General features: G+C 38.7%; 8 protein-coding genes and 1 long non-coding RNA gene across 9 annotated transcripts; 4 read left to right on the top strand and 5 right to left on the bottom strand.

Moving 5' to 3' along the window:
* Positions 1 to 47,499: 47,499 nt before the first annotated feature.
* Positions 47,500 to 51,983, bottom strand: LOC147499542 (peroxiredoxin-2F, mitochondrial-like). Its single transcript, XM_086561294.1, is given in 6 exon segments — positions 47,500 to 47,773; positions 49,536 to 49,630; positions 50,999 to 51,108; positions 51,111 to 51,156; positions 51,571 to 51,600; positions 51,705 to 51,983. Coding segments are annotated over 6 exon segments (600 nt in total). The 5' UTR covers positions 51,918 to 51,983; the 3' UTR covers positions 47,500 to 47,667.
* Positions 51,984 to 56,526: 4,543 nt separating this feature from the next.
* Positions 56,527 to 58,109, top strand: LOC147499541 (norbelladine synthase-like). The gene is made up of 2 exons (XM_086559136.1): positions 56,527 to 56,829; positions 57,684 to 58,109. The coding sequence occupies exons 1-2, from the start codon at positions 56,646 to 56,648 to the stop codon at positions 57,962 to 57,964; spliced, it is 465 nt and encodes a 154-aa protein (XP_086415262.1). The 5' UTR covers positions 56,527 to 56,645; the 3' UTR covers positions 57,965 to 58,109.
* A 13,864-nt stretch (positions 58,110 to 71,973) lies between these two features.
* On the bottom strand, positions 71,974 to 73,816 carry LOC147499540 (lysine--tRNA ligase-like). The gene is made up of 4 exons (XM_086563497.1): positions 73,673 to 73,816; positions 72,950 to 73,162; positions 72,757 to 72,811; positions 71,974 to 72,056 (listed from the first exon to the last, which is right to left on the bottom strand). The coding sequence occupies exons 1-4, from the start codon at positions 73,814 to 73,816 to the stop codon at positions 71,974 to 71,976; spliced, it is 495 nt and encodes a 164-aa protein (XP_086419623.1).
* A 2,168-nt stretch (positions 73,817 to 75,984) lies between these two features.
* Positions 75,985 to 77,070, top strand: LOC147499539 (norbelladine synthase-like). The gene is made up of 2 exons (XM_086561293.1): positions 75,985 to 76,252; positions 76,705 to 77,070. Exons 1-2 carry the CDS (start codon positions 76,069 to 76,071, stop codon positions 76,983 to 76,985), a joined length of 465 nt encoding a protein of 154 aa, XP_086417419.1. The 5' UTR covers positions 75,985 to 76,068; the 3' UTR covers positions 76,986 to 77,070.
* Positions 77,071 to 86,778: 9,708 nt separating this feature from the next.
* On the bottom strand, positions 86,779 to 87,645 carry LOC147499538 (uncharacterized). Its single transcript, XM_086563496.1, has one exon. The coding sequence runs from the start codon at positions 87,643 to 87,645 to the stop codon at positions 86,779 to 86,781; it is 867 nt and encodes a 288-aa protein (XP_086419622.1).
* Positions 87,646 to 100,314: 12,669 nt separating this feature from the next.
* Positions 100,315 to 101,042, bottom strand: LOC147499537 (uncharacterized). Its single transcript, XR_015194486.1, has 2 exons — positions 100,819 to 101,042; positions 100,315 to 100,538 (listed from the first exon to the last, which is right to left on the bottom strand). It is a non-coding gene; the product is annotated as an uncharacterized LOC147499537 (long non-coding RNA).
* Positions 101,043 to 121,964: 20,922 nt separating this feature from the next.
* On the top strand, positions 121,965 to 124,615 carry LOC147499536 (uncharacterized). The gene is made up of 2 exons (XM_086563495.1): positions 121,965 to 123,375; positions 124,329 to 124,615. The coding sequence occupies exons 1-2, from the start codon at positions 121,965 to 121,967 to the stop codon at positions 124,613 to 124,615; spliced, it is 1,698 nt and encodes a 565-aa protein (XP_086419621.1).
* Positions 124,237 to 127,238, top strand: LOC147499535 (uncharacterized). Its single transcript, XM_086561289.1, has one exon. It carries the CDS (start codon positions 124,981 to 124,983, stop codon positions 127,168 to 127,170), a length of 2,190 nt encoding a protein of 729 aa, XP_086417415.1. The 5' UTR covers positions 124,237 to 124,980; the 3' UTR covers positions 127,171 to 127,238.
* A 2,430-nt stretch (positions 127,239 to 129,668) lies between these two features.
* Positions 129,669 to 135,236, bottom strand: LOC147499534 (3-dehydrosphinganine reductase TSC10A-like). Its single transcript, XM_086561291.1, has 4 exons — positions 132,245 to 135,236; positions 131,463 to 131,610; positions 130,857 to 131,147; positions 129,669 to 130,090 (listed from the first exon to the last, which is right to left on the bottom strand). The coding sequence occupies exons 1-4, from the start codon at positions 132,770 to 132,772 to the stop codon at positions 130,083 to 130,085; spliced, it is 975 nt and encodes a 324-aa protein (XP_086417417.1). The 5' UTR covers positions 132,773 to 135,236; the 3' UTR covers positions 129,669 to 130,082.
* Positions 135,237 to 144,179: the final 8,943 nt, after the last annotated feature.

Here is a 144,179-nt window from a genome sequence, read left to right as displayed (position 1 = left end):
GACAGTTAATAAGAGCATTAGCAGTGGCGAGGAACGGACGTCCTAAGATGATCGGAATGGAATCACATGCAACTTCTGTATCCAAAATAACAAAGTCTACAGGATAGAAGAAATCTTGGACTTTTACAAGGACATTTTCCACAATTCCTTTTGGATACTTTATGGAACGATCGGCTAACTGTAGAGTCATGGTGGTAGGTTTAAGCTCATGAAGACCTAGTTGTTTAAATAAATAATATGGGAGTAAGTTCACACTAGCTCCTAGGTCTAGTAGTGCGATGGCAGTGTATTTGTCACCTAAGGTGCATGGAACCGTTGGTCTACCGGGGTCCTTGTATTTTACTATACCATTGTTGTTGATGATGGAAACCGTTGATGAGGAACGCTTGTTGAGGAACATTAGTTCTCCTTTTTTGTGGTGCACATATCTTTTGAAATTTTGCATGTTTTGGTAATAATTTTAAGGCATCGAGAAAAGGTAAGTTGATTGTTAAATTTTGAAAAGTCTCTCGAATTTCACAAAATTCTCATCAGGTTTATTCTTTTGCGCGTCAGGAAATGGTGCCTTAGGGTGAATTTGGCAAAAAGGGTCTACTTGCTTGTTTCCTACATTCGGAGGTGTTGACTATGTTGAATCTGGGGAATCTTTCGTAGGTTCATTATTAGAAATAGATTCCTTGGAACCCTCTTTTTCTTTTGGTTGATCATCTAGCATACGTATCTTATTGTCTACAGTTTTTCCGGATCGTAGAGTAGTGATTGAATGTACCTCACCTTGGTTGGGGGTGCTTGTACCGGGGGCATTGGTCGGGAGTTCAAAGGTCGTGGTTCTTTGGTTTAGGGTTTGAACCGCTTGGCAGGAAACACGCCTTCGACTCTTTTCTTGCGCCAATTCTTTGAAGTGATTGTTGGATAGGCGTTAAAATTTGAGACTGTTGGTTCATGTAAGCCAAGAAAGTCTCATTTGTCCTATCCGTAATGGTTTGGCGCAGTTGTGCAACGGTAGTAGTTCTCGATTATTGCTTAGAAGTTGTTGATTATAGTTGGGATCTGGATTAAATTTGGAACAAGGCTGCGGTTGGTTTGATAATTAGCATTGGAATTATTTGGAAATTGACCTTGTTGGTATTGTTGATTATTTCCTTGGCGGTATGGAAAAAATTGTTGGTAACAGTGACGGTGGATTAAAAACTGGAGGAGCCCCCATTTGTTAGTTATTTTGGAAGCCAAGCGAAATTCGGATGTTGTCTCCACGGTGCATTGGGAATGTTGAATGCACATGCCTCCTCCGATTGTTGAGTAGGGGAAGCATATAACAAAGGGACAATATGCATCGGGATGGTCGGGACTAAGACAAAGGACACAAGAGGCGATTGTCAGCGTTCATGACCGGTTTTGGTAGTTGATCGTTTACTTGAACCGCAAGGGCATCTACTTTTTAGTTAGGGATTCTATCAAATTTTTATTTGGGATCGGGTTTTACCTCAAAAATAGATGTGGCCTTTGTAACATTGTCCTTTGATAACCTAGGCGACTTCGGTGTTACCCGGTGTGTACCCTTTTTCGCTTGTTTTTCAAGAAAAGTATAAGCTTCAGTAGCTCCTTTGTCCATGAAGCAACCGCCGTTCATTATATCAAGAGTTTCTTTTTGATGATCAGAAAGACCATTAAAGAATGAACGAACAAGGACAGCTTTTTCCAGTTGGTGATGAGGACATTCGACGTGAAGATCAGTAAAACGACTCCATGCTTCTGTAAAGGATTCATGAGGATTTTGACGAAAGAATTGAATTTTCTGAAGCATTTCAGTTGTTTTTTTCTGAGTGTAAAACTGAAGCATGAAAGCCTGAACTAGTTTATTCCATGTGTCTATGGATTGTGATTGTTGTCTGCTAGCAGATTGACGCTTTTTCCGCGTAAAGTGAATGGAAACAGTCGAAGCAAGAGTTGTTCCTTAGAGGCTTGCTGGATGATGAAATGTTGTTGCCACTTGTTGAAGCCTACGAAGATGATTGTACGGTTTTTCGTGCTCCAAACCATGATATATTGGTAACAAACTGAAAACGTTTGGTGGGATCTGAAAATCACCGACAATGTCCTCAAGTTTGATGCGGGAAGAAGGTCCTTCCCGTAATGTCAAGATATAGAAGTCGAGAAGAAGGGCTTCTCTACGCTATGGAGGATCGCCGCCATAATGACGAAGTTGATGGCGGCGAAGGATTGTGATGAAGGTAATTAGCAGAAGAAGAACAATTTTTAGGTGAGAACTTACGCAATTGCTTATCGTATTTTTTTCGACGATAGGTATGTTCAATTTCTTTAGTGGAACTAGACCTTAATCTCATGCAAGCAGAAGGAATTTAGTAGGACTCGAATTTTATTATTATCTTAAGCATTATATTTTAACAACATATGCCTAAGCTGCTGCTAACGTAACAGTGAAGCTAGGAATACGTATGCATAAACCAACAGCCAGGTCACAAGAGAGATATGAGGGAGGCTTTCCGTGCAAGCACGGTTCTAATTAAGTAACCTCAATCTTTCAAGTTTCCTAGACACCATTGGAATATGATTTAAGATTTATGGAATTAAAATTTATGCAAAGGTGGTATTAATTTTAATTTAATTTTATTTTTTTTTTTTTTTTTTTTTTAAGATTTATGCAAGGGTTAAAATACAAACATGCAAATACGATCTACTCATATAATACTAAGTGCAGTAGCATGTGAAGATACTCTACTCATAACATTATAGCTATCTGAATAGGCAAGCTTGTGTCATCGATAAATATTTCCATACATACAAAAATATACATCGAATAATCATATATATATGCGCTAATTTGTAAATCGATATTACGTAAGCGATATCATCAAAAAGAATGTTTAATTTGAATCACTCATGCATTATCTAAATACATTATCATACGAATACAGTATACATACGCAGAATAGACGACAAAACTAAACATGCAAAGTATTATACCTAAACTAAAATACGACTCTTGTATTGCATAATAAATTGATTTCGACAATACTCATTGAGATTGCGAATGTCCTATAGAGAGCAGCTTTACCCCGGCCCGTAGGGTTTAGAAACAACTTACCCAACTCAGATTTTAACCCTCATTGGAATGTTCTCCTCTTTCTTGACAACATCGACTTATTAGACAATACCGTGTACGTATACGTAGAGAAATATCAAACATGTAACAAGAAACATTTATATGTAGAAAGACATATACCCATGCAAAACAGTACCATTAATATGTAAATATACATTAATATGCAGATCATGTCCAAGTAATTGTATATAAATATTTACCGGTATGCGAACTTGATTCATACATAATTCAAGGCTAAAACTTAAATAATAATCCATAAATATTTCCTAATACTATATACATGGCATACATGCAGAAAAACATAATAAAAAAAAATTACAATAATACTGAAAATTGGAACCTGTAGCTTCCCGCGTTTTCACCCTTGAACTGAAACAAACGTTTCAATTCGTCGACGCGATTAATCCCAAAGGATTATCGAATTTTTCAGGTACAGGGCCAGATATTTAGGCCTGGAAATGGATCAAGGTAGATCAGGAGATGCTGGTGGTTGAACAGGAGCAACAACTGAAGAAATTCACCCGCAGACGCGGGTCCCACTCGCTCACGCGACTCCACAACCGCGCACGCGTGTCCAGTAATTCAGAATACTTTCAAATTTTCTCAGAAGTCTTATAATCGCCTGTATTTATCTTTCCCAGTCCTAACTTTTGGTACCTGAAAGTGGAACGAATTTTTTTTTAGATTACAGGTCTATCGCGAGGCAAAAATATGAAAAAACAACAAAAAAACGTAAACGAACGAAAAGGAAATGAAGGAAGAGAATGGGGGTTCCCCCTTGATGCAACTTCCGATCTTTAGCACAAGTTCTATGGCTTTAGAACAGCAGCGGTGCCATTTGATATATGCTTGTTACTACTACTTACAGTTTTGAACTCTCTAAATTTATGCAAAAGCACTCAAGGTTCCTTACTCACGATCTTCGTTTCATAGAGTTTGAATAAGGATTCGAACTAACCTAAAGTTTAGAACAACTACAAATTAGATGTTACAATTAAGGGAACTAAGGAGTAAGGTTATAATATTTAAGCTAGGATTTCCTTCCTACACAAACATTAAGAAAGACATTAAAGTTGAAAACACGCACTTAATACCAAAATAGAGATTTGAAAGAAAAGGTGGAGAGTTAATCCTCCTCATGTGAACTATCATTAGTTGTTGATTTGAAAAAGGTTATTTGATCCTTCCTAGACTCATAGACAAGCCCCTAATGGAAGAAAAGATTTGATCCCTAGCATGTATGGCTTACTTAAGAGCTCACACATGCTAGCAAGTGGAACTAAACAATGACTTATCTCTAAGCTCATTGTTTTGATTCCTAACTAGACACTACACCAACTATCATTTTGGGATAGGGTGTAGAGCTAGTTGTTCTTCCTAACAACCTATCAAACTAACAAAAATCGATTTACCCTCACATGAGTTGGATTAACTCCCCAAAGGGGAAGTTAGCTCATGATCCTTGGGACAAGGATTTATAAACTAAAAAAAAAAAAAAAACAAAAAGAAAAAAGAAAAAAAGAGAGAGAGAGAAGAGAGAAGAAAGCTAAACAATCAAACTCACTTCTATTTAATTTTCTAGAAGAAACAAGTGTTCCTCCATTAAAACTATTACAAGCTTTCTAATAAAAACTAAAAACTAACTTATCATTTCTTTTCACTAAGGAACTAAAATAATGCCATGTGAGGAAAATAAGTCAAGGGAGTAAATGGAGTGTCCCCCACCCTTGTCTAATTTCTTCTCCATTTGAGAGAAATCTCATTTCCTCCCGTGAATTATCAAACCACATTAATGAATTTTTATCCACCACATTAAAACAAAGTGACACCTTGCCTTTTTTTCACTATTAACACCTAATCTAATTTATTACATGCAAGGTGTCAACTTTGCACCAATAATTTGTTATCTTTGTCTTGACATGCTCCATGATTGATGACTCATCCAATCTTGTGGCCCCATGATAGTGGGTCCATGTGCGATCCGATGGTGATCCGTATTTTGGGCAGTGTTACAATTTCCCGCCTATGCGTAGAGTTCATTGCCCTGATTGTCTGAGCATCTCTCGTGTCGCATTCGGAGTCCTGGTTCGAGAGGTAGGAGCTTTGGAAGTTTGATGCTTCTGTGTGGATTTGGGAGAATTAGGTATATCGCCGTTCCTCGTGTGCTTTATTTGAGGTTTAACCAATATTTCCATGTTTACTGCAAATACCTGCAAAAGTATGAAAACATATTTATTTCATGATTATTAAACACATAATTAACCAAATTTATATGTCTCAATGGGGTTTCATAATATACTTTTGAGTGCTTATCAATATGCAACACTCTTAAATTCCGTCTATTCAAGTATCATCCACATTTGAGTTACTCAAAATACCTTTTGCACATATTACATTACAAAATGCAAACTTCTAGCAGAGACAATCTGCTTAACAAAATGCAAACTGAGACAATGCGCTGACCGATTACAACATCATGACACATAGTTCTCAATCACCAGTGTTCCATCGCCAAGATTATAACTAATGAATTGTGCTTTCGGTGCTCCTGCCTTCATTACACGTGGTCTTTTCGTTAGCAATAATGCCTCATACTCCATATCTTCTTCAACCGTCATGGAGCAATCCAACTGCTCTGCTTTCCTTTTCTTCGACTGCACCAATACTCAAACAATTAAGGGAACAATTAATAAATACAATAAGAATGTCCACATACCAATAAGGGTAACTAATGGTTCATGTTGTAATGTAATGACCACAACCGACAATGAAAATAACTAATGTACAACTGTCGATGATGCAATATACGCTAGCAAAAACACAATGCAAAAACCTTCTCCACCTACCAATAACTACACCAAGACATCTCATGATACAATGTCATGGCCAAACTCTACAATGAAAATATGAAAATAAATAAAGAAGCACTATCGACACAATATAATGAAAATGACCTTCTTAAGCGCTCCTTGCGGAGGGAGGAATTCTTGTGGGGGTTATTCATCATGGAAAATAGGGCTCTCATAATATCCGGGAATGTCAAACTTAGAAAGCAACTCATAGGAAGACACGAAATAATCTAACTGCAGAAACTGCATCTCAAATGCCCATTGCGCATGCAATTGAGCTGAAAGTAAACCTCTCATAACAACCTTCCTTTTGGCATCACCATGATCAAACCTCACATAAAGGGCCTTGCAGAGCATTTGTATGTGTCTCAGACTTTCTTTACTGTCAGGTGTTTCGACCAAATATGATCAAAACACCAAGTGTTGATGAAAAAGACGAAGAACGTAGAAAAGTAATTAGAAAAATAGTGGTGATCGGGGGAATGATGAGACTGTACCTTGCGGTTGCCTACGTACCCAAATTATCAGTGGGATCAAGTCTCAAGAACGTAGTTCTGAATGAAAAATAGTTTGATATTTATATAGGTAGAGTAGAGAGTCCTTGTAGCTCAAGTAATCTTGTAGCTTGAGTAATTGTGATAGACTATAACTTTCAACTGATAATTATCTCTTTGATAAGAAATGAATCTGGACATAAATCAATGTACATTAGTGGCAAGCCATGTGGCTAAGGTTCAGCCTTAGACACATGAGTTAATGGGCCTGTACATTGATCCATGGTATTGCAAATTGGGCTTTAGCCCTGTCGATTAAATGAATAAAATAGAGATCCCTACTAATGAACGTTTGCCACGTAAGTGGGGGTCGAAACACCGCCCCCTCTTTGGCATGCGAACAAAGTTCATATGGCAAAGAAGAGAAGAAAAATCGAGGAAAAAATAGAATAAGAAAAGAGTGAGCGGAATGTATAACAAAGTGTCGTGTGAATGCAAACGATATGAAAATGAAATGTCGAGAAAAATGCCTGAAATATTGTGTGTTAAATAATTTTAAACTAATTTATATGAGGCTGCAATGTAATTAATTGATAGAGGGTGAAGTGAGAATGAAAATAGATGACACAAAAAATCGATAAAGAAAACTAATTTTTAACTAAGATTTGCCGACCTTAGCATTAATAGAAATATGTAAAAAATAAAAAATAAATTTATTCAAGAAAGGAGTTGGGCTGTAGTGGCAGACCCACTGATGAGCTTAGTGAACAAGGTTCGAGTCTCCAGATTGTCAAATTAACTTTTGAATTTCAAAGAGTTGAAACTGTGTCCGTTTTGAGGCAAGGAGATAAAAGACAAAAGACAAAAATTGAAGGAGATAAAGAGATAAGACAAAAACTGATAAGCTGAAGGAGAGAAAGAGATAAAGACAAAAATTGATAAGCACAAGCTCAATCACTTCCTTAAAGATAAGTTAGGTATGTCGAAGTCCTCTAATCCCCGCCGCTTCTGAATAGTCGGGGTGAACCTTATCTACCTTATTCCGCCTTTTCCGAGCCAGCCATCTCGCCTCGACAAAGCCGGGGATAAAACCCAATCAAAATATATGCTAAGGCCATTCATCTTAAGGACGAGACAGCTATTCCTCATGTCTAGTCCCTATCCCTATTAGTCTGTCTTCTAGTTCTATTCCTAGAGAAAGAGAAGGGAGATCCGGCTCTAGATCTACTTTCTTCCCTTGATTTAGTTTAGGAGACAAGAGCTTCTAGTTTGATGTTCAAGAAAGCCTTTCTCGAGAGTCGGCTGTAGTGACATCAGATTCTTTCGAAAGCTTGGCACTAGGATCTTCATCTTAGCTGGTAGGTGACCTGGCTCAATCTTATTAGATGTTCTTGCCCGCATGCAACAAATTTAAATCCGGAGTACGAATTTAAATCCGGAGGAAGTGATAAGCGTCGTAACTTAGAACAGTGAAGCAATAGATTCAGGACCCTTTATCCCGTGGTTTAACCATCCCTTCCTTCAATAGCCGAAGAATAGGAAGATTGCTTTGATGATCGAAGTAAATTTTCATTAGAATTCAATGATGCATGACAATGAACTGTCATCAGCATGATTCTTGTGGAGAAACCAACCGAGGTTGGAAGTAATGAAAAAGATTGAGTGCGAGAATGAGAAATTCGTTGAAGAGATGATGGTGGAGACGAGATGGAACTACTTGTCGTTCTTCTTTGCTTTTTTTTTTGTCTTCATGTGGCGTTGAATTGTTTGGATTTTCTTGCGTTTAGTTAATATGATTTGACTTGTTGACTTTGGTAGGAAGAACTGATCTCACGATTTTTTTTTATTTTTTTATTTTTTTGGTGCATTGTGCCGCAAGTAGAAACGATTGTATTATACGGGCGAAAGATAATCGAGAAGAAAAAGATGCAATGACGATCGTAGACTTAGTGAGGTGAAAAAAAGGAGACAGATATAGCGAATACACGAGGCTGCGTCATAATCTAGCTCAGGATCGAGCAGCGTCAAATTGGATCAGCTAGGATATTAAGCTTAAATTATTGAGTTTCGATAAAAATTAAATTTGGCCTGTCGAAGAAAACGGAAAAAAGTGCTGAGAATATGACAAAGCGGTGTCGGAAACAGATATGTTAGTATTTTTTTTTTATCAGTTATCGTAAAATTTTGGTTAAGTCTGAAAGACTGACGAAAAGTTTATTATTGTTGTCGTCGCAGAGGTAGAAACGGTGATGCGACGGAGAAAAAATTCACGAAAAGACCCTTGAATAAAAGTTTCGGCTCCGCATGATCGCAATGCCTTGGAAAAAATAAATAAGGTGAAGATAATTTTCAATAAAAATAAAAAGTTAACGTAATGAGAATTTTTTGCCGCACGGAGAAACGGCGGTAGTACGAGCAAAATATATTCACAAAGAGTCGACGGAGAAAAGTTTTGCATAACAAGGTGTCAATTAATGTCGTAGAAGAATGAAAGAAGCTGAAAGAAGTTTCATTGAGAAAGATCAGCTCAATGTCTTATAGCGCTGTCGGAAAGTTTAACTCGGAAAGATTCGCCCGAAAAAATCGGCTCAATGCCTTAGAAAAAATAATGAAACTGTTGAAAATGTTCAATTCGCTCGGAAAGATTCACTCAGAAAAATCGACATGAAGCTGTTGAAATTGTTTACTCGAAAAATTTCTCGTAGAAAGATCGGAACAATGCCTTAGAAAAAAAAAAAAAAAATTAAGCTGGCATATAGTTTCGCTTGAAACGGAAAGAGTTGTACGAGTTGTATAAGCAAAAAACTGATAAGGAACCATTGGCTTTTCCCAAACCAATGATTATGTGATTGTGTGAATGTAATATCATAGAACTAAAAATTCTTGTGATGAAAATAAAAATAAAGTATGTGTTGGCAATTAAATATCGTTGTGATGTCAAATAACATACCTGTGGAAAACTGACAATGTTGTTGCGTTATGTAGATGAAACGAAATAGAATGAAACGCCCCCAATACTAACTTTAAGCTTGCAAAATTAGATTGAGCGAAAAAATGCTCCGACGCAGAACTGACGAAACGAAACGGGGTAACTTCATTAGATGTTGACATAGCGCGAGTAACCGACTAAGCGAGCGTAACATCATTCAATTTAGACTGACGAAATTAAATGTGGTAAGTTCGTCAGATTTTGTCGTAGCAATAATACGACTAAGCGAGCATAACAACATTCAACTGAGACTGCCGAAATTAAACGTGGTAATTTCGTCAGATTTTGTCGGGCGATAGTAAACGACTAAAAGCGGCGTAAAAGCGTTCAACTTAGACCCATTTAAATTAGTCGCGTGGTAATTTCGCCGGAGTTTGTTGTAGTGATAGTAACGACTAAGCGAAGCGTAAAAGCGTTCAACTTAGGACCGACGAAATTAAGCGTGGTAATTTCGCGGATTTTTGTTATAGCGATAGTAGTAACGACTAAGTGAGCGTAAGCGTTTCAACTTAGGGATCCAGCGAATTCGCGTGGTAATTTCGCCGATTCTGTTATAGCGATAGTAACGACTAAGCGGCGTAAAAGCGTTCAACTTAGATCGACGAAATTAAACATGGTAATTTCGCCCGGATTTTGTTATAGCGATAGTAACGACTAAGCGGCGTAAAAGCGTTCAACTTAGACTGACGAAATTAAACGTGGTAATTTTGCCAGATTTTGTTGTAGCGATAGTAACGACTAAGCGAGCGTAAAAGCGTTCAACTTAGACTGACGAAATTAAACGTGGTAATTTTGCTAGATTTTGTTGTAGCGATAGTAACGACTAAGTGAGCGTAACAGCGTTCAACTTAGACTGACGAAATTAAATGTGGTAATTTCGCCAGATTTTGTTGTAGCGATTATAAGGTTCGCTAAAACCAAAATCATACCATTGGAACTGAAGTGAAAAAACTGCTTCTTTATTGATTACCGAGTCTTAAAGAATGCAAAGATAACAACGGAAAATACATGCCTGAACTGGAAACAAACTAAATATTGTATTATTTTATTTCTTCAGGACAACGGAAAAACACAACTAAAATCTACTTATAGAACTTGCGCAGATGAAACGCATTCCACGGCTTATCGAGAACATTCCCATCTAAATCTCAAAGAAAATAAGATCCTTTGGTGGCAGGGCGATCTATGATGTATGGACCTGTCCAGTTTTCTCAAATTTACGGAATCTATCAACCTCGTCTTTTCGAGAAGAGTACCCGATCATCTTTCTCAAACACTTTAAGTCGAACTTTCTTATCATATTTTCGTTTCATATCAACTTGATAACGAATTAACTGTTGAAGACCAACATCTCTTGTCTCATCTATCAAGGTTTTTGAGGCTTGAGCAAGTGCTTGATCATTCAACTCCAATTCCACGTTAGAAGTTCGTGTGGTTGGTGTCATCAACTCTGTAGGCAAGACCGCCTTCGTCATCGTAAGCAAGATTAAACGGAGAAAATCCAGTTGAATGTTTAGGTGTGGTTCGATAAGCCCACATAACCTCAGGAAGTTCCTTAACCCAATTTCCCTTGGCCTGTTGAAGTCGTCGCTTGAGCATTGCAAGAATGGATTTGTTAGTAGCTTCAGCTTGTCCATTAGCTTGAGGATGGTATGGGTAGAAATTGTGATTAATCTTCAAGTCGAGAACAAAATTGTCGAATTTCTTCAGCATCAAATTGTTTGCCATTGTCAGAAGTCAATGATGTTGGAATACCGAAACGACAAATAATGTCTCGCCATAAGAATTTTTTAACATCTGAAGCATGGATCTGGGCTAAGGGCATAGCTTTAGCCCACTTGGTAAAATAATCAGTTGCGACGAGTCAGAAACGAACACTGCCAAGAGCTTTCGGAAGAGGACCGACGATGTCAAGACCCCACTTTGCAAATGGCCAAGGGCTCAAGATTAGATGAAGTTCCGTTGCTGGAAGATTTCCCATATTAGCATATTTCTGACAAGGAACACACTTCTCAGACAAACGCTTAACATCTTTTTGCATGTACGGTCACCAGTATCCTTGTGTCATTGCTCTATGAGCGAGACTTCGCCCCCGGGAGTGGTTCCCACATAGGCCTGAATGAATTTCCGCCAGGATGAGCAAACCTTCAGCTCTGCTGAGACAACGAAGCATAGGGTTAAGACTTGTGCCTTTGTGATAAAGTTGCAACAGACCGTTCGAAGTCGATATGAGACAATATTTCCAAGCATCGCGTTTGATACGATCACCCATTTTATGATCGGGAGGCAAGATGTGATCATGTAAATATGTGATATAAGGAAGACGCCAATCATCTTCGTCACAAGGTGTAAGCATAAAACTTAGCTCTATATCAGGAACCTCTGGAGCATTGTCAGCTTCATGATCGTCGTCGGTATGGACCGAGACAATATCATTGACAGGATCATTGTGGTTATCTGATAGCATAAGTTGCGGATCAAGCGTTTTCTCTACAATGATAGCTTGATTATCAAGATCACGCTTGCGCTTCCGAGTCAGCACAGGAGATATCAAATTGGCATGACGTGATTCCTCAGAAAATGTCTTGATGAAAAAACAACTCTGAGTGATGTACATATCGCGCACATCCTCGATGGACAGATCGATGCTCGGTTCCTTTTGAAATTCAACGGTAATCTGGCGAGGCTTATCGACTTAAGCGCGGTGATAAATATGCAAGAGAATCCGCGATGTCGCCGACGTCATGACGCTGGACGGTACCGCAATCTTGATAAAATCAAAATTTCGAGCAATCCGATGAATTAAGTCTACATAAGCCGCCATTCTATCGTCCACGAGTTGCATCACGATCCACCAAATTGGCTAGCGACTAACTTAGAATCTGTGAATAATTGTAGCTTAGTAAGCCCCAAAGAAGAAGAAGCGATCGCATAAAACCGCAAATGATGACTTTGTACTTTCGGCCTCATTATTTGAAGCGTCAAAACCCAAACGCACTGACTTCTCAATTTTTTCTCCATTCGATTGCAAAATTACACACCCAATACCGGAGCCATACTTATTATGCGAACCATCATTGTAAACAATCCAACAATCAGCAGATACATCTGATAAGTTTGGCAAATCATCATCCCTGAGAGGTAATGGCGTGTTGTCGACGACATTTTCTTCGTCTAGTAATGCGTCAGACATAAGAATATCCTCAATTGGAAAATCAGCCATTAGCGAAGCCAAAGTTTGTCCTTTCTCAGCTGTGCGAGTTTCAAACACAATACTATAAGCGCTAAGGTAACTTTCCCATTCGGAAGGCTTACTTGATTCCTGAGCATTGCGAAAAAGCTTTCGCAGTGGATATTCCGTATAAACTTTGACGACTTGTCCCTGGAAATAAGGTTTAAGACGTCGAGCAGCATGAACCAAAGCCAATGCAATTTTCTCCACTCGAGAATACTTGTTCCAGCAATTGTAAAAGTCTTGCTAACAAAGAATATAGGACGACCATCACCACCGTTGACAAATAAGATGGCACTTACGGCATGATCAGTGGCGGCTAAATCTGAACCTATATAGGCTGCCCGTTCTTTGGGTCGGGTAAGAACTGGAGGTTGGACTAAGTATGCTTTCAAATGACGAAATGCAAGTTCACAGTCCTCCGTCCAAATTGCTGCGTCTTTCAATTTTTGGAAAAAAGGACGGCATCGATTAGAATACCGAGAGATAAAGTGATTTAGGGCAGCCAAGCGTCCTGTAAGTCGTTGAATTTCTTTCTTTGACGTCGGAGAAGGCATTTCAAGGACATTTCGAATCGATCCGATTTGCTTCAATTCAGCGTCTAGTCATCATGTATCCTAAGAATTTACCGGATGATAAACCGAAAGAACACTTAGCCGATTCAAAGCGATGTTGACATTGGAGAGTCCGGCCGAAAAACAGCTTGCAAATCGAGTAAGATGATCAGGTGTTTCTGTAGATTTGACAACCATGTCGTCGATGTATGCTTCGACTGTCTTTCCAAGTAAGTCAGAAAAAATAGTGTTGACTAGCTTTTGATATGTGGCTCCAGCGTTTTTCAGACCGAAAGGCATTACCTAGTAACAGTAAATGCCTTGGTCTATAATGAATGCAGTGAACTCTTGGTCCTTAATGAATAACAGAATCTGATGATAACCAGAATAAGCATCCAAAAAAGACAAACGCTGAAACCCAGATGTTGCATCGACCATTTCAAATATACGAGGCAATGGATACGGATGAACCGGACAAGCCTTATTGAGATTTGTGAAATCGATACAAACACGTAATTTGCCGTTTCTTTTTAGGCAACTGCGACAACATTTGACATCCATGTTGGATAAGTCACGGGCCTTATAAAGTTAACGGACAAGAGGCGGTCGATTTCGTCTTTCACTTTCATCTTTCTATCGGGGGCCATCCGCCGGGGCTTTTGTCGAACCTGGTTTTGCATTAGGATCAATGTCGAGTTTATGACAAAGCTACCGGAAGGATCTATACCAGGCATTTGCTCTATTCGCCAAGCAAATACATGATTATTCTTCCGCAATAACAAAATAAGCTCGTCTCTCCTCTTCTGGAAGTTCGGCTGAAATAAAAGTAGTCTCTTCAGAGAGTTAGCCAATTTGAACTTCTAAAAGTGGATCGACTGTTGGGGGTCCTTCAACATTTCTATTGGCAGAGTAAACTGAAGGTCCCGGATGCTGTAATTGCTATTTGACGGCGTTGGAACTCAGAATAGTTCGTCCAATAACTTCAGACTTCTTATAATCATCGAGAACATTGTCGTGGCAAATTAGAGATGCCAGTTGATCGCTACGCACCTTACAGACTTTTTTATTGAATGGGAACTTGATAGCTTGATGATATGTTGAGACGACAGCTTCCATATAATGAATCCAATCTCGACCAAGGATGACATTGTAAGGAGATTTACAATCCATCAATAAGAAATCAATATTGACTTCCTTCTACATAAGAGTGACCAGGAGAGACACCTTTCCAACGCAATGAGTAGCGGTACCATCAAAACCAACGATAGGTGCATTTTCAGGGGTGACCAAGTTATCAATAAAAGGAATCTTTGCGATAACACCGAGAAAACATGACGCTTAGCTGAACTACGGTGTCGATCATTATCGTTGTACACGATACGGTGATATAACGCAGATTATCACGACAAACATCATAATGAGGAACATGCACGCCCATTAGATCTTGGTCAGTAAAACATAATGGTTCATCTTCAATAGTCTCCGTGCGAAAACCTTCCACAAAATTGATCCTGTTAACTTCGTACAAATTAGACAGATATTTGACTTTAGAACGATGAGCAGTTTTTCGTTGAGTATTGGACAATGAATCAATGATGGCATGTCCAACCTTAATGACATTGTGATCAGTGATAGTTAAAGCTTGAGTTGTTACTTTCTTCTGCACATATTGATCAAGTTTCCCATTCTGCACAAGCTTTTCAATTCTTCCCCACAAAGACCGATAATTCTCCGTCTCATGACCATAATCATTATGAAATTTGCACCATAACGATTTATCACGAGTTGTTTTAGTGTCGTCGCGCAAGGGAAACGGCAGAGTGAGCAGACTCTTATCCTTGATTTTGTCGTAAACTACCGCATATTTGGTATTAAGCGGAGTTAATTCAAAATCAGTAAAAGACTTTCCGATCCTGCTCGTGGAGTCTTCTTTCTTATACGGAGGCTTCTGACTGGGTTGCTGTTGATCAAAAGTCGGATTCTTCTGTTTATTTCGCTGATCATTGAAATCCTTTCCTTTATTATCTTTGTCATGAGAAGTTCGAGCAGCCGTGTCGTCTTCAACATTGATAAATTGTTGACCTCGCTGGTATAACGCACGTCGGAAAGATGGAATATCCCGAACAAGAGAGTTATATAGCCCATCTTTATCAAACAAGATAGCTTCTTTAAAAGCGTAAACCACCATTAGATCGGATTGCTCAGAAATCTCAGCTGCAGTTTGGCGGAAACGCACGATAAAACTACGGAGAGTTTCCTCACGTTGTTGCTTGATGTTGAAAAGAACTCGGACTCCATTTGGACGTTTGAGATTATGATGAAAACGTCTTGAAAACTTTTCGGTTAAGTCCTTGAATCGACGAATAGAGCGCGGAGGTAATTCGCTAAACCATACCAACGCTTCCCCTTTTAATGTAGAAGGGAAAAGTTTGCATTTTAAAGCATCATCACCTCCCGATAAAACCAGTTTGTTTGTGAAATTAATCACATGAAGCATAGGGCAACCCTCGACATCATCATATTGATCAAACTACGGTTGTTTGAAGTCTTTGTTATGAGTAGCCCTTTGGACGGCGAGAGAAAATTTGTCCAAAATACCATCTTCTTTGCCAGATTTTCTAGTGTCGATTCAAAAGGATCATTTGTCCCGAAAGAGCTTTTTAATCATTTCTCTGACACGTTGAGGAGTCATCAGATCTGTATCTGTTGGATCGTGATCATAATCACGATGACGTCTATGGGAGCGAACAGAACGAGAAGAAAACAACGAAGATTCATCGTTTCCGTGTTGAGATGATTGTGGATGGTACGTTGGGCTTTCAGTACGATAATGTTCGGAATGATAAGAACAGCGTTCTTTGAAGTGTTTCACCATACCGATGGTTCCGATCATGAGTCGCGATCATTATTCTGTTCGCCACTTGAATTCCTCGGGACTTGCCGATAATTTGTAGGATTGTGGGGTGCATTCGGACGATTATTAGCAGTACCTTGCCTACCAAGAACGTGACCAAGTGGGTGGAGATTTCTCGGCGGAGGTCGGGGAATTCGTCGCCCATTACTCTTAACTCGTTGATGGCTGTTGCGAATATCGCGAATCTCATCCTCACCACTTAAACGATCCCACACACTATTATGTCGTTGGCGTGTGTGACATTGTGGTGTGACAGATACAACGTCATCTGCGAGTGGAGCGCGTCGTTTAAGATGACGCCTGTAGTAATTATTCTGTTTGCGGACAGTCTTTAACTTTTGAAGAAGTGCTTCTCGAGACATATGACTTACATTATCCACATCAGATACTAGAGAATCGTCAGAGGCAATAACCTCACGCTGAATAATTTGGCGCGTTGGTGGAACGACAGTATTATAAGGTATTATACTGTCAACGCCAAGTTGTCCTTGACCATCATGTTCGTGATGATCGTCAGTAATCACATCGGGACCTTGAGCTATTCGAGTATGCGTCATAACTTTCGCAGAACGTGATCGAGGGTGTAGTATAAGAACCGCAGACGGCGCCAATTATGTTTCGACCAAATATGATCAAAACACCAAGTGTTGAAAAAAAAGCTAAGAACGTAGAAAAGTAATTAGAAAAAATAGTGGTGATCGGGGAATGATGAGATACCTTGCGGTTGCCTCATTACCCAAATTATCGGTGGGATCAAGTCTCAAGAGCGTAGTTCGAATGAAAAATAGTTTGATATTTATATAGGTAGAGTAGAGAGTCCTTGTAGCTCAAGTAATCTTGTAGCTTGAGTAATTGTGATAGACTATAACTTTCAACTGATAATTATCTCTTTGATAAGAAATGAATCTGGACATAAATCAATGTACATTAGTGGCAAGCCATGTGGCTAAGGTTCAGCCTTAGACACATGAGTTAATGGGCCTGTACATTGATCCATGGTATTGCAAATTGGGCTTTAGCCCTGTCGATTAAATGAATAAAATAGAGATCCCTACTAATGAACGTTTGCCACGTAGGTGGGGGTCGAAACATCAGGCTTACATTCTTTACTTATCAATGACATTCCCCATGCATACTCATGACAGGTTGCACACAATTTGAAGTTGTCCATTTTCAATCTCACCAAATCCAACTCCAAACTCTCCAAATAGTCACGTTTCATTTATAAAACATACTTCAACAAGAATTTAATATCAAATCCCCAATACGTAAGCAAATCTAAGTCACTCACAATATTGCCAAACTTTCCACTCTCAACAGTCATCATGTCCAAAGTCAGTTTATACAAGCGGTTCACTGTGACTATGAATATTTCCCACATGTGGGCTTGGGTGTCTAAATCCACACAGTGAGGTGACACTATAAGAACAACTTGAAACCATTACTGTTCACCATACCAACAATCTCTTCAGAACTCTTACCCACTAGCCAGTACTCATCAAATGTCCCTATCTCAGCATGCCATCTCCACATTATGTTTGCCCTAAATCTACCCTCCTTCCTCCTATAAGATTCAAGGTCATTTTCATATTCGAAATCCACCACCGCCATTACAATATGACTGCCACAAAATAAGCTAAAAGATAGACGACAATGAACTGAATTAGGACGACAAGTACAAAAGTTCAAAAGGTATGAACTGAAGATAGATCCCCCCAAACTGAAGAAAAATAAATAAGCTAAAAGAAACAGAAAAGGGTACAAAAAATGATGAGCTTTTAACTAAACTAAAGACCAACTTCTCTGACAAAATAGCAAAGTCTGTGGGTCTTGTTGCAGTGGAAATTGGGAGGGAAAAAAGGGAGGGATAAATGAGAGGGAAATTTCAGTGGGAATGTGTTGGCCTTGATTTAACATGATCAAGAATTGAAATTCTGCTATAGTCCTTCCAAAACAAAGAGAAGTGGAGGAGAGAGAGAGATCTTTTGTGCATTCAGTAGATACAAACTGAGAGAAAGGGCAATTTAGTATTTGCACTGGAATAGTAAAAGTCAGCGAAAACCACTTTGACACTGTGCACGTCCTAAAAGTGATTAAAATCTTCTGACCCTGGTCAACTAGTGGTTTTGACAATAATAAATAGTTAACGTCCAATTATTTAATTTTCCGTTTAAAAAATTGGTTGTCCAAAAATAGTATACACTACACACACCACCTAGCCTAGCCTTGCCAAGCCAGACGGTCAGACGGCGGCAGTGGCGTTTTCTTGTTAAGTTTGATTGCGTTCCGTCTCCACTGGTACCCCCTAGGGCCAACACATAAAGCTAACATAAAGCCTTATGAACTCAACAACTCTTTAATGTTCTTTCCATGTGGGACTAAGTGTTTTACACTTCATTTCTCAAACAAAACTCATTACAAGTGGGTAAGTTGGGAGACAAATATATATCTCATTCATTTCTCAATGGATTTGAACAATTCCAAGTTTCTAGTGTTACACACACTAAGAACTTTGGAATCAATCCAATTTTCCAAAAAGAACTCGATTTTCTAGCTTGTAAAGGAAAATAGGAAATGCAAAATTAAATAGCGAATGAAATGGCCCTAAGCGCTCTAAGGGCCAGAAAATTTTGTATGTTTCTCAAATAATATGTGGGCATGTGGGTCTAATACTACGACAACACATGTCCTTTAATACTAACTATGGTTAAGTTTGTTAAACATGTCTTAATAGGAAATTATCATTTTTTTTCCAAATTTCATTCCAAATTTTTTTGCAACATATCAAATAATATCAATCAATCCAAGATACATCTATGACCAATCTCTATATTTAATTTCTTCATCCAAGTTTATTTAATTTTTCTGAAGTACTTTGAAGTCTTCATGTAAAAAAGTAAAATCCATGGAAAAAAAATAATCTAGAAACTTCAACTATTTAACCTTTTTGTATGCGATATCATAAACGAAGACTTAGCTAATAAATTTTTATTTTCAATTACAAGAAATAAAATTAGATTGGATTGGTCTAACTTTTACTTATTTAAAATGAAGTGGAGTGAATTTGAAAATTCGTAAATATTTTTGTGATATGTGATGTTAGCACTTTTGCGGGGTAAAGATTTGAAGTTTTTTTATCCGTTTTCGTACCAACACTCAAGTTCCTTACTCACGTTCTTCGTGTGTATTGTTCGAGTAAGGGTTCGTTCCAACTTAAGACAAGGATAACATTACAACTAGAATTGTTCAAGAAAAACTAGTGAGAAGGATTTTTTTATGATTGAGTTATACTAAAACTACTTAGCTTACTTTTAGATTCTTAAATTAAGGTTACGTAAACATGCACCACTAAAAAAAGAGAAATGGATAGATAGAAAGGGGTGGAGAGTTAAATCTACTTATGTGAAGACAAACTTCTATTGATTGAATCTAGTTTATTGCATTTTTAATCTTTCTTAGAATTCATAGACAAATCTTAATAAAGACTAGAGTTTTGATCCCAAACAATATAACTCATCTCTAAGATCATATTGCTAGTATGAGAAACAAAAGTAATGACTTATCTCTAAGAAATCACCTCAATTCCCAACTAGACTCTACACCAACTACCATTTTGGGATAAGATATAAAGTCTAGTTTATTTGTCCTAAACAAATAACTAGAATTCAATAACAAAAGTTATTCCTCACATGAGCTTTATTAACCTTCCATAAAAGAAGGTTTTAGCTCATGATCATGGGATTACCATGCTCATGTGTTATGTTATTATGAAAGAGCAAGAAGAATAATAAGAGAAGAAACTAACTTTGCCTTAAGGAAATGTAAATTTTATTTAGAAGAACATAAGTACGTGTTCCACCATTAAAACTATTACAAAAAACTTAACATAAAACAAGCAAAAGAAAAAATACAAGACAAGGAATGAATGCTCTCATTTTCCAATTTACTACATATGAGAGCATTCTCTCTTCCATCCCGCATGAAGCCACCTCCCACATTAAATTCCATCCTATCTAAAACTAAATCAAGACAAAATAATCAATATTACAATAATCTAAAGTTAAGTCTTGCTAATTAATGAGATGCAAGGTGTTATGTGGTGCCATTTAATGAGATGCAAGGTGTCATGTGGTGGCAATTATTTGTTTGACTTGTGAGCTTGACTTGGGACTTGATGACTCATCCAATCTTGTGGGCCCACGTGTTGGATTCAGTGGCAAGCCGGTCTTTTGGCATTTTTACAATTTCCTGCCTTTGTGTAGTGTTCGTCACATTGATCGTCTGAGCAGCTCTCTTGCCGAATTCGGAATCCTGGTTTAAAATATATGAGCTTCAGAAGCTTGATGCTTCTGTGCACGTAATCTCGTTTCTGACTTGATTCTATCTATTCCGTGCTTAAATACTTGCTTTATCATTATTTTTACGTTGGTTGCACAAACCTGTAAAAGCACAAAAATACGATTATTTCATAATTATTAAGTACATAATTAACTGAAATGTTATGTCTCTACGGGGTTTTATAATAGAATTTTGGGTGCTTATCACACCACCCCCAAACAGCACTTTGTTTGTCCTCAAGCAAAGAAGAGACATATATACAGATAAGTGGCAAAAAATGTGCAGTCCTAAGCTAATTCTCATTTCGCAGAGTGCGGTTGCATTGACCGTATGTAACAAGGCCTTAAACCACTATGAATTCCCTAGTGGACGAGTTATAGCCTCATGAGAGTTTTTCAGAGAAGATAGTCACAAACTTCATCTATACTACAATGACTCAGTAACAAAAGCTTGTTTCCTAAATTAATCTCAGATATCTATACATCTCCTTAGCGGGGAATGAGGATTAAATCCTTTGAAACTCAAGTTAATATGTATACAATAATTAAAACATTTACATATGAACATGCATAAAGTGAACTTTTCATTGAAATGTACAAGCAGGGCCGTTTCTGGATCCTTTGGAGAGTGTCCCTAAATGGGCTCTCACAAGTATGTGTCGAAACACAAATTCGCTCATAATTTTTCCACTCAGGGTTTGCTAACTCCAGTGTGCAGTGGCACACGTCTTCTCATATCTCAATGACAATATAATAGAGGAGCCGAGGTCGATCGATCACATCTACTACTTAATATCACACCATCCTACTCCTAATTGTGTTAGAGGTCTTTATTAGGTATTATGGCGCTTAGGTGGTAGTGTAGAAGAAAATGGGAATGGAAAATCAAAAATGACAAGTATGAGAAAATAAGGTCTTCATGATATTTACACTAGAGAAATCCTTGTTTTCTTTTCCTGCTTCTACTTGAGTTTTCCTACTTTGCTCTTAATCCTTTGGACTCCTTTTTATCTGATTTTTTTCTTCAAAAGCTTAAGAAACATAATTCTACTGAAGCAAGTAACTGACTTTTATTTGGGACAAGTCTTTCTCTTTATTTTTCTACATTTCATCATATTTCTCATACTCATCACTTAGGTAGGTTATTTTATTTAGGGTTAATAGATGGGTAAGGAATTTTTGGTGAAAGTGAAAGGTTTGATGAAAGGTTCAATGGAGTGACTAGCGGTAAAATTTGTAACTGGTATGAATTTTTGGCTATGTCGATCCAAAGACGGCCTAAATTCTCGCATATGGTTCGGATGGTGATCAAGTAAGTAGATCGTGATTTTCTCTATTCGGATAAACTACTCCTCTGTGTCATTACTCACATAGCACACATATCGAGGCTTTTCACAGGATTGATAGTTTAAGTAGACTATCACTGGGTTCCAGAAACTTACTGCTATGTATAATTGATGATACTCAGTGCATGAATACTCATGAAAAGATGTAAAAACTATTGTGTACGTATTATCTTAAGTTTCTTAAAAAGAACTTCTAATTCGAATACTAATATGAGATTTCTAGACAATTTTCATCATTGAAAAGGAAACAAGACTTTGTTACTATGTACATTCACTAACAAGAAAATAAAAACTATATACAGCCTACAAGTTGCCTAATTTTTGCTACAGGTTTAAACTACCCCCAAATAGAATGATGCTTAGTCCTCGAAGTATCAATAGATAAAGAAAAAAATTACCTGAGAACCGTGAGCAAAATTAAGGTTGGATTGCTGGAACAGAAAGTGATTATAACATAATATATTATATAGAGATAATCAAAGAAAAAAAAGAGCACACTAAATACAACTATATACAGTTAGATATATGTACACAAAGTCCTTCTCAAATTTACCATCCAGTAGATCCTGATGTTCTGGCATCTTCATGAGTGAAGTGCATTTTCTTAGCATCGTGCCAAAAGATAATGGTTTGCCAAATGGTGCTCCATTTTTGTTCTCCGGATTCGTTCAAATGTGCCAACATTTTCTCATCGTCGGGTAACGGGTAACAACATACATGCCTCAGGTATCGCGAAGGACGTCGCCATTGCCTAAACCTCAATGAACGAATTATTTTGTTCGCCGGGCACATAGAATCTACTTTGACCCAGTCATGAAAAGTAGCTGAAAACTGTGGGAAATGTGTCCTCATAATTCGGCAAGCGGTTATAGGTAAAAGTATATACTGATCCCGAACAATGCGAGCTCGTTTCAGATTGGAGATAACACAATTTAAGATATCAAACTATGTATGACCTTGAGCAAGCGCATTGAATACTACACAGGCAGCATCATTGGCAGTAAAAAAATATCAATCTCCCATAATGTTCAAAAAGATAAACAACATCGCATTCCCCACGTTCATGGTCATTCTTGCTAAAGGAATAATGATGTCTGGCCATCTGCCAGGTACAACTCCTTCTTCTTTAATTTCAAGACCATCACCATATGTTGCGCGAAAAGCAGGCCATGAAAAGGAACGGGTAGAGTTCTGGATGATGTATGGCCATATTGTTGCTGACTTGTGATATGGAATATCCAAAGTTAGGGCAAGCGTTGGCTCAGAAAAGATATGGTATGTCCCACCAACTTGGATTGTGAACCCGTCTAAAAAGAAGTCGTGAGCATGGTTGAATGTTAGTGTGTCCCCTATATTGGCATAAAAGTATTCAGCCAAACTTGGAGAATAAGTTTGGTCAGGTCGAAGAACAAGGGAAGACCACCCGATGTTAATGATGTAGTCACGGAAGTAAAGGCCATAAGCATTGGAGTACAGCATAGCCTGAAAGGATTGCTCATGAATGATTTTCGGAGTGTCCATGCTTGATGAAGATGATCTTTGATAGACTAGAGAGAGGGGTAAGGCAAAGATTCCTGGCAGACTATCAATCAGTGTGAGGAAACGTCCAAAATGAAGTAGCCACGTTGCGTAAAGCAACGTGAGGGTCCTATCAGAAGGAAATCAAGTATGTCTCCCACACTTGATGGATAAGGATAAATATGAAAAAAAGTGTCCAATAAAGTCTGACTGGATGGATGAAAGAGTATAGAAGAAGATAGACCCCACCTGTAATCAAATTTAAAATAACAGGTTAACATTTGATTGTTGGCTATTAATAACAACTTGAATTATGACAATCCTAGTAGGCATACTCATTAAACATTGCTGACAGAAGAAGACACAAAGATAACAGCAAATTATTGATTATTTGAGCACACGACGAAAAACTTAAGTATTAATTAATTTATTTATTTATTTATTATTATTATTATTATTTTATTTACCTTTTTTTTAAGGAAATGTCATGGACCATGATGACGATGATGATGGTTATGGGGACGCAAAGCATGCACAAGACTATTTAGTTCATCAATTTGTTAGCCGAGCTAAAGTTGAATAGCCCCCTAGTTGGCAGAGAACATAGTTTAATTCTCCATTAGGGGAGCGTGATTTTTCAAGGACTGAGAGTGATTTTCCAAGATTGCCTCCTGTTCAATATCATGCATTGCTTGATGTTCTTGAAATTCCAGAAGACTTTTGATGATGATTTCTTGGCATGCATGTAGTTTTCGCATGCCTTGGTGAAGAAAATGAATGCCTTCCATAGGATTAAAAATATTCTGCATGGCATTTTCATCAAAGAAATGTTCAGAGTACTATGGCCTTCTTGTTCATCTATCAGAGTATCTGAAGAATAAAAATCAGCGGTGCAATCTGTGTGAATTACGATAAGGCCCGCTTTTTGAAAAGGTATTTCTGGATAAATAGATGGATAACCCCAACACAACATAATTTTTGTGACTAGAGTTGGCAAAGGTGCTAACCATTTTTTATGCTTGGTGATCGAGTTCCAGAGATATTGGATTATGCAAAAGTCATCCCTATGATTCTGCATAATCCAAAGTAGGTGGAGTTGAGGTTTTGTCACTTCAGATGATGATGATGTACCTGCCACATTGTGTCCTAACCAGTGGAGCACAGCTCGTTGATTCTGTTTTAAGGAGCATTGAAGAACAACGTGATGTCTGTTTCCGATTTCGCCACGAGATACAGTGGCATGTAGTATTTGTTTGACGGTATCAAATGGTGACTCTTGAATATGGAACTCCGGGTTATTCATTGGAATTTGAAGTATGTCGGAGATAATTTCCCTAGTCAATTCAAATTGTTGTCCATGGGCATGGAAATAGAATTTACCATGTTCATGTCTACTAAATTGGTAGAACATCAAAACCAATTCTCAAGAATAAGCAGCTTCCGAATGATATAGAAAGGCATCCATCCTCGACGTACAATTTCTGTGTCAAAATATGGAGAAAACAGGCCTTCATCAAAAAAAATCTAATAATTTTTCTCGGGCACTATCTTTCTTGGTTGATCCATTCGAAATTATGAGTGAGGGAAGGATAGTGAAGAATGCGTGAAATGAAGATGGTGGAAAAGAAAAAGATTTATAGCCAATATATGAGCCTTTACGAATCAGGATGGCAAGTGTAGTTAAATCCAGAATTAATATATGGAAAACACAAGTGAAACATGTGTTGTTATTACACATAATTATGTAACAGCGACTGTGGGTATCCATAGTAGGTCTTTTCATGTCAGATTCCCAAGACAATTAATGAGGAATTCACAATGTTAGAAAATACGGAGGAAAGTTTCACATGGCAGTTAGACCAGCACATATTTTCTATCTTAAGTTGTCAAATAGGGTATTGAAAATAACATCCTTAAGATTGTTACTGAGGTATACAAAGAGATAGAACGTACGGAGGTGAAGTAGCCACAGTATAGTTAGACCTACAGGTAAATTTTGAATTGATGTAGCAAACCTCAATAATGGAAGATGGATAGAATGATAGAGTTGCATGCGCGACATGTGTTATGCCTACCATGTAGCTTGCACGACCTTCAATGAACATAATGAGTCGAGATTGATTTATTTTTGTGAGTTCTTGACTTTTTTTATTTGTTATGTTTTTTTATGATTTTTTTATGTTTATGATAAGGTAAAAATACAACTAATACATACAAATATTAAATAGGGAACTTCTCTATTTAATACGTAAACCGTACAAATATTTGAGAATTATTTAACACACCACACTAATATACAAATACATTAAAGAAAAGGAAAGATGGACGTTACATAGATCTACACATGTTAAAGGATGTTATGCATAACTAACAATATGATAATGATAAACAACCGTTATCAGGAAGACCATGGATGCAACATCACGTTGCTCCTTTTCGAATTTCTCAATCGGATCCATTATGTTGAGAACGAAGAGGGGTGGTGAAGATTAATTTGTAGAAAGTGATAGAATGGGATGAGTGAAGTATGTGGAGGAGGGTCGAGTTTTATAGCAAAAAATCTGACCGTTTGGGGGGAAGCGTGCGAAATAAAGTTGTTGGACCTAGTGGAGAATCTATCTATTGGGTGTATTATTTATGGATCAGTCCGTTGGACATAGTGATGGATCAGTCGGTTGGACTCGATTATTAGGCCCAACTTGTAATGCTTGACATGTTCGGGATTTCTTGAAAAACTTAAAACGCAGAATCCCGATTCATTTCAACTCCAAATTTGACAAATGAGCTACCAAAATTATCAGCATGAAAAATGTCATTTAATGGGATATGGCAAGTGCACATTCAAACCTCCTCTTCTTTTTTTTATGTACAAATGTACAAGGGAAGATGAACGTGTTAACAACACCAGACCGGACAACTAGAAGACTCACCACATACAATAATCAGGCAACTGTCATGTCGGCTTTGGAGCAAACCCAATTCAGCCAGACTGTGGCTTAACCTTTATGTGTTGGGGGCCTAAGGTGCAGGACGGTACCATCCCTGACCGTTGTGCAATGGTCTAATAATAATATTACCCTTAGTACATATGGTATAGCCTCAAACTGCCCCAAAATGAAATCAAATAGCAAATAGCTAGGGGTGGCCTGGTGAAATCCATTGCTCGTCCGAATTAGAGAACATCCGATGGTGCACATCACGAATCTCTTTGTGCACAATGCTTAGTGCAAAGGGAAAAATAAAAGACACGAGTATATACATGTTGAGTCTTTTAATGTCAGATCCTCAAGATGAATGTGAGTCTTTTAATGTCAGATTCTCAAGACGAAAGTGAGTCTTTTAACGTCAGATCCTCAAGACGAATCCCAACCTGAGGGAGCAACGGGGTGACAAAGTTTATCCTGCTAAGCTAGTGTCAGGCAAAAATATACTTTATACCGGCAAGTATCAGATAGTGATTGAAAACCTAGACAGAGTGGTCTTTGATAATGCATGCACCACCCCATCCGTCGTGTACGTCGTTTACGAGCAAAAATACTACGACCATTACCTAGTCGGGATGAGTGAGATTTACACCAAATGATTAACTGAAGTTCACGAGGAAGAGAGTAGAAAAGGGAATAAAAGGACAGAGGGGAAATTTTTGGAACCCATTGTTTACCAAAAGGCACATTTGCTCGATTATTAGAAGACATTTATACTCAATTCTGAAATAGAGTTGTTGTGGACTACAGTTCTGGTGCTTGCAACCACTCACTCCAAGATAATAATGAGGGAAGAAAAGAAAAAAAAGGCCTGGGTACCAAAATGGAACACTCCCTTTATATAATAATGGAATGGAGTACACCGGAGGAAAAAAAAATAAGTCGTTTAAAATCAGAAGCTTGAGACATTAATCAAACCGTGTGGGGTCCTCAATTATTAATAAACAATTTATCATAAATCAACAACCAAAAAAGTTGTGGGTCTATCCAACTAACACGTTTTTCACCCCCAAACAAATTCAGACACCAAGATTCGTTACCCCGAGGTTTAGTAGACCGAGAACCTAAACAAGAGTTCACTTTGGTTTTTCTCAAATGGAATGGTATTCGAGTAGATGATGATGAGAAAAACGATGCTTGTAAAGCACACTTGGGATATAAATGTTTTAGAAGGAATGAGTAATTGGGTTTAGCACTAAACTCATTAAATGAGTGGGGCTCTACTGTATTGTATTTGAAAAAGAAACGTTCATGTGGTTCATTCATGGGTATGATGTTCGTGCCAGAAGGATTGAAAAACTCGTGAAGAATGGGAGAGGCGAGAAAGTCGAGTGCAAACTCAAGGTTATGTTGAAAGGGTGGAGAATGGGAAATCGTGGTGATAGAATGTAGGTGGGTTTCTATAGGTGGTAACTCATTAGAGGCTCTCAAGAATTCGAAGTATTCGTCATCCAACTTGTCTGGATTGACATGATAATCCTCATCTACAAAAGTATGTGCATCATTAAGGTATTCGTCAATATCCTTAGTAATGAAGTTGGCAAAGAAACTATGATCTTTGTCATCCTCCGTAAGAAGAATGGGTACCAACGTTGGAGTTATGACATCAACCGAACTAAAGATCATGTTGATCACACCATCCATAGTTTGTGGCATCAGTTTGAAAACATTTATTTCCACAGTGAGATTTCCAAAGGACATGGTCATGGAACCATCACGACAATTGATAAGGGCGTTTGCAGTTGCAAGAAATGGACGCCCTAGAATGATAGGAATAGAATCATAGGCAACTTCTGTATCCAAAATGACAAAATCAACGGGATAGTAAAAGTCTTGGACCTGTACCAGGACGTTTTCCATAATGCCTTCGGGATACTTAATGGAATGATCGGCTAACAACAGAGTCATGTTGGTAGGTTTAAGCTCATGAAGACCTAGTTGTTTAAACAGGTAATATGGAAGTAAGTTCACACTAGCTCCTAGGTCTAGTAGTACAGTAGTAGTATATTCGTCACCCAAAGTGCATGGAATGGTTGGTCTACCAGGGTCCTTATATTTGACAACATGATTGGATTCCATGATGGTAAGGAACTATTCGGTGAGGAACGCTTGTTGGGGAACATTGGTTCTCCTTTTTGTTGTGCACATATCTTTCAAAAACTTTGCATGTTTTGGCAATTGTTTAAGTGCATCGAGAAAAGGTAAGTTGATGGTCAAATTCTTAAAAGTTTCTCTAATCGCATTAAAATTTTCATCAGGTTTGTTCTTTGCCAAACGGGCAGGAAACGGTGCCTTGGGTATGAATTTGGCATATGGATCGGCCTGCTCCTTTCTCAAGTTATTAGTTGATAACGTATTTGGAATTGGTGTTTCTAGTGTAGGTTCATTATCAGAAACAGGTACGTACATTGGAAGTGTCAGCTACCTTTGATTGATCATCTGGCATACGTATCTGATTGTCTACGATGTTGCCAGATCTAAGAGTTATGATTGCATTCACCTCACCTTGGTTTGGATTACTTGTACCAGGTGTATTATTGAGTTCAAAGGCAGTGTTTGCTGGCTTAAGGTTTGGAACAACTTGTCCAGGAAACACGCCTTTCTGACTCTTATCCTGAGCTAAGAGTTGAAGCAATTGTTGGATAGACGTCAGTATTTGAGATTGTTGGTTCATGTAAGCCAAGAAAGTCTCATTCGTCTTATTAGTAGCGAGTTGCACAGGTGGTGCAACAGGGACTAATTCACGGTTATTACTAAGAGGTTGAGGATGATAGCCATAACCTGGATTGGCTGGAACAAGGTTGTGGTTAAGATTGGAATTACTTGGAAACTGATTTTGACTTTGTTGGTACTGCTGATTATTTCCTTGAAGGTATGGAATATAGTTGGTAAATGATCTAACATGTGGATTGGCAAAACCTGGAGGAGCCATCTATTGGGTATTTGAGCGCCAAGCGAAATTTGGATTTTGTCTCCAAAGTGCATTAGGGATGTTGAATGCACAAGCCTCTTTTGATGGTTGTGAAAATGAAGCATATAACAAGGGACAATACGCATCAGGATGGCAGTACTTAGACAAAGAACACATGGGGAGGTGTTAACGTTCATGACCTGTTTTGGTTTTTGATCGTTTACCTGAACTGCTAGGGCATCTACTTTTTTAGTCATGGATTCTATCAGATTTTTTAATTTGGGGTCGGGTTTTACCTCAAAAATAGATGTAGCTTTTGTAAAAGTGTCCTTAGATGACCTGGAGGAATCAATGTTACCCCAATGTGTACCTCTTGTTGCTTGTTTTTCAAGAAAATTATATGTTTCAGTAGCTCCTTTGTCCATGAAGCAACCGTCGTTCATTATATCAAGTGTTTCTTTTTGATGATCGGAAAGTCTATTAAATAATGAACGAACAAGGACAGCGGTGTCGAGCTGATGATGAGGACATTCTTAAAGAAGATTAGTAAATCGACTCCATGCCTCCGTAAAGGATTTATGAGGATTTTGATGAAAGAATTGGATTTTCTGAAGCATTTCAGTAGTTTTCTTCTGAATATAAAATTGTAGCATGAAATCTTGCACAAGTTTATTCCATGTTTGTATGGATTGTGGTTGTTGTCCTGCTAGCCAAACTAACGCTTTATCAGCTAAAGTGAAAGGAAACAACCTAAGCAAGACTTGTTCGGTAGAGGCGATGGATGGTGAAATGTGGTGGCTACTTCTTTGAATCCTACAGAGGTGATTGTACGGTTTCTCATGATCTAGACCATGATAAACAGGTAATTAACAATCCAAAAATGTTAGGCGGGATTCAAAAATCGCCAGCAATATCTTCGAGTTTGATGCAGGAAGAAGGTCGTTCCTGTAAGGCAGCTAGTATAGAAGTTCGAAAGGGGCTTCTCAGCTGGTGGAGTTTCGTCAGCCATAATGAATGAAGTTAATGGCGACAAGGGTTCATGATGATTTTTATTAATAGATGAAGAACTATGTTGAGATGAGAACTTACGCAATTTCCTATCGTATTTTCTCTTACGATAAGTATGTTCAAATTCTTTATTATTACCAGATCTTAATCTCATGCAAGTATAAAATTAGATCTGATGCACAAAAGGAACTTATTAGTACTTGAATTTTATTATTGTCTGAAACATTAGAAGTGAACAACGTAGGCCTAAGCTGCTGCTAACGTAGCAGTGAAGCTAGGAATACGTGTGCATAAACCAACAGCCAGGTCACAAAAATGATATGAAGGAGATTTTTCGTGCAAACATGGTTCTAATTAAGTAACCTCAATCTTTTAAGTTTCCTAGACACCGTTGGAATATGTTTAAGATTTATAGGATTTTTTTTTTTTTTTTTTTTAGTTAATTAAAATTTATGCAAGGGATAAAGGCACAACATTTTTTATTTATTTATTATTATTATTATTATTTTAATTAAAATTTGTGCAAGGGATAAAGGCACAACATTTTTTTTATTTTTTTTTAAAAGTTATGCATATAAAGTACAATCATGCAATTATGCAAATACAACTCATGCGTATAGAATTGAAGTACAATCATGCAAATACAACCTACTTATACATGACTAGATACAGTAGCATGTAAAGATACTCTACTCATACGTATAGAAATACTAATAGGCAAAGTTGTATCATTAATAAATACTTCGATACTCACAGGCAAATACACATCAGTAATACGTATATGTAGGCTAAGAGGCAAATATATATTACGTATACGTATATCTACGCTAACAGACGAATTTATACTACACGTGTTCTGCATAATAGTTTGATTCCGTCAATACTCATTGAGATTTCAAATGTCATTTAGAGAGCAGCTTCACCCCGAAGGGCTTAGAAACAACTTACCCAACTCAGATTTTAACCCTCGTTGGAATGTTCTCCTCTTTCTTAACAAAATCAAATTATTAAACAAAACATGGTCCTCATACGTAGATAAATACTAAACATGTATCAATGTTTAATTATATGTAGAAATAAATATAACCATGCAAAATAGAATCAATGGCATGGATATAAATATTAAGATGCAATACGAATTCACTTATGCGTATATATTCGTTAACAGGCATACGCACATGATTCATATATATTTCTAACCTAATATGCAAAGAATAATCTATTAACTACGACATATTAGATAACACATGTGAATCATACAATAGTATATTAATATTAGAACCTGGTAGCGTCCCAAGAAATCCAAAGAAATGAAATGGTCGTTACAACCCGTGGGCGTCCCTTACTCCGGGAGATATTTGAAGTAACTTTTACAGGTCGAGAGAACTAGGCCTAATCTTTGGAGCGAGGTAGAACGGGGAGGTGCTTGCATTGAAAAATGATAAAAAAAAACATAGACAAATCACCAGCGCACGCAAGGTAGCACTAGCACATGCAATCCTCAACCCGCGCATGCGATACAAAACGTGTATAGTCAGCTCAAATTTTTACAGGCGTCTTAGATTATGTTGCAGACTAGTTTCCAGGTCCTAGTATTTGGAACCTGTAAGTGCAACCAAAAAACAAGAGACGGATCAGTAGCGAAACGCAGGAAAAAAAAATGAAATAATGGATTGGGGTTCCCCTTGGAGCAATTCTAGCTTGTAATCAATGGTCCTTTGGTCTTTAGAATGGCAGCGGCGCCATTTGATATTAGCACTTTTGCGGGGTAAAGATTTGAAGTTTTTTATCCGTTTTCGTACCAACACTCAAGTTCCTTACTCACGTTCTTCGTGTGTATTGTTAGAGTAAGGGTTCGTTCCAACTTAAGACAAGGATGACATTGCAACTAGAATTGTTCAAGGAAAACTAGTGAGAAGGATTTTTTTATGATTGAGTTATACTAAAACTACTTAGCTTACTTTTAGATTCTTAAATTAAGGTTACGTAAACATGCACCACTAAAAAAAGAGAAATGGATAGATAAAAAGGGGTGGAGAGTTAAATCTAGTCATGTGAAGACAAATCTCTATTGATTAAATCTAGTTTATTGCATCTTTAATCTTTCTTAGAATTTATAGACAAATCTTAATAAAGATTAGAGTTTTGATCCCTAATAATATAACTCATCTCTAAAATCATATTGTTAACATGGGAAACAAAAGCAATGACCTATCTCTAAGAAATCACCTAAATTCCTAACTATACTCTACACCAACTACCATTTTGGGGTAGGATATAAAGTCTAGTTTATTTGTCCTAAACAAATAACTAGAATTCAATAACAAAAGTTATTCCTCACATGAGCTTCATTAACCTTTCACAAAGGAAGGTTTTAGCTCATGATCATGGGATTACCATGCTTATGTGTTATGTTATTATGAAAGAGTAAGAAGAAGAATAAGAGAAGAAACTAACTTTGCCTTAAGGAAATGTAAATTTTATTTAGAAGAACATAAGTGTTCCACCATTAAAACTATTACAAAAAACTTAACATAAAACAAGCAAAAGAAAAAAATACAAGACAAAGAATGAATGCTCTCATTTTCCAACTTACTACATATGAGAGCATTCTCTCTTCCATCCCACGTGAAGCCACCTCCCACATTAAATTACATCCTATCTAAAACTAAATCAAAACAAAATAATCACTATTACAATAATCTAAAGTCAAGTCTTGCTAATTAATGAGATGCAAGGTGTCATGTGGTGCCAATTATTTGTTTGACTAGTGAGGTTGACTTGGGACATGATGACTCATCCAATATTGTGGGCTCGCAAAGTGGGTCCACGTGCTGTGTCCAGTGGCGGGCCGGTATTTTGACATTTTTATAACTTCTCGCCTTTGCATAGAGTCCATCACACTGATCGTTTGAGCGGCTCACTTGCCGAATTCAGAGTCCTAGTTTAAAAGATATAAGCTTCAGAAGCTTGATGCTTTCTGACTTAATTTTGTCTATTTCGTGCTTAAATACTGGCTTTATTATTATTTTTACGTTGGTTGTGCAAACCTGCAAAAGCACGAAATTACAATTATTTCATGATTATTAAGCACATAATTAACCAAAATGTTACGTCTCTACGGGATTTTATAATACAGTTTTGGGTGCTTATCAATATGCATAAAAGAAGAGCAACAAGAATTATCATAAAGTGGTGAATAAATGAAAGAGCAGATATAGATAATATCATGATGGCCGGATTATGAATCAGTATTGATAACTGTAAAATGTATAGTCTACCTACGAAATGAACGATAAATTCATAACGTAAGTAAACTAAACTATCTTTTGTGTCTATTATCAAAGCTTCTACTCTCGATGCGAATTGCACTAAGTGGAGTAGGTAGTTCGTTCCACTCCTAGTTCCCTAGCATGGATTGTTTTCTAAGTCTAAGAAATCTCTCTTAAGTCAATGAGAGCTTTACGAAATGTTATGCTAACAAGACGCGTTATTTTAAATAACTAGATATAATAAATAACAAGATAAAATATAACTAAAGATAATCTACGAAGCTACGGAAATACGATTGTTTGACTCTAGATAAAGAAATAGAGGGGAATTAAATCCACCTCGACTCCAACTTAATAACCTAGTATAGATTGTCATATCTCGATTCTTACGTTTTAACGGCAATAATTTCGAGTCTAATCCCTAGTGTTCATGGCATTCCTACCGGATACTAACTAGCATGTGAGGTCGTCCACCCATTCTCATGGCGAAACACGACCTTCTAGAGTGGAATAGATTCTACTACCAAATTCTATACTAACCACTAAGTTTTCATCAAGGCTTCATCAACCCCTCTAATGGAGGTTTAGCCTTGAGTCATCAAACCAACATTTCCCATTGAATCTAAACTAAACATAATGTAAGAAATTGAGATTTACTTAGTTAACAATAATGAATCTAATTTAATGGCTAGAATGGAATAATAACAAGAATTTAATTTAGATCTAGAATGGAAATGACAAAATTCGAAATTGACAACTAACTATTTTATTAATCTAATCAATCAAGAACAATCATTCAAAGATTTAATCTAAAACAGGAATTGAAATGGAACTAAAACTTAATCTATTAATAAAACTAGATCTAGAATTCTATATATTAATTTAGGTCTAACTAGCTACCATTAACAAAGAATGAAGCTTTTGTTTTTATACATCCAGATCCAAAAATCGTGCATGGGCTTGGAGCCATGTTTTGGGCGAAGAATCGGGCCCAAAACCAATTCTTCGGTCCAAAAAAGGCCTCTTCAGCTGCAGTTCGCTTCAACAGACTTTTCGTCCACTTCTGCTCCTCTGATTGGGACAAGGCTTGGACCATTGGAAAGCTCTTTCCGAGCCGGTCGTTTTGACATAAGGTAGGCCCAATTCCGAGGTCTGAGTCCAAAGATATGGCATTAGGAGTTTCTGACATTTGCTCCTTTATCTCGCTAAAAAGTGCGCAGTTCGCACATAATAGACTTTGAAGCCTAAAATGCATAAAAACACGTAATCAGTATAAACTCTTACTTATTATTCACATAATTGGTCTAACAGTATGATTATTAAGGGGTTAAAACTACAGTTTTGGGCTCTTATCAAGTATAATATTTATATTTGTTGTTAAAGTATAGGAAGAAAATCTGGAAAAAAAATGATAAAAACAATAGATTTCTATTAGGACATATTAACAAGTTTATTACTATGGTTAATAATATTGAGTGACATGTGGTGATGTGGTATTAGACCCACACGCCCACATACTAAATTTTTGAGCAACATACTAAATTTTTGAGTTCTAAGGGCGATTGAGAGAGTGTTGAGGACTATTTGGTCTTTTACTCCTTTTAACTAATTTTAGTTCGATACCCTCCCATGGAGGGAGATTGCCATTATGGGAAACTTTGACCAGCACCCTACATGGGCTTTTGTCGTTGACTCTCTAACAGGCTAACAACAACAGCGTCATCTGGAAGTTGATGAGAACTAGGGGTGGGAATTTGGCCCTAACGACCCTAACTCGGCCCTGACCGACCCGACCCTAAGCCCTATAAAGCCCTCACAACTAAAGCCCTCACAGAGTTTAGGGCCGGGCCCGCCCGGCCCTAATGCCTTCTAGGGCAGGGCTAGGGCTAAGATTCTAAAACATAGGCCCGACCCTAACCAAGCCCTAACCGGCCCTGTTTCATACTTTCACTATAAATACGTACACATACCATAATTGTCCAACTCTTTGTTAAATATTTTCAATTAAAATAACATTGTCCTTTGTAATCTATCACTTACACCCAAGGGTACTTCCAATAACTTGTTTTATATAACAAAAACTTGTCAAACTTAGCGACCATGAAGAACAATGAGCACTAGCCTAATAAAAAATAAGACTTTATTCCTTTGATCATCAAGTCAAAGTCCATAACTTATTATTCTCAATTTCTTTTCTCACTTATTTCTTATAAATTATATTTTTATTCACATCCAAGCCAAGTCTAAAACTAAAGGTTTCCTTCCACACCATTAAAGCAAAATCTGAGAGCGGACATTTGCAACATAGAAACCAAAAATAACCTTTGTCAGAAAAATGACATTTGTAATCTCAAACCTTTCTCCATCACTTGTTCAAAAGCCAATATTTTCATTTCCATATACAAAGCTTGAATCACTTTTAAATTAGAAGAAAGGTAATATTATATTTGTTTGAATCTATTATAGAAATAATTTATGATATTACAAATAGTTTAACAACTTCCATGACCCTTAACCAAAACTATTATGTTTCTTCTTTATATCTATTACTTCTTCCTTTAAAATGATAATATAATTATTTGTCTATGTATTTCAATGTTAAATGTAATTTTAGTGAGGTTTGAGTACAAGGAAGAACAAATTCCAAACTCTCGATGTACTTCAGTTCATTAGATTGTGGATGTGCATTTTAAATTTTTGGACTTATACAGGATTATTACTAGATTGGTTGGACTTTGAGTTTGTAGATTATTGTACATTTTTGTAATATAAATGAGTTTTAAAACTGATGTAGTAAAAAAAAAAGAAAATATATAGGCCCGACCCTAAAGCCCGACCCTAAAGCCTTTAAAGAGGGCTAGGGTCAGGGTCAGGGCTTGAGGTTTAGACTTGTGACCCGGCCCAACCCGGCCCTATGCTGACTTTAGGGCCAGGCCGACCCGGCCCTAATATCTGAAGGGCTTTAAATGTTTAGGGCCGGGCTAGCCCGACCCGGCCCATTGCCCACCCCTAATGAGAACACATCGCATGGTATCCCATTTCAAAAGGAGGTGATTATAAGATCCACATGTCAAATCTGACCGCAGCCAAGTCTAAAGCCCATACTGTAATGACCCGCCCCATCCTACCACGTCAATATTGTCACTGCGGACCACCAACAATGTGTGGTTTCTGGACTCCGGGCAGCAGTTTCCCAAGAGGTCACATATTCTTGGACTACTCCTGCCTAAGCACGCTTAACTGTGGAGTTCCCACGGAATCCACAACCAAACGATTCGGAAAATACATCAACGTTAGGATTTGGAGAATCAATTACTCATAGCCAAGATATTTGGATAGCCGCCTAAGCAAAGTGGGATCACACCATGGCACAACTATCACTCATACCCGAGCAAGGCGCCTTTACATCATACCCCTCCTTGGGCCACTCGTAGGAGATATCACACACACATGGTGCCCTCGCAGATCTCCCACCCAAACTTGATATTGTCCCCAACATTAGCCACCACACTGAGCCTAATCCATAGTTGGGGTTCATATACGGTGTAGGGTTTTCACTCAAAAGGCATCAATGCTATTAGGGGTGAAAGCCCACTCGATGTCAAGAATTTAGAGATGATCATGAACACATAATCTTATAGTAAATGGTGAAAATAAGGTGCAACTAACACATTCTGAACAAGGCCTCAGCCATGCAATGCTTATACAGGTTTGGCTTCTTAAAACTGACCAAAATAAATTTCATGCAGATAAAATTGATGTTTTGTACTATGAGCTTTCACAATTTTATCACTATATACCATGAACTTTTTTTAAAAAATGATTTAGGCTGCAAACTTTATTGAAAGCTTTACTTTTGGCCACCGTTACTATTATATTACAAAATGTGCTTACGTGGCTAATCGGATAGGTACCACGTCAGCTTCTGTTAGTACATATAGGCACCCCTTCATACACATAGGCATAAATAGTAACGGTGTCCCAAAGTGAAATTTTCAATAAAATTCGTGACCTAAATCATTCGAAGAAAAAGTTTATGGTCTAAAGTGATAAAAACATGAAAGTTCATGATACGCAACGGCAATTTTATCTTTCATACACGTACTACAACAATATATACTCAGGGGCAGAGCCAAAGGTGTGCAAGGGTGGGCAGCTGCAGACCCTAAACTTTCCCGAAAAATAAAATAAAATAAAATAATAAAATAAATAAAATAAAAAATCGTAGTCATGTTATGTCATGGGTAACCAAAATGTAGAAGTGTAACTCTATTTTATTCATTAATCAATCACCTTTAAGCTAAAAAAATTGTCATGTCATGTCTCAATGTATCATGTGCGTTGGTTTTCACTTTAATTCCCAAAGGTGAGAAATTTTGCTACTCTTGAGAGCACCTTATTGAAACTTAAATTAGAAAGAAAACAAAACGTCTTTCTTCTTCGAGTTTTCTGTGAATTTGTTTTAAAAAAACCCAACTCAAATACAAAATCTCGTGCCTCACTTCTCTCATTCTATGTGTGGTTTGTTTGGCTTCTCGTGCTTGCTCATTACTTTATCACTTATTATGTCAATTGTTACTGCCATTGATAGTATTTTCAATTTTGCATATTGTAAATAATTGACTCCATAATCATATAAGCGATGAGTGGTCGAACGATTGTTTAATAACATATATTGAGAAAGAGATATTTAAAGCATTGATTATGAAGCAATCATGCAACACTTTCATAAAATAGATACTAACGTATATACTTGTAATTTTTTGTTTGATTTCGAGTTTTCAGAAAATCTTTTTTTTTTTAATAATTAATGTACACATATTTGGAATAGGTGTAATAAATTTTGAGTGGCTTTTTTAATTAGTTGAATATTAATTTTCCCACGAGAATACTTGTCATGGAAAAAAAAAAAACAGTGCCAAACTATGGAAACCTTTTAGACAAAATATATTAGACAATAGTACAATACCCAACAAATGGTCAATAGTTTCCGACTTTGGTATCACCACAAAATGATTCGACTACTGAAATCAGATCTGAAAAAACGATTTTCAGAAGAGTTCAGAAAGAAACCATGAAAGCAAAGTCAAACTGCAAAAGTACAAGCCAGTACCCCAGTACCCCACAATAGATAATAACAAAAGTCATGCCGATAGACTAGAAAGGAATAGATTTGTTTTCAGTCCCCAGTAGCTGCATGTACAAGCGTACAATAGCTTCCCTTCTACCCAATAATACATTGAACTTCGCTGATTGCATTACAGACTACAGATACCAGAGTACGTGTCACGCGAAATGCCTGGATGCGAAGCAGCAACAAGCTACTGCACGAGAAATGAATCTAAATAAAACTCCCAACAATTAGCCAAAACCAGACCAAATTAAACTTTTACTATCAAAAAACGAAAAGACCAAATTAAACTTTGCTACTCCGTGGCTACATTGAATGAAGATTGAACTATTGAAGTAGTTCAACAGACGGGTTTAGCCATTGAGTTTAGCCATAGTTGTGAACTTTCTAGTTTTGATACAAGGCCAGGAAGTTTAGACTTAACTATTTAATTTGGTTCCCGGTTAGTATAGCTCAACACGTAAGGCCCCTCCTGATAGGGAATAAAGGGGCGCACGCCCTTGGTTTGTTCTCTATGAAGTGTGCCACGCTTTGTGAGTTATCTTATGACGAGTTTATTTCTTTCGGTAGTCTTGAGCCCTAGTTTGTTTTGGTTCATATTTTTGGGTATGTTTTAGGTCGCCCATATAAGGCTAAGTGTAGGGTTTTGAGAGTCACTTCTGGTTTATTCAATTTATTTGATCGACTCTTGGTTAAAAATCGATTTTTATCGATTCTCAATTAGAGATCGATTATTTTAGATTGTTTGAGAGCTAACGCTTCGCCACTCCTACATCAATGTTGGAGTTATCCCTCACATGAGGAAGAAGGAAAGAATCCGGTATTGTTTGTGTGAAGAGGTTTGAGCGAGTACACGCTAAGAAATGGTCTTGCCCAAGGCTCCCTTGGAGAGAAAAAGAAGATAGTTTTTTTCAGCACTCTTACGAAACAAGTCTCCTAGACTTTTCTGAGAAAAATCAAAGAAGCTTGTATGCTTGGATTGATTGGTTGCACGTGCTCATGCCTAAACTTGTCAGTTTCTATTTTTCTCCAGTAACCGCGAAATTGCAGTTTACTATAAAAACAGAAGTAAGATTTTGAAAAACCTAAGTCTTGCTTAGAAATCCAATTTTGAGAGCAATCAAAATTGAGATAAAACCCTTATAAAGAGAAAAGTTTGTAAGGAGATATGAACGATCTAGTAATGTGGAGAGACTTGAGAGGAGTGATTGTAATCTTCCTTCCCATACTTATAAAAGGATTAGCTCTTGTGAAAGTAGGCACCATTGGCCAAACCAAGGTACATCTTTGTGTTTGTGGTATATTTTACTTGTTTTATATTTCTATTGCCTGTTTGTAATAATTATATCCATAGATTAGGATTGTAATTGTTGGTTGTAATGAAAAATTATATATATATTTTTATTGGAGTAGTAGATTGTCCAAGTACAATTTATCTTAGTAGGGATCGATTGGTATCATTTTCCCCAACAATCAACTCCTTATCAAGCAAGCAACCGTATCGATCATATATATTTCAAAAGTATAGAACATGTGTATCACATTTATACTTTGTAAATGAGCATTTTAGTTTCCTTTACATACAGGGGAGGAAGGATAATGGAATTGGATTTGGGAAAAGGTTTAGACCGAGTTCGTTGCTGAGCGAACTGCCTACATATCTTCTCGTGATTCTGGGGGGCGAGAAGAATCAAGTCTCGCGTAGTTCATATAGGTGGTATTTATAGGCATTGGAAGGTATAGATCCCCGAGACACATGTACTGATATGTACATATGTAGGGTGGAGATTGTGTATGAGTATTAGGTTGGTTTTGGTAGGAATTGTGTGATGATTGGGAGTGGGTGCAGTAGTTCATATTGTTGGGGATTACACCAATATCAATCGGTTCCCCCACTACACAGATAACTTGTATGAACACACTTCAACTCCAGATAAATCTCAAATATCACAAACTACCTATACTAACATGCCCAACTCGCTAAACAACTATTAACAACAGATAATAATGTAAAGCAGTAAAAGCAAACCACAACACAAAGATTTACCGTGGTTCGGCCAATGATGCCTACTTCCACAAGAGCCCAGTTTAATAAAATGGGAAGGAAGATTACAATCTCTCCTTACAGTCTCTCACCTTACTAGATCACTCTTATCTCTTTCTGAGGGTTATATCTCGTAAAGGTACTCTCTCTTTGTTTAGTCACGGATTCCAATCCTCCGACTTGTTTTGGTTAGGTTTTCCAAAACCTTGATTTTTGGTTTTATCTCCAAAACCAAATTTGCATGGAATCTTGTAGCGAGGCCCACAAAATTATGCTGGCGCCACTCCACTCGACTCTGGCTACCAAGACTGAAGACTGGAAGCGCTGGCGGTGGCCACTTTGGTCGTAATTATGCTATGTTCTTGGAAATGTTCTTGGAACTCATCCTGGGCGGCTGGCCTTCGACTTGTCGCGATGCGAATTCGCTTGTTTCTCTCCGACTCCGGTTTCTCTCCTCATGTGAGGGATAACTCAACAATCTCCCCTCGAGCGGTGAGGGGGATACCTCCATGCAATTGCCAAATCAGCGGGAGGAGTGTCTTTGCCATTAAAGGCAATAGCCACAACAAACATCAAACTTACCTTTTCGGTAAGACTTTGGTCATCATATCCGACCCGTTCTTGTCGGTATGGATCTTCTCGATACACAAATGCTTGTCTCGAAAGTACTTCTCTAATCAATGATAAGCGCGCGTGTATGTGCTTGGATCTAGAATGAAAACTTCGGATTCTTGCTCAAGTGGATGGCGCCTCGACCGGTATCACGTAGAACTATTTGTTTTACGCTTTTTAGCCCTAGTTCGTCGAAGAACCTCTTCATCCATAGCAACTCTTTGCAACACTTTCGGTGGCTGCAATATACCGCTTACGTAGTGGAGAGGGCAACACACTTTTGCAACTTAGATTGCCAAGAAACTGCCCCCGCAAAAGTAAACCGGATAACCAGGAGGTGGACTTCATCGAGTCAACATCACCGCCATGTGCGCATCGGTGTAGCTTCAAGTAAGGGCTTACTTCCACCAAAGCACAAACACGATTTGGAAGTGCCTTTGAGATATCTCAATATCCACTTAACACCTTCCCAATGCTCTTTACTCGGATTTGATGGAAATCGCTTACCACCCCGGCGAAAGCAATATCGGTCTAGTACACACCATGGCATACATCAAACCGCCTCTGCGGATGCATAAGGAATCTTTTCCATCGACTCTGCTCATGCTCACCCTTAGGACACATCTCTTTGGTCATGCGGGCGGCCACCAAAGCGGATAACCGACCGGGCCGCTTTGATCCATGTTGAATCTCTTCAACACCTTCTCAATGTAGCTTTCTTGAGAAAGCCACAACTTTCCACTCTTTCTGTCACGAGTGATCCGCATCCCAAGTATCTGTTTTGCTTGACCCAAATCCTTCATCTCAAAGGACTTACTCAAGTCTTTCTTCAGCTTGGATATCTTGTTGATGTTTGGGCCAACTATCAACATATCATCCACATACAGCAATAGCACAATGAAATCCCCATCTGGAAATCTCTGAACAAACACACAATGATCGGAAGCAGACTTCTTGTATCCTTGCTTCGCCATAAAGGAATCAAACTTTATGTACCACTGTCTCGGTGCTTGCTTCAACCCATACAAGCTCTTTATCAGCTTGCATACTAGGTGCTCCTTGCCTTTGACCTCAAACCCCCCTCGGGTGGTCCATGTAGACATCTTCTTCAAGGTCTCCATGAAGAAAAAGCTGTCTTAACATCTAGGCTGCTTTCAACCTCTAGGTTCATACTTGCGGTCATACCCAATACCACCGGGATAGAAGTCATCTTCACTACTGAGGAGAGAAAATCTCATCAAAGTCAATCCCTTTCCTTTGACCGAATCCCTTCACAACAAAGGCGAAGCTTTGTGCCTTGGGTGAGGATTGTTCTCCTCATGCTTGACTTTGTATATCCACTTATTCTTGAGAACTTTTCTCCTGTGGGTTTCTCAACTAACTTCATAAGTGTGATTCTTATGCAAAGAATCCATCTCGTCATGCATGGCCTTCAACCACTTTTCTTTGTTTGTACCTTCAAGTGCCTCTTGATAGTACATAGGTTCTCCACCATCCGATAGTAAAGACGTCGCATTATGTGGTGGATACCTGGTTGAAGCTATTCTCCCTCTGTCGGACCTCCTTGCCCCATCTGGCGGTGCCTCGGGAGGATCCACTTTGCTTGCTCGGTGGTGGTTCATGCATCTCAAATGCATCTTCTATACCAATAGGTTCTATCCCATCATGAGCAATAGGATTCTCATCATGAGCTTCAAACTCATGGTTCTCTGCATTCTCAATGCATACGCTCGTTCCACGGTAGGAACTTTCGGTTCAATCAACAAGATCATTGGTGAAAGGCGTAGCTTCTCACCCCTCAAAGTCTGCTATGGTTTGGTCTTCTAAGAACACAACATCTCGACCCGGATTACCTTCTTGTTGATCGGATCATAGAGTTTGTAACCAAACTTTTCATCTCCATAACCCGGAAAAATGCAACCGCTTGGCTTTGTCATCAAGCTTGGATCTCTCATCCTTCGGAATATGCACAAATGCCCCGCACCCAAATAATACCAAGTATCCATAATCAACATCTCTCGGGCGACCATACTCTCTCGGATAATCACTATTCGGAGGCTTTCTTCAGCGACAGGTTGATCACATGCATTTGCAGCGCGATTGCTTCTACCCAAGAGCTTCTAGGTAGCTTAGAGTGAGATAGCATGCATCTTATCCTCTACAATGGTGCGGTTCATTCTCTCGCTATTCCATTCATTTGCGGTGTCTTGGGAACGGTGCGCTCATGACGAATCCCATGACTCGGCAATACTCTTCAAATGGCCCAATGTACTCACCCCCCATTATCGGCGAATACACTTCAACAACTTCCCGGTCTCTCTTTCCACCATGTTTGTGGAATTTCTCAAACACGCCAAGTACTTCATCCTTGGTCTTCGGACTATAGGCCCATATCTTTCTTGACGATCATCAATGAATGTCAAGAAGTATGAAACTCCCGGTGGGACTTCACTCTCATAGGACCACATAAGTCCGTGGTGCACTAGCTCGGGGCGATTGTCCTTTCGTGAGGCGGGAATCTTTGGAAAGACACCGTGTTGCTTTCCTACCAAACGATGAGTACATGTATTTAAATGTGTACCTTTAATGTCCGGCATGGCCTTTTTGCTTAGCAAGAACTTCCATCCCTTTTTATGCCCATGTGACCGCGGATCTCTTCTTGTGCCGATTCGGATGAAGCTTCTTCTTCGCCGCGATTTAAACCGCTTTACACAAACTAGCGTGTTTTGTAAAGAGAGCAAGTTTTTTCTTTCCTCGGCCGCTACAATGGAACCTGCGCTTTCGGTTCCATACCCGTTACCAAACGAGTTTACAAAGCCATCGTCATCTAATTTCCCGGCCGAAATTAGCTTTAACCGTATGTCGGGGACATGTCTTACATCCTTGAGTGTCAAGGTGTAGCCGACATTGGTTTCTACATGAACATCTCAATGCCTATAATCTTCGAGACGCCATGTTACCCATCCTCACTTCACCATATTCACCATACGTTTGTAGGTAGTGAAGAATCCCCTGTCGCGGTGTGACGTGATAGGATGCTCTCAGTATCTATCACCCACTCAGTATCGACATGAGGTACTAAGACAAAGACACACCACAATCTCGACCACAATTCCCACTAGGTCGCCGACTAGTGCGGTAGTATCTCGCCTGTGTTTCCGTTCCTCGCACCATGTCTTCATGTACACGGTTATTCTTCTCATCCCTCTTCGATTGTTCGCACTCATATCCGAAGTGGCCTTTTGTGGCACAATAGTAACATTGCCTCTCGCCTTAGGAGTTCTAAGCTTCACCCCTAGATTTTACGTCATCACCTCTAGAGCGAGATGGTTTTCTGCCGACCTCTCCCCGTTTCTCGTGAAAAGGATCTCCGAGAAGAAGAGCCGCTTCTTGCACTCCTTCTAGTCTCCTCATTCAACAAAGACGTGGTAGCCATCTCCATGGTAACAATTCCATCCTTGGTCGCTCCATGTAGAGAAACCGCTAATGTCTCCCAACTTTCGGGTAGAGAGCCTAATAGAAACAAAGCCTCAACTTCCGTCTCCCAAATTGATCTTCATCAAATGCATCGATTGATGATATTCGTACTTCATTAAGATGCTCGGACATTGAAGAACCTTCTTGGTACTTCGTGGTGCGCAAACTTCTTAACGACTAGCACTTTGTTTCCACCCGACTTCCTCTCATAAAGGTCTTCGAAGTTTCTTCCATAGATCGAATTTTGTAGTCTCTTGGGCTACATGGTGAAAGACACCGTCGTCAATCCACCGTCGAATGTATCCAATCGCTTTTACGTCAAGCTTTTTCCACTCAAAATTTCATCGGGCCGATTTTTCTCGGTTTTACTCCCTCATTCTCAATGGGAAGTGCCAAGTCCTTGCGAAGATAGCAAGTCTTCCATCTTGGCTTTCCGGATGGTGTAGTTCTTCCTATTCGGACTCATCATACGAAAGTGTTCACGGAATGGTCCATCTCTACAAGTTATTTAACCTCAAATTTTCTCTCGGGAATTTTGGTCAAACACGCCCGACCAAGATTCGGATAACACCCTAGGCTATTCTAACCAAGGCTCGATACCACTTGTTGGGGATTACACCAATATCAATCGGTTCCCCACTACCACGGATAACTTGTATGAACACACTTCAACTCGGATAAATCTCAAATATCACAAACTACCTATACTAACATGCCCAACTCGCTAAACAACTATTAACAACGGATAATAATGTAAAGCAAAAAAAGCAAACCACAACACAAAGATTTACCGTGGTTCGCCAATGATGCCTACTTCCACAAGAGCGGTTCTTAATAAAATGGGAAGGAAGATTACAATCTCTCCTACGGTCTCTCACCTTACTAGATCACTTTATCTCTTTCTGAGGGTTGTATCTCAGTAAAGGTACTCTCTCTTTGTTTTAGTCTGGATTCCAATCCTTCTGACTTGTTTTGGTTAGGTTTTCCAAAACCTTGATTTTTGGTTTTATCTCCAAAAACCAAATTTCGCGGGTACTGTAGCGAGGCCCACAAAAATTATGCCCCGAGTCAGTCGAAGACTGGAAAGACTCTGAAGCCTGAGCGCTGGCGCTGGCCACTTTGATTGGTCAATATGTCTTGGAACTCTCGAAGCGGCTGGCGCCGCTTCTCATCCGTGGCTGGCTCGACTTCGATCGCGATGCCGATGCGAATTCGCTTGTTTCTCTCCAGCTCCAGTTTCTCTCCTCATGTGAGGGATAACTCCAACACATATATCACGGTGATTGGAAGTACAGGTATGGCTATGGTGATGATTGCATCTGGATAAAGGATGTTGTCATCACTCGAAGCGTTCTGGTTGAGGTCGTCCATCCGACTTGAGGTATTCTGGTGTGAGCTGAAGTGTACCACCTACATAAAGCGAGTTGCTCACGAATCGATATTAGAGGTCAATGATATGAGTTCGCTACAATCTCTGCTTATGGTTAACGCGTGCTTAATATTCCTCAACCAAATATTACTCCCTTACATACTTTAACTAAATTATTTGGTATGGTCGCGTTCAAGTTGAGCAAGTGTATCAAATATATATTTTAACTTACTTATTGGTCTGGTCGCGTTCAAGTTTCAATGTGTCCTCTATTATATAAATCGCACTACAATTATTGTATCAGTAGATTCTGAACGACAATATCAATATCGGTGGCATGATTGCTTTATAGGTGACACTGCAATCTGTATAATCTGATCGCAATATGAGCAACGTGATTGCATTAAAAACAATTGGCTATTAGGCTTAGTCCAATGGCTCCTTATCCCACAAGAAGCGGCAACTCTGGCGGTTTTTACTCTTCATCTCACCTTTTCTTCAGCCTTCGTCTCTAAATTTCAGTCATCTGACTATGACTATATGAGTGTACTCACATTCCTATTGACCATGCAATGCCAATGTCATTGGTATTGGATGTATCATTAACATTGCCATCGAGATCTGTATAATCTGATCGCAATATGAGCAACGTGATTGCATTAAAAACAATTGGCTATTAGGCTTAGTCCAATGGCTCCTTATCCCACAAGAAGCGGCAACTCTGGCGGTTTTTACTCTTCATCTCACCTTTTCTTCAGCCTTAGTCTCTAAATTTCAGTCATCTGACTATGACTATATGAGTCAGACTATATGAGTGTACTCACATTCCTACAGCCTGACTATGACTATATGAGTCAGACTATATGAGTGTACTCACATTCCTACAGCCTAATATATTGGTGAAGTCTGTACTCTGTAGGGATTCTTTTAACATGCACGTTGACAAGTTGGTGGAACCCATAAAGGCATAAATTAGCTCTCCCAGTGCATTCGTTCAGTTCGAACTGCTGGCATTCAAACTCAGACACCATCGGGTGGGTGAGCTAGACTTCTAAACAAACAATAACCGTTCCAATGGGGCTGCTAGAGTTCTAAATTTGGCTGGTGTTATGAGAATGACTCTTGAATGGTCGATGAAATATGTTGACGGGTATGAAACTTAGGACGTCCTAGAATCTTCTCACTGGACCTTCAGAACATCATTTTATGTTATCTGAGTTAGTTCTACACTTCTACCTATCATTCAAAATAGCAATAAATGCAGTGGTGAAAATGCACCCACATTGATAAGAGACTAAACAGATCGACATTGATAAGAGACTAAACAGATCGACTAGAAAGAAAGTAACAACACTAGAGAGTCTTGCTTGTATCAAAGCCAGAAAATACAGGTCGATATAAAAGATAGCAACTGAAAGTGAAACATATTATGTAGCTTATTTAGCACTTATTTAATTTTATTGTTGAATTAAAGATATAGATTCAAACACAAAATCGCCAGATCAAATCTGGTCTAAGATGACCTCTCCACCGGAAACTTTGAATTCAGATGGGACTTTTTCCACGTTTAAAGTCTTGACCTTTCCATCTACTACGTAAGCTGACCATCTGCATAACAATGACCACACAAGTATAAGCACATTATATTAAGCTCTAATAACAGGAGCTCATAACAGAATACTAGATTACAGGCTCAAAGCGTAGCCACTCAAGCACGCTATGACAGGCCACATGCATAAACTGGAGTTCCCTTTGTTCATAGACCAAGCGGAAAACCTGCTAGCTTGCTCATGTGCTTGTACTGGCCTAAGAGAATGTAATGCTTCAAAAGAAATGATCCAAATAGGATACTTCAACGTCACACCTCCATAATGAAATACACAATTCTAGGCTCATGTTAAGCCTGAAGTAACATTTTAGAGTTTTAGCACACATCCCCTTTGTTTTATGCAGTTCACGATCATGCTCCAATAACATTAATTAATTAAACAAAGAAGTCGGTAACATGATAGTCATCTTATTTTGGTTCAAGGCTGTCTCTGCGGTACATGTCAATTTTAATAAAAGTCTCATCTATGGAGTCGATTAACTCCAGACTTGTCAGCTATTGTGAACATTGTGGGCTGTTGCACTGGTTCCTTCCCTCAACAGATTTAGGTCTCCTGTTGCTGCACCCTACAAAGCAAGGTTGTGTGGCCCCCGGTGACTGAAAGGTCCAGAAAAAATGCTGGATATCTAGATGCACAAAGTATCTCTCCAAGGGGAGCAGGATCATTCTCATAAAACAACCCTCTACTCTTTTCATATGTTTTTTGCTCACTGTCCCTATGAGCATTGCAAAGGAATTAGAGAAGGATCCTAGGAAACTTTCTATGGAAAACCACATTATGATCAGCTCATCAGCAATATGATCTTATTTGTTGGATGAAAGTTTGCAAGTGTGAAATGCCTACTAAAGTACATTTTATTCTGTTTGGCCTCTAATTTTGTGAGGAACAATTTCAACTCATTATTAGAGGAAGAGGGGACAACTCAGGTTACATGGATGTGTGATGTGTGGTGAAGAAGAAAATCCATTCAACAGTACTGTGGACTGTCTAGTTGCTAACACAAAATACACTCTGTTTTTCTGCTCCTCAAACTGCACCCTCCCTTACTAGCTGGCTACCCTAGAAGACCATCTTCCATGCTATTAGTTATTTAATTGGTGTATTTGGCTTGAAACAAATGAGCGGATCTTTTCATACGGAACTCTCCAGCATATTATGCAGTTGTATGATGATTAGGGCAGGGAACGGGTCGGGTTCGGGTCGGATATGACTGTATACGAATCCGTATCCGAATTTTTTCATCATATCCGAATCCGAATAGAAACCCGATCGGGTAACACTAAAATTTTGTATTTAATTGAAAATAATATGATATTTTATTATTTCTTTGAATCCGAACCAAACCGGATATATCCGTATCCGTATTCAAAAACAGATATATTTTTTACCCGAACCCAACCCGAAATGGATTCGGTTCAGGTCAACCCGACCCGATTCCCTGCCCTAATGATGATTTAATGGGTTTGAAGTCTCATGCCCTCACTGTTAAGGGACTTAGAATTGACGAACTAGAGTCGAGAGTGGACTATATGACTCTGCCATTGTGATGTCTAAATGCATCTTCCCACTCATTTGGTTCATAGTATGGATCTCTCAGGCTGAATGTAGTTAATGTACACAGACGTTTCATTTTCATTGAGCCAAAAAAAAAAAAACACAAAACAAAACAAAAAAAAAAGAAGGTGAAGAAGAAAGGAAAGACTTAAATCAATACATATCCACGTGAACGCTGAATAGAGAATTAATGAAGTAATTCATACCTCTGTGAACGAGGTCCAAGCAAAGCACCAGAGAGATCCAGGCCTAAGTCCAAGCTCTTGTGAAAGCTCCCATCAAAATCTCCATAGAATTCAATCTATGATCAAGAAGTAAAAGCTAAATAAGGAATTGATAAAGATCCAGGTGAAGATCGTATCCTTGTCACTGACTGTCTTCATAGCAAGAGAAGCAACTACAACAATGGAATTCACATTCTATTTATACTGTAAAGTATGAATTAATAATAGTCAACAAATAACACTATGTTAGAACACGTAAGAATGTATAATAGTATACTAGTGTGAATAAGGTTTTGCAGATTATCCACAAACTGTAAGGAGTTTAGAAATTTAAAGTCATTCTAGGGCCTATTGTAAGTGGCAAAGTTGAAAATGATATATTTTCACGTTCTCCAAAATTTTGCTTCCCTTTATGATATTATATTACCTTAGTACGGTCGGTAACACCTAAATCATGTTCAAAGACAACTGATATCCTAAAATTTTACAAACTTGGAATGCGTTCATTTCCTAACTATGGACCACATCTAAATATGTGCGGTTGCTTGTAACAAATTTTGACCTGGCCCACTATTAAGCAATGCCCAACATTTGTGAGCTAATATCACATTTAGAGATTCAGTCCATAAGTAAACGAGGCATACAAATTTGTGAGCTAATATCACATTTAGAGATTCAGTCTATAAGTAAACGAGGCATACAAATTTGTGAGCTAATATCACATTTAGAATATTAAGAGACCACCAGACTGTAACCTTATTTCAAAAGCTCTTTAAAATGTACGATTACTTCTAGCTGGTTTGCACATCATAAGCTGAGTGAGATTTAAAAATCCTGTATTTTTCAGTCTCCTCGCTGTGGGACAACATTTTGACACCGTCTAAAGATTACTGACCTCCATCCGTAACACCAATTTCGAGATTGTTCAAGGATCAATAAAACCAAATGTACTTATTTAGGGATGTCTCAATTCTCATGTTTGGTTCCCTACATAATCAATGCGTTCTTCGAGGAACAACAACAGTTTCAAGGGTGGTCGTATATCATTTCCGCACAAAATTTACTATCAACATTGAAGCTCCAATCAGAAATAAGGCCCTCGAAATAGGGTTTGTGGTTAGATGTGTTTCTAGGTATTCGACTTTCCTGTCACTAGTCACTACTCCTGTCATTCACCCTACTTGCAGTGTGCTTCATAATTTTACAGTTCAATGCCAGAAAAAGGATACCTGACATAAGTTTCTTATTTGTATATGACATTATCCAGGATTGCACGTAAATGCTACATCTTTCAACATCACAGCTAAAGCTATTGAATATTCCAAGGAAGACTTAACACATTACTGGAACATTTCATGAGCTACGTAAGAACGTAAAAGAAACTATCATTTATGGCTTGAAAAATTAGATTTGGATAAAATAGATAAAATTCATGAAAAACATACAGCTTCTTTAGCTTGAAGCTTCTCTGCCCATCCATTCATAACGTATGGATCATTCACAGCTACACAGATTACAGAATCAACTCCTTTGGCCTTAAACTTATCGATGTTGTTTTGTAGCTAGGAACATGCTGTGCTGAACAAACTCCAGTGAATGCACCCTGCGATGCAAGAAACAGAAAAACACACATAGAAATAAAACAACAATCAACAATGATTCACAAGCTGCATTGCCTAAACCAAAGTATACCATACGCACACTGAAAAGTGGAGTCAAATAATTCATATTCAATAGTCCCTTGTTTTTCCCAATAAGTACACAAGTCATTACAGTGAATTGCATTTATTTTTATTTTTATTTCAAATTGAGACTATCTAAAACGATTGCCTGGCCGACATTGTCACAGCATCCACCCAACATCTCTCCCATTGGGCAGACCCTGAGATTGTACTGCTATACATCTCAAGGACACTCACTGCTCTAAGACTAAATTATCATATTCCAATTAAAGACAAAACTAAACTAATCACATAAACCAAACAGGAAAGAACTAAAAATGAGGATAAAAACTTACAGGGAGACCAAAAATGACAACTTTCTTGTCCTGAAAAACAACAAATGAACATAAAGTAATCATTAGAAGCTTCAAAACCAAAAACAAACACAAAGGGGCATGTTTAAATTCAATTTTAAGCATAAATAACAAACCTTGAAGAGATCTTTAACAGGAGTAGTAGAGAATTTGGACTCAACACCTTCATCCCAAGTTCTAGCTTTCTGAAGAGAAACTTCAGGTGCAGTTGAAACTAAATCAGTTCCAACTGAAACTGATGCAAAGGATCTTGAAGCAGCTATTTGAAAACTACCCATCATTGTTTTCATTGTAGACAAGCTTGATTTCTTCAACATTGCAGACGCCATTTTTTTTTTTTTACTGGAGCTAGTTTCTCTATTTGGGTTTTGGGTTTTATGTTCATTTTATTTTGTGATCACCTGTAACTTGACACAGGATAGTTATATGGGTTGAGGCGTTTTATAATGCCATGTTTCACACTGTTGCTTTGCTAGATGTGGAACTTGGATGGATTTGGGTGGGCTTGGACCTTGGTATTAACCCGAGCCCAACCCAATATTCTAATTCTTAGTAATTGGAAATTTGGGATGAGATCCCAATTTTCCAATTTTTTTCATGTCAAGTCCACTTCCCTTAATTTTATTTACAGATTTAAGGCAAAAACACGGGTTGATGTCAACAATATAAGTTTATATTTACATATGAAAATTTAAATTTCCACAAGACAATTATGTAAATATAATTTTACAGATTTCTTCAATTGATAAAAAAATATTGTAAATTTAAATTTATACATGTAAATGTACATTGTCATATGTAAATACTATGTAAATTTACATTTACATAGATAAAGAAAAACTGTGTAAATTTATATTGTCATATTTACACATGATAACTTCAACCCAGTTTGTCCTTGAGCCGAAATTATTAATGAAGATTTGTCTTAAAATCAAAATTATTAATAAAGATTGCTAACATTAGCCTAATTTTGTCCTTGAGTTCAAATTCAATTTAGTATTGGACTTATTGCGAAACTATTATTGGGCTTTGTATGTGCTTGGGTTGTAATCCCTAAAATTCTTAAACCAGGACTGACTTCCTAATGCGAAGCTAGGACATTATTCTATGCCAAGTGCCAATTGCTATTCAATTTTTCATACCTATATTGTTTACCCCATCAGGTTCACGTTCCGCGAGTGATCCAAATGAAAATCATAGTTAATTATGAGGTAAATTCCCAAACAAGGTGTCAGTACCCTCTACTCTCAAACACTCGTGGCAGACCACGTGTCCAAACTACAAGCAGGTCGTGCATACGACCTAAAGTCGGGGGGTCCAAATGACCTAGAAAACGTAACCGCTGCAAGTTAGTCAACAACATCATTAATGAAAAATCATTACTTCGTAACGGAAGGAGTAAAAGCAATCATCAAAATAACGCAAAAGGAAGATCTACGCCTATAAAAAGAGGCGTTTTCTCCATTCTCAGGGGAGGCCAATTCTCCATCTTCTCGATCATCTATCTCCATCTTCCCTCCAATCAACCAATCAAAAGCCCGCTCGAACTACATCTGACTTGATTCGAGTTCACTAAAGAACTCGATCGTAGGCAGCTCAACATAACCGAGTTCAGTCGAACAAATACTACCTCTACATTAGCGCCGTCTGCCGATTCATCTTCTTGAGAAAAAGTATTAATTCAAACCATTTTCTCAAGCCCACGAAACTTGGTAAAACCACCATGGAAGGACAGCTCAAAGCTTTAGCCGATCAAATGAAAACTCTCCAAGATTCTTTTATGGCAAGCACATCATTGAAGTTTCCATGACGCTGGTGTGGATTATCAATGGCGGCAAGCGAAAAGTCAGCGTTCTAAGAGATATCTACATTCAACTATCCTTCATTTATACTAATTTTTAATCTTTTGATCAGTTCGGATAATCTGTGCAGACTTTTATGTTACAAGATATACTTCTTACTTACATATCACTTGCAGCCGATCCAGTACCAACCCGAGGGTTGCAACTACCACCATGTCACACGTTCTTTTACGGTGAACTGGTGACAATACAGATCCAGGAATCCAGCTTACAAGTCGCTCCTTACGAGGTCAACTAAGGTGTTGGTTCAACCAATCTCAAATAGAAATTGCATAGCATGTTAATCTATGGACCTATATCAATGAGGAGAAGCGTACACCATCACAACTCATCACAGAGCTATATCAAAATCTCAGCCAGATCTCATGCAAAGACCTCCGCCAGGTCGTCCATCAGCCTTCCATTAGCCAAGTTGTTATCACTCATGTCGTCCTCAGCAAGGTCGTCCACCACCAGGTCATCCTCCTCCAAGTCATCCTCCGCCAGGTCGTCCTCAGCCAGGTCGTCTATCAAATCAGCGCATCATCAGCTCAGGTCGGACAAAAATAGAAAAATGTGAATTTACAAGAGAAAACATTGGATTTTGACATCGAAAATGACCACCACAGAGTAGAGTTAGGTGGTGACAGCGTGCGCGCCGCCGAGATCTTTCCGAATTGACGCGTGATTCTGACAACTGTAGCCAAAGTTATGGCCAAAATACCAAAACACATCCAAACTTACTCCAATTGCCTAAAGATCACGATTACTTGTCATCTTTGCGCTTATCCGCCAACTCATGATACTTTAGTACCATCAATGTGCAATCTGACAACTCAGCATCATTTGACTCAGATCCTCCTACATCACTCATCCAGGTCATCCATCAGATCAGCGCATCATCAAGTCAGGTCATCCTCAGATCAGCTCATCTTCAAGTCAGGTCGTCCTCAAGTCAGCTCATCCTCAAGTCAGGTTGTCCTCAGATCAGGTCATCCTCAGATCAGGTCATCCTCAGATCAGCTCATCCTCAAGTCAGGTCGCCCTTCAGATCAGGTCATCCTCAGATCAGGTCATCCTTAGATCAGCTCATCCTTAGATCAACTCATCCTCTGATCAGGTCATCATCAGCTTAGATCATCCTCAAATCAGCTCATTCTCAAGTCAGGTCATCCTCAGATCAGCTCATCCTCATATTAGCTCGTCCTCAGCTCAGGTCATCCTCAGGTCAGGTCGTCCTCAAATCAAGTCATCCTCAAGCCAGGTCAGAGCAGGTTTACAACTTGGAAGAAGCAACCAATATTCCAACTATTAGTTCAACTCGAACACAATCACTATCAGGTCAGCTTGTGCATAGGTTGTCATCAGTTTACTGGAGCTTCAACAAACATTATCAATATTCCAGGTCGTCCTAGACTGACCACACCGCAAAGCTCACGCGTCGATGACTCGATGATGTAAATCAATCTAAAAAGCTCGCTCGCCATGGAGTTATACCACACACAAAAGGTTGTCAGCATATCCATCATCAATTGAAATAACAAATCAAGAGGAAGCAATACTTTGTCGAATCAAGGAATCAACAATTCCAAACCGAAAAGCATCTAAGTGTTCTAGAATTAGATATAACAATTCAAAACACGCAGTTTCTCTTCGACAGTTCACATATACTACAAATCAGTGAGTCGCTCGAATTGCAAAATGGAAGTTCACTCCCTTGCAGTTTATTACAAGCTAGCCAATCAAGCTAGGGGGCTAGCTACAACCATCTCCGACCTAGTCGCTCAAAGCTCCAAAACTGGGCCTAGCAACATACAGTCAATTCAAGACTAATAACCATAGTGACGCCCCCAAAAGGCTAGCTATCAACCATAGTGACACCCCCAAAATGCTAACTATCAACAAAAACACCCTCAAAAGGCGTACAAATCAACTTAACACCAACGCCAGGGTTAAGTTTGATTCAACTGTAATTACCACTCAAAGGCTAATTATCAGTCAAATCTAATTCACGGTACCCCCCAAAAGGACCACAAATCAATTTAAGGCCTCTGATAGGGTTAAGCTTGATTCAACTGTAATTACCACTCAAAGGCTAATTATCAATCAAATCCAATCTACGAACTATGCACTACGATATACGATTTACGATCTATGCACTACGAGCTACGCTGTGTGCACTACGACGTAGGACCTACCTACCACATCAACTCACAACAAAGCTCTAAGCAACAAACGACATCCAGCCTACAAACACAGAAAATTCAATTCGCAACAATCTCAATTTTCAACCAAGTAAAACACGTGGTCTCCTTTATTATCTTTCTTTATACCACTATTCTACAAACATTGATATAAAGAAAGGGGGTTGTGTCAGTACCCTCCACTCTCAAACACTCATGGCAGACCACGTGTCTAGACTACAAGTAGGTTGTGCATACAATCTAAGGTCAGGGCATCCAAACGACCTAGGAAATGTAACTGCTGCAAGCTAGTCAACAACATCATTAATGAGAGATCATTACTTCATAATGGAAGGAGTAAAAGCAATCATCAAGACAGCGCAAAAGGGGGATCTACGCCTATAAAAGGAGGCGTCTTCGATCTCCATTCTCAGGGGAGACCAATTCTCCATCTTCTCGATCATCTATCTCCATCTCCCCTCCAATATTCAACCAATTAATCAAAAGCTCGAACTACGTCCGACTTGATTCGAGTTCACTAAAAAACTGCCTCTACACAAGTCACGATAATGTCAATTTGTTCTCAGCTCGAGAACTATCAACAACTTAGTGCAAAAAGTAGCTGACATCCACAAATTGCTGATGAATTGCAGTGTGGTCCTGATGACCATGGATCTAATTAGGAAAAAAATTGACATTATCGCGGTCTTGTTTGGGAATTTACCCTTAATTATGCATGTGACAACATGTGGCGGTTTTGTTCATATTTGCAAGAACATGCATTATAAATCAAAATTGGTATTTGTTTTCTTATGATTGGAATCTTTGCATTCGTGGGTCTCTACTAATTTCAAAGATATAATAATTAAGGATATGATGCGTTAAGGTTGATCAATCGTTTATGTCACAATCATTTAATTTGCTTGACTTATATATATTAGAGCCAAACAGCATCTTAAGTCAAGAGATCCATTACGGCAATTTCAGAAGGGTAAAACTTTGGTTGGTCTTGACGAAAGAATAGTGAGGAACAATGGAGGGACAACTTGAACATGAACTGGAAGTAAGTGTGCCTGCTAGTGAGGTCTGGGATGTTTATGGAGGTCTTAAACTTGGAAAGCTTGTTTGTGAATTACTTCCTAATGTTATTGAAAAGGTTGAACTCGTTGAAGGTGATGGAGGGGTTGGAACAATTCTAAAGGTCGTATTTCCACAAGGTATGCTTTGATTTATAACCTGTTGGTAAACAAATTTAGGTACGATGATTTTGTATATATGCATGGAGTCTTTTTTTTGGTTTGGAATATATATAGTCGTGATTCCTACAAAGTTGGATAGACTTTATAGGCATTTTTTCCAATTCAAATCCAATAAAGTTGTTATGTCATTTTTGTTTTATTTATAACTGCTACACGTCTTAATTGGGATGGAAATGTTATGGACAAACTTAAAAGTGGATTGAGGTTGTTTCGTTTCTGGTTGACTTAATTCTATATATTCATTAAGGTACGGTATCGTTTTGATCGATATCTGATTAGATATATATAAGAAGATTAGCATTTTCTAGCTTAACTATTTATTTCAACTAACCGAAATTAATATATACCGACCTTACAAACAGTTATGGAGTCTCACTGATGGGTCAGAATCGTGTGCGTCAGACGCATCTGACGATGATTTGTTAGTTCAATCCAGCGTCTTAACCCGTCGTTAGCATAAGAGTTCTTATGGGGATGCTATATCTATTTTGAGGACGATGAAAAATGTGGTTGCAAAATGATGGCTTAAGGAGTTAAGGTGTAATTCGTACCTATTTTGCTTAAACGGGAAAGGATATTAACGATGTGATGAAAAATGATTTGAAATGAGTGATAAAATCAAAGTTACCTAGCTATTTTACTTCATTCGCTGTGGTATAATTTGATCGATATCACACCTTAAACATCATTTCATCCTTTTTGTCATTTATGTGCACTCCTCATTTATGCCGAAGTTAGTATCACCGGTCATCATCACCAAGAATTATGCTTATGTCAATTATATTACAAGTCATACCTTTTTTTGTTAATAGGAACACCTGGGTTCACATTTTACAAAGAAATGTTTACGAAGGTTGATAATGAGAAGCGCCTCAAAGAAGCAGAGGTAGTAGAAGGAGGATACTTAGAGTTTGATTTCAGCTTGTACCGGGTGCGCTTTGAGATCATAGAGAAGGATGCAAAGTCCTCAATTATCAAAACAACCATAGAGTATGAAGTTGATACTGCTGCCAATGCTTCAATAGTTTCTAGCAAAGCTCTGGAATTGATTGCGGAAACTATTGCCAAGTACCTCACTGAAAAGCAAGTATAATGCACGAATTCTGTGATTGAAAAACAAGTTTACTGTAAAGTGTTGTTTGTGTCATTGTGTGAGCGAGGGAGAATGACTTGTCTGTAATTTGTTTGCCTAATTTGTTTACCAACAAATAAAGAACATTGACAAACTATTGGCCATATTTGCTGGACAATTGCAATTCTACAAGCCTACAAAAGAAAATTGTTCTTAAACAGTTAGATAATTTAAGAATAACACGCGACTAATTTATTGATTATTTTTGTGAAAAAAAGAAAATAATTTTGATAATAAAAATGAATATGCACAACATGCTGCCTCATTACCATTTTTGTTCGTCCAAACCCTAGCCAAACCTCACTTTTCTCAACCCCCCCCCCCCCTGCCCAAATCGTTTTGTTTCCATTATCTATGCCTTGTGAGTCATGAAGAAAAAAAAACCCTTCTTTTTTTTTACTAGTTTTCTGGTTTATCCCCAAGATCTATGTTTCTATGGGTTTGATGGGAGTTATGGTGGAGGGATCTGCCCATGCAACCCTTCTCCTTCTAAATGAGGGAGTTTTTCAAAATCCTCTTCTCATTTTGCAACTCCATTTCTTTATGGAAGGATTTTGGTGCTTCGGTGTAGGTGTTTTGGTTGGTTGCTACAAGCCGACCATCTCTTTTTTGACTGATCTCCCTCATTTTGATATGGAATTTCGGTCTTATTTGCTTGTGGTCCTCAATATTTCGGTTGTGCAGTAACAAGTCCTTCCCATAGTTCGGGATTTCGGAATTCTCGGAATTCCGGTAATTCTAAAAACCGAAATCCAGTAAATTTCGACCCTATAGAATTAGGAATTTCGAATTCATTCGGAATTTCGATTATTTCGACACTATATTTGAAATTTCGATTTTTTGAAAAACCGAAATTCCGAGCGGAATTCCGGAGTTTCGTTCGGAATCACGAACTATGGTCCTTCCACATCCAATGATATGGTGTATCGATGCCAGCGGATTTCTTTGTCGGGCCGCCGCGCTTCACATGGTGAGGTGTCTCCTTCAGAAAATAATGTTAAGTTGACTATTTGGACCTTCGGGTTCTTGTTATGGACCTTTGGGATGCAATATAAGGTTGCATATATGGGTGTGCCCACAGGAGTCTTTGTTATGTGTTATCTTATTTCAGTGGTTTGTGCATTAGGTAGTTTCTATTTTCGACCTTTTCTGTTATGGTATTAAGTATTTTAGTTTTTAGTAAACTGTAGTCTATAAAAGGCATCGAGTAAATAATAGAAAACAGTTTTTGATTTCAATAAAGTTTATTATTCAGAGTAGAGGTTCTTTATTCTTTTGTTGTGAGTGTTGAGTGTTATTTGATCCTATCGCCTTACATAATCTGGTATCAGAGCCATAAAATTTCCTTACATCATGTCTCGTGCAAGACGTGTAGTAGCAGGTCGTGGTAGAGGTCAGAGGATGGATCCCGGCCTTAGAAGATGTGTATGAGTGAGATCATGTGGCCAATCTCCAATGGCAGGTTGATGCGCTCGATCACCGGCCAATTGGCAGCTCTCCAACAGCAGCAAGAGCGTCGCCGTCGTTCTCCTTCCCTAGACTCGGTGGAAGAAGATAGCGGTGCGGAGGATGTTAATCCTTTTGTTCCTTTAGTTCGACAAGAAAACCATGAAAATAGGCGTTGGGAATCTGGCATCAAGGTAGAAATTCCTGAATTTCAAGGTACTCTGCAGCCCGATGAATTTATTGATTGAATATACGTGGTAGAGGAGATTCTGGAGTTTAAAGAGGTGCATGTTCATAAACAGGTGCCCCTAGTGATCACGAGGTTCCGGGGAAGGGCTTCTGCATGGTATCAACAGGTGAAAACCACTAGAAGCAGTCAAGGTAAGAGCAAAATCGCATCTTGGGATAAACTAAAAAAACATATGCATGCGGCCTTCTTACCATATAACTATAAACGCGATCTGTATAATCGCCTCCAAAGTCTTCGACAAGTGTCTCGATCCATTGATGATTATGCACAAGAGTTTAATCAATTGGTGGTGCGTGTTGATTTAATGGAGGGTGATGAACAACTGGTTCACTGTTATATTGGAGGGTTGCGCCAGAATTTTCAAGTCACACTAAACCTGTTCGACCAATGGTCTATATCTGAAGCTCATCAACGCACTTTGTGCCTTGAGAAACAATTCGCACGGAGGGGTGGCTTTACTACTCCAGTTACCAATTCTCACCTTATTGTTGGGACGCCAAATAGGCTTCCAAATCTGCAAGGTGGGGGTCAACGATTCAAGGATACCACATGCTTCAGTTGTGGGGAAAAAAGCCACATCGCCTCTAATTGTAAAAAGAATAGTTTGTTTGTTGATAATGACGAGCCAACTGATGCCCAGTTGCACAATTTTGATAACCCGTTGTTTGACATGGGTGAAGATGAGCAGCAGGAGGAGATCGTTCATGGTGATCAGGGTGAATTGCTAGTGGTTCATCGGGTCTGTTTTACTCCAAAGGATGAAAGTGGTAATGGCTGGTTATGCAACATCATCTTTCACTCTAGCTGCACTATGTGTGGTAAGGTCTGCCACCTTGTCATTGATTCGAGGAGTTGTGAGAATGTAGTCTCTGAGGATGCTATCCAGAAACTGAAGCTACCTATCGAAAAACACCCCAAACCATATACTCTGTCCTGGTTGAGTAAAACTATTGAGGTAATTGTTTCCAAACGTTGCCTAGTTACTTTTTCTATTGGTGCTAAATACAAGGACAAAGTGTTGTGTGATGTGGTACCAATGGATGCATGTCATATTTTGTTGGGTAGGCCATGGCAGTTTGATAAAGGAGTGGTGCATGATGGTCATCTTAATACTTATAGCTTTTTGGTTGAATCTATTTGAATTGTACTGATGCCTAGTCCGGAAGTGGTGCATAAAAAGAGCACAAGTAATAGTGATTCGACTACCTTGTTATCTAGGCATAATTTTGAAAATGCGATGGTGGAGTCGGGTGTGGTGTATTTACTTTTGGGACAGTCGAAAGGGCTTGCTAGTGACATTCCTGAGTGCGTCAAAGGGGTGTTAGATGACTTTAGTGATGTGTTCCCTACTGATTTGCCGTTGAAGCTACCACCTTTAAGCGATATCCAGCATCACATTGATCTTGTACCGGGGTATAGTCTTCCTAATCGTCCCTATTATCAGATGAGCCCAAAGGAACACGATGAACTCAAGTGACAGGTGGAGGATTTACTATCCAAGGGGCATATTAGGGAGAGCCTTAGCCCTTGTGCGGTCCCAACACTGTTAACGCCAAAAAAAGACAGCACTTGGTGTATGTGTGTGGACAGTCAGCCGGGCCATTAACAAGATCACTATCAAGTACCATTTTCCAATACCTCGCCTGGATGATTTGTTAGACCAGCTTCGTGGAGCAGTGGTGTTTACTAAGTTGGATTTAAAGAGTGATTACCATCATATATGGATACGGATACGGATTGGGGATGAGTGGAAGACGACATTCAAGACTCGTGAGGGTTTGTTTGAATGGTTGGTTATGCATTTCATGCTTTCTAATGCACCTAGCACCTTTATGCGGGTGATGAATCAAGTGTTGAAACCTTTCATTGGTCATTGTGTCGTTGTTTACTTCGACGATATCCTAATTTACAACCGTGACTTAGAGACACACTTGCAGCAATTACATGATGTTTTATCAGTTTTGCACATGGCACAATTATTTGTTGCACCCCAGAAGTGTTCTTTATGTGTTGACCGTGTCCTTTTCTTGGGCTATGTCATCTCTAAGAATGGCATCTCAGTGGATGAAGCGAAGGTGGATGTTGTTAAATGCTGGCCTAGTCCTGCAACTTTACATGATTGTCGGAGCTTTCATGGGTTTGCATCCTTTTATCGACAATTTATTCCCAATTTCAGTACTGTGACAACACCCATTACAACTTGTATGAAGGCAGGTCCATTTGTGTGGACTAAGGACGCAGAAGATAGTTTTGAATTGCTCAAACAAAAGTTGATTTTGGCTCCTATACTTACTTTGCCCAATTTCTCGATTCCTTTTGTGGTTCATACCGACGCCTTTAAAGTTGGCATTGGGGCCGTTCTATCTCAGAATGGGAGGCCTATAGCTTATTTTAGTGAGAAGTTAACCGGTGCTCGGCAGAATTACAGTGCTTATGATATGGAATTTTATGCTATCCTTCAAACCTTCAAGCACTGGCGGCATTATTTGATTCATACTGAGTTTGTCTTACATACGGATCATGAAGCATTGAAGCACATTGGTAATTAGGATAAGGTTTCCGCTCGTCAGTTGCGTTGGTCTAGCTATTTGCAGGATTTTACTTTTGTACTTAAACACACATTGGGTGCTCAGAATCGGGTGGTTGATGCCCTTAGCCGACGTGTCTCTCAGTTGACTACTATACGAACTCAGGTGGCAGGTTATGAGAGTTTTCATGAGTTACTCATTGATGATCCTTTCATTTCTTCTATATTGTTGGATATGCATAATGGTAAGCGGTTTGATTTTTTATTCCATGATGATTTCATATTTAAGGGTAAACGTTTGTGTGTTCCAGATTGTAGTCTTAAAGATTATTCAATTAAGGAGTTACATGGAGAAGGACATTTTGGGTACGGTGTGATAAAACTTACAAGCTTGCTTCTGATTCTTATTTCTGGCCAAGCATGACTAAAGATATGTATTGGTATGTCGATCGTTGTCGTATCTGTCAAGCCTCTAAAGGTAATAATGCAACCAATGATGGCTTGTATATGCCTTTGCATGTACCTGCTCAGCCTTGGGCTGATATTAGTATGGATTTTGTTGTGGGCTTGCCTCGCACACAACGGGATATGGATTCTATTTTTGTGGTGGTGGATAGATTCTCTAAAATGGCTCACTTCATTGCTTGTAAGAAGACCACTGACGCTGTGAATGTGGCTCAGCGTTTCTTCCATGATGTCTATCATCTTCATGGTCTCCCTGAATCTATTGTGTTCGAAAGAGATACCAAGTTCTTAAGCCATTTTTGTCGGAGTTTGTGGAAGCTTGTTCATACTGAGCTTAACTTCAGCAGTGTGTATCACCCTCAAACCGATGGGCAAACTGAAGTTGTGAATCACTATTTAGGGAATCTTCTCTGTAGTTTGCCTGGTAGTAACATTAAGAGGTGGGATCAAGAGTTATTTCAGGTAGAGTTCGCTTTTAATAGATCGGTGAATAGAAGTACTGGTTACAATCCTTTTCAAATTGTTTATGGGTTTAATCCTGATCGTTCTCCTATTGAACTCGCTCCTGTTCTGGATTTAACACATACCGTACCCATGGCAAAGCCGATGAGTTTATTACAAGGATTCACAATATCCAAAACACGACACAGAAGCATTTGCTTGACTCTACTTCTAAGTATAAGGTTGTTGCTGACCGCCACCGTCGAGATGTTCAGTTTGAAGTTGGCGACTTTGTGTGGGCTGTTTTTACTAAGGATCGTGTTCCTGTTGGTGAGTATAACAAGTTACGTCCTCATAACCTTGGCCCTTTTGAGGTGATTGGCAAGATAAATCCTAATACTTACCGGTTGCAATTGCCCAGTCATATTCGCACATCCGATGTTTTCAATATGAAACACCTTCTCCCTTATTATGATGATTCAACAGATGATGAAGTTCCAAATTCTGGGTCGAATGTTTCTAAAGAAGTGGGGAATGATGCAATATAAGGTTGCCTATATGCGTGTGCCTACAAGGGTTTTTGTTATGTGTTATCTTATTTTGGTGGTTTGTGCATTAGGTAGTTTCTATTTTTGACCTTTTCTGTTATGGTATTGAATCTTTTAGTTTTTAGTAAATTGTAGCCTATAAAAGCAAGAAATGAGGCTTAGCCCCTTGGTTCTAACCCGGTTAAGCATAAACTCCTTCCCATCGGCCCATACCACATAACCTTCCTATTATTTAGGTCTCATTAAGTAACCTCCCTGTTTTCCAAAAAAAGTGATAAAATTAAATATGGTTCGTTTTTTATTTCCCATTTTATCTTATTTCTTTTTTTACCCTTTGGGATTGAAAATTTCAAGACACCTACAGAATATATAAAAATGTATTTTTACATAATCATATATATATAAAACTATATTTACATAGTCATTGGAGCTATGAAAACTTAAATTTACATAGCAACTTTTGGAATTGAAATTTTTTTGATACTTGACATAATATATATGTAAATGTATTTTTACATAGTCATATATATGAAAAACTATATTTACATAGTCACTGGAGCTATGAAAACTTAAATTTATATAGTAACTTGATCTATGAAAATTTAAATTTAGAAGAGTATGTTTTACAAGTCTGCAAACAAATAAGAAACTATGCATGATAATTTTTTTTTTCCACATATATAGCATTTCTTTGAAATTGACCAATCTGACATCTGATAGAACGAACTCATGTAATTTTATATGACCTGCTCAAATATATTTTTACACAGTAGATTACTACAACTGATATCCGACATAGCTGATCTATGTAAATTTAAATTTACATAGTAACTTGACCTATGAAAAGTTAAATTTTCATAGAGAAAACATATCTATCATAATCTATAAAAAAATTATTTTTACATGGTATATTTCTGAAACAAAACAAACCCAACTGTTTTACCAATTGAAAAGATAAAATAGATTCTTATTACATCATTTACCAACAACACATTAAGCCAAATCAGCCTTTCTACATACATCCAGAATTCTAACAATTATAGTTATTAATTCAAAGATCTAACAAATCCACCTAGAGCTGATTAAACAAAAACCAACTCATCATTTCTTGCATTCTTCTTTTGGATCCCATGTTCTTTGTTGGGATATGGTCAGCTCTAAACAAGTCTTTTCTCAAAATTTGCCACAAGACCAAGTGTATGTAATGCAGAACGAAGCTCTAAAGGCCTTGTACGACTTATTCTCGTTTACCTTTTGTTACAATGAGAGAAAACCAAATAATAATAAAGATTATCTATGCAAACTTTGGAATGCATAAATAAATTACTATGCAAATTTAAAAGTGCAGAGTAAAACTACTATACAAATTTAAGAATGCAGAGTAAAACTACAACACAAACATGGAAATGCAAAGTAAAACTACTACGTAAATTTAAGAATGCATAGTAAAAATATTACACAAATTTAAAAGAATACAAAGTAAAACTACCACCACACATTACACAAATATAAAAAAGCATAGTAAAAATAATACCCAAATTTAAGAATGCAGAGTAAAAACTACTATGAAAATATAAAAATGCATACTAAAATTATTACATACACAAACATAAAAATGCATAATAAATTCAAACTTGAAATTGCAAAATTATGAAAACTATAAAATACAGAGTAAAATCACTAAACAAATGTAAATTCATATTTACAAACTAACTAGCATATGAAAATTCATTTTTTCATACAAATTTATAAAAATATAATTAAAGGTTGAAGGTTCTCACTAGATTTGGTTTCTTCACCGTAGTTTTTGGAGCAGTCATCTTCTCAATTTCATCTCTATCTGTAACGCCCGTATTTAAAATACATAATTTATCTATTTATTTATTAATTAATTAAATTATTTATTTAAAAATTCGCTGGATTGGATTTGTGATACGCGAGCCTGATTTTTGGGCCCGAGTCTGTGTTGGGCTTGGATTTCAGACCCAAGTATATATAAACACATTGTTCTAGAGAATAGGGTTCTATGAAAAATAAAAGAATAAAAATGGAGGCAGAGCTAAAAACTCGTTTGCAGGAGCGTTGGAGCGCGACGACTCGGACTCGGAGGATTCGTCAAGCGGTTACGTCATGTGAGTAGATTAGTTTTCTATTTCACGTATAAACTTTACTGTTAAAGATTTCTTCTCATGTTTTCGATTCATTTTTTTAGGTTATTATTAATCGCCCCGTCTTTTTGGCTGTTTGAACCACGGTTGTTTTGGCTTTGTATCGAAGTTGTTGACGCTGGCCGCCGAAGCTTGGAGGCGTCAATGGCGTCTCGAGCCAAGATAAAGAAAATGTATTTTCTGTTTTGTATTGAACTGTTGGACGGTTCAAACTCTGGAGCTTTGGTAATGGAGGCGCAAGCGCGTGCCCCATGGATCGTACTGCCCTTATTTTATGAGGTTGTATTGGTGGGTGTCGGTGATTGGACGAGCTGTACAAGCTCTGAAGACATCGTTAATGGCGTTACTGCCATTACTGTGTTACTGAAGGTTTTGAGATTTGTATTTATTTTCGTGTTTGAACTGTTTTTGGTTGATGTTGTGGGTTGTTAAGGTATGTTTGTATGTTGGAATGTGGATGGGGGCTGTTGAAAGGTGGTGGAAGCCATTAATGGCGGCGGTAAGGTTTTTAGATCTAGATTTGATGAAGTTAGGATTGAATGATTTGAGGAATGTGTGTTTGTTAAAGTTGTAGGGATTGTTCTAGGGAGTAAAACCGCTTGGTTAAATTGGGTGGTCGATTGGAATTTTGTGGTGGCCGGTTTTGGTGGTGGAGGAGAGAATTTGGTGAGGGAGAAGAACTGTGGGCCGAACTGGGCCTTGGGCCTTAGGTGAGTTTGGGCCGATCCAAATCTTTTAAGTTGGGCCGTTCTATTTTTAGATGGGGCCAGTTCTAATTTTTAAGTGGTTGGGCCTTAGCTAGGTTAGAGTGTTTTGTTTGGGCCCTTTTCTATTTGTTTTGTAATTTGTGGACCAGTTCAATTTAAAGTTTTTGGGCCGAATCCAAATTATGTTTTGGGCCAGTTCAGTATAAGTTTTTGGGCCAATTTCTAATATTACTTGGAGCCAGTCCATAGGACTTAATATAGATCCCATTTGGGTCAGGTGGAATAGATAAGTTGGTTTTAAACTTTCGGGTTTTAAGGTTTGGGCTTGGCCAGTTGGGTCCGAACCATTACCTTAGTCATGACCCCTTGAGCCATGCACATTGACCTTAGCCATGAACCATGGCTATAACCTGAACCTGTCGAACATAGAAATGACAGTTTGACTTTGACTTTGACCATGACAGTTTGACTTTGACCATGACGTGTTGACTTTGACTTTGACCATTGACCGTTGACTTTGACATTGACCATTGACTGTAGAATGTTGACTTTTTCTAGTTTTTCTCATATTTAAGAATATGGACAAATGTAGTAATAAAATGTTGTCGAACATTATATAACGTTGTTTGTCATTATCTAATTATGATTTGACGTGAGTAGTGTGTAAAACATATATATATATATATTGGGCTTTGATTGTGGACTGTGGACTGTTTAATTGTGCTACTTTTTATGTTGTAAATTGTATAGACAAATCAAATGTTGAAATGCTGTGGAAGCTGATATAAATTTGGTTGTCATTATCTAATTAAGATTTGACGTTGATATTGTGACATTATATAATATGTTGGGATATATATATATATTAAATGAAATAGTTTTGGAGGAATAAATGTATAAACGCTCCATTATTATATTTGTGAGATGCTAGTAGAGTATTTGTGGATATTTCCCACGGGAGTGTGGCGTAGTGCAATAATATATTGGCACGTGACAGAATGAAAGTAATTATGAGATATAATTGAGATATTTTCTAATTATTGTGGCTTAGTGCAATAAGGTAATTGACCTGCACGTAATATAGTGGAATGTTTATGAGTCATAAATGTATGACACCTGAATAAATTACGTAACGAAAATCCTAGAACCTGACTACCACAACTCATGTGATCTGCCCTGTGTGGGCGTATGTGATATATAAGATGTTGTATATATAAGATGTTGATTGACCCATGTGTTGGGCAATCGTAGCCGAATAGTGGCTTGATTATTCCGTTCGCAAAATAGAACGAGACGCGCGATATTTTATGCCAAATAGTGTCATTACTTACATAATGGCTTCCGTGTGAGGATTTACCTGGTGTGCGGCATCCCGCTCAAGGTAGTTACGCACGGAGTGGTACATTATGTAAGGGGAGGCATGTGGATGTACATGTTCGACGTTGGGTAGCGATTGTGGTAGCCAGGGAAACTAGGTAAGACATAGATACGACGTGATTTTAGGGACACACAAAGAAAGCCTTAAATAATCTAATTATGGTAATATGTTGGTTATTGGTTTAGTTAGAACCTAAGGCGCCTCGATGGAGGAACTACATGTCTTATTTATTATGCGTATAGTTTGTTGTGTGGTTAGTGGGAAGTTAAGGCGCCTCAGTGAAGGAACTACCTGCCTAAATTATTGTACTTAAGGATGTTGTATTAGTCGTTGAAAGTTAAGACGCCTCGATGGAGGAACTAACTGCCGTATGGTTTGTGTCTATATTGGTATAAGTATATGTTGTATTTTAGAGCTACTCACACCAGCATTTTTATAATGCTGACCCGATTTGCATGTTTGCTTATCGGGTGTGTTCATTAAATGAACACAGTTGATAAGTCTTGACAGGTTTAGTGTTGAAGAAGATTGGTTGATGCTTGTGGTTTGCGTTAGCGTTGCATCTCAGGATATGTTTTGTTTTCCCTCGAGGTGATATAGAGTTTTAGTCGAGACAAAGTTATTTGTATTTTCATTTATAAATTTTTGTAATGAAGAAGACTTTTGTTTAAGTTAAAAATTTTATTGGTTTTTAAATTATCCGCATATTTAAACTGTTTATGGGTTTTTGGAAGTGGAGAGTGCGTCACACCTCGGAGATCGAAGAGTCGGGAACAAATAATGTTTTTCCGAATTCTGTCGAAATTCGGGGTGTGACACTATCTCTCCTAGAACTTGAAAGGTTGATTTTTTTTGTTTAGATTTTTAACTTTTTCAATTCAAAATTGTAGAGTTATTTCTTTTCTCTTTTGTTGCTTTCATTTTTTTTGTTGATGATTCATCCACTTTATTCTTCTGTACTATGTGAATTTAGATTTGCAGGAGAATGTATTTTAGATATAAAAAACTAGAGAGAAGGAAGTGAGGAGGAAGAGAAAAAATAGAAGGATTCACGGGTCTGTTAAGTGGGTATTTTTGTCAGTTTTCTATTTTCTAAATAGCAATGAGGTTTTGTGAGTTGTTAGGATTTGTGGGGGTTTTAATGGATCCGATTTTTATCCGGGGAGATTAAACTCAAATCCTACCTATAAAAGGCATCGAGTGAATGAGAGAAAACAATTTTTTATTTCAATAAAGTTTATTATTGAGTAGAGGTTCTCTATTCTTTTTGTTGTGAGTGTTGAGTGCTATTTGATCCTATCGCCTTGCATAAGTATGGATCATTGGGTCTATGTTTTGGAAGGAAGAGGTTTGTGGTTTCTGTTTCGACGGAGTTGAAGAGGGTGGAGCATGGTGGAGACAGGTCATGATTTCCTCGATGTCTAGATCCGGCAGGAGAATGAAGCCAATTGAAGAAGTTTTATGTGTTTAGCTTGGATATGTTTGCAATGTATTTGTTGTATTTCTTTAGCTTGTTTGTAAGGTTTGGTTCTTATGAATAATACAACCAGTAGTTTTCTATCGAAAAAAAAAAAAGAGCATTATTTTTTCGCAATACATTAACTTGAATTGAGTGCAGTTTTTATTTTGCATGGATGTATAAGGAAACCAAACAATTTTTTTTTTTTGTTCAAACAATTTGGTATGGTTAACAGGGGATGTCCATTCTGCCCGAAACCCAAAACCCGCCCAAAACCCGAAAAAAAAACCCGCACCGAACCCTGCCCAAGCCCGATAAAACCCGAACCCGAACCCAGACCGAAATACATAGGGTTGGGTTTGGTCACACTATCTAAACCCGGACCGACCCGAACCCAACCCGATAATTTGGCCCTAAACCCGTTAAAAGGGTTAAAAAGCCCGAAACCATATCCAGACCGAACCCGAACCCAAAACCCAGTTATATAGGGTAAAAATGCCCGACCAAAACCCGAACCCGAACCAGACCATAATTCCCAACAACTATATTTTCATTTATTATCTATTTATCTTCAACAAACTTTTTAGTCTTTTTTTTCTCATTACTATTTACTTTTTGGTCTTCAAGACAAATTACCTTTGGCCGGTACCCTTCTTACTACTCTTCTCTCTTCCCTCCAACAACTCCCCAAAACAAGACAACCCAATCACACGTTCATGATGAAGAGATTGGTGGGTTTGATGGTCTTCTTAAGTTTGCATTCACTCGAGAAAATTTGTAAAGACCTCCTCAAATATCTCTTTCTAAATGGTCACCAAGGCCGAAAAGAAATCAATCAGCCGGATTCACACCACCACAAGAACCGAAACTCCCAAAAGCCATCAATCTTATCATCAAATCAACAGTCGATTCACACCACCACAAGAAGTCGAAACTCGAAAAAAAACCATCAATCTTATTGAGTTATTGTCTTTGGAATTCTTTGCTTTCTTTGGTTTACTTTTAACTTTTCTTTTGCTTTTCAAAAAATCGCAATCCTGTGTGTTTTGAATCTTTGATGATTTGTTGGGTGGCTTTTTACGATGTTAAAGTTAAGCGGATCAAATCCAATAAAAGAAGATGGCTTTTGATTAATTAGATGAAAAAGAGTTTTTTTGAGATCTTGAGATCTAATAAGCGAAAATGGCGTTCACGATGAAGAGATTTAATATTCTTTTATTTCATATATATTTCGGGTTTTACCATACCGAAACCGAACCCGAACCGACGGTACCGAAATATAGGGTTAGGGTAGGGTTTGGTCACATGTATCCAACAAATACCCGAACCCAAACCCGACCCGCAAAGAATAGGGCCGGGCCCGGGTAACCCGATACCCGTTCAAAACCCGAAAAATCGGGTTCGGGCCGGGTCGGGTACCCATTTGGACATCCCTAGGTTAACTCAAACTAAAATTTCAAACAAGCCAAAAACATATTTAAAATGTTAAACATGAGCCAAAATTTATTTCCTATTTGCGTAAAGACGTTTTACCTAGTAAAGACGTTTTACCTAGAAGTTCAACCCTTAAGAAGCATATCAATCAATTAGTACAAAGTGAATTTTCGAACTTGCCATTGACTTAGTGTCCTTTTTTGTCAATTAAGTGAGTTTATTAAGGTTTGAAATGTTCATATTGCTTTGGAACATTCCTGTGACAGCATTAACCAATCTTTGAAACATTTTCATGAAGCCTATAGGAAAGTGGTGAATGACTTTGTCTCTGAGTCATCTTTCGTTGAATGGGCTTACCAAAAACTGATACATATTGCCATACGTTGAAATCATTTTTCAATGTACCGTCATATTGGAAGCCACCGTACACATATGATAACATAGCTAATAAGGTTTGAAAAAGTGACCAATTGGTATTGACTTGGCTTTTAACGAACTTGTCTATACTCCTCTCTCATGCTTCTTTCGTTGACTTTCTCTAGCTTTCTTTAGTTGTACTTTATCTTACTATCTATCTTTTTTGAAAAAAAAAAAGAGAGGATATTATGCGGTTTGTAAACCAGATTTTGGGTTTAATATTAAATGGTTGCACAAAAACCTCCTCTAACCGAACACATACATAAAATCTCTCTATTATTTAAAACATAACATTAAAGCCAAAATAGATCAAAATATCCCTGTAAAAACCGGGCTGACGTCATCAATCTTTACTTATAATTTCGGCTTAAGGACAAACCGGGCTGACGTCATTCTATGTAAATTTGTATTTACATATGACAATATAAAATTGCACAGTCTTCTTAACCTATTTAAATTTAAATTTTCATATGAATTTTTTTTTTCATAAGAAAATTTATATTTATATTTACATATGAAAATTCATATTTACATAACCTGTGTCACCTGTCAGATGTCAGAAAAAATGTCTATGAAATTTCATATTTGCATATGTAAATTTGTATGCACATATGTAACTTCATATTTGCATATGTAAATTCATATTTTCATAACCCGCGTCACCAACTCAAATGTCAAAACAACGTCTATAAAAATTCAGTCACTGTAAATATAGTTTTACAAAATGTGTCTATATAACATCAAAATGAGCAATCAATGGAGCAGCGCCACCAAGGCCAGCTGGACGACGAGAAAGAGGAGCTTGAACAGGTTCTACAGCAGGTAGAATTTCAGGGTTCCTATTTAAACCAGAATCGCGCAATTCCCCAATTGAAGGAGACTCTTCTTTCTATTGTTTATTCTGAATTGGAATGCCTTCAAGGTGCACCAAATCCAAATAGTATAGTGTTTGGGCTCTTGTGACCGACTACCTCTTGAGAGTGGGTGCATCAACAATCTGAAAAATCTAACACTGATAAACTGGACTCAGCAATTTAACATAGCCCAGGTTACATAATAGGGGACTGTGACCGATGAAAACACACGAAAATCAAGACCACAACATCTGCACCAGCAATATTATTACAATCCAAATTTTTATAATCATGTCAAAGAGAGGTTCTACAAGTGGGGGAAAAAAAAGCTTCTTGTCCATCTTTAATGTCTACAAAAAATAAACTAATCATATGTTCATAGTAACAAGTACAACTAATGCATCTTTAAAGAATACCATGACAAAAATTGAGGACCACCATGATTTGGTAACCATTCCATCTTTAACCAAACAACTTAGCAGTAAAGCACACATTCTGCTGGCTATCATCCATGAAAGATGCTAAGTAGATGCAAAAAGTAGAACAATTAGTTCGACCTTTTGTTGGCTTAAAACTCCAAAACAGAAAGGAAAAAAAACTTAGATAATTGTATACAAGTCTAAACTAAATGGGAGAGGATAACAACTTGTGTTAATCACCTGAGGACGAAGACGGCTGGTCTTGAGGCTTCATTGCTGGAAAGAGAATAACATCCTACACCATAAAACACAAGCAATAACTTCTCAGTCATACAATGGCGTGCATGAAGTCATCTATCACCTAGATACGTTAAACACTTAACTGCAACAGATAATAATATAAATATGGCAGATGTAAGAAGATCCAACAAACCTTGATATTCAGTGAGTCTGTCAAAAGCATGGTAAGCCGATCAATTCCCAAACCCCAACCAGCAGTTGGTGGCAAACCATACTCTAAATCCGTGCAAAATGCTTCATCCAAAGTCATAGCTTCTTCATCTCCTGACTGACGGTCCTTCAGTTGTTCAGCAAATCTCTCACGTTGTACAACAGGGTCATTCAATTCAGTATATGCATTGCAAACCTGGTCAGTTTCAGATAATTGAGCCATGGGATGAATTGGAACATCAAGCAATAGCACAAAAAAAAAAATTGTAAGTCACAAATATGTGTTGTAACCACACCTCATGCTTGTTGATGAACAATTCAAAAGCCTTCGATCAACGGCTTCTGCGCTTGCGTGCCGGCCAAAGGACTCATTATCAATGGATGGTTGATGATAAAAGTCGGATTTACACACGTCTTTTCCAAGAAATGCCCCACCAGCTGTAATTAAACAACTATAGGTAAAAACACTTTTCATTCTTATATTGCTATTTAACAAAAAAGCTAAAGAAACAAAGATCTAAGTCATCTAAATCGTGTATATGGAAAATATGAGAAAGAACAGAAGTAATAGCAATGCAAGCACATTCCAGGTACTCAACAAAAACCAGACAACACATAAAAGTATTTTCTGACAAAGGGCACGCTCTGGGGATTTTCTCCTCTACAAAAGAATATGCATTTTAGTAGAGATGAGTGTATATTTTACCTTGTCCAATAACCAAGAAGTTGTCTGAGGAGGGGGGCATTTGACACCAAACCTCTCGCATGCATCTAATAAATATTTATTAGCTTCTTCACTTGAAAGATCCTTGGGCATATTCAGGTTTGCTATCTTTTCCAGCTCTATCATTTCAATCCTTCTATAACGTCAAAAAATCAAATCATTCAATCAACAGTTAGGTATCTTCTTGAAATTTTTATACTGGTCATTGAATCATAAGTTTAGAATATATTATTTATAAAAGATTATCTCAAACAAAGACACGCACATGAAAGGAGGAGTGAAGTCAATTTCAATCGGATCTTTCTCGTATCCATTTGCGTGGTACTTGATCTTATATCCCTGATGAATCGGTGTCAAATCGTGTTATCCAGATGAATCGGTGTTCTTCTTGGTCGAAATTACGATGAATATGAAAAAAGGGTAAAACGGGTAATAAAATAAAATAGAAAATAGAAATCGGACTAGAATTTCGCTGATATTGGAAAGCAGGGAGTTTATGTGACATGGGCCGATAAATAGGGAGATTATGTGACATGGACCGATAGGAAGGGGTTTACACTCATCCGGATTAAAACCAAGGGGCTGAGCCCCATTTCTTGGTTTGTAAACTAGGGGTGCCAACGGGTCGGTTGGGTTGGGTTGTAGCAGTTTTGGTTTGGGTTTTAATATTTGCGGTTCTATTGGTTTCGGTTCTCAACGGTTTTAGTATGAAAATTATAGAACTCAACCCAAAACCATTAACCCACGGGTTTTTATCGGTTTCAGTTCTAATTTGGGTATTTATTATTTAGCCAATTAGGATTTCCTCCCACTAGATGGGGGGAAATTAGGGTCTTCCCCCAGTATACCAAAAAAAAAAAAAAAAATCAACTTGGATTGACCGTATTTTTTTGTGTGTATTTAGGGGAGAGACTCTAATTGACCATAGGGGGGTGGTTTAACACTAACTAACCCTATTATTTATTATAATTATTAAACAATTTCAATCATTTAAACACTAAAACTTGTTTTTCTTTTTATTTTTTTCTTTTCATACATGATAATATTTTATGTATAATTAGTGATGTATCAACAATCATATTTACATCAATCTATGAACATATATCAATCATACGCGTTAAAACATTTATCATTCATGTGATAATTTTAAGTTTTGACATAGAAATTAAAATAATCAAATATCTAACCCTATTTTTTTTTTTTAGTACATACACATTTGTTTCCTTGTATTAACTCAATCGTGTACACGTGCAATCACATATATTTGTTACCTTGATATATTTTACGTGCATACACATATATTTGTACATGTGTATTAACTCGCATTTTAAATCGAACATGCGAGTACATGCGTCTTACAATTATATCTCATCACTAATTTTTAACATGAACACTATATATTGGTTTATAATAAGTGTGTATACCACAATATATCAAACATGGATGTGTATCATATTTAAATATACACATATATAAGTTAATAAATATAAAATGTATTAGTTAATTCTTAATATACACGTTGACATTATTATTAACATCTATGATACACTTGTTTAACGTATTGTTATAAAATATATATTTAACAACACACATTCACTATTATGTTATATATATTTAATAGACTTTTACACGTAAAAAATATATTTTATATTATAATGTATGAGCTTGATTATCTTAAATGTAATATAATACTAAATTTTATATATCGAAATCATAATAATTGATTTCAGTTTCGGTTTGGGTACCCACGGGTTTTTTACTATTCGTTTCTACAATTTCGGTTCTTTATTGGTTCGGTTCTTAATGACCTATTTTAAATAGGTCTAACTTTTTAAGACCCATAACCAAAACATTCAGTTTCGGTTCCGGGTAATTGGGTACCCATTGACACCTTATTTTAAACTAATAAGTATGGTCGGGAACGGGTCGGATATGACCAAACCCAAACCCAAATAATTTTACCATATCTGAACCCAAATCAAACCGAAATATTCAACCTGAACCAAACCCGATAGACCCAATTGGATAACACTAATTTTTTTTAAAAAGCTATCCGAACCGACATACGCGTATCCCAATCCAAACCCAACCTGAATTAAAAAACAGATATGAAAATCAACCCAACCCGGCCTACTAATAAGTAACGAACTCACAAGTAATAACAATAATTGCGCCCTGTCGATAGTGTTGAAGAGTTGAAGACAAGAGGCGGTTGTACGTGTTTATTGATGTACTGTCACAAAAGTCAACACACATAATCTTATACGTCACTTTACTATAAATGAGTTTATAATAAGCAATTAAGCACCTCGATCAATCAGGAGTTGAATCTCAAAAAGCATTGTGAGAGCGGTGATTGGTATTGAAATTGAAAGAGGATGGAGGGAAAACTTGAGAGTAAGTTAGAAGTGAATGTGCCCGCTAGGGAGATCTGGGACATATATGGAGGTCTGAAACTTGGACAACTTGGGAGCAAATTGGTTCCAGATCACTTTGAAAGGGTTGAAGTAATTGAAGGTGATGGAGGGGTCGGTACAGTTCTAAGAGTCATATTTCCACCAGGTATAATTCCATCCATCATCCATGCATGTCTCCTTCACTGTAATCAACCTTTCCATTATTGTACCCCTTGTTTCTGCATTTGTTTAATACTGCACACTAATTACTTGCAATGCAAGTTTTATGGAAACCGAAAGTGGAGCTTCCGATTTTGCTTGGATGCTTGGATTTGACTCAAAACCTAACAATTCTTCATATTTTGATCAAGATCGTAACAGATCTGATATATTTTTTATTTGATTACTAAATCCTGTATATGGTTCAAGTCGATTATGAAAATTCCCATAATCCAATTTTAATTTACTGGACTGGATTTTAACATAAATTGTCGATCTCCATTCGTAAAAATAAAAATGGTATTAAAAAAACGATACTTATTTTTGTTTGAATTACCATATTGAAGACCAAGCTCAATAATTTCATGCTATAACTGTAATCTATAATTGTGTTAACAGGAACACCTAATCTCACTTCTCACATAGAGAAGTTCACAGTGGTTGATAGTGAGAAGCGTATTAAAGTTGCGGAGGTGATAAAAGGAGGATACTTGGATCTGGGGTTCAGCTTGTATCGAGTGCGCTTTGAAATCATAGAGAAGGATGCAAACTCATCAATTATCAAAACAACCATTGAATATAAAGTTGATAATGCAGCCCGTGCTTCACTTGTGTCTACCGCCTCTCTAGATTTAGTTGCTGAAGCTATTGCTAAATATCTCACAGAAAAGAAAGTATAGTGCAGAGTGTTTACTGCAAATATCAGTTTGTTGGAATATTGTTGTTTACATGCAAATAAGACAGTGTGTCATCATTTACAAATAACTCTTGATTTTGTTTTGTCTAACCAAATATATATGATACCCTATGAGAATTGAATAAATAGGGATTGGACAGAAGAAAAAAAAAACGCAGAAATTGGGCTAGTTTACCAAGCAAGTTTGTACGTACTAAATGACTTGGTAAAATCAGATAAACTCTAGCAATTTTTAAATAACAGCGTCCTTTTTAATCTGACATGCTCTAAGCTAAGTGATGGAAACACCTAATAAACAACTCATCCGCGGCCACCAGTTCTAGTTTTATTATCCGTAGTGCTAAAATAGGAATTCAGATTAAACTGAACTTAGTTATGCCTGAGACATTTCTGGGCTGTTTGTTGAATAAAGAAACAAAATCATTTTGTTTATCTTCATTTGTGGTACCAAATTTTGTGATCGAATTCATCAACTTGTCAGTCTTATTGCTAGGGTTTTTATGTATTTGACACCATATAAGATGCCCTGTATCTGCTGAAGTTGCAAAAGCTTTGGACTTAATTGATAAATTAAAATATGTATTACATTAAGAGTGTTTGATCTTAGTATGAATGGAATTTAAGATCTATTTGAGAAGTCAAATATCGCCTCTCTGTTATTGGTGTCTTAAAGATGGCTAGTCTTGCTCAGTTGTTCTTGCAATAATTAACGTTCAATTATTACATACATTTTTTAATAATGTGCAATTCTTATGTATAATGTTCAATTGTCGATCAGGATTATTACTTGAACTTACTGCTTTATCTAATACTAGTATTTGCCCGTGCGCGCGGCAACACAGATACGCGCCTGCTTTTGCCTCCGGCGATGCATCCACCCTCGTGACGGCACAAATACTGCGCTTTCAAGCCCCCGTCGGCTGACTTGGATCTGTGACAAAAACCCAGCCCAAGTCCACCAACTTAAAAAGCCCAAAAAGTATAAAAAGGCCTAACATAAAAGGCCCATCCCAAATAGTTATAGTGTCCATTCACAAAGTGTAAAGGGCCCAATGTTAAAAGCCCAGCCCATGTAGCCTTTGTTGACCAAATGGTTATGGAGTGACTTAACAAAGTTGCACACACCCCATCATCTTTTAGATCCTCCATATCATAAAATTAATCCAAAGGTTAGGGGGAGGTGTGGTTGGTCCGACACCACCCTATTTTGTTATATAGATGTTATGTATTGGTTACCATTCGCGGGGAAGCCAAATGCCAAACCTTCTTCTAGTTCCTGAATTCCTGGCATATATGCCAATGTACGTAGGAAATGTACCTAAGGAGAGGCGTTATTTAGATCTTATCTCATTATCTATCTGTACCTGATAGATAGTCAGTTAGTCACACCTCTGACCAATTAGATCCCATAGGCCATATCCTAGAGCTCAATAGCATCTTACATCACGACATCAACTATCACAATTGGCGAGAGTTCTCAATTGGAGCTAAAGCAGAGCAAGATGTAGGTGGTAAACTGGTTCTAACCACACTAACCAGAAAATATGTGCTTTTAAGAAGAAACCAGTAATTACTGGCCGGTTCTTTTGTCACTGACGTGCTCTTGCCAACAAGTAATAACAACAAGAAAACGAAACATCAAAGACCATTAATACTGAGTAGTTGAGAATGCTCCTAGGAACCCACGTCAGCCTCCCTTTTTTCTCTGAGGTAGACACCTCAGCTTTTGCAATAATTCGGCAGAAAAAAAAGAATTCCACGCCCTCTTTTCCCCATTATTTTTTCCAGTTTCAATTGTTCGTAATCCAAAAAAAAAAAAAAAAAGCACCCGAGAAAGAGAACAGATATATACCTTCACAGATATACCTTCACGAAAAAAAAACATAATCTAAAATGGTCTCCGCACAGATATCTGAGGGGAATCAGGTAAAATCTTAACTCTTCAGATTATTTCAAAGTTGAGATTTAAATCTAAATCTCCTGTAAAAAAAATCAATCAAGCGAAATCTCTCTGAGCAAAACCTCCCGAGTTTGCTTCCATATTCAACAAAACCCTTCCTTAAAACTCCAAATCGCTTCTTTTATCAGAAGTAGTATCTATCTGTCATCGTCGTTGGTCTCCAGGGCAATTTAATGGATCTAGATCTATGGATTTCAAAGGTTAAAGAGGGCCAGCATCTAATGGAAGACGAGCTCCAGCTTCTCTGCGAATACGTAATAATAATATCCAATTTATTATCTTCTCCAATTTCATTAATAGTAATAATAATAATCCCCAAACCCTAATTTCTCAGGTGAAAGAGATTCTCATTGAAGAGTCAAATGTGCAACCTGTCCACAGTCCAGTCATTGTTTGCGGTGACATCCTTGGCCAGTTTAATGATCTTATCATCTCTTTCAAACCGGTGGACATGTACCAGAGACAAATTATATTTTTATGGTATATCTCTTATTGTGCTATCTCTACGTCTTTCTTTTATTCCTCAAATTAATAATTCTTCCTCAATATGTCAAAGGGTGATTTTGTTGATCGTGGATACAATTGTCTTGAAGTTTTTACAATTCTTTTACTTCTTAAAGCAAGGTATTTACAGTAACCCTCTTTTTTTCTTTCTTTCTTTCTTTCTTCTATTGAATCTTTGTAAGATGTTTTTTATTTATTTATTATTTATTTATTTTTTAATTTATTTTTTAATTTTTTATGCTTGGTAATCTTTGTAAGATGTTGATCCACGGTGTTTTAACTGTTAACAGATATCCTGGGCGAATATAACTCTTTTACGTGGCAATCATGAAAGTCGTCAACTTACTCAGGTATTGTATGTTCATTATTTTGAATGCACTCAACCCCCTTTTCTTTTAGCTTTTACCTTCCTGGAACTGATATAACATATGTGTTGGAGTGTGAGTTTAACCATCCATGACTGTGATTTCAATTAAATAACTGTTTATTGGGTTGATTAAGCTTTTACCATTAGGATTTATTCTAATAGGGAATGGTTGAGTAATTGTGATGAGTGATGTGTTGAAATTTTAGAGCTCTACCAACATGAACTTTATATCCAAAGTCACAGCTATTTTAAATATTGATATGTAATTCATGGGTTTCTGTTTGAAATATTGTGTTTTATGTTTATATTAGGCGTTCCTTTCTATTTTAATTAATAATTTGTGTTTTATGTGTATATCTCAGGTTACTATCAATTTGGTTCTTATATCATTATGGTGTTTTTTTCTTTTTAAAGTTATTCAGCTTCTCTATCCATTTTTCGTTATTATTCAGGTCTTGAGCCAAGGACAAAAATTAAGGCACCAATTTTTGGAATAACACTGTTAAATCTTGCAGAATATGCATCAAAAGCTGGGAAAGATGAATTTGAAGTTAGCATGCCTCTGACTCCCAAGTGGTGACACTGAACCTCATCATTCTATATGCATATGTGACTCCTCCTGATATATTTATTGTTTTTTTTTTCATGACTGTGTTTCTCGAGTTTTCTGTTATGACATTGTGCTTTATTTTTTGGCAGTTATTTTTCAGGTTATTGGAACTAAGAACCACACAAGAAAATTCTGAGACAATGTAGAAAGCAATATCACTAATTCCATTATCTCCCAGGTCAGAAGCACTCTCATAAGAGAAAGATAAACTTTTGGCTCTTAAAGCAGGTTTGAGAAAAGTGAACATTCTCAAAAATTATGTATCTACTTGAAGAGTAAAGAAGGCACGTGAGGAAGAGGACAGTAAGGGTAGGTGCTCTACTAGGAGTGACGACGCAGACCTCACGTATCCGTTTGACACAGATTCCCTTGATGATAGCGAGGAAGGGGAGTTGGAGGACAACAAGGATGAGTCTAATCTTCGGAAGTCATTTAGTTATGGCACTTTGGCCCATGCAAATTTTGTCGGTGGATCATATTACTTTGATATGAGAATTATTGGAGACTTTGAGGATTTGATTTACTACATCCATCATAAATCAGATGTTGGTTGTTTGCCTGTTGAGTATTCAACAACATCAGTCCCTCCCTGAGCACTCACTTTTGCAGAATTCAAAGAGAAGCTTTCTTTTGTAGAGGAAGAGGAAACTAAGCTTTAGATCTCCTGAAGCGAAAGGTGAACCACTGTTAAAGAAAGCATATGGAGAAGAAGGTGGGGATGACATAGATTACGATTGCCGGCAGCTCAACTCTTCTGATGAGTCTTTAGCCCTTGGGGTAACCATCTACTTACTTTAGTTATATGATTTTTTTTTAATATACTATTAAATGTAAAACTTACTTGAAAGTGAAGATAACAAATTTCATAAAAATTGGAACTGATAGATATGAAACCAATGTTTTTCAAGTGATTTTGCAATTCTTGGCAATAGGGATTGGAGTTATTGGTATGTTTCCCTTGCGATTGGTGATTGCATTAGCTTTGGCTCTCACTCATATCATTCGCCCTGGTGATTGCATAAACATTGCTCGTTGTATTATCCAACAATAGCAAATCAGGTAAAGTATATATAGTTATTAATAAGGCACATTATGATTCTATTTTCTACTTGGCTTTGTAATGTATGGGATATAATCTAGATTTATAGTAGGTAGGAGGCAATGGAACTTTCCAACATTTGGTGTAGACTATGCAAGCAGACACTGGTAGAGATCTCCTCCTAACCAGAAATATCAAATCTTTGAATCTTGCTCTCTGATGGCGCTTCAGTTTCATGACCAAAACCAGGTACATTTTGACCCCTCATAGTTTTTTTACACTTGACCAAGGATGCTTAGGCCAATAGGAAAATTAGTTATGTGAGTATTTGTGATGAGTCTTTAAGTAAGTAGGGGACTAATGGTTTTACATTGCAATACGTTGCTCTCCTTTGTTGCTATGTTGACCTCATTTGGAGAATAGGATGTTCCATTGAATATTATGCTCTTTGAGTTTGAGGGGCAAAGTATTCATTGTAAATCCCTTGAGAGTTTGCTAAGATTGCTGGACCTGGGAACTCACAAAAGAGTGTTGCTTAAATACAAAACGGAATATAGGATTAAAGACCATGTGCAGTGGTCCATTTATATCGGGACCATGTAAGGAACATCTCTTTTCTGCTTCAAGTTGCATTTTAGAGTGAAACGAAGTTGCATATGTTATACAATGACATGTACATTGTGAGAAATGAGTATGCAGAAAATATTACGTTGTGGAATTAAATGAATATGCGCATTATAAAACAAGACTTCATTGGCTTCTTCTTCCATAAGCATGATGACTTCTTATGTCTTTATTCATGGTGGAAACTGCTTAAAACTCCTTGAGACTTTGAATTCTACAAAGAAAAATCTCCTCTGGGGGCAAGACGTAGTAGAATCTAGAAAGGAACCTATTATTAAGTTTTAAGAGTCGCTGTATATTATTTTTCTTTTTTTCTCTCTCTCAAAGATCTTTCTCTCTCAAATATGATCAAGGCGGTGGGGATGAATGAGTTAATGAAGGAAGTTATGGAATCCAATCCAATGATCTGCAGAACGTGTTTCGGCAGTCCCCCACTTTTCTCAAAACTCTCTATTTGTAAATTCATATTCATATGACAATACTCGGTTTTTCATTGCACTTGACACACACACACAGACACCATCAATTAGAGTTCTCTTTTTAAGTTAAATTAAAATCTACCTTGCAAGAGGGACATGATATTGATTTTTTTAACTGGAAACTACTTTTCCATATTATTAAATCTTTCCTATGATTATATTGTAGGTGGCTGAAAATTATGATGAGGAATGTAGCATGTGGAAACGACCATTTACAGTTGTAACATTGAATCGAAGTCCCAATGGTACCAGAAAGGCGACAATTATCTGTTCTGCAGTTATCTGTTCTACTTGCAGTTGGAAAATAAACTATTGCCAATTCTATGGTGAACTCCTTCCTCCTCGGGTTAAGCTTCGGAAAGTTGAATATAAGTGGACCAAGAAAGTCGGTCCTGCTCGAGACCATAGCTTCTCCCTGCGGAGTATGTACATAACTATCTCTTATACTTTCAAATGTTCTGTTCGAAGTTTTGATGGTTAACGTAGTGATCCAAGTTTTATATGATCAATATGTATTGGTGTTTTGTACTGATTAAGAACGTCTTTGTATTTCAAGATTGGCTTGATATTGGATTAGTTGAACGGTGATAAAATAATCAATGGGACTAAATCAGCAGAGAAAATAACCATCGCCAATCGTGTTCTTCAATCTACAAATTCTCTGTTTGTTCCTTCTTCTTCTTCTCTTACCTTCAATCAATTTCCAACATTTATATCAATTACTCATCAACGTTTCCAAGGTTGACAATGGAAACTATTTAAATTCCTCTTTCTGAATCTTTCCTGCCTTTAATTTCCATGAACGACACTTGCAATGCTTCTTTTAAGTTTGTTTTTGGCATAACTCGACCACGTGCTTATTCAAATTTGACAACCCAACCTAACCTACTGAGTTGTGAACTCCTTCACATGTATATTCTCTTTGCTACTAGAAATCTAACTGAAAAGGTTAGTACATGCACATGCTTTACAGATTTGACACCTTCACATGTATGTTCTAAGTTGCTTAATAATTAGCATGATGAATACTTTTTTTTTTTCGATATTAACTTACTCGGCCCCTATTATAGCTATATGCTTAGAATATCATAGGTTGTATGTTCTGCTCCATCATACACTTCGGAAGATAGCTCAAGGTTAACTGTTGGATAGTCCAACCAGCTAAGTTATGAGCATCCCCATTGAAAATCCTACTTATCCAAAAGAACCTATAAAACTACAAGGAAGCTACAAGATTGCTTATTGAGTCTCTCAAGCTTTCCAAATCCCAGTGACAACTTGGACTTGTGATAGCTTTAATCACCTCAGCACAATCTCCTTGGAAAATGACTTCCTGCTAGCTTGCTGCTATGGTTATTCTAGTTGCCACTTCTGCTGCCAACATCTCGGCTTCTTCCGCAGACCTTGCCTTAAACCTCCTTGTTGCAGCCCCCACAATTCTGCCTTCATAATTGGTTGCAATGCAGCCAGCTACTGCCCATCCAATCTCTTTTTTGAACGCAGCATCAAACCTAATAACCACACATTCATTAGGAATGTCAGCAAAAGCATTTGGATAAACATTCAATTACATATCTAGATACTCCCTCCTCCTTGAAGGCTTGGATGCATTTCAAAGCCTCCACAAAGCTTCTCCTTAGCACCCTATCCCTATTGTCTTTCTTTTGTTCAAACTTGATCTCATTCCTGATTCTCCACATGTTGTTGAGAATGCAACAAGCCAACACTCCAGCATAAGATATCTCCTCCTGGGAACTATGACACTAGAACATGAATTTCTCCACCGAGTTTTTTATGGTTCCCTTTTCAGGTCCAACCACCCTTAGCCCCAAATCAGATGCAAACCATAGAGCTCTCGACCATTCACATTCAAAGAACAAGTGAATATCAGACTCTATGGTCTTGTAGCAAAAAGGGCATGATAAGTCCCCTGGAACCTTCTTAGGGGCCAATTTGTCCCCATAGGTAGTCCCATCATATACAACTTCCAAATGACTAAAAGGGTGTTGGCTGGGAGCTTAGCCTTCCAGATGTGAGCAATAGTCTATGAGCTATAACTAGAAGATTGTCCTTCCCATTTTCTATGGTTCAGCATGGAATAAACAAACTTCACAATTAAGCTCCCAGACCTATCCTCACACCAAATCATTTTGTCCTTGCTGGCCCCCAAAGGCCTCACAACCACCTCTAGTATTTTTTGCCTTATAAAAGGCTCAAAGTGAAGTGCTACCATCTCAGGGTCCTAGCCAGACCCATCACTTTTGAAAAGGCCAGACACATTCATGATCTCAAGATCAGGGTTAATCACACCCAACTCTTTAAGGGTATTTGGTTTTCCATTGCAAATCAACCAAGGATCTTTCATAACTGAAGTGGATTGCCCATTATGGATATTCCAAAGAACCCCCCTCACTGATAGTATTGAACACCCTATGTATACCCTTCCAGAAGAAGGATGCATAGTTAGGGGGCTTCTCAACATCTCTAATCCAATTTTTTCTATATATGCTATAAAGAGTTTTGGTCCACATGGACTCCACATCAGTGGCAGCCTTCCATGCCAACTTTGCCAACATGGCCACATTCATCTCCCTTGTTTTTCTAAACCCCAACCCTCCATATTTTTTACATTTACACATGTGTTCCCACCTAATGGTGTGTACACTTTTTGATGTTTCTGTCCCATTCCAGAAGAAATCCCTACATGCCTTGTCAATTTTTTCACAAGTCGAAACAGGCAACATGTAGGTAGACATGGCATACAGAGGTGTTGCTTGGGTCACAGAGCTTATAAGAGTAGCTCTTCTAGCTTGAGACAACACTTTGGTTTTCCAGCCCTTAATCTTTTTGTGAACATTATCCACCAGGAACTCAAAATCCTCAGCTTTTCTTTGGGATAACATAACTGGAATCCCCAGATATTTCTCTTTGGATTCAAATTGCCTCATTTTCTAGAATCTTTTCAGCCTAAGCTTGTTTCTGAATCTCACATTCCTACTGAAAAACATACTGGACTTATCAAAATTGATTTTCTGTCCAGATGCCTCACAATAATCATCAAGAATTTGCCTGAGGTGACCCCCATCAGTAGTGTTAGCCTTAGTAAAAATGATCAAATCATCTGCATATAACAGATGAGTGATGGGGAGAGATCTCTTTATTTTGATACCATGTATCAGCCCCTCTTGCTCTTTTCTAGCTATAAGCCTAGACAGAGCCTCATAAACCAGGATAAAGAGATAAGGGGATAAAGGGTCCCCTTGTCTTAACCCTCTTTCAGGTTTGAACTTTTTCAGAGGAGACCCATTAAGTAACACTTGAAAAGTGACAGAAATTAAACATTGCTGGATCATACCTCTCCATTTCTCATTGAAGCCAAGCTTCTCAAAAATGCTATCCAAGAAGGACCATTCCACCCTATCATAGGCCTTAGCCATGTCTAGCTTGAGGGCTACCCAACCATCCCCCTTAGTTTTCATGTTTTTCATGTTATGAAAAAGCTCACAAGCCAACCTAGTATTGTCCCCAATACTCCTATCCTTGATGAAAGCCCCTTGAAAAGGGGACACAATCTTATTAATATGACATTTTAGCCTATTAGCCAAGAGCTTAGAGATAATCTTGTAACAGAAGTTACAAAGGCTTATGGGCCTAAACTTGGATACATGGTCAGGATTAGATATTTTTGGTATAAGAGCAATAAAAGTTTCATTAAAACTAGGATTTAGAATCCCAGTAGTAAAAAAACTTTGCACAAAAGTCACCATGCTAGGCCCAACAATGTCCCAACAACTCTGGAAAAAAACCCCTTGGAATCCATCTGGGCCTGGGGATTTAAGACTCCCCAACTTCTTGACCACTCTCCAAATCATATCACTGGTAGGAACATCAGTGAGAATCTCTTTCTTCCTCTCAGTTATACAAGGATTGAACATATCAAGAATATGGTCATTTTGTTGGGGATGATCAGAAGCAAAGATTTGAGAAAAGTAGTCATTAATATTAACTCCTACTTCCTCTTCTCCAATGCTCCACTCCCCCTCATCTGTTTTAAGTTTCTCAATTCTATTCTTCCTTATTCTATAAATAGTAGAGAGGTGGAAGAACCTTGTATTCCTCCCCCCTTCTTTAATCTAGTGATTAGTAGATTTCTGTTTCCAGAAATCTTCTTCCTTGACCATCCAGTCAAACAACTAAGATTTCAGAGTCTTGGCTTTCTCATAATTGGTGATAGAGAAAGGCTTTGAGAGGACATCATTGAGCTCTCTCTGAATCTTTTTGATATTAGTAAATATATTGCCAAACACATGCTTATTCCAATGATTTAGACTATTATGAGTAGACTTTATCCTATGCAAAACATTCAAATCAGGCATATCATGCATAACCAAGTTCCAAGCATTAGCAATCACAAGCATACAAGTGTCATCCCTAAGCCACATGTTATAAAACCTGAAAGGTTTGGCTTGCTTAATAGTGTTATTATCCTTATTAAGAGTTATCATCATAGACAAGTGATCAGAAGAAGCTGTGGCAAAAGTATTAACTTGCATATTAGGGAATAACATTAACCAATTATCAGTAGCCAAAGCTCTATCTAACCTTTCTAGAATATGATCTTTAATCCTCTGTTGGTTACTCCATGTGAATTTGGGACCTTTATATCCCAAATCTATCAGTCCTAAAACATCTATCATGTTGTTAAACTCTAGCATACTCTTATTCATGACACTCCTACCTCCTACCTTCTCATCCAAGGAAGAGATGGCATTGAAGTCTCCAAAGAGACACCAAGGGCTGGGGATAAGAGGAGTTATATCCCTAAGCTCATTCCAAACTTTATTTCTCTGACTCGCAACAGGATGCCCGTAAGTAAAAGTAAAGAACCAAGGATCAATATACTGGAAATTCGAAATTTTACCCGTTACTTGATTCTGTGTAGCCCCTAAAATTTCCAGCTCAACTCCTTCTTTCCACATCACTGACAAGCCCCCACTCTGACCCATAGCCGGCACACTAAAACAGCTACCATACTTGATCAACTTACTAACATTATTCATCCTTAAACTACTTGCTTTTGTTTCCGAAAGACATATCACATTTGGACTATGACTCCCCACCAGGTCCTTTAGTTGTTGAATTGCCGTGGTGGTACCAATACCCCGGTAATTCCAGGCGTAAATACTCATTGTGGTGAAGGCGGCTGTGAAGGGACAACCACCGCGAACCATAGAGGAGTAGTGCATAGACCCCCACTGCTTGTCATTCCACTGTTCATCATTCCAGACCTGTTTTCCACCTTTCTGCTTCCCCCATTTCTCGAGCTTTCACCTCTCTGCAATCTAGTATTTCCAAAGAAGCTATCTTGATTTCCTTGCCACTATAGTCCTCGTGATACTTCAGATGCATCCACAACAAGGGGTGGTGGTTGGTCCACATACCCTTCTATATATGTTTCATATCCTCTCATTGCATGAGATCCATATATAGTGAGTCCTCTCTTCATATTCAGCTAGATAGCCTTTTGCCTTTCTTCATTACCTATCGTTATGTGAAGATTATGATTCCTATCCGAATGATCTATGACTTCAGATGTGTCAGACTCTTCATCTTCCTCTGAATCAGTTTGAGTATCTTCCATAGAATTCGAATCCGATTAAGATGGCTCAGTAGAAGTAGCCTGTCCCATAGAATCCGATTGTCTCTGAGATCCAGTAGAATCACTGGAAATAGGAATGATTTGAGCATCTTCAGGAATCAGTTCTTGTCCTAACCCACGCCTCCTCATCTCATCAGCATAAATCTTTGCCTTCTTTGATCGGCCTGCCATCACCCTTATACTCCTCCTAGCCCAATACCCATCGCCATTATGTGTCATGTCTTCCCTTTTTGTTATCCCAACTTGTTTTCTTTTTGATCCAACCTTTATTTTTCCTTGTTCTTCTTGACCACTTTGTACTACCCCAGTTCTGCAGACCTCTCTACTTCCCCTTCCTTTTTTTCCTTTTCGAGACCATGGTCTTAACTCCCCTCCCACGCGTAGGCCTACTATTGAATGGATAAATGTGTTCTTGACCGGATGATAGGAGAAAAGGCACTGGTACTGGAGCAAACACTTCATGAGGCTGGTGGGAGGCCTGGGAAATAACATTTTTTGGTTGGGAGGCCAAGCTATCTTATCTAACCTCCTCGATTTCCAACACCACTGTGGTAGCCCTGTGTTTAGAGACCTCTCTCTTGCACAGCTCTAGATTCGTTGTTCTCTTATCTCCTTGCGTAGATCTATTTTCCACAGTTGTTTCCCAGCTGTCCAAGATGTTTTGGGCTTGGGCCTCCTGAATGGCTACTTCATTCCTCAGGCCTTGATATGTTACTAGAGACTTTTCCACCTCAACACCTTCACAATCCTTCGGTGGGCTTGGGCCCAAAATCCCCAACCCAATCGGGTTATTACCCATACCATTTACTGCTATCCGCAAATGACCCATATGATTTGTTTCCGTTAAATTAGCCATTGGGTCTGTACCTTGGGACCCAGTTGCGCTTCTGCCTGCTGACCCTCTTTCCTTGTCGTCTCTTGCCTTCATGCCTACTGACAAAGCCTTCTCCCTCTTGTCCTGTCTGACTTGCCCGTTATAATTCCGGCCACTATACTCGTGCATTTCGCCTCCAATGGCCGGCATCTCATCCATCCTAAGCTTTGCTGGTGTTCCTGATATAGTGACCGTTTGTTTGCCTGTGTAAGCTATTTCATTATAGAATTGATTTGCCTTCAACTGACTCGTAAAAAATGGTTTGATGTCCTTTGGTGAACCACCACATTTGAGGAGATCATTTCTGTGTTGTGCACGTATTCTACAGGTGTATTGATCATGGCCAATCACTCCACAGAAGAAACATAATACCTCCAGTTTCTCATACTTTAGCCTTACCGTGATCGTTTCTCCCGTTTCTAGTTTTACCTTTTCATCTTTCGATAACCTTTCTTTGATATCCATTTCCACCCTTACACTGGCCACTGGTTTATTGAACTCAGGAGGACATGAAAGGTCCACCTCCATGACCGTACCCATCTCTGCCCCTATCCTCCACACATTAGCTTTATTTATCCTATCTTTTGGCAAATCCCAAATATGAATCCAGAATTTAACAAACTCGAAGTGATATTCTTCAAATTTGTTCGTCCTTTTCCATTCCTTGACTGAAAATATATATCCATACAAGACCCAAGGACCATTCTCTAGCATATGTTTCCTTTCCAATTCATCATCAAACACAACCTTCACGTGATCTCTATCCATAAGCTCCAGGTTGATTTGCCCTTTTGTTTGCCAGGTCCGATGTAAATCGTCCCCTAGACCTTCCAAGTCAATACCTTGGCTCCCATACATTTTTCCTACTATGGTCAAAGCATCATTCACCGGTTCCTCAATATTGAGGCAATCTATCTCCACTACAGATTTCTTTCTTGAAAAAAAGAGTTTATGCATGTCCTGTTGGAGCTTTTCTATTTTACTATGATCTCTGTTATTCCCTGAGGATGCTTCCCCCAAGGTTATCTCCTTTATATTCATAGTCTTTCATCCTAGGCCCTCAGACCAATTCCACAGCCCTTACCTGATTCCAACAGCCAAAGAAACCAGGAGAGCTAGACCCCATAAAGATAAGGAAAAGACACGAACAAAGTGACAAGACCAAGGAAACAAGCGACTCCTGTGTTTCCCAAGATCCACCTACCTCGTACTATATCTCATTTGACCCTACTTAAGAGAACCTGTTCAAGTTTGAATTGAGAAAAGCAAAGAGAGGGGCTGGGGAGATTTGAATTTGAATAAAGCAAAAGAGGGGGGAGAATAAAAGAACTTTTGATTCTGCTATAGCCCGCAGTAGAGGCTCCAGATACTCTGGTAGAGAAGAGCTTCCATGACTGGAATTTTCTTAACTTTTAACTCGAATGGCCTAAAGATAGCATGATGAATACTTGGTACTTAATGCTACTGATGTATTGGTGCACTTACCATTTTTTCCCCTTTTCAAAAATTGGACCTTATAGATCATATCGAGGAAAGTGAGGATGAGTGGGAGTATATTGATTGGAATTGATGCTTCAAACCACAATCAATTCCAATCCATTAAAAAAAATTCACTTTGGTTAAGATCAAGGTCTTTAATCACAACACAGTACAACTTTAGAGGTTGTTTATTACAAGGTAAAATCTTGATTTTTGTTGCAAAACCAGCCACTACAGTCTGACTACAATTACTAAGAGTGATGGTTGATTATTCAAATTTGTCAAATAAAAGTGTGTTGATCTCTGTACTGTGTTGTTTTAAGTGGGTGTACTATGAGCCTATGATGAGGAATGTTCATTTTTCTTCAGGGTCGGTTGTTATGATCTTCTGTTTGGGATGAATCAAAATAATGTTTACTAATAGCTTGCAGGTGTGGCAAAACTACTAGACGGAAATCAGAAATTAGGACTAAAATAATGGATCATGAAGTATGTACTTTTCATCCACTATGCTCATGCTTCTATTCTTTGAGTTTGTAGTAAATTTAATTCTAGATGGATGACTTGATTAGGAGACCTTTTGTTTAAGCCATTGCGGCTATTAAAATTGAGATATAGGAAAATTGAGGATACAATGAATATAGACTTATCACCTAGGACCATAAATGAATGTAAAGAATGCCTTTACACTTTTGAAAATATCTCTCTTTGGTTGTGTTACTGTTATATATATTGGAAAAGAAAATGGTCAGGGGCATAGGATATGGGTCACACTTCCTTCCTAATGGCAGTTTTGTAGCGTACTTATTTATTGATCTTAGGTAGTCTACAATTAGGTAAGAATCAAGATCATAATCTGGTATATATATCTTAAGTGGCACTAGGATGGTCAAGACGTGGTTGGAAGCTATTTACTTTATATAGAATTGTTGTGATGAGAGATGCATCTCTGCAAATAAATTTAGTTTAGGTGCATCTGAACACTTTAGATTGGCATCCATGCTCTAGCAATTTTTTTTTTTGATTGGCAAGCCTGTTTTAAAATGAGATCAGTAACTCTTTGATGATGGCGGGGTTCGAGCCCCAGACCTCTGGTATCATCACCCAAAGGTTTTACCGACTTTGCTAGTCGACACCTGCCATGCTCTAGCAATTCAGTTGATATAACTTTTCTTTTCTTTGTTTGCAATTCCTTTTTTCTAATTTATTTAAAATTTTCATTATTTCTTTTCAAGCATTGAATATAGCTTCACATGAACCACAATATTAACTAATAAGTATAGTGTTGACAATAAATCATTGATTAAGCCTAGCAATTATGTGTGTTACCAGTTTTTGTTTAAATGAGTGCATTTCTTTTTAATCTTAAAATCATTTTAATTTCTTCTTGCATTTGCTTCTCTAGATTTCACACTTGCACCTTCAGACATGGAAGTTGCATCTTTGGATTAAGATGATGAGTGACTCCAGTATGAGGCCAATTAATGATTGAACCAATGAGTTCAACGTGGAATTTCATGGGGCAAAAGAAAGTACGTTGTTTATAATTTCTCCTTCCTACTGCTTATGTTTTATATTCTTTTGTTCTTTTTCTAGACTAGCCGTAAGACTATCAAAGTTGCTTATGAGAGAATCCTAGCTGAGAATATGTTAATATTGTTTCAAGTGTTAATAACTCCTTGGTTATTCACATTCGACGACTAGCACATGTTTATGGATTAGTCAATAAAAGGAGTGATATCTCTAGAATCCATTGGTAGAAAACAGATTGAATTTCACCTAGAAATAGACTATAGGAAAAAAACCATGAAGAAAAGTTAACACTAAAAACACCACTGTTTTTTTTTTTTTTTTTTGGCAAAGTCGGGGGTTTGTTGTTTTTTTGGGGTTAAGAATGGCGAACAATTGAAATAGAAAAATAAGGCCATAACAAAATTGATTCGAGCCTAATGGTAGAAGGAATATAAAAAACGATGACACGATTGAATCTCACCAAACCATTGTTTCTCCACTTTGAAAATCCCCTCTTTCTGAAATTCCAGACAATGAGAAATCTAGTTAGAATAAATCTATTAAAGTATTACGGATGCTATAATGTATGTAGTGTAAGAGCTTCTTTTTTTAACCAATTTTTATTTGGCTTGCTTATTGTAGCATTTAGAAGGCATTTCGTATAATCAGAAAAGGAGATTTCAGTCCATGGGACAATACGATCAAGGCGGCCTGCAAAAGGTAATAGCAATTTGCTTCAAGGTTATAAAATTTAAATTTTCTTCTATCTAAATAATTGCAATCCCGGTAGTTCCATATTGCATTTGTATTTGACTGGGTCATGTTTATCATGGTTCTAATGTTAGAAAGTGAGCTAAATATATGTATTTTGCACAGTTAGTTTTCCATACATGTATTTTTGCAATCTAGACTAGGTAAATATTTTGAGCAATTGAAAAGAAGGATCTCCAAAGTACCTGTGGTTGAAATTTCTAGATTCACTTGAGACAGACTTGATGTATGAACAGTTCAAATTTTATCTCCCCCCCCCCCCCACCACCACCACCACCACCACCCAACACCCAAACCTAAAGTTTGTTGTTTGATTGTTTTGTAATTCTCCATATCAAGCTAAGGTCGATGCAGAAGGAGAGTTGTAAGTGAGCAGTTGAAAGGCAAGGTGAAGAACGAAGGTGGCATGAAAGGCTTCAAAACTACCAATACGGAATCCAACAAAGTACATTTCAATAAAGACCAGCCATTTCTGTTACTGAAAATGGAGCAAATTATGTTAATTAGCTCTACAACTGAAACAGGTTTAATACTCAGCCAAGTAACATCTTATTCTACGATATAAATATTAACGTGTTTAACATTGGACTTGGTGTGTTGTTAACTTAGGGAATGTTATCGTCTTGATACTTTTCCAGATTAGTCGGTAGGTATTGTCATCTTAACATTGTTAGCTTTCTCAATGTTCTACTGCTAATTGTGAGCTATATATTAAACTTATATCTGGTTTTGTGTTATTCTTTCCACACCCATGGAAACTGAAGAGACCATCCCAGAAGAGACAATGGTAGAGAAAGCAGATGAAGACAAAGAATTTGTAGCCGGGCCCAAAAGGAGAATAGGAGATAAGAAACCTGCTACAACTGCTAAAATAGCTAAGCCTGCAGCAACTAGAAGGAATAGAGGTCAAACCAGTTTAAAGCCAAAGCTAATAACTGATGTACTGAAACCACAAAGGGCCAACTATCGAGCGGGAAAGTATGTATTGAGTGAAAGTGAATCTGAGGACACTACGGATGATTCTTAGTATGATGTCATAGAGGTAGATGCTAATGAAAATTAAAGATGACACATTTTATTGTCACGCTATGGAAAGGGTTGTTTCCTTCTGATTGTTAGATGGGTTTGTTCTCATTAGTGTCGTTGTACTGCTAAAATCGTTATTTTCTGTTTAGTTGATCAAATTGTATAACAAATCGCTTTTTCCCTGAATCTTCAACCCTGGGCTTTTATTTTTTCAGATTCTTATTCTTTGTGGTTTTTGTTTTTCCTAAGAATGGATCTTAAAGGTTTCTGACAGATTGAACCTATACGATTCTGAACTTGCTACATGTTTCAATTTCTTAAATGCATAATGGGTTTAACTATAATGGGTCCTTAACTCCTTATCATTACAAGGCATTCATCATGAGTTTGAACACATAATTTTAGTCTCTATAGGACCACTATCTCCCTTTATTTTTGTTACTGATTACATCCATTCGTGTTAAGGTTTTGTTATTAGTGAATCGACAAAGCTTCAGCAGTTACTGATTTCTCGATTGGTAGGAGTAACCTCAGTCAATGGAGTTATGAAGGAAAAGTACGTGTAATTTATTATGTAAACTAACTGTGTATTTATTTCTATTAAACCGTGTATTTATTTCATGTGAACCATGTACACAATTGATATTTGGCTATCATACTCTAATCTTGGTCTAGAAGGAAACTCTGGCTTAATATTATGATTAAGGGTGCCCAGGAAATATTTCACCTTAGTTTATCTGTTTATGTCAAGATATTGTAATTTGTGTTGTCTGCAAGATTCTCCCACATTACCATGAATGTGTAGAAGTAGATGTGGCTGTACATCCAATTGTAATTCTTCATTGGACATGGTAGTGGATCGGAGTGGGTTCTACATCGATTAGGAGTTATATCTATAGATTATTTAGGGTATGTTTAATTGTACAAAGGTACCTTGCTTGGTCTACTAAATGAATGTTTTAGTATAAAATATTCGAGAATTAGAAATGTTCACCAACATCAAGAATTTTTGAGGATCCCAATAGAAGTTTATACAAGTACTGTCCCCATGTAAAAGTTTTTATCAAAATGTTACATAATTATAGTAGTTCATTGAGCTACTGGAGTGTATCATTTAAAAACGTTGTTCAAGCATTTACTCTAACGTATATGTGCTTTGGGAGTTGGGACAAGCTTATTTACTAAGTAATTTAAAAAGCTTCTCTGGTTCTCCTTGAGATGGAAAGTTACACAATATTTTTAAGTTTTACCACTGCGAAATATTTTATAATCATTAAAAAAGTGTAGTACTTCTAGGCAATCATGCATAGATTGAACCCAGGTAGATGGTTTATATGTGTTTCGCCGATTGGAAATGGTGGATGCATAAATCAATTAAGTCCTCTGCCATTTATAATGTTGTATATGACTCAAGTATGCTCAATCGATTATCCTACTCATATCAAGACTCAAGCAATGGCCTGATGCTTTGCTCAAGAATATGCGTGATGGGTTCAGTGACACCCAAGCAATGGCACGATGCTTTGCTTGCAATGTTGATGGCTTCTCAGTGAGACCTCAAGCAATGGCTTGAGCTTTGCTATTATAGGTTAAATTTCAATATTTACTCATTGATGTTTTGGATATAAAATTTCTATCTATCTCAATATTCGCTTATTGACTCATAGTTAGATATGACATAGGTTATGTGCAACTCAACAACAAGATACGGTATGTGCATATGTGCGTTAATTATTTGGACATGTTTTATTTTAACATGTCCTGGTGTGTTCGATGCCTTTTGATTTTTACATATCCCATCTTTTTGTTTCCATAGGTGGAGCAAGGCATCTGCTTGGGAACCCCATCCATTAGTTGTTGCCACTGATTGCAAAAGAATTGCAGAGCATGTGATGAGATTGTATACAGAGACAACTGATGGATCTTGGATAGAATTCAAGGAGAGTGCGTTGGTCTGGCACCATCAGGATACATATTCGAATTTTGAGTCCTACCAGTGCATGAAGCTATATATTGAACCATTTCGAAAGTGTACTTGCAAATGAACCTGTTGTTGTTAAGTAGGGGCAACATATTGTCTAAGTTAAGCCACAGGTGTGATAGTTCTTCTTATCTTACATAAAAGTGTTGTTCTTTCTCCTCATTTAGTTGCTAAGTGTTTGTTGGCTTGCAAAGAATCAGTAAAGGTTTAGTTGCAGAGAAGGCACTTGATTTTGTTATGTGTATGGGAGATGACAAATCTGACGAGGACATGTTTGAAGCTATATCAAGTGCAGCTTTTAATCCATCACTTCCAGAAATCTTTGCATGTACAGTTAGGCAGAAGCCAAGCAAGGCCAAATATACCATTTAAATGGCCCAGTCCAGTAGTATGTTCCAAGTGATGTACAACCGACCTACCAATTCTACACTCAATTTGCATCACTCAAGAGTCGGGGCTTCAAAAGGGTTTCATCTCTCACTGTACTTAGCAACCAAGTAACCTCTCTTCTCTGCATTTTTTATTTCAATTAATTTAATTTTCAATTCAATTAAAAGGAAGAAGTGCTACAATAAGATTTTAGAAGAATTGTATTAAGATTTTAGAAGGATTGTATTCGAAGCACACACTAAACTAACTTTGGATACAAAGTGCTTTAGTATGATGTAGACCTACGCCATCTCTCTCAATAAACTCGAATAACATATCTATCTTTAATTAGCATTTTTTTCTTGCTTGGTTAATGATTATTTGTTAGAGATATCAAACACATTTAAAATTGATGAGCAAACACTATATAGTAATTGGTATGCAATATATATTTTGATGGTGCTTATGATTGGGGTTACAAACATCGCAACAACGACAACCTTATGTAAAAGACATGACGGACGACTTCTAGGTGCAATTTATAGTAGGTTCAAATGTCATAATGCTATGCAAGAAAAGTTTATGGGAGGAGAATTAGCAGTACTGTTAGCAAAAAGATTACATACAACCAACACAGTGGTAATAGGTGACAACCAAAAGCTCATGAAGGCTTTTACAGTAAGGGATAGCAGTCTGACATGGAGATTAGAAGATCACTGTAATAGTATTCAAAAAGCTTTTGAAGAGTATTTTTCAAGTGATTTTACAGCCGATTTTAAGTTTTTTTGGGTTCAAAGTAAATCTAATTATAATGCTCATAGTATAGCTAAATGGGTAGTTGGGTATGTAACTCTGTATACCTATGTTTAATTTAAGTTTTAAAGTATCAATGCAAAGTTCCTGATTTCATATCCGTACTCTTAAGATGGATAAGGCATGACTTTAAGTCACGGTTCGTCGAAGTAAAGCAGTAATTTATGCGAGGCGAACTCTATCAGTTTTACATATCCCTTAATCATAGTGATATTCATCAAGTTTAAGAATGTATCATATTTTGTTATGAGAATGTTATTTCAAGAATGTATCGAGAAACCTTATAGCAGTTCATGATAGGTAGCCCATTTTACAAAGTTAGAAAAATTATTGATAGATCTCACTTGGACTTATTTTCAAATTCACGATCGAGTCTTACTTAACTCATAACGTTTTAGCACTTATATACTTTCAACTTTAACTTTTTGTATATATGTCTTCTTATCTATTGCTTTATTTTAGATTTACTTTGTTTTTTCCCAAGCCATTATTATATATTTAAGTGTTTCTGGGTAGTGTGTTAGTACTGAAATTGGCCCATTTCATTCCTTCAAGCATATGGTATGCAGATGGAGAGATCATTGTGCGTAATGAATATAATTTGGTTATCGCTTAAACATATGGTATGTTTTGAGTGTTCTATTTCTTGATTGTTGGGTTATATTTTGATAGTTTATATAGGTGAGGATGATAAGAAATGTTATTTAGGACAATAATAACCCAAAAATATAATCAAAACCTTTCCAAAAAAATTAGAAAAATATAAACCCTTCAAACAAAGTATACATATATTATAAACAATGAATCATTAGCTATCAATATACATATATTATTTATTCAAGTGGACTTTAGGCTTTTGAGTCATTAGCTATCTATGTAGCAAGTCCGGCCATAGGCCGGGCCAAATGGCTAGTGCTTAACAAACAACTCAGTCTTCGGAAACTAGTTCTACTAATTTAGCCTTATTTGTCTATAATGTGATATAGTGATTTAAATAAAAATAAAACTTAAAACTTAATGGGTTAGTTAGGGATACCCCCTTATTATTAGTTGCAATTAGTGTTACCCCCCATTTTTAAAAATATTAGTGATACCCCCAGTTGCAAGATCTAACGGCTACGAGATGAATTTTTTTTTTCACATGAAGAAACATGACCATACCTTTGGATCTTACAAAGGGAGGGGGGAGGGGTGTTATGTTATTAGAGTCTGATTACAACCGCTAGCACATGAAGCCTTATCGAAATCGGTTTTGGTTTTGATAACCATTAGTTCATGGAGTTGGTTATGTACTACGACTCTATAAGTGGAGTTGGTTATTATAACCAACTACTACACATGATCCTTATCTCAATTAGTTTTAGTTTCTTTTTTGCTTTACGACTTATATTCGATGGGAGTCTATAAATAGAACCCCATCCTTAGAGTTTTAAGAACACACATTGGAGAGAAACTTGATAGCATAGATTACAAATTAGGTGAGCTATTTTGTGACTGCTTTGTTTGAGATTTATTGAGAGAGATATATTAGTGTTTGTAACTACTTCTTGATAATAGTGAATTGTGGTGCGCTTATGGATTAAGGCAATTGCTTAACCACGTATATTTGTGTGTTCCTCTTTTTTGTTTTTTTCTTCTGAGTTTTCTAGATTCTAAATTCGCCGTGTTGGTTAGGGTAGATCCCTAACAACTGGTATCAGAGCGTAATGATTTACTGTGGATCTTGGGTATTAATTGTTCCTGTGTGAGCAATGACGAATGACGAAGGAAAGCTGAAGATCGAAAAGTTTAACAGAACAAATTTTGGATTTTGGAAGATGCAAATTGAAGATCATCTATATCAAAAAGATCTATATCTTCCATTGATGGGATCCACACCTGAAGCAATGGTTATGGATGCTTGGAACTTGCTTGACAGAAAGGCTATAATTCGGTTATATTTGGGGAAGTCAGTAGCATTCAATATCAAGACTGAGAAGACCACTATGGATCTCATGAATGCTCTTTCTGCTATGTATGAACAACCTTCTACTGCTAATAAGGTACATCTTATTATAAATCTCTTTACTTTAAGGATGTTTAAAGGAGATTTGTTCAAAGAACATCTTAATAAGTTCAACGAGACCAAGGATCAGTTAGAGTCTGTTGAAATATCTTTTAGTGATGAAGTTAGAGCTTTGGCCATTCTTGGTCAGATGCCAGCAAGCTGGAAAGCTACAGTTGTTGCCATTAGTGGCTCTGCAGGTAAAACTAAGTTGAAGTTTGATGATGTAGTTAGTATGATACTGACCGAGGAGATCCGAAGTAAATCAGATGTTGCTTCAACTTCTGAGTCTGCATTAAGTTTTGAAAGTAGGGGTAGGAGTTCATACAGGGATTCTGATAAGAACAAATCTAAATCCAAAGGAAAATCTCAAGTTGATACATCCGAGATAGATTGCTATAATTGTGGCAAGAAAGGACATTACTCTTATGATTGTCGGTTGCCCAAGAAGAAGAAAGATAAGAAACATGGAAAGAAGAAACGCCAAGAAGCCAATGTGGCTAAGGTGTTAGATGATGCATTGATTTGTTCTATGGAGAGTAGAGACAACTCCTAGGTGTTGGACTCAGGTGCTTCATTCCATACAACCTCAAATTAGGATATGATAGAAAGCTATGTTCCAGGTAATCTTGGTACAGTCTATCTGGGTGATAACAAGCCTTGCAACTAACATTGTTGGTAAAGGCAATGTACAGATCAAGATTGATGGATCTGTATGGAAGCTAAAAGATGTAAGGCATGTTCCGGATTTGAGGAGAAACCTAATCTCAGTAGGGTAGCTAGCAAGTGAAGGTTACACTACCCATTTTACAGGTGAAAGTTGGAAAGTAGCAAAAGGTACATCGCTTATTACACATAGAAAGAAAGATGGTACTCTCTATTTAACCACCAGTGGTTGTGGTTATGTTGATGTTGCTGATGACAGAGAAGATCCAAACACATGGCATCGTAGACTTGGCCATATGAGTGAAAAAGGAATGCAAGTCCTTCATTCACAAATAAAGCTACCAGGTTTGAAGTCTACTGGGATAGATGTCACAACCCGAATTTCTAAACAATAAAAAAAAAATGAATAATTGAAATATAAATATCTCAACCATCACTTGGTTCAATTGTCTAAAAACCCAGGCTATGACGGGGGATACAACACATGTCAAAACCTAAAACCCACATCACAACAGGATCAACTTAACAACAAAAATCTCCAAATTCCTCAACTATCACTTTATTAAAAACTTTCTTCCATCCCAATACAAACATAAACAAACTTTAAGAATAACAGGTCTTCAACATTGTATTTCATGTCATATGAAAATGTAACCTACGTTATTACATCCTTCCAAAAGATCAGACCTAATAAACTAAACTCCCAGACTGCTCCAGGCGAGAATCCCAATCACATGCCGTGGTTCCACTGCCTTCCACCTATGTTCCCAAGAACACACCCACGTTGCCAAAACAAAGCAAACATGGGTCAGCAAAATGGAATTTGCTGGTATGAGTAGACTAACCACATATAAACATTATCATACTTTAATTATCCAAATAACCACTTTATATTTTCCCATAACTTAATCATTCACAGCTTGGAAGACAGGTAGTTCCGTCATTTCAACCGGCATAGTTCTTCCCAAGCAAAACTTCCATTATATAACTCATTATAATAACTCGTTTTAATATCTAAACCATTGAATTTAAAACTTACCGATATCCATTGCTGTATAAGGGTAGGACCGCGTCCCTGCACAAAAATATTATTAAGTCCTACCCTCCTGCAAAAGAAAGTTAGCAATTTTATATAATATGTGTAGATATCCTATAGGTATTCCAATGCAAGCCCAAATACACTCGCATAATCAAATTAATTTATCTTATTAATTAATCAATTACTTTTCTTATACACATATTTCACAACCTATGTACCTTAGGTCATTCCATACATTCAAGGAATACCCAACCTTACATTCCCGTACACTCAAGGAATACAACTAACCCAAGGCGAATACCTTAGTTCCCTCTCTAGGGTAGTCCAAACAACCGGTCATTCATGGCACATTCAATGAATACCCGGGTCATTCATGGCACATTCAATGAATACCCCTATATAACGCTAACGAGCCATTTATGGCACATTCAATAAATGCCCACCTAACATATGACATCATCAGTCATAAAACTCAAATCCAAAACGTGAAGCGTGGAGAGTTCTAAAAGAGTGCGGTAAATTTATTTACGCATTATTGAACTTTATTTTATATATCATTTCAGAGAACGAATGAGTATCTTGATAACTGTATTTTTTTTTTTGGTTTACGCGTTATTAATTTCCTGGATGTCTAAGTGTCATAACATTGCATATCATAAAATACTGCAAAATCACATATAGTTAATACACATACACACGTATATATAGAGGTCTTAGCCTAAAGCCAAGCATGCTAATAGCCCTAGACCTACCTTAATAACCCAAATCATAATCCGAGTTAAAAGGTCAAATTGGGTCAACTGGTCAAAGTCAACCCTAGTCAACAGTCAACCCTGGTCAAAGTCAAACTGTCGTTTCCAAGTTCAACAGGTTCAGGGTCATAGCCATGGTTCATAGCTAAGGTCAATGTGCATGGCTCAAGGGCTCATGACTAAGGTAATGGTTCGGACCCAACTGGCCAAGCCCAAACCTTAGAACCCGGAAGTCTAAATATTTAAAGACCCAATAGATCTATTTTGAGTCCTATGGACTGGCCCGAACACTATTAGAAACTGGCCCAAAAACTGTTAAGTGGTTCGGTCCAAAAATCTTAAATTGAACTGGTCCACAAATCAAAGGAAACGAGCCCATAGACTAATTGGAAAAAGGCCCTAAACAAAACCAACTAAAATCGGGCCCAAAACCAACTAATAGAGTTTTGGCCCAACCCAAAACTTAACCCTTTCGGCCCAAGCCCCAGGCCCAAATTCGATCATCTTCCTCACAGCTCTAGCACCACCACCAGCCACCAAAATCCGGCCACCACTCCTCCACACACCACCCATTTTTAACTAGGCGGTTTTACTCCCTGCAAAAACCCCTACCTCTTTAACAAACACACATTCCTCAAATAATTTAAATCCGACATCACCAAACCTAGATCTAAAACCTTACCGCCGCCATTAATGGCTTCCACCACCATTCAACAGCCCCATATACATCCCCACACTCACACTTTAACAAAACAATCAACACAACAATCAACCAAACAGTTCATTAAAAAAAAAAAACAAAAATCAATCCTTCAGTAGCCCAGTAACGGCAGTAACGCCATTAACGCCTCTTCCCCGAGCTCCCAAACCATACCCGACCACCGTATTCCATCAAAAGTCAAACAAAAGTCACAACATCAAGACAAAAATCGATGTTACCCCTAGCCTGGGCGATCTCGCCGCCATTAATGGACCTTCAAAGCTTCAGCCTAACTAGAACAACCCCACTCCTAATCCCGACGTCCATCATATACCAACAACCAATTAATATTAACATCACAGTATGGTTTCAAAACCAAAACCAGGAGAGTTCAAATATAAAACGATTTCTGTGGGCTGACGCCATTGATGCTCTGTTGAAGCTTCGTCAGTTTACCCAATTAACAAAGTTTCGACAGTTTATATCAAATCCGAATTATAACAAGGTTTAATAAAACAAAAAGCACGAAGTCCAACACAATCGATTATAATGAGCGTATTAATAATAGGCGAAACTTTAGTCGGTATACTCCGATACACGGAAAACCATAAATTCGGTGAAATAGCAAAATAGCTACTCACCTTTAGCGCGCTCCTGTTCCCAGCAAAATCTCCAGCAAGAAACTTCTCTCTTTCCTCTCTGTGAAACTCTCTTTTCTGAAAAACTCTCTGTTCTTCACCAACCCTATTTTTTTTCTTTTCTGTTCTGTTCAAAACAAAACCCCCGAAATAGGGACGAGAGTTTATCCCATAAACCCACGTCTCCTATTTCCACTAACACTTATCCTATTTTTATTATATCTATTATCTATTATTATTATCTTTATTATTATTATAGAAAAAAAACAAATAATAAAAACACGGGGTGTTATAATATACACACCTTAAAAGGATCTCGTCCCGAGATTCAAGGTAGAGTGTAGATTAACCAAACAACAGTACGTCAAACAATTAAAATGAGACATACGTGTATACGCAAGTATACACACCTTAAAAGGAATACACATATACAATATCATATAGATAGACATACTAATATGCAAATCACATACTTTGAAAATGTATCTATATACATATTGAACCCAAAAATACGTGTATATGCTAGCATACACAACTCAAAAGAAATAAACATAATTAGTTTCTTCAATTGCCAACACTTAATTAAAACCATTATTTCTCAATTTAGCAAAACCCATATTCTTCAAGTTATCATACTAAGAAGGCAATGTAGTTCCTCTCACACCGAGGCAGTTAGTTCCACTCTTAGTATTTCCCAACTAATCCAAAGCGTTTAAAAAAAAATCCATATAATAATTCCCTTTTTAACGATATTCCCTGTCAAAACTATTTGTTTAAAAACTCATATGTTTCATCCACTACCTTAGTGTTTACACATATATCAACATTTCTCTCAGTGTCTCACAAACACCACATGTTCGAAAAAATAAAAATATAAAACGTAGATCGATTCATATTATCAACAGCCTATACTATGTCCACCATCACATAGGATCAAACACCTACAATGTGATGCATGCATACTGGCTCACACACCAACGATATGCAAGTATACACTGGTTCACACACCAACGATGCATACTAACTCTCTACCATCACATAGGATCAAACACCAACGATGTGTGATATGCACACTGGATCACACTCCAACGATGTACATGTACACACTTGATCAAACTCCAACGATGCATACAGAGAGATGTTATGTATATTGGATCACACACCAACGATATACATAACTTGGACAATATCCAATATTTCAAATCCAACCTTTATCAAAAGGGTTTATTTATTCCTTGGATAATTCCAATTTACTCAAATATGAAATTTTAAAATAACCATTTCTTCTTTAGCCAATACTTACTTAAACTTAAAAAACTCCGTTAGGAAAACAACACTATAACATGCAAAAATTCGATTATAAATTTCATAAGAAATTAACCGTTAAAATAAGCATTTTATTTTCCTAATCATATCCCAACATTCCACTATAAAAGTACACACAAAACAACAAGCCAAACCAAATACCACAAAGAAACACTCCTACTACCCATTCACCACGATCCGAGGATCACCTAGACCTTCACTATCTAGGCTAACCTAAGCTCTGATACCAAAATGTCACAACCCAAATTTCTAAACAATAAAAAAAAAATGAATAATTGAAATATAAATATCTCAACCATCACTTGGTTCAATTGTATAAAAACCCAGGCTATGACGGGGGATACAACACATGTCAAAACCTAAAACCCACATCACAACAGGATCAACTTAACAACAAAAATCTCCAAATTCCTCAACTATCACTTTATTAAAAACTTTCTTCCATCCCAATACAAACATAAACAAACTTTAAGAATACTTGGTCTTCAACATTGTATTTCATGTCATATGAAAATGTAACCTACGTTATTACATCCTTCCAAAAGATCGGACCTAATAAACTAAACTCCTGTGATCGCTCAGCGAGAATCTCAATCACATGCCGTGGTTCCCTTTTGCCTTCCACCTATGTTCCCAAGAACACACCCACGTTGCCAAAACAAAGCAAACATGGGTTGACAAAATGGAATTTCTTTGGTATGAGTAGACTAACCACATATAAACATTATCATACTTTAATTATCCAAATAACCACTTTATATTTTCCCATAACTTAATCATTCACGGCTTGGAAGGCAGTAGTTAGTCATTTCAATAGGCATAGTTCTTCCCAAGCAAAACTTCCATTATATAACTCATTATAATAACTCGTTTTAATATCTAAACCATTGAATTTAAAACTTACCGATATCCATTGCTGTATAAGGGTAGGACCGCGTCCCTGCACAAAAATATTATTAAGTCCTACCCTCCTGCAAAAGAAAGTTAGCAATTTTATATAATATGTGTAGATATCCTATAGGTATTCCAATGCAAGCCCAAATACACTCGCATAATCAAATTAATTTATCTTATTAATTAATCAATTACTTTTCTTATACACATATTTTACAACCTATGTACCTTAGGTCATTCCCGCCACATTCAAGGAATACCCAACCTTACATTCCCGTACACTCAAAGAATACAACTAACCCACAAGGTGAATACCTTAGTTCCTCTCTAGGGTAGTCCAAACAATCTGGTCATTCATGGCACATTCAATGAATACCCGGGTCATTCATGGCACATTCAATGAATACCCCTATATAACGCTAACGGGCCATTTATGGCACATTCAATAAATGCCCACCTAACATATGACATCATCAGTCATAAAACTCAAATCCAAAACTTGAAGCGTGGAGAGTTCTAAAAGAGTGCGGTAAATTTATTTACGCATTATTGAACTTTATTTTATATATCATTTCAGAGAACGAATGAGTATCTTGATAATTGTATTTTTTTTTTTGGTTTACGCGTTATTAATTTCCTGGATGTCTAAGTGTCATAACGTTGCATATCATAAAATACTGCAAAATCACATATAGTTAATACACATACACACGTATATATAGAGGTCTTAGCCTAAAGCCAAGCATGCTAATAGCCCTAGACCTACCTTAATAACCCAAATCATAATCCGAAGTTAAAAGGTCAAATTGGGTCAATTTGGTCAAAGTCAACCCTAGTCAACAAATAACCCTAGTCAAAGTCAAACTCTGCCGTTGTCAAAGTCAAAATCAGTAGTTTCCAAGTTCAACAGGTTCGTGGTCATAGCCATGGTTCATAGCTAAGGTCAATGTGCATGGCTCGAGGGCTCATGACTAAGGTAATGGTTCGGACCTAACCGCCAAGTCCAAACCTTAGAGGAGAAGGAAGTCTAAACATTTAAAGACCCAATAGATCTATTTTGAGTCCTATGGACTGGCCCGAACAATATTAGAAAACCGCCCAAAAGCGTTAAGTGGTTCGGTCCAAAATCTTAAATTGAACCGGGTCCACAAATCAAAGGAAACGGGCCCATAGACTAATTGGAAAAAGGCCCTAAACAAAACCAACTAAAATCGGGCCCAAAACCAACTAATAGAGTTTTGGCCCAACCCAAAACTTAACCCTTTCGGCCCAAGCCCCAGGCCCAAATTCGGTCATCTTCCTCACAGCTCTAGCACCTCCACCAGCCACCAAAATCCGGCCACCACTCCTCCACACACCACCCATTTTTAACTAGGCGGTTTTACTCCCTGCAAAAACCCCTACCTCTTTAACAAACACACATTCCTCAAATAATTTAAATCCGACATCACCAAACCTAGATCTAAAACCTTACCGCCGCCATTAATGGCTTCCACCACCATTCAACAGCCCCATATACATCCCCACACTCACACTTTAACAAAACAATCAACACAACAATCAACCAAGCGGTTCACATTTAAAATAAAACAAAAATCAATCCTTCAAGGTAGCCCAAGAATCCAAGATAGCGCCATTAACGCCTCTTCCCCGAGCTCCCAAACCATACCCGACCACTGTGTGTACCCTACGTCATATTTCCGGTCCAAAGTATACTCGGACTATGAACCGGGTGTATAAGACCAGCGGCGAACCAGTCTGGGGGCAAATACTTTGGATAATTCGGTCCTCTAATCCGTTAGAGTTCAACGGGTTCGGGGGCCCATCCGGTTCGGGGCCCAAGTTCGTGGACCCAATCCGTCCGGATCATTCTGATCCATTCACCCGATAAGATCCTAATGCAATCCGATAAGATCTTGCACAAGGATAGAATGGAATCTTGGGGAATGATCCTATTTGAGATAGAATCATACTAGGATTCATCATCTCTGAGAATCCCTTTCTTGGCCGCCAAAGGGGATTTATATATATGGAGGCTTACGTGATCCTCCGAATCCACGTTTTAAGAGACTTGATCCCGGATTCTTCATTGCGGATGCGAGGGCAACCGAGCGTTAGTGCAGTCTCACTTCCTCAAAAATCTCAATCCCCCATATCTTTCGAGCCTTCGGAAGCATCATCACATCGGGAGTGTCAGGTTAACGTTTTGCCCCAACATTCTTTGGCGCCGTCTGTGGGGACCGAACCCACGACCACGTGGTATTCCGTTGGAGCTTGATATCATCGGCCTTATTTTTCATACGTCCTTGTTACCATGGCTGAACAAATTGCGATGAGTAATACAGAAGCTGTTAGTCGGCATGTAGCAACTCTGCAAAACATGGAGACTATTCCAGGCACCACTACGGAGGTGGGGCAGTCGAGCCATCGTAGATCTTTCTCTCAGAACGGAGGAAACAGACTGTCTGAAGTAGTTCCACACACTCTGGAGCCATTAGGGACTCGGGAATCTAATCCCCGTGTCCCTCGCCGCAAATCTTTGTCGCGAGCACTCCAGAGCTGCCAAAATCCACGTCGAGGGGATGGTCTGCTGAACCCACCCGTGATGCTCGCGGCGGCGTCAATAAAGGGTCGGGGAGACCGACATAACTAACCAGCGCCTCCATCCGGAACTTGCAATACCAATCGGATCCAGCTCTAATCTCTCTTTTGACAAGAGTAGTTGCGGAAAACGAAAAGTTGAGAAATCAACTAGGCAAACGGCCTAGAAACCCTGCAGAGCACCAATCGGTCTAGTCCCCTTTGTGCCTTGCGTAGGCAAAGGCAACGGGCGAACGGGGGACAATAGCGAAGATCCTAATAACGGCCAAAACCTTATTCACAATAATGGTCAAGCTAGAGATCCAAGCCAAAGCCGGACTATCCACCCTATCGTTAATGCGTCCCGCTCATTCACGGTCAAACACAATGCGGGATCGTTTGGGCACAAATCCTCGACGCGCGATCCCACAACCGGAGCGCAAAGCAAATGCATTGAGTTCCGGTTCGGAACGCCAAAGATCCATGGATGTGTCCGGATCAGGATATGAATCCCAACACACAAATCGGAATGAGAGTCCGCTACCTGCTAACAGAGTGGCAGTGAAAGGGGTAGAATCGAACGTCAAGAACGACCGAATCCCCATCGAATCTTAGCCCGCGATGAGCGGATCACGGAGAGAAGAGAATCAAGATGAGGACATTTGTGAGAATATGAATGAACAAAGGGTTAAGGAATTGATTAACCAAGCCGTGACCGGGCAAACCATCCGAGGCGATCCACTCTTGGAAAGAATGCGAGGTCGAAATTTTCACCCTTTGTAAATGACATTGGGATGTGTTCATCCCGAGGCATTCAAACAGCCCCCCTCTTCCGACTTACGATGGCGTGGATGGTGTCGAGCGAGCACGTCATGAGCTACCAAGCGGCTATGACCTTATGGGAATTTCATGAGTCGTTAATGTGTCGTATTTTTCCAGCGGCGTTGAAAGGATACGACTATCCCGGTTCAACAAGTTGCCTCAGCGTTCAATTGATTCATTTACCAAGCTCGGTGATATGTTCGTTGAGCGATTTGATTACAATATGAAGGCGAAGAAGAGTCCGAGCACACTGTTCGGTCTTCTTTATGGAGAAAGGTGAAACAATTAAGAGTTTGAATACGACGGTTCGGGGAAGCTTCGCGCGAAGTTCGGGGAGGTGAGTGGCGCTTTTGCAATCTGAGCATTCCATCAAGCGTTGCATTTCGACAGAGATGGACTTTACAACTCTCTTACTCGAAAGCCACCTACCACCCTCTCTGATTTATTCACCCGAGTGGAAGGGTACGTTCGAGTGGAAGATGATCAAAAGTCTCGACAGAGAAAGGATGGCGCCGATCCCGCCTCCAAGGACTCCACAAAGGATAAGCTTACCAATCAAGGTAACAAGAGGAGTACTCTAGATGAAAAAGTATTCACCCCTTTGACTCTGGGCCTTGCAAACCTGTACGAAAAAATCAAGACTAAGAAAATGTTACTGCCAGCTCGGCCGCTACCAGAAGATCCTACAGGTAGGCGGGATAAAAATCGAAAATGCAGATATCACAATGATATTGGGCATGAAACAGATCACTGCAGAGCTTTAAAGAAAGAAGTTCAACGCCTTGTTGATGATGGACAACTTACTGAGTTTGTTCAACACAAACCTCGGTCAGCCCATATCAACTTAGCTGAACACAACGTTATTGATGTATGCCACGCACGTGTCGATAGCGTCTCCGCCGTCGGTATGAAGATAGAAACGCTTTGAAACTTCGTCATATACAAGATCATTACCAGGTCAGCGGTTTCAATTTTGACCAAGGTATCAATCTTTGAGACCTATGAAGGCCACGAGTTGAAGTTCACCGAGAAACTTTAAAAAGGGTTTATTACCCCCACAATATTATTGTTGTCATTACTGCATGGATAGGAATCTTTAGGGTGCAGAAGGTTCTTATCGACACAGGAAGCTCAGCTAGCGTGTTATTCACCAGGGCTTACTCCAGGATGAAACTGTCAGAGGACTTGATCATAGAAGACCGTAATCCAATCATTGGGTTCAACGGAGAACCAGCCCATGCTATTGGAAAGGTTCATCTCCCTGTCACAGTTGGGCATCAATCTGTCGGGATAAATTTTCTTCTGGTGGATTGTGGTTCTTGTTATAATGCAATTTTTGGTAGGGATTGGATCCATGCCAATCAGGCTGTTGTATCCACTTTCCACCAGGCATTGAAATTCCCGACGCCAACGGGAGTCTGTAAGGTCCGCAGTGACCAGATGATGTCGCATCAGTGTCACAATTTGGCACTGGAAGATACCAGGAAATCAGAAGTTCAGGGTAACACGATCCTCCAGGGTGATCATGCCAAATAGCAATTATAGAAACGTTGGGCTTATCAGGTACGAGAAGCCCGACGCTCTGTTGAAGGTCCCTCGATCGATCAGTTGGAAGAAGTTCAGATAGGGGGCGAGAGCCACGAAACTACTTTCATCGCTGCCGGATTACCCTCAGCTGAAAAAAGAGCTCTAATTCACCTGTTATGGGATTATCAAGAAGTATTTGCTTGGAATATCAACCAAATGCCTGGAATTGACACGGATGTTGCTTGCCACAGGCTAGATATTGACTCGAGATTCAAACCAGTTCGACAAAGGCCAAGGAGGATGGCTCCAGAACGAAAACTGAAGGTCAATGACGAGATTGGTAAACTGCTTGGAGCATGGTTCATTAAGCCCATCGAATACCCTACATGGGTATCCAATATCGTCGCGGTTCCAAAGAAAAATGGGAAGCTTAGGGTTTGCATCGACTTTACCAACCTAAACAAGGCTTGCCCCGTGCATCCATACCCATTACCTCGCATCTCAGATCTAGTCGATGCAACCTCAGGATTCGAGCGTCTGTCATTCATGGACGCTTCGTCTGGTTATAACCAGATACCTCTGCTTGAGAAAGACCAGGAGCACACGGCGTTCATCACGGACCAAGGCTTGTATTGTTTTACAGTCATGCCATTTGGCTTGAAAAATGCAGGCGCCACCTATCAGAGGATGATGAATACAATGTTTGCCGACATGATTGGATTATCATGGAAGTTTACATAGATGACATGGTAGTCAAATCCAAAGAAACACCGACCACCCGGCATTTACAAGAGGTTTTCGATAGGCTAGTAAGATACAAACTGAAGTTGAACCCTTTGAAATGTTCCTTTGGGTTAGCATCTGGAAAGTTCTTGGGATTTCTGATGACTCGACGGGGTATTGAGGCAAACCCTGAACAGATTCGGGCCATTCTCGAAATGCCCCCACCATCGAATAAAAAGAAATTCAATGCTCGCCCGGTCGTTTGGCGACCTGAATAGATTCATATCAAAAGTATTCGGATCGATGCAAGCCATTTTTCCAACATTGAAAGGTGCCTCGGTTTGGAACGAGGACCGTGATAGGCTTTTTACAGAAATTAAAGCTTACTTGGTATCACCCCGCCCCGGTCGATCCCAAAACTGGCCAAGCCATTGGAGTTTATTTGGAAACCGATATCGCAGATTAAGCGATTATTGTCGTGGAAACCCAGGAGGAGCCTCAATATATTTCATTAGCAAAATGTTAACCGCTCGAGAGTAGATATTCTAAAATTGAGAAAATTAAGCGCTTGCCCGGTGCATGCGCAAAGCGAGCTTAAGCCATATTTTCGAGGGGACGGTTGTTAAAGTATATCTGAGAATATCCCCAAGAAGGCACTCGGACGAGCCGAAGAGTCTGGTCGCCTCGCTGATTGGTCTAGCTATCTAAGTGCTTACCATATCTTATATGAGCCTCGCACTGCAGAAAAAGGTCATGCATTAGCTTCTCTGATGGCGGACTTCCCGGTAGAAGATATCGTGGTTTCGCCAGAGTTATTCGAGGAAGAACAGCTGCAAGATTTTTCCAACCGCCAACCTGACTCCGTTGAAGAGAATTTTATCGGAGGCGAGGCGTGGGTTGTGTATACAGATGGTTCAAGTAATAAGAAAGGGTCTGGGATCGGTTGTGTGATAGTCGACCCAAGCGGTACCCGAATCGAGAGGTCCGTCCGACTTTGCTTTCCTGCTTCCAACAATGAAGCCGAATATGAGGCAGCAATATTTGGAATGAGAGCGGCGTTCGAAATGGGGGCAAAGGAAATCAATATGGTAACGGACTCTAAGCTGGTTGCTTGTCGGGTTTGGAGGGTCATATCAAGCCGCGAGATGAGCCGAATGGCGGCTTATTTAGATGTGATACGCGATTTGGCAAAAATTTGAGCGCATCTCAATTTAAAGAAAGACCAAGGAATGATGTTCGGCACGCTGATGCATTGGCCTACCTTTCAGCAGCAGTTGATTCAATTGAACCTCGCAATATCAGGGTAGCGGTCCAGTTACTGCCTAGCATTGACCTCCCATTGCCCGATATGGCTAACGTCTACGCTGCCGAATGCGCGGCTTTCACGCAGATCTATTCAGTCACTACGCGCAGCAAAGCGCGGGACAAGCACCAAGAGCATCCCACTCAGGATTCTCCTCACAGCCATGAGGAGGATACTGACATCTCCCCCACGGTGGATATTGACTCTGCAGTGGCGGAAAATGAGGTTGTACAGGAGGAAGATTCTGCAACTGATTCCGAAGCGGATCTTGCTGACAATGCTCCTGAAATACCAGATGATCAGTTTTCCGACATTGAGTCAATGGAACTTCTGCTTCCCGATTGGCTTCAGAATATGGTTGAATTCTTACGAACTGGAGAACTCCCCTTAGACAGGGCTTTATCTGACAAAGTCAAACGGGATGCATGGCAGTTTGTGTTGTTACCTACCTCGGAGGGGGGGTCCCGTCTTTACAGAAAACCTATGGGTTCAGGCCCACTCCTCCGGTGCCTTACTCCTGAACAGGGACAACAGATTTTAAAAGAAGTTCATGAAGGCATTTGTGGTAATCATTCTGGTGGTCGGAGCCTCGCTCACAAAGCTCTCACCCAAGGATATTGGTGGCCATATATGCAAAAAGATGCCAAACGGTTTGTCCAGATATGTGTACCATGCCAGAAACATGCTCGGATCATTAAGCTTCCTGCGAATGAGCTTCATCCCATACTTAGTCCTTGGCCATTTGCTAAGTGGGGACTCGACATTGTGGGTCCTTTACCTAAGGCCCCAGGTAATGTGAGGTTTCTCTTGGTTGCAACTGATTACTTCACGAAGTGGGTTGAAGCTGTATCCTTGAGTCAGATTCAGTCTTCAGACGTCAAACGGTTCATCTGGCGCGATATTGTGTGCCGATTCGGTGTCCCAGCTGAAATGGTATCGGACAACGGCCGCCAGTTTGATTCTGCTGAGATCCACATCTTCTGCAAATCCCTGAAGATACGGCATAACTTCTCCGCACCCTACTATCCCTAGGGAAATGGACAGGCGGAAGCAACAAATCGGGTTATTCTGGACACGTTGAAGAAAAGGCTTGAATCAGCTAAAGGAAACTGGGTCAAACAGTTACCAGGGGTGCTTTGGGCTTATAGGACAACCCCCCGTCGTTCAACAGGAATGTCACCATTTTCATTGGCATATGGAATGGAGGCAGTACTCCCAACTAAAATAATCGCCCCTACAGTGCGTTCACAAGCCATCTCCACAGAGGTCAATGCTGACATCTTGGCTCGCGACAGAGCCATGGTGGAGGACCTTAGAGATGAAGCCCTGCAGAATCTCATGACTTACCAGGATTCTATGAAGCGCAGCTATGACAAGAAGTTACGCGCACGAGCATTCAAACCAAGCGATTGGGTTTTACGTACAAGGCAAAGGAGTAACGAAGAACCCAACAGCGGGAAACTCGGTGAGAACTGGGAGGGGCCTTTTATCATTGAAAGGCTCGCATCCAAAGGTTCTTATTTTCTCAAGAACTTGGCTGGCGATGTCCTAACCAAACCATGGAACGCATACCATTTGCGTTTATTTCACAAGTAATTTACTTATCATTAGTTCCACCAATAAATTTCACATACATTGTACTTTCCTTCCATTTTTCATCAATAAAATTCTTTTCCATTTATGTTTTAATTTCAAATGGGTCATTTAGTTGGAAATTTATTAAACCCGGGTGGCGAAGGCAATCCTACACTTCAGTTTCGGCTTGCGTGGTGTAGTGTGCCTACACCTGGCATCATGGTTCGACAATGAAAATCCAAGATCGATAATGTATCGCTTTTGGTCTGGGTGCGATTGTTTAGAGTACATCAAGCGTATACCCTTGGTGGCGGAGTCTAAGCTACACTCTGATTTAAACCCAAGTTCGTGGACCCAATCCGTCCGGATCATTCTGATCCATTCACCCGATAAGATCCTAATGCAATCCGATAAGATCTTGCACAAGGATAGAATGGAATCTTGGGGAATGATCCTATTTGAGATAGAATCATACTAGGATTCATCATCTCTGAGAATCCCTTTCTTGGCCGCCAAGACAGGGGATTGCTATATATATGGAGGCTTCTGCATCCTCCAGAACTACGTTTTAAGAGACTTGATCCTGGATTCTTCATCGGGTGCGTGGGCAACCGTAAGCGTTAGTCGATCTCACTTCCTCAAAAATCCCAATCCCCCATATCTTTCGAGCCTTCGGAAGCATCATCACATCGGGAGTGTCAGGTTAACGTTTTGCCCCGACAACCACCGTATTCCATCAAAAGTCAAACAAAAGTCACAACATCAAGACAAAAATCGATGTTACCCCTAGCCTGGGCGATCTCGCCGCCATTAATGGACCTTCAAAGCTTCAGCCTAACTAGAACAACCCCACTCCTAATCCCGACGTCCATCATATACCAACAACCAATTAATATTAACATCACAGTATGGTTTCAAAACCAAAACCAGGAGAGTTCAAATACAAAACGATTTCGTATCGACGCGCCATTGATGCTCTGTTGAAGCTTCGTCAGTTTACCCAATTAACAAAGTTTCGACAGTTTATATCAAATCCGAATTATAACAAGGTTTAATAAAACAAAAAGCACGAAGTCCAACACAATCAGTATAATGAACAGTATTAATAGGCCGAAACTTTAGTCGGTATACTCCGATACACGGAAAACCATAAATCCGGTGAAATAGCAAAATAGCTACTCACCTTTAGCGCGCTCCTGTTCCCAGCAAAATCTCCAGCAAGAAACTTCTCTCTTTCCTCTCTGTGAAACTCTCTTTTCTGAAAAACTCTCTGTTCTTCACCAACCCTATTTTTTTTCTTTTCTGTTCTGTTCAAAACAAAACCCCCGAAATAGGGACGAGAGTTTATCCCATAAACCCACGTCTCCTATTTCCACTAACACTTATCCTATTTTTATTATATCTATTATCTATTATTATTATCTTTATTATTATTATAAAAAAAAAACAAATAATAAAAACACGGGGTGTTATAATAGACTTATGTGAGAACTGCATATATGGGAAGCAGAAGCGTGTTAGCTTTCAGAAAGTGGGAATAACTCCAAAGCAGCAGAAACTTGAGTTGGTTCACACAGATGTCTGGGGTCCTTCATCTGTCTCCTCTCTTGGTGGTAAGTCATACTTTGTGACTTTCATTAATGACTCTACTAGAAAGGTATTGGTTTATTTCTTGAAGCAGAAATTTGAGGTTTTTGATGTATTCAAGAAGTGGAGAGCTATAGTTGAAAATGAGTCAGGGAAATTGAAGTGTTTGAGATCTGATAATAGTGGAGAGTATAATGATACTGGTTTTAAGGAGTACTGTACTGAAAATGGTATTCGGATAGAGAAAACACTGCCAGGGACACCTCAACAGAATGAGGTGACTGAGAGAATGAACAGGTCATTGACAGAGCGTGCACGGTGCATGCGTATACAGGCAGGGTTAATGAAACTATTTTGGGCCAAAGCAATTAGTACAACAGCTTACTTGATTAACCGTGGGCCATCAGTTCCATTAGATCATAGTTTACCTGAGGAGGTCTGGGGCGACAAGCAAGTAAGTCTCTCTTATTTGCGAGTGTTTGGATATGATGTGTGTCATATGTGCATAACAGTGATTAGTCTAGAAGTAAACTTGACCCTAAATCACTGAAGTGTGTATTCATTGGATATGGCGGTGATGAGTTTGGTTATCGATTTTGGGATTACCATAATCGAAAAATCATACGGAGTAGAGATGTGGTATTCAATGAGAATATAATGTACAAGGACATAAATGACACACATGTTAGTGGGACTAACTTTGTTGACTTTGAAGACACTGAAGTTAGTCATGGTATAGTGTAACAATAGGTTACTGCTATTCCATAATCAAACACAAAAAGTGATGATGAGGTTGCTACATCATAGACTCCAGCTCCGGCCAGTGATCTTAGGAAGACTTCTAGGCAACATGTGCTGAGTCAAAAGTATCCCACATCCACTTATGTGACTTGTTTTCTCCTTACTGATGGTGGTGAACCCCGGTGCTATTATGAAACAATGAAGGTAGAGGATGCGAGCAAGTGGGAGCTTGCTATGAAAGATGAGATGGACTCCATCATCACAAATGAGACATGAGAGTTGTCTAAATTACCCATTAGGAAGAAGGTCTTGCATAACAAATGGGTATATCGAGTAAAGGAGGAGCATGATGGCTCTAAAAGGTACAAGGCCAGATTGGTAGTCAAAGGATTTTAGCAGAAGCATGGTATTGACTACACTGATGTATTTTTCCAATGGTGAAGCTTACTACTATCAGAATGACTCTGGGTATTGCGGCAGCTGAAGGTTTACATCTAGAGCAGTTAGATGTTAAGACCACATTTCTTCATGGTGACCTAGATGAAGAAATTTATATGTACAAACCGAAAGGTTTCATCATGAATGGTAAGGAGGAAATAGTGTGTAAGCTGAAAAAGAGCTTATATGATTTGAAACAGGCACCAAGATAGTTGTACAATAAGTTTGATGGTTTCATACAAAAGAACGGTTTCTTCAAGTGCAATGCTGATCATTGTTGTTACTACAAGAGGTTTGATTCTAGTTATCTTATTTTGTTGCTATATGTTGATGATATGTTGATAGCTGGGTCAGATATGAATGAGATTAAAAATCTGAAGAAACAGTTGGCAAGTGAATTTGCTATGAAGGATCTCGGTGCAGCTAAGCAGATTCTTGGGATGAGAATCAATAGAGATAAGGAGAAGGGAACTTTGACATTGTCTTAGGTTGATTATGTTGAACGTGTCATTCGAAAGTTCAACATAAGTGATGATAAACCTGTTAGCACACCCTTGGGTAGTCACTTTCGGTTATCTAAGGAACAATCTCCCAAGACCCAGAAAGACATAGATTTCATGGCTAAGGTACCATATGCCTTAGCCATTGGAAGTCTAATGTATGCAATAGTTTGCACAAGACCAGACATTGCTTAAGCAGTAGGAGTTGTGAGCATATTTCTTAGTGATCTTGGAAAGCAACACTGGGAGGCAGTTAAGTGGATACTGTGCTACTTGAAAGACACTACTAATGTCTGTTTGTGTTATCACAAAGGTAATATAAGACTGCAAGATTATCTTGATGCAAACTTTGCAGGAGATATTGATCGCAGGATGAGCACCACTAGTTATGTGTTTACAGTGGGTGCAACAGTCGTTAGTTGGCCGGGTTTCACAATTACAGAAGATAGTTGCTTTGTCTACTACAGAAACAAAGTATGTTGTAGTCACTGAGGCTAGCAAAGGGATGATATGGCTCCAAGGCTTGCTGGAAGAGTTAGGTTTGATACAAGAAGAAATGTGTTACATTATGACAGTCAAAGTGCAATACATCTAGTGAAGAATTCAACATTCCATTCGAGGACTAAGCATATTGATATACACTACTATTTTATCAGGTCGCTTCTGGAAGATGAAGCTCTGTTCAACAACAATCCTCAAGCTTCTGGAAGATGAAGAATGTACTAGTACTTGAGAAGATTCAAGGAAGTCTGAACCCAGCTAATATGTTAACTAAGCTAGTGACTATTGAGAAACTGAAGCTCTGTTCAGCTTCGGTTGGTCTTCTAGCTTGAGGATTGTTGTTGAAGCGCACCATGATGCACCAGTTATACAAGGAGTACGATTACTTTGTTCTATCAGTCTCCAAGTGGGAGATTGTTATGTTATTAGAGTCTGATTGCAACCGCCAGCACATGAAGCCTTATCCAAATTGGTTTTGGTTTTGATAACTATTAGTTCATGGAGTTGGTTATGTACTAGGAATCTATAAGTGGAGTTAGTTATCATAACCAACTACTACACATGATCTTTATCTCAATCAGTTTTAGTTTCCCTTTTGCTTTAGGACTTGTATTCGATGGGAGTCTATAAATAGAACCCCATCCTTAGAGTTTTAAGAACACATATTAGAGAGAAACTTGAGAGCATAGATATGATTACAAATTAGGTGAGCTATTTTGTGAGTGCTTTGTGTGAGATTGATTGAGAGAGATATATTAGTGTTTGTAACTACTTATTGATAATAGTTAATTGTGGTGTGCTTGTGGATTAAGGCAATTGCCTAACCAAGTATATTTGTGTGTTTTTCTTTTTTGTTTCTTTCTTATGAGTTTTCTAGATTCTAAATTCATCGTATTGGTTAGAATAGATCCCTAAGAAGGGGATCATATCATATAACTTTTTGTTCAGTTAACCCTTTTTTTTTTTAATGGTTTATAAAACAAGAGATTGTTATTTGTGTTGAAGTATGTAAAGTATTCCACATTTCTATAAGTGTTGATACGTATTTAGGAGTTTCTGTTTTGAGTAGTTTGACACCCAAGTAAGTCAAGTATAAATAGATGAAACTATGGATAGAGTATTAACAACTCTCTAACCCTATTATTCTCTCAGCCTCCATTCTTCTCCTTTTTGGTTCCCCCATTACAATCATGTTTAAACTATCCTAGCATCACCACTAACATGGTATCGAAGCATCAGGTTCAAATCTAAGTTTAGTGGTATGCTAGGAGAGGTAACCCCCAAAATAAGTATACAAAAAAAAAAAATCAATTCTTTTTCAGTTTTCAGTATAATATTCAATTCAAGTTTTAATCTTTCTCACAAGAAGTTTTCGCTAGTGTTTAAAGTTTGTTTGAAGAATACTAGGAGAGAGATCCGAAGTTTCTCAGTATTGGTTTTTAGTATTGTTTTACTTCCGCAGTCTCCTTCTTCCGCAATCTCTGTCTTAGTATTGATAAGAGGGGCACAACCCTCTCTGTATCTCACAGTCTCTGAAGTTAGTATTATCACGAGGCAACGACACGCTCAATTTAGCTCTACGCTAGGCGCCAAGACGCTTCTGGGCTCTGTATCTCGCAGTTTCTAGTGTAAGGCGCGCACGCACTCAGTGTAGCCTTCTGCTAGGCGTGCACGTGCTCTGGGATGTTCATCTCTGTATCTTGCAGTTTCTGGTTTTATATTGTTTCAGAAGTTCTCCACCTTGGTATCTTGATTGGAGACTTTTGTTTCATCTTGGTTTTCTCGACAACTTGCACGTTTCAGACACTTTATTTCAATCGTTGGGTTTCTTGATTGAAAGTATTGGTTTGCAATATCGATTTCGACGGCAAGGAGATTGCCATCACGTCCTTGTAAGTTCCACATCTTTAAAGAAATTGTTAGTTGTTGTTATGTGTTTGAAATCAGTAGTTGGATTGTTTGATGAGAAGTTCGAAAAGATTCTCTGTTTTGTTTTTATTGGATTTCTCTGGAGCCGTATGGGCATCATGGAAGGGGCGTCCACCTTCTTGCAGTGCTTTTGTGAGGGGCGCCCACCCTCCTTCCTCAAGCGCTCGAATTTTTTTTTTGTCTCCTAGCATGATTGGAGGGGTGGTATTGTTTGTATGCCGTTATGGATGTTTGAGTTTCTAGCTTCCACAATTGGTATTGATGAACAGAGTATTCATCATATGTTTCAAGTTGGGTATTGGTTAGTTGTATAACTTTGGGGATGATTTGTTTATTTATTGGGTTGGTATTTGGTTTTCTCTGTTTCAAGTTTAAGTCGGAATAGACAAGTCTTTGTATGTTCCAACTCAGACTTATATATTCCAACTTGAGGGGGGGAATAGGGAGATATGAAGACATTCAGTAGTATATGAGGCAAGGAGAATATGGAGACGTATTAGGAAGAGTACTCATGTCTCCATATTCCATCATGCCTTGGCGAACTCACTTCATGAGGGCATGCGCCCCTCATACAGGCATATCCAAGGGCTTGCACCCCCTTTGCATCTTAATAATATGACATCCCCAATATTCAGTCTTCAGTATCTAGGTAGCAGTCATGCCTAAATTATAGTCATCAGTATTCAGGTAGCAGTTAAGCCTAAACTGCACATATGTTTCAGGTAGCAGTCAAGCATAAACTGTACGTATGTTTCAGGTAGCAGTCAAGCCTAAATTGCACGTATGTTTCAGGTAGTAGTCAAGCCTAAACTACACTCATTAGTATTCGTAGCGATCCACGCCTAAAGCGCATTATGTTTTCAGTAGCTTGATCAAGCCTAAAAGCACGCGTATGTTTCAGGTAGCAGTCACACCTAAACTGCATGTATGTTTCAGGTAGTAGTCAAGCCTAAACTGCACGTATGTTTCAAGTAGCAGTCATGCCTAAACTGCAGTCTTCAATATGTTTCAGGTAGCAGTCAAGCCTAAACTGCATGTATGTTTCAGGTAGCAGTCAAGCCTAAACTACACTCGTGATTTTTAGTATTTAGGAGTACCCATAACGGTATTTTGTTGACTTCAACAGTGATATTGATAGTAGTGAATGGAGTGAGCAACAGCCAAATAGCATGCCATCAAACCGATGTTATGGTTTAAGTTTGTGATTGTGGTACACCTTCAGTATTCAGGTTAGGTCATTGCCTACACTGACAGTTTCACTTTCTAGAACATCTCAACAGTTGTTCGAGTTCTTCAACTAAAGATAGTTCTATGCGAAAGGGGGAGTAGTATTCTTATAGTATTCTTATCATTTATTTTTGCAATCTAATCTGTAATTTGCATAGTTTGCATAGTTACAGCTTGAGGGGGAGTGTTGAAGTATGTAAAGTATCCCATGTTTCTATAAGTGTGGATACATATTTAGGATTTTTTGTTTTGAGTAGTTTGATACCCAAGTAATTAAGTCAAGTATAAATAGGTATTTAGGAGTTTTTGTTTTGAGTAGTTTGATACCTAAGTAATTAAGTCAAGTATAAATAGATGAAACTATGGGTATAATATTAACAACTCTCTAACCCTATTATTCTCTCATCCTCCATTCTTCTCTTTCTTGGTTCCTCCATTACAATCATGTTTAAACTCTCCTAGCATCACCATTAACAATTTGTATTCTTATGATAGAGGAATCTTTATGTAGAAGACATTATAAAATGCCCTTGTGTCCATTAATTTCTGAAAACTATTTCCTAAACATGAATGCTTCATTAACATAAGTTAGAGCTTATAGCAACTTTAATAAAGTAATCCCTTATCCGAAGAGTAGTTTTCGGTAATTTTTAGGAGGAGAAAAGGATGGAGGGACACCTTGTGCATGAGTTGGAAGTGAATGTGCCTGCTTCTGATGTTTGGGAAATTTATGGAAGCCTGAAACTTGGTAAGCTTGTCCCTAAATTGCTTCCTCATCTCTTAGAAAAGATTGTGTTGAAGATGTAGAGTCTCACACATTTTATAAATATGAGACCGTATCTTATTTAGTAGTTTCTATTTCAGTGAAACCTATCACCCAATATAAATATATGAATTGTAGGTTAGAGTAAATATACTCTAAACCTAACCTTCTTCTTGTGCCTCCATCCTTTCTTCTTCATCTCCACTCCATTTCTTTAACCTAACTAGCTAACCCCTATATGTATCTCCTAGCATAATTTAACATGGTATCAGGAGCTGACTTTGTTTAGAGAAGGCTAGGAGAGAGATCCGCAGTTTCAAGGTTCCAGTTTTAGTATTAGTTGATGTCTTAGTATTGTTTTGCTTTCGCAATCTCTCGGTATTGATAAAGAGGAGTACGTCAGGTTTTCAAAGGGGGAAGGCGTGGTATCGTTATCTCGCTGTATCTCTCAATTTCTACATGCAGGTGCACACGCGCTTAGTTTAAGAAGTCTTCGAGGCGCCTGCATTTCGAAAATCTTGTATCTCAAAGTTTCTTGTGTTAGGCGCCAAGACGCCTTCGAGATCTCAGATCTTGCAGTTTCTTCCTTTCCATCAAGTGAGTTTTTTCTTCTCTTTGCAATGACTGATGTTGTTCCAAAATCCGATGAATTCAGTAATACATCTATTTTCTCTGTTGGTATGACCTCTGTCAAATTGGAGGGTGTAGCCAATTACCTTCAATGGGCAGAAGCAGTTACTGTTTATCTTACTGGAAAAGGTAAGGAAAGTCATTTGACAGATCCCCCAGATGATAAAAGAAACACAACTTGGACGGAAGATGACGCCTTGGTTAAGAATTTTCTGTGGAATATTATGGAGAAGGATGTTTGTAATACTGTGCGGTTTTTCAAAACCTTTAAGGAGATTTGGGAGTATCTACAAGAATCATACTCTCAATCTCAGAATACTTCTCGTATCTTTCAGTTGTTTGAGAACATCTTTGATCTCACTCAAGGCGATATGTCTATCTCTGAGTATTATAATTCTCTTCGTAGCAAGTGGGAAGAACTGAATATTTATCACCCACTTACTACAGACATAAATCAGTTGAAGAAACAAAGAGAGGAATTTCGAGTCTCAAAATTCCTATCTGGGCTACATCCCGAGTTTGCTAATATGAAAGCCCTAGTTCAAGCTGAATCTAAGCTCCCTACTCTGTTTGAAGCCTATTCTCGTCTTTCTTGTATTACTGCACCTCCTCCAAGGCACAATGACAGTGCGGCTTTATTGATCCCTCCAAGCAGCAATAACAACCCCTCCTATGGTCGTGGTAATGGAGGTCAAGGGGGTAAAGCCGGTCGTGGACGTGGACGTGGTCATAACCAAGGGAGTGGTCGTGGTTGTGGTCGTGGTCGTGGTCGTGGTCGTGGTCGTGGTCGTGGTCGTGGTCGTGGTATTTGCAATTTTGATCCTTGTGAGCATTGTGAGCGCACAAATCATAGTTCTAATTTTTGTTGGGATATAACAGGATGCCCACCTTTGCACAAAGCCAACAATGCCACAGTAGTTGATCAGAAAGTGACCGATTTTCAACAAGTTCAAGAAGACCTTGTAGCCCTGATGAAGCGGATACAAGCTATTCCAGTCAGTTCATCGAGTTCATCCAACCAACCCACTACAACCCTAGCCGATGTAGGTAAAACATGTCTTCATACAAGTGGTAACAACTCTTGGGTCACTGACTTAGGAGCTTTTGATCATATGATAGGTAATCCCCAGTTGTTTTCTAATCTTGAGTATACTCACACACCATCATATGTCACATTAGCAAATGGGGCTAAGGCTAGTATTCTTGGTCGGGGTACTATTCAGTTAACTCGTAATATATCACTTGTCTCTGTCTTACTTATTCAAAAACTTTCCTTTAATCTATTGTCTGTTCATCGTCTCATCCAATCTCTTCACTGTAATGTCATGTTTTCTTCCACTCATGTTGTGTTTCAGGATCTACAGACAAAGACACTAGTTGGTGGGGGGTATGAGCACGGGGGTATCTATTACTTTCAAGATGGTTATGGGCACTCTCACTAGAAGCAGGCTTTCACAGCCTCAATCTCTCCTGTTCAGTGGCATAGACATCTTGGTCATCTTCCTCTGGCTAGTTTGCGAAGTTTAGTTCCCAGTATTTCTTCTAGTATTTAGTCTTTAAGTTGTGAGGTTTGTGAGTTAGCTAAACATCATCGTGCTACTTACAAAAATAGGTTAAATAAGTGTTCTAGTGCTCCTTTTCAATTAGTTCATTCAGATGTCTGGGGTCCTTGTAAAACCACTGGCCTTTTTGGAGTCAAGTACTTTATTACATTTATAGATGATTTCTCTCGTGTTTGTTGGGTATATATTATAGAAAATCGTTATCAAGTATTCTCTGTATTTCAAAAATTCTATGCTGAGATTACTAATCGGTATTCTACACACATGCATATTTTTCAAACTGATAATGTCAAAGACTATACCTCTGCAATATTCAAGTGTTTTTTAGATGACCATGGCATTACACATCAAACCTCCTGTGTGGATACACCTCAACAAAATAGGGTTGCTGAGAGAAAGAACAGACCCATTCTTGAAGTCGCTCGATGCTTAATGTTTCAACTCCTTACTGCTACATACTTGATTAATCGTATGCCTTCTTCAGTGTTAGGCGAAAAACACCACCCTCTGTTCTTTTTCCTGGTCAACCTTCTTTCCATCTTCCATCATTTCTTCTTCTTCTCCACTCCATCTCTTTAACCTAACTAGCTAACGCCTATATATATATATATCTCCTAGCATAGTTTAACAGGTTGAAATTGTTGAAGGTGATGGAGGGGTAGGTATGCAGATGTGGTTTAGCTAGAATATATATGATGCTCCACTATACCAATCCACATGACACATTGATTTATGTAACGACCTTATTATTCTCCAACTATAAGATGTTTGCTATCTCTATTTTGTTAATAGGATCACCAATTGCTTATGACAAAGAGAAGTTTACAACCATTGATAATGAGAAGCGATCGCGACTTAAAATTGCCGAGGTGGTAGAAGCAGGAGTTTTGGAGATCATATGCACTTGGAGATCATTGATAATGAGAAGCAACCTTGGGTTTAGCTTGTATCAAATGCACTTGGAGATCATAGAAAAAGACGCAAAATCATCAATTATCAAATCAACCATATACTATGCAGAGATGCAGTTGATACTGCAGACAAAGCTTCACTTGTTTCTACCAAACCTACGGAGTTAGTTGCTGAAGCCATTACCAAGTATATCACTGAAAAGAAAAATTAATACAGAGTACTGTCCCTTCTCCTCTTTTGATTACTTATTTATGTGTCACTGATCACTGATGTACTAGGAATATGATATATCGAATATATTCGGCGAAAATTAAATAAATAAATTGTTTTTTTATTCCCTCCAACAAAGCATCAAAAAAGCAAAAGCTCACAAACAACCAAAAGAAGGGAAAATGTGGTCTGAATTAGTGTCAGATAGAAAGAAAAAGGACAAAGCTAGAAACTTTGATCATATCTAAGCTGAAAAAACTTCCAAACACCTTCACTAAACACTAACACTTCATCTTACCATTACTTTAAAAATCTAAAACCCATGGCTAAAACCCATTTCTCTCACTTCACCACCTTCCATTTTCCACTATTACTACTTACACTATGTACCTTTCCTCTTTCTTCAACCCAACAAAACACCCCAAGCCTTGATTTTCTTATGGAAGATGGAAACTCACTTCTAAAGTTTCAGTCTTTGTTAACTGACCCAAAACAAAGCTTATCAAGTTGGAAGACTGAGCTGAAATGCAGTAACTGGACTGGAATCACTTGTGAGAATATAACAAATCGTGTTGTTTCAGTTAATCTGAGTGGTTTGAATTTATCTGGACTTGTTGACCCAAGTTTATGTAAGCTTACTTTTCTCCAAACTTTAGTACTTGCCCAGAATAATTTTTCTGGTTTGATTCCTTCATGTTTAGGTAATCTTAAGTTTCTTGAAGTTTTAGATGTTGGGTGTAATATGTTTCATGGGGTTGTGCCAGATCAGTTAATGAGTGTTAATGGTTTAAGAGAATTAGTACTTAAAAAGAATGAGGGGCTAGGTGGTTTTGTTCCTAAATTGATAGGGAATTTTTCGGATAAACTCGAAAAAATTGATATTTCATTTTGTTCATTTCAAGGGGATGTTCCTGATAGTTTGTTTTACTTGAAATCATTGAAGTACATTGATTTATCTAACAATTTGTTATCTGGTACTCTTCGCGATTTTGAACAACCAATCGAGTATTTAAATCTTGCGTCGAACGGGTTTTCTGGAACCCTTCCTTGTTTTTCTAGTTCTGTTGAATCTTTAACAGTGATCAACCTTGCTAATAATTCTATTATTGGAGGAATACCCACTTGCATTGCTTCACTCCATGGTTTAAGAGAGTTGAATGTTTCCTATAATGAGTTGGAATATCAAGTTCCTCCCAGGTTGATTTTTTCAGAAAAGCTTCTTGTTCTAGATTTGAGTCACAACGATTTTTCGGGTGTTCTTCCTAGTATAATTGCAGAAACAAGTGAGAAATCTGGGCTTGTTCTTCTTGATTTGTCTCATAATAGATTCTCTGGTGAAATCCCAATTGGTATAACTGAGCTAAAGAGTTTACAAGGCTTCTTTCTTTCGAATAATCTTCTTAGTGGAGAAATCCCTGCGAGAATCGGTAACTTGACCTATCTTCAAGCTATTGATCTTTCTTACAACTTGTTATCTGGTCCGATTCCACTCAACATTGTGGGGTGTTTTCAGTTACTTGAGTTGAAGCTAAGTAACAATAATCTGTCGGGTACTATTCAACCTGAGCTTGATGCATTGGATAGCTTGAAAATTTTGGATGTTAGCAATAACAAGTTCTCGGGCGAGATTCCACTCACTTTGGCTGGTTGTAGGTCACTTGAAGTTGTTGATCTCAGCTCTAACAATCTAGCAGGAGAGTTAAATGAGGCCATCCTGAAGTGGACTAACCTCAGGTTCCTATCCCTTGCACATAACAACTTCAATGGAGCTTTGCCTTACTGGTTGTTCTCATTTGAGGGAATTCAGTTTATTGATCTTTCTTGCAACAACTTCTCTGGATTCATCCCAGAGGGCAACTTCAACATCAGTTCAAGTTTCAATAATCGCAAAAGAACAACTTACACTGACACAGATTCCCCTCTACATATTAGAGCTGTTGCAAATGTTGAGAATCATGAATTGAGGTTTGAGTATTATATCTTATCTTCAGTTGGAATTGATTTATCTGGTAATTTCCTCTCTGGTGAGATACCAGAGGGCCTCTTCGGGTTGCAAGGCATGGAGTACTTAAACTTGTCCTACAACTCCCTTGTTGGTCAGATTTCAACAAAGTTAGAAAAGATGCGGAGTCTGAAGACTCTGGATCTATCTCATAATTCATTAACGGGTCAGATTCCAGCAAACATATCCGGCCTTCAAGAGTTGTTGTTTCTGAATCTTTCATATAACTGTTTGTCTGGCTTCGTGCCAAAAAACCAGAGGTTTTGGAGGTTTCCAGGAGCATTTGCTGGGAATCCGAACTTGTGTGTGGCGTTTCCGGGTGAAGGATGTCAGACTGCGAAGTATCCAGTGGGGACAGGAGATATGTTTGAAGAAAGAAAAGGAGGATTAATTTCTGTATGGGCGTTTGGAATCAGCTCTTTTGTCAGTTTTTATGTTAGCGTTGTTGTAATATTTTGCTCTGCTCCCATGAGGAGTTACATTTTTCAGCCTCTCAAGTCGGAATTCTGATCACAGCACTCCCTATGTGCTGTGGGATTTACCATGAAAGTATTCTGTTACAGATCTTTTGACGTGAAGTGCTCTGTTATGGACCATCTTTCTTGCATTATGATCCATCATCAATCAGATTTAATTTTCTCTAGCATATAAGATTTTTGCACAATGCTATAATCTGTTTGTGAAGAACAATAGGTGAAGAAACAAATGATTCTTATTTAACAAAAACAAGAAGTTATATATGTCCACTCATGTGAAATGAGAGAAATTAAAAGTGATAAAATGATTCAACCTACTGCATACTCCAAACTGAGCCGGGGCAGGCAAACTCACAAATATGACAAATACTCCAAGCTTACAGTGGATGAATGTTTTGTACGAAGTTTCATTTATCCTTTTCAGTCACAGAGGAACACGCTATACACAAAATCACAAATAGACAAAAGCAAGAAACTGAAAAGAAAACCTCATAGTTGAGAATATTGTTCGACTCCATCAAGACTAGGGCTTTAACATCAAAATGATGAGGTCTTACAGAAGACCAAAGCTTTCAATGAGCTCATTTCGGCATCTCATATCAACCAAGATCACTACTCCAAAACACCCACCAACTTCAACTCTACTTTATGGTAAGACAACAACTAAAGCTCAAACATTTTTTTTGTTTTCTACTTTTTTCCCTACTTGTAAGCCTACTACTACTGCTACTACTAGTAAGTTTAAAATGAGCATGCCCAAAGGGCCGAAAAGATGGTTGGTTTGTGCTATTGTTGGTTCTGGAATTTTGATTACTACTGTATATTATCGTGGCATCGAAACTGTCCCGTATACAAATCGTAAGCATTTCGTTATTTGCTCGCCTATGATGGAGAAAAGGTTAGGAGATTTTGCACTGCAAGGACTTAAGGATAAATACAAGGGGAAAATTTTAGATAAAACACATCCTCAAAGCATAAGAGCTAAGTTGATATTAGAGAATGTTGCTATGATTGGGACATAGTAGTGCTAGATGAGATCCACATTTATGCTTTTGGTGTCCCAGGCGGAAAGTTTTTTATTTGTAGAGGAGTGCTTGAAAGGTTTAGAAATGATGGTGAAGTGGCAATGGTCATTGCACATGAAGTAGCTCGACATTCCACTGAATACCCAATAAATTACCATATGAGGGAATTGGAAGCCGACTATATTGGGTTACTATTGATGGCTTTGGCTGGATATGATCCTCGAATTGCACCAAAAGTGTGGAGGAATTTGGATTGGTGGTGTGAGTTGGAGAGGAAGTTGGAGAGGTGGTTATCTCTTGAGTCGCCAAAGGAAGATCAATTCTCCTCCCATCCATCTCATAAGGAAAGAGCAATCTTCTTGGAGCAAGCTCATGTCATGGAACAAGCACTAGCCATATACAAGGAAGTAGGAGCACGCCATCAAGAATCCTGGTCGGAATATTTTTACAAGTTATTTTTCGCATAGAAAACTTACAAAATTCTTACTATTATATTTTCGACTAAGATGGGGAATTGAATAGGAAAGTTTGTAATGAACCGAAAAAGAATGTGGATCTGGGATATTATTTTTCTGAAAATCATCCAAAAAGTTGTAAGGATGAGGTTGATAGGACAATGTAATGATGTATAGTTTTAAGTTTACAAAGAGGGGTAAATGAGAGTCAAGTTATGGTTACTGGTTAGTTGGAAACTTGGAAATTAAGCGTTTATAGTGCTTTGAGTTTAAGTAGTTAAGCGTGTTATCAATGATTTCTGCCTCCTTGATGGTGAAGATTGTGGCTTTCACAAGACTACTACAATTATTCAGGTGGGACAACGATTGTTATGATGATTGTGTCAAAACAATTCAGGAAACTAATGCCGAAGACTGGAAGCTGATAACAATCTGATTCTGCATGTCACATAGTAAAATTTTAGGGTAAAGGGATACTTTCTTCCATTATGATATATATATTTAGATATAGATTTTTTGACGTGAAGTACTCTGTTATAGTGTTATGGTCGATCTTTGTAATCAGCATGTTAAGTCTGTTATTCTAGATTTTAGCTTTTGTTACTCAAACTGGTGCCTAACATGGCTTTTCCAAAGCAGTCAAGTGAGAAAATTTGCTGAACCTTCTTGAAGGCATCTGTTCCGTATTGAAGCATATGCTACTTCGGACAGGGTTTAATGATGCAGTTGCGTCTACAGATCAAGTGACTGTAAATATTAAAGCATCATTCTGGCATTTGGTTTTCAATAGTTGTATTTGCTCATTGTTAGCTCGTGTCTTGTTAGGTTATGTGACTACTTTGCTCTGTGGACAAAAAACATCTTTTTACTCGTAACAGGAGATTAGTATGACTTTGACAGTGTCTTCAGTCTTGCGCAAGATGCAAAGCTAATTGGGAGAACACAGTGGGGACGAGGTGAATGTGCTACACATTCACCAATTAAAACAATGGAGTTTTTGTACTGAGGGAGACGTTAACGAAAGACATACCAGAGTCACATACAAGAGCAAGGAGATCAAACTTAAATTTGCATTACGAAACAGGAGTAGTTCAATGCAACTGGAGTTCCACATGTTTCTAAATAAAAAAAGGATATCGCATTCGTTAAAAACGAAAACAAAATACAAAAAAAATGTGGTAGTTATTAATCCACTAACTACGGTGTTACAATGGCACTCTTTGCAGATTCTGCTTCAAGATTCAGTTCAACAGCTCGTACAAGGAAATTGAAGTTGGTGATGTAAGTGATTCAGTATCTTGAAAAACCCATACTGACAGAGACAGGAGAAAGAACTAATGATGAACAGAGGCTGTCTTGCATTGGTTCCCAAGATTGCTTGATGAGATTGTCATGGACCGCACTGATTTACTGACACATTAGCCACCATACACAGATGAATGCGTACCCACATCAAACTCTGTAGCTTAGGTCCCTACAATTAAACAAATGATCAATGGGTTGGAACAATAAGAAATCTTAGATCCCTTTGCAGAAGAAAACTAATTAGATAAAGAAAACAAACTAGGGTGGATAGACACTCCGTTTGGTATCTTTGTCTTTCAATAGGAGTTTTGATAAGCCAGGCGAAGTTAAAGTGTTTGGACAATCAATGTAGTTGTTTTGCTGATTTGATTTCTTTGTAATGTGGGATATGTGAACAAAAACTTTCTTATTGATTAATAATGTTATATATTCTGGTTTTACCAACGTAAAGGGAGTAAAAGAAAACAAAATTAAACATGAGACTGATAAATACAAATTAAAAAGCGTCTATGAAGGATCGAGTATCAATAATTGAAATCCTATCATGTGATACAGATATGTTTAAAAAACTTTGCATTGAACTATCCAGTATTATTGAAAGAAGACCACACCGTTATGGACATTGAACAGTGTGCATGGACAAACTTGCATCTAGAAGAGTAGCAAAGCTCAGATTTCAGACTATATTACTATTTTTGAGCACATTAGAATTATATGCACCATATACTTTGTCTTCCATAGTGGATATCAATTTTACAAAATTTTAAAAAGGTCGACTTATAGCTCCACACGTAATTATTTACCAATGATACAGGGTTTTAAAATGTCAAGGATTAATCAGCTTCATCTCTAGTAAATGCTAAAAAAATGTTTACCGATGAAAAGAAAAGTCACTCATATGATGAAAGGTTTCATTCTACTTCAAGAAAACATACCATCATTTTGTGCTCTCCAATTTGCTATAATTCCATACCAATTCCATTGGAAGAACAGACCTGCGATACGTAAAACACCAGCTGCAAGCACCTCAACAAATGCCATCAGAGAAGATCTCTGGGGTGACAAACCAGTGGTTGCTATCGACAGCAAGAGTCCCTCAAAATTGCAAGGCACAATAAAGGTTCCAGATTTTATGCCATTTAGAGCTTTCTGGGCAACTGCATCAGCCGTCATTGCCCCAGAAGAGGCTGCAATGATACTCGTGAGCTCTGGTCTTTTCTTATTTTCTGCAATAAGTACATTTTAGAAATGAGTTACCAGCAAACTATATTTGAACCAGTATCCAGCAGATCATGAAATGGCAAACTCTAGTAAGACTGCCTAGCGTCAAATTCATTTTTATAATAATCTAGGGCAAGCCGCAAGTGCACAGAACGTACCACAATACCAGTCTTACACTCTGGGTGGGAGTTATAAATCCTATTTATGCCTATTTTAAATATTAATTAAACAAACTACATATACCAAGATCAAAAGTATTCACCAAAGTAAATCAACTTCTGAAGAATATGGCAAAGCAGGCTGGATAGGAAGACACAAACCTTCAACTAAACCAGGAGTGTCGGTATCTGGGGGGAATATGAGGGAAACATGGATGTCTTCTGAAATAACTTCCTGCTGCAGTGCCTCCCCAAGCCCACGAAGGCCAAATTTACTAGCTGAGTAAGCTGTGTAACCATAAATACCCACCTATGTAGAAAAAAGGGGAAAAAAAATCACATTATCGAGATAGAGCAACTGTTGCATTGGACGCCAACGCAGAAAAAATATGTGAATTGTTAAAAGCAGTAAGGAAATTAAATATATTATTCCCAGACATGAAAATAAAATGATTCGCGTCAACCTCACCAAATCGGTGACTACAAGTACAGATTTCTCTGTCGTCCTTAATGATGTATAAAATGGTTACCTCGTAATAGGGAATTTCATCAAACATACAATCTCATGAAAAAAATGAGGAATATATGCCGGCTCAAAAGAAATTCAGTTCCATGAAATACATCTCAAAACTCAACCAGAAACTTTTTTAACAGTGTCTCTTATCCTAGAAAATGCAAGAGAAACTTTTGCACTACTAATGAGGCCACACTAATACTTACAGTAAAGCTCATGAAGAAGCTACTGTACAAAACAATCTGAATTACTTCTAAGTTCTAACAAGTATGTAGATTCCCTATCAGGGAGTCAATCTTATAGCTAAAGCGACAACATACATATGCAAGACATGAAAATATACAGTCTTTGTTTCAACCAATAAATAAATAAATGACAAACAACTACTTCCAAATCACAAAAAACACAAACATATGAAAAACATATATACCTGCCCGGCTTGGGATGACATAAGAGCAATAGCACCAGGACCTCTATCTTTCCTCTTAACCATCCCAGGCAAAGCAGCTTTAATCAAATGAAAACAGCCCATGAGATTAACATCCAACATAAACCCAACAGTCTCTAAATCCTGGTCCCTCAACTCCCCAGGTATAAAAACACCTTGGTTACATATCAACACATCAATAGGCCCAGCTCGATTTACAGCATTTTTAACAGCATCATAATCACGTACATCAGCACTAAATGTATTAACCTCAATACCAGTTGATAAACGGATGGTGTTCTTAGCTTCTTCTAGTTTATCTGGATCACGTGCAAGGATTGAGACTTTGGCTCCTTGGGAGGCGGATTGTTGGGCTAGTGCTAAGCCTATTCCACTTGATCCACCTGTTATGAATACGTGTTTGTTTTTTATTTGGATTTTTGTTGGTTTGGGGCGGGTTAGGAAGTTGAGGAGAAGGTATAGAAGAATAGGTGAGAAGAGGAGGAGGTACAGATAGTTTAAGGCTTCCATTGATATTGACCAACAGAGAAGAGAGTTTTTTCTTTTCTTTTCTTTTTTGTAGTTTCAAACTTTCGATTTTCGAAATTTGATATATACCAACAATGCATTGACTAGACAAGTGCCGGCTCATTCCATAATAAATGATTAAATGGTTAGGGCTAACCATGCTTTGGCTATTTGTTTATTATGAGAGCAAGGCCCAAAATTTCGATATCGGTTAATATATCAGTGTATCCAAAAACCGAGATATATCGGATATATCGGTTTTTTTGGTGACCAGTCCAAACTATTTAAAATATTGGAAATATCAAATATATCGGACATATAATATCAGAAATATCGAAAATATATCAGAAATATATTGGAAATATCGGATTTATATTTAAAAATGGTTAAAAAGTCAACCGATATATATCAATTATATTGGAAATATCGATTATATCGGCGATATAAAGTTTTATATCGGAAATTCCGATATATCTCGAAAAAAAAGGGTTCAATATTCGGTGGATATATGTCGGAAATATCGATATCGGTGTACCAATTTACCGAGATATATCGGCGAGATATCGGATATCTCGGCGATATTTTGGGCCATGTATGAGCTGAGAGTGTGTTTGGCAACGGGGAATAGAATATATAGAGAGTGACTCTCACGGACAAAACAAGTGAAATAATCACTTTCAAACCCAAGTTTTTTGGCTATTTATTTATTTATTATAATAGTGTGTTGCAACTGGGAATAGAATGGAGTTGGGAACTATTGGAATGAAATCTACTAGAATAGAATTTGATTCCAACTCTAACTTACAAAATGTGTGTTTGGCAAACATTAAAAATCATTAGAATTCAATTTCTACTTAAATTAATGTGTTTGGTTACCCTATAGAATCCTCTAACAAATTCCAACTCTTAGTTTATTTCATTTTATTTTATTTTTTCCCTATTTTCATATTAGAAATAAGAAATCGATTCCCATAATAGTCTAGGATTTCTTTGGATGTCCATGCCTCCAAACTGGCCAAAAGTGAGTGGTCCATCAAATATTCTAGTTAATTACATTCCTCAAGTCCAATTCCTGATAAACAAATACACCCTAACAGTTCACGGAGTACATTCGATGAAGATGGGTGGAATATTGATGAAGGTGGAATCGTCATGTTCGTATGGCAGGTAGTTTATATATATTAGAATATAATTTCTGCAACAAGAACAAACTATGAATTATAAAAAAGGTTGGCTGAGGCACGAGTCGAAACGCTTTCTATGCAGACAAAACACGTCAACCTCCAGGATACAACAGCCAGTTATACTCTTATTTGTTTACTGCATATAAACCAAAGAAGAAAAGAAAAAACCACGATACTGATCTTATGATTGTCCAAAACGTAAGTTAGAAAGTAGTTTTTTCGCTCATACCATAGGCTGCTGGTGGAGGAGTTTTTATAGAGAAAAAACGTGGAGCACTTAGTAGATCCGAATTGTAGGGAACTGGTCCAGTTTCTCGATAAGGATTGGATTCTACAAGTCCATCACGTTTTTGTTTCCCAATCCATATCCAATTCTATTTCCAAACTTATCCAGAAACATTTTAAGGAAAATGGTTTACCAAAAAGAAGATAAAGAATCAAAGAGAGCCCAAGTCTCAAGCCACAAGGCCAGTCCAATTCGGTCAAAATCAGCATAACCATGTGATTATACCAAAGGATAAAGGATTATACTATGTGATTGCAAGAAAAGATCAAAATCAGCAGAACCATATTTAGTATCTCTATCACTTCGAATTACTTTAATGTTCTTGTCATGCGAATTTTGAATCTCAAGTATATAAGCTTTAAAAGCATCAAACGTATCACTTTTATTCTTCAGCAAATAAACATATGCAAACTTCGAGCAATCATCAATAAAAGTAATAAAATATATTTTGCCACCTCTAGTCAGAACTCCTTCAAGCTCATAGATATTAGTATGTACCAAGTCTAGTAGACTTGTACTTCTCTCAACTGATTTGTCAGGCTTCTTTGTGATTTTCGTCTTAGTGCAAGATTCACAGTGTGCAAAATCATCATTCAAGTTAGGAATTAAACCAAGGATGCTCATGTTCTTAACATACTTCCTATTAATATGACATAATCTACTCTGCCAAACATTAACTGAACAAGAAATCATGTAAGCAGAAGTAGAAGTTTTATTCAAATCAGCAACATTCAACTGAAACATCCCATTACATGCATAACCCTTACCAACAAAAACCCAGACTTAGTGATCACATACTAATCACTACCTATAACTTGCTGAAAACCAGCCTTGTTCAAAATAAAACCAGAAACCAAATTCTTCCTAATCTCAGGAGTATGAAGCACATCCTTTAACAACAATTTCTTCCCATAAATGAACTATAGCTCAATATCACCAGTACCCAGAACCTTGGTCGTATGATCATCACCAAGTAGAACTTCCTGATTCGTAGTTGTGGTATAACTCTTGAACCAGTTCCTATTATAGCAAACGTGCCTAGAAGCACCAGTATCAGCCCACCACCCCTCACAAACATTAACAGAATTGACCTCAGTTATCATAGCAACAAAAGGTTCATCAGTAACATTAGTCTCATTGACTTTACGAAACTTACAGTTCCTAGCATAATGCCCCTTCTTCTTGCAAGTATAACAGACAACTTCTGACATGTCAAAGGGTGGTTTCTTATTCATATGCACCTGATTATGGTTTTGATTCTGTAGAGCTTTCTTGTTAACAGGTTTGTTCTTCATGGCTTTCTTATTAGGTTTCAAACTAGATTTAGTCTTACTGGTTTGTTGATTTACCACATTAACTTTAGCCTTAGCAGATGACATGGCAACTTCCTAATTAAGGTCTTGTTTTCGTGATTCTTCTTCTATCCAGAGTCTCATAATAAGACTCTCCATTGAAAACTCCTTAGACTTATGCCTTAGTATGTTCCTGGAATCCTTCCAAGAAGGAGGAAGCTTATCAATGACAACAACAACCTGAAATTATCCGTCAATTTTCATCCCTTCTGAAAGTATCTCATGAACAATAATCTGTAGGTCATGGCATTAAGACACAATAGATTTGTCATCTACCATCTGAAACTTAAGATAACAACTTACATCGTATTTTTTGGAGCCAGCTTCCTCAGTATCATACTTCTTTTGCAAGGCTTCCTAAACATCAGAAGAAAATAGAAGTTCAGAGTATAAGTCGTATAGATCATCAGCAAGCAAGTTCAGGATGTAATTTTTACACTTGAAATCAGCAGCGATCCACTTATCAACATCAACAAATAGCGTAGGTTCCAGCAGGACATTTTCATCAGGAATCTGTTCAGTTATAATGATTTCCACTTTCACTAGGATTAGATAGAACATCATCTTCACCTTCCACTGCTTAAAGTGCTCACCAACAAACTTGAACGGTCGATTATGGCTATTGTCGTTGTGGGACCTGGACTAGTTACCTTCTTCATGTTCCATTGTCAAACAACCTTAAAATTATTGGAATATAATTTTTGCAACAAGAACAAACTGTGAATTACAAAGAAAGCTGGTTGAGGCACAAATCGAAATGCTTTCTTTAAGGTTGTTTCGCGTCTGTTCCTCTTTATGCAAACAAAACGAGTCAACCTCCAGGATACAACAGCCAGTTATACTCTTCTTTGTATACTGCAGATAAACCAAAGAAGAAAAAGAAGAACCACGATATTGATCTTATGATTGCCCAAAACGTAGGTTAGAAAGTAGTTTTTTCGCTCAAACTATAGGCTGCTGGTGGAGGAGTTTTTATAGAGAAAAAACATGGAGCACTTAGTAGATCCGAATTGTAGGGAACTGCTCAAGTTTTCCGATAAGGATTAAATTCTACAAACAAGTCCATCACGTTTCTGTTTCCCAATCCATATCCAATTCTGTTTCCAAACTTATCCGGAAACAGTTTACCAAAAAAAAGATAAATGATCAAAGAGAGCCCAAGCCTCAGTTCTGTGTGTGTGGCTTTGTGTGAGTCTTCCCTCCTAATCCAAAAGCTTTTGTATCCTAAGGGCACGCCCTTAGTATGGGACTTTCACTTATAAACACTACTCAATAGTGCTTCCTCTCCAATGTGGGACTAAAGTTCTCTACTTAAACAACTATCCACAAAAAGTTCAAAGTATCAAACCGCCACAAAATCACTCCAAACATAACCACTTATTTTATCGAAAATAACTCAACAATATATGACGTGCTTGTGTTAGTGTTAGTGATAGTCACACTAATTACATGTTCGTCATGTGGTTAATTTGTGTGCATTTTCTTTTTGCCTTAGTTTGTTTCGCATTTCTCGTCCCCTGGAAATTTGGGAATGAAGCTATTGGGGCATTATGCCTCTTGCTAATTCTATGCAGTACATGGTGTAGCGGAATAACTTGGGGTTCGCAAATGAGCCTGTTCCAGTTGACATATTAGTTGGATTTCAAAACATTAAGGGCATCCTGTTTGATTCTCTAGCTAGATTTTTTGGTACCATGTACAGAGTACTTCCCATATTATTGAATGATTTTATCGTTTTAACAACATACCAGGCAATGATGGATTTACCCAATTGGTTACCAACTATAAAGAAACATTGCCGCAAACGAAAAAGAAGAAACAGCATCAGATTTAACAGACAACTAACATGAACTTCCCATTTAAGAGGCATTAACAAAGTTCCTAGAAATTGAAAGTTCTATTACATACTTACTCATTGAATGGGTATTGCTCATATCTAATTCTACAATCATAGAGCACAGATCGAGCGCCAATTCGGCTTTGACAAGTACTAAATAGTGCCTGTTTGGATGCACGAAGACAGGTTGTGCAGTCACCACTTATCAGACTAGAATTACATCTTGCATGGCCATAGGCAAAAGCATTTGGATAGGGAGAGATGTTGTAGTAATCATAGCCGTTCTTTGATGGTGTGAAACCCATTAAGTCGTCAAGAACATAAGCTAGACTAGTAGCAAAAGGATCACCTGCCGTGAAGGAGCCCGAGTTGCACAGCACTGTGGTAATGTTGGTGTTGGGAACACTTTCAACCATGTTAGACACTGCCAACAACCCAACTACAACTGCCGTTATCCTTGCAAGAGAAACCATCGCCGTGTGTGTGTGAGTGCGCGCTCTATCTTCCAGGGATGAAGTTTTGTCACTTTTACTTTTGCACTCTAGTGTCATTGGATTCTCCATTATCTTTGAAGATGTCATTGAGCTTTTTGTCTCATTGCTCTGTCATTTCATATGGACAATGAACTCTTACAATAATGAGCTCATATAGCTTAAGAAAAGGGATTAGTTAATCCAGTTAAATATTGAGCCGATAAGCATTTATTTAAAAACAAATCAAACCAACACTGCTGACTGTTAGAGTTATCCCTCACATGAGGAGAGGAGAGTGTTACAACCCTTTTTTTTATTACAAGTACTATCCTCTAGCTCTTAGGCGCTTGTTACAACTCAAATCCCGTTCCTCTCACTATTTCTCCAACCTTCAGACACTATTCCTCTTTTTTCTCTGATGGCTGCCCCTCTTTCTTCTCTTCACTTTCTCTTTATATTGGTTCCTTTCTTCATCCGGGCCCTCCACCTGTCCCTCCATCTCGCGGTCTCCTTCTCTCCGCGTGTAGGGTTTCCGTACTGCGACCACGTGACTTAGCAATGATCCAGTGCTCCGCGGCATGCTATCTTTTGTTGACTCGGGCGCATCCTCCCTTTGATCCCGGGCCCCATACTACCCTTCTGGATGCCCTCTCGAGTCCGCGACCATTTGGTGATCGGGGAGTCGAGAGTCCATGACGTCACGTTTCCTCCGCGGTTCCCAAAGATTCTTTTTCATCGCTGGACTCACGAGTCCCATCGCAATTATAACCTGCGTCCCCTCGTTTCTTGCGCATCCACGCGTCAATCCCCTCGGCCCGATCCCTTTTAGTGTAGCCTCGATTTCAAACCCCTTCCAATTACTCTTTTTGCCCTTCCTCTTATAAAAGCCATTTCGATTCTTTCCTTCTTCCATTCGGTCTTTCATTTTTTTTCCTAGTCGCTCTCCATTTCTCCCTACTCTTCCCCCTGGTTAACTACTCCGGTCGCTTCGCCTTGCATTTGTCCTTCTGTTTTCTTTTGTGGAGAGTTTTGTTCCTCTTTGCTCCTCCCTTCCCTCGGGTTGGTCCCTTTTCCTCTTTAATCAATTATTTGCTATATTGCGTGTTTCTCTCTTGAATTTGAGGATCTGATTCAAACTTCTTCTCTCTCAACCGGTCTTGTATGCGTGTAACTTCCTCCCGACCTCGATGTCGGCTTCGGATCGACACCTCATCCTCCTCCCCCGTCCGTGGTATCGCCTCCCCCCCCCTGACCCGGATCGGGGCTCCTTCCACCCACGAAAGCCCCTTTGCCGCCCTTCCCCCCAGCCAGCGGCATGAACCTAATCTCGAAAGCATTAAACTTTACGACATACCCATTGGCGTCATATTGGAGCATGTCCCTGCTTTAACCTACTACCCCCGGTTCCCTATAAAGCGGTTGTCTAGTTGCCCGCGGTGGGGATTATAGCCGACCTCCGTTTGCCCCTCACCCGTCTTGACATCGATGTATGCAATCACTTCAACATCCCTCCTTGCCAAGGCATCGACAATTTCTGGAGGGTTATGTATGCCGCGAACCACTACAACCAGTCCGAAGTCCCCAAAATAACAGTCCGCGACATGACTGCTCATTTTTATATAAAAAAGAGCACCAAGGATGTCAGCGTGGGATACCACTCTTTCTGCGTTCGACCTAGAAAGCAACATTTTATACTCCGTGTCACCTCCTCGAACAAGTTGTGGCACCATTACCCCCTTTACATCTCTGGGAACTTCCTCTCCGCGGATCTTCCTCCGATGACTTGAACCTTAATCACGGCTTTTCCCCCGCCGTGAGTCGCCTCTCTACTAATCCCTTGGTGTAGGTCTTTTTGCTCCCCGCCCGACTTGGCGGTTTTTTCTTTTTAGGTTGGCGTCCGGACTCGAAGTCGCGACCTACGACAATTTCTTTTCCACCACATTCAGGAAGATTCGCGACTGGGGCCGGGCCCGATCCAGCGGTACTAGGAATTGATCCTGTCACTGCCACTCCACTCCTTTCCGATCCTCAACTGAAGCTTATTGGAAAATATTGTTTCCCTTTTTTATCGCCCCCGCAAAAAAAAGAAACCGGGATTCACCCCTCCCGAAGAAGAGCCACACCAAGAAAGCTTCCCCGCCCATCGACCAATCCGCCGCGTCCCCTCCTTCATCCTCCGCTTCCCCACCTCATTCCGTTGACCCTCACCCTTACCGGTCCCTGACCACTTGGGAAAACCAATACTCTTCTCCTCATTCGCTCTCCACTACTTCTCCTCATCCCGACATGAAGCCCATGCGCATGAAGCTTTTCGACGATGACTTCGGCGATGAGGATGTCTCCGTTAATCATCCATACCGCCGCGGCTCAATCCTCCCCTCCTCCGTCTAAAGCGTCCAGCGGACTTTCGCATCGAAGAGGACCCCGCCCGTGATCCACCGACCAACTTTCTGCTCCCGCCGTGTTGAGCGGCGACACGGGAAGGAAGTGGCCCCAGCTCGAAAGAGGGCACCGAGCCCATTCCTACTTTCGCCCCCACCTTCAAGGTTGAAACCGCGACTCTCAACATCCGCGATTCGCCTTGGACAGCGCCGCCCGTGGCCTCTTCTCGTTTCTACGGGTCTCATCTCCCGGGGACATGGCCTATCTTTGATGGGGAGCGTTCGACTCTCACCGGACCTCCTTTACACTGGTTAGGAGAAGGTACTCTCTCTCTTGTACTGGGTGTCTTTCCCTTCCTCCCCTTGAATTCTCTAACTACAGTTACTTCTTTTCAGATGAGCTTGGACATCTCTTATATGATCCGAGGCCTTTTTGGTGCGAGGGCCCGGATCGACCAGTTGGACGGCGACGTTGCCCGCCTGGAGCAAAAGAATGAGGCTGCGGACATAGAAATTTCGGGGCCGGGACGAAGGCTGAGGCCGCCCACCTCGCCTCGCCTATATGGATAAGGTTAATGACCGCTGAGTAAGTAACCCGGGAAACCCTCCTAGCTCAAAGATACCGCCGCCTACGGCCTCCCTCTCGAGAAGCACCGGGCTGAAATAAGCGGCGCTTCATAAGCAACCGCGACACCGACATGGATGAGCTCGGGATCACTTCCATGCCGAGCCAACAAGAGAGTGGCCAAAAGATTAAGGAGGAGCATGGCGGCTTGTCAAAGAAGGCGACTTCTCCCCGAAGAAGCCCCATTTGCCGCACCCCCCGAGGTGGCGGTACCACTTTCGGAATCTGCTCGGTGATCGATGAGGCGCTGTCATAGTGGCCGAGGGGTGATAGGCGGCTGCTGCGGATGCCGCCCTCGAGGAGCCCGCCGAGTCAGTGATCTATGAAAGTGTTTAATTGTGTTTTGCTTGAAATGGCCTGTTTTGTGCCCTGGCCAGGCTTCTTTTGTTACCATTTGTAGTATTTCTGATACATTTTGTTTTATTTTTACTCTCTCTGGTTGAGGATAACTGATTGTGGATATACCATATATTTTGTCTTTGTGAATCCCAAGTGCCCTTGTCGGTACTCGATATCTGCATGACTTTAGCGATAATGATCCTCTCTCGTCGTCTTCACCCGTTTGGTCGGGAGCCTCGCTCCCTCTGCCCCATGTTCAGGTCGGGGCCCCGCCCTTGACCTCTACTCATGTCGGACCCCTTGTCTGCGGATAGAGGAAGCCTCTTCACTTCCCCTTGCCAGCATCTCATATCTTGTCCGGGGCGACTCCTCTCGCCCCGGCTCGCATGAGATCTCGCATCCGTCGTGGACACTCTCTTTGCCCCGACTGAGTTTTAGACCTCTCATCCTCGGAAGGCTCCCCCCTTCCGTTCCCTCTACTCTGAAGGCAGTAAAAATTCATGCGACATTAACCATCTTAAAAGTGCTAAAGTTTTATATATGTACAACTAGCTCATGCGGTTTCTGACCACTCCCATTACATTTACTCATGAAATTTTTAGTAGCCTTACATTCCACGGTTTTCAACCGCTCTCCCTTCAAGGTTCGCAGAACCTGTGGGTGCCGACCCACCCACCTCAATCACCACATAAGGCCCCTCCCATGTTGGACCCAACTTTCCCTCGCTCACCTTCTTGGTGTTTGGGGGTTACCGCCCATGATGCACGGGTCTCCCACCTTAAAGCTCCTAGGCTTCACCTTCTTGTTATGCTTTGCCGTTGGAGGCGGCGATGGTACTCTTCTAGTTGGATCTTGTAGCGGTGTCTCTTCTTTCTTGACTAGATTCATATCTCGGCGGGATGCCCCGGTTTGATCCATCCTCGGCGGTGAGGTTCTAGTAGTTCTTTGCCACCGATTCTGTTGGTATCGCGGCCTCAACACCATATGCTAAAGAAAGGGGTCTCCATTGTAGTGGTGGTCCGACATTGTCCGATATGCCCATAGTACATGGTTGAGCTCGTCGGCCCAGGACCCCTTCTTGCTTTCCAGCTTTCTCTTGAGATTGTTTAGTATGGTCTTGTTGGAGGACTCCCGCCCATTGCCCTCGGGTTTATGCGGGGCGAGAATCCCTACTTCACATGATAGGCCTGCAGAAAGCTCTTAACTCTCGATCCCGTGAACTGCGTTCCATTATCAGCAACGATAGCATACGGCAACCCGAAACGGCAAATGATATTCTCCCACAAGAACTTGATTACTTGGGCTTCCTTTACTACTTGCAGGGGCACGACTTCAATCCACTTTGTAAAGTAGTCTGTCGTGACCAACAGAAACCTCCTCTTACCTCGGGCCGTTGGCAGCGGCCCCACTATGTCGAGGGCCCACATTGCAAATGGCCATGGACTCGATACACGTCTGGCCGGCTTGGTTGGGGCCCATATCGGTTGAGAGAATCTTTGACATTTCTCACACTTTACGGGCGAATTCTACTGGCGTCTCTTTTCGTAATGCGGCCAAAGTAACCTTGTGTTAACAACCCGCGGTACCGTTGTCCGGCCATTGAATGGCTTCCCGCGATCTCCTCGCCGTCAGACTCATCGAAAGCACCTCTTGAGCCGCCTTCGCCCCAAACATTTCAACAGAGGCCGTTGAAGTTCGCTTCGATATAATTATCCTCGAATCGGTGTGTACCTCGAGGCGCTGTTCCAATCTCCGCCTTTCTTTAGGGTCTTTCACATCGACCCCCTCAAGAACCGCTTTGAGCGGACCCATCCATCCATCATCACCCTCCGCCGTGATCATTACCTCTAACCTTTCCTCGGGACTCGGCCTGCTCAATTTCCTTATCTCGATTGTCCTTTCCTCAGATCCTGGAATGGCGGCGGCCACGTAAGCCAGAGCATCGGCGTGGCGGTTCTCCCCACGGTTCGGATGGATGAATCGGATTTGGTTGAACCGAGGCCCAAGCCCGCGAGACTCCCAAATACCTTGCCATTCTAGGACATCGAGCCGCGAATCCTCCATTCGCCTGGCATACCACCAAATTGGAGTCGGAGTATACGGTGAGTTCTTTCACGCCCAGTTCCACTGCCATTCTCATGCCCGCGATCATAGCTTCATACTCCACCTCGTTATTTGACGCTGCAAAGCCCAATTTCATCGTCTGCTCTAACCTATTGTTCTCCGGAGTGACCAGTACCACGCCTATTCCGCTGCCAGCATCTGTTGCTGATCCATCGGCAAACACCCTCCAACCATTCCGTGCATCCCAGGGGTTCAGGCAATCCAGTTCCTCCTCTCTCTCGGGCTCCAAAACCATCTCCTCCCCCCATGTAGGATCCTCTGCAGGGAACTCCGCCAAGAATTCCGCATTTGCACGAGCCTTCTCCCATTTCCCTAACTTGATACTGAATCTCATATGAACTAAGCATCACGGCCCATTTCAGCATTCTCCCTGATTTTTCAGCCCTCAGAGCCTGCTTGAGGGGCAAGTTAGTCACCACAATTACTGCATGGGCTTCGAAATAGGGCTTCAGCTTCAGGGCCGAGAACACCAAGGCCAGGGCATACTTCTCTACTCGACTGTACCTAGTCTCTGTGTCTAATAAGGTTTTGCTCTGGAAGTACACTGGTATTTCTACTTTATCTACTATCCTAACGAGGACTGAGCTGATCGCATAATCTGTGACCCCCAAGTACAAAAATAATTTTTCTCCCACTTCGGGCCGCGACAACAACGGTGTTTCCTCTAAATAACTCTTAAGCCCCCGGAATGCCTCTTCGCACTCTGCTGTCCATTTGAAATATGTGGTGTTCCTCAATAGTCGATACAGTGGCCTACATTTATCGGATGACTTTGAGATAAATCTGTTGAGAGCTGCGACTCTACCTGC

Source organism: Coptis chinensis, chromosome 5 (genome assembly GCF_015680905.1).
Source record: "Coptis chinensis isolate HL-2020 chromosome 5, ASM1568090v1, whole genome shotgun sequence".
Taxonomy (NCBI): Eukaryota; Viridiplantae; Streptophyta; class Magnoliopsida; order Ranunculales; family Ranunculaceae; genus Coptis; species Coptis chinensis.
This window is presented reverse-complemented; position numbering and strand designations above follow the sequence as displayed.

Bases quoted from the DNA above. Each gene is read 5' to 3' on its own strand.
- LOC147499534 (XM_086561291.1), bottom strand. From the start codon at position 132,772: ATGGAAGCCTTAAACTATCTGTACCTCCTCCTCTTCTCACCTATTCTT. The intron at 131,611-132,244 runs GTATATATGTTT...TTTTCTACATAG, and splicing joins TGTCATCCCAAGCCGGGCAG to GTGGGTATTTATGGTTACAC. The intron at 131,148-131,462 runs GTTTGTGTCTTC...TACTTATTGCAG, and splicing joins CACTCCTGGTTTAGTTGAAG to AAAATAAGAAAAGACCAGAG.
- LOC147499540 (XM_086563497.1), bottom strand. From the start codon at position 73,816: ATGATAGAGCTGGAAAAGATAGCAAACCTGAATATGCCCAAGGATCTT. The intron at 73,163-73,672 runs GTAAAATATACA...GAAACTGACCAG, and splicing joins CTTCTTGGTTATTGGACAAG to GTTTGCAATGCATATACTGA. The intron at 72,812-72,949 runs GTTTGTTGGATC...TTTATGGTGTAG, and splicing joins CAGACTCACTGAATATCAAG to GATGTTATTCTCTTTCCAGC.
- LOC147499539 (XM_086561293.1), top strand. From the start codon at position 76,069: ATGGAGGGAAAACTTGAGAGTAAGTTAGAAGTGAATGTGCCCGCTAGG. The intron at 76,253-76,704 runs GTATAATTCCAT...TTGTGTTAACAG, and splicing joins AAGAGTCATATTTCCACCAG to GAACACCTAATCTCACTTCT.
- LOC147499536 (XM_086563495.1), top strand. From the start codon at position 121,965: ATGACTGATGTTGTTCCAAAATCCGATGAATTCAGTAATACATCTATT. The intron at 123,376-124,328 runs GTATCTATTACT...TTTTGTTAATAG, and splicing joins TGGGGGGTATGAGCACGGGG to GATCACCAATTGCTTATGAC.
- LOC147499541 (XM_086559136.1), top strand. From the start codon at position 56,646: ATGGAGGGACAACTTGAACATGAACTGGAAGTAAGTGTGCCTGCTAGT. The intron at 56,830-57,683 runs GTATGCTTTGAT...TTTTGTTAATAG, and splicing joins AAAGGTCGTATTTCCACAAG to GAACACCTGGGTTCACATTT.
- LOC147499538 (XM_086563496.1), bottom strand. From the start codon at position 87,645: ATGAATAATGTTAGTAAGTTGATCAAGTATGGTAGCTGTTTTAGTGTG.
- LOC147499535 (XM_086561289.1), top strand. From the start codon at position 124,981: ATGGCTAAAACCCATTTCTCTCACTTCACCACCTTCCATTTTCCACTA.